This window comes from Nelusetta ayraudi, unplaced genomic scaffold, assembly GCF_046127955.1.
Source record: "Nelusetta ayraudi isolate G7.1 ecotype Tasmania unplaced genomic scaffold, CSIRO-AGI_Nayr_v1 ptg000083l, whole genome shotgun sequence".
Classification (NCBI taxonomy): domain Eukaryota; kingdom Metazoa; phylum Chordata; class Actinopteri; order Tetraodontiformes; family Monacanthidae; genus Nelusetta; species Nelusetta ayraudi.
In genome coordinates, this window is record NW_027466133.1 from 1,610,001 (window position 1) to 1,726,818 (window position 116,818).

The 116,818-nt window shown below is 48.6% G+C and overlaps 8 protein-coding genes across 11 annotated transcripts; 6 read left to right on the forward strand and 2 right to left on the reverse strand.

The window, feature by feature from the left end:
- Nucleotides 1-20,246: 20,246 nt before the first annotated feature.
- glis3 (GLIS family zinc finger 3) lies at nt 20,247-33,337 on the forward strand. Of its 3 annotated transcripts, XM_076044846.1 has the most exons (10): nt 20,247-20,709; nt 21,241-21,388; nt 21,469-22,501; nt 27,074-27,235; nt 27,329-27,439; nt 28,847-28,988; nt 29,085-29,157; nt 31,325-31,482; nt 32,045-32,221; nt 32,422-33,337. In XM_076044846.1, the coding sequence occupies exons 1-10, from the start codon at nt 20,367-20,369 to the stop codon at nt 32,541-32,543; spliced, it is 2,469 nt and encodes an 822-aa protein (XP_075900961.1). In that variant the 5' UTR covers nt 20,247-20,366; the 3' UTR covers nt 32,544-33,337. The 3 variants fall into 3 exon arrangements, with proteins under 3 accessions (XP_075900961.1, XP_075900963.1, XP_075900962.1); XM_076044848.1 differs by lacking the exon at nt 32,422-33,337 and having other exon boundaries at nt 31,350-31,482; nt 32,045-32,174; XM_076044847.1 differs by lacking the exon at nt 32,422-33,337 and having other exon boundaries at nt 31,325-31,659; nt 32,045-32,170.
- Nucleotides 33,338-36,315: 2,978 nt separating this feature from the next.
- On the forward strand, nt 36,316-51,336 carry rfx3 (regulatory factor X, 3 (influences HLA class II expression)). Of its 2 annotated transcripts, none has more exons than XM_076044805.1 (17): nt 36,316-36,469; nt 41,966-42,078; nt 42,255-42,343; nt 42,910-43,183; nt 44,551-44,625; nt 44,927-45,108; nt 45,269-45,388; nt 45,474-45,598; nt 45,707-45,822; nt 46,293-46,408; nt 46,516-46,670; nt 46,964-47,061; nt 47,172-47,321; nt 47,414-47,622; nt 47,758-47,911; nt 48,019-48,061; nt 48,791-51,336. In XM_076044805.1, exons 2-17 carry the CDS (start codon nt 41,971-41,973, stop codon nt 49,069-49,071), a joined length of 2,295 nt encoding a protein of 764 aa, XP_075900920.1. In that variant the 5' UTR covers nt 36,316-36,469; nt 41,966-41,970; the 3' UTR covers nt 49,072-51,336. The 2 variants fall into 2 exon arrangements, with proteins under 2 accessions (XP_075900920.1, XP_075900921.1); XM_076044806.1 differs by having other exon boundaries at nt 42,913-43,183.
- Nucleotides 51,337-54,350: 3,014 nt separating this feature from the next.
- On the reverse strand, nt 54,351-60,152 carry smad4a (SMAD family member 4a). Its single transcript, XM_076044809.1, has 11 exons — nt 59,761-60,152; nt 58,824-59,126; nt 58,556-58,730; nt 58,415-58,444; nt 58,111-58,314; nt 57,907-58,014; nt 57,770-57,820; nt 57,507-57,690; nt 57,242-57,410; nt 56,701-56,839; nt 54,351-56,254 (listed from the first exon to the last, which is right to left on the reverse strand). The coding sequence occupies exons 2-11, from the start codon at nt 59,061-59,063 to the stop codon at nt 56,043-56,045; spliced, it is 1,512 nt and encodes a 503-aa protein (XP_075900924.1). The 5' UTR covers nt 59,064-59,126; nt 59,761-60,152; the 3' UTR covers nt 54,351-56,042.
- A 450-nt stretch (nt 60,153-60,602) lies between these two features.
- nup155 (nucleoporin 155) lies at nt 60,603-71,037 on the forward strand. Its single transcript, XM_076044813.1, has 34 exons — nt 60,603-60,767; nt 61,020-61,186; nt 61,461-61,598; nt 61,739-61,835; nt 61,932-62,002; nt 62,106-62,198; nt 62,276-62,539; nt 62,633-62,706; nt 62,806-62,897; nt 62,981-63,078; nt 63,170-63,337; nt 63,423-63,523; nt 63,625-63,795; nt 63,886-63,996; nt 64,161-64,255; nt 64,349-64,434; nt 64,523-64,664; nt 64,772-64,838; nt 65,076-65,191; nt 65,285-65,388; nt 65,492-65,625; nt 65,803-65,994; nt 66,151-66,289; nt 66,382-66,517; nt 66,926-67,079; nt 67,156-67,260; nt 67,622-67,776; nt 67,907-68,036; nt 68,380-68,493; nt 68,603-68,723; nt 68,953-69,063; nt 69,436-69,572; nt 69,668-69,774; nt 70,202-71,037. The coding sequence occupies exons 2-34, from the start codon at nt 61,045-61,047 to the stop codon at nt 70,338-70,340; spliced, it is 4,104 nt and encodes a 1,367-aa protein (XP_075900928.1). The 5' UTR covers nt 60,603-60,767; nt 61,020-61,044; the 3' UTR covers nt 70,341-71,037.
- On the reverse strand, nt 70,886-73,759 carry ora5 (olfactory receptor class A related 5). The gene has a single exon (XM_076044810.1). The coding sequence runs from the start codon at nt 72,730-72,732 to the stop codon at nt 71,788-71,790; it is 945 nt and encodes a 314-aa protein (XP_075900925.1). The 5' UTR covers nt 72,733-73,759; the 3' UTR covers nt 70,886-71,787.
- A 1,219-nt stretch (nt 73,760-74,978) lies between these two features.
- On the forward strand, nt 74,979-87,914 carry zdhhc8a (zDHHC palmitoyltransferase 8a). The gene is made up of 10 exons (XM_076044808.1): nt 74,979-75,234; nt 82,796-82,917; nt 83,027-83,184; nt 84,103-84,275; nt 84,385-84,487; nt 84,835-84,926; nt 85,033-85,168; nt 85,256-85,370; nt 85,945-86,057; nt 86,142-87,914. The coding sequence occupies exons 1-10, from the start codon at nt 75,131-75,133 to the stop codon at nt 87,429-87,431; spliced, it is 2,406 nt and encodes an 801-aa protein (XP_075900923.1). The 5' UTR covers nt 74,979-75,130; the 3' UTR covers nt 87,432-87,914.
- A 7,444-nt stretch (nt 87,915-95,358) lies between these two features.
- LOC142900529 (splicing regulator ARVCF-like) lies at nt 95,359-112,072 on the forward strand. The gene is made up of 15 exons (XM_076044862.1): nt 95,359-95,843; nt 99,930-100,106; nt 100,757-101,346; nt 102,810-103,288; nt 103,465-103,648; nt 103,721-103,838; nt 104,013-104,181; nt 105,606-105,623; nt 107,072-107,199; nt 108,424-108,574; nt 108,691-108,883; nt 109,605-109,716; nt 109,893-109,983; nt 110,976-111,052; nt 111,160-112,072. The coding sequence occupies exons 1-15, from the start codon at nt 95,823-95,825 to the stop codon at nt 111,250-111,252; spliced, it is 2,601 nt and encodes an 866-aa protein (XP_075900977.1). The 5' UTR covers nt 95,359-95,822; the 3' UTR covers nt 111,253-112,072.
- A 949-nt stretch (nt 112,073-113,021) lies between these two features.
- LOC142900535 (bone morphogenetic protein 10-like) lies at nt 113,022-114,908 on the forward strand. The gene is made up of 2 exons (XM_076044873.1): nt 113,022-113,520; nt 113,853-114,908. Exons 1-2 carry the CDS (start codon nt 113,178-113,180, stop codon nt 114,779-114,781), a joined length of 1,272 nt encoding a protein of 423 aa, XP_075900988.1. The 5' UTR covers nt 113,022-113,177; the 3' UTR covers nt 114,782-114,908.
- Nucleotides 114,909-116,818: the final 1,910 nt, after the last annotated feature.

A 116,818-nucleotide genomic window follows, 5' to 3' on the forward strand; every position in this document is an offset into this window, starting at 1 on the left:
AAACAATAACGGAGGCGCCGAAAATAGGATCTGGAAAATATAAAGGATCTCATGCACGATAAAAAGTTGTTGTTTACAATTATTTACATTTTTTTTTCTTTTTTTTTTTGAGTGACGGCACAAAAACTGGAAAAATGCCTCTTTCCGCCAACCAAGAGGCAACAAGCAGCCACATGCAAACTCAAACATAATATTAATCTATAGTATTAAATGGAGTCTTGTTTGTGTAACCAAATATCAATTTGCCAAGTTAAAAAACGACCACGTTTCCCGTTCGTAGCCTCCACTTCCTCCACATTTAATCACCTCACGGTGCCCAGACTGCCACCTACTGGCCAAACTACCATGGATTATCTGCTCCGGCCGCCAGATGAAAAGACATTTTACCAGTGAATCGTTTTTCCCCCCCATGGTGCAGGCTATTGAAAGCTCCAGCAACCGTCCGTCCGTCCGTCCGTCCACTCCAGAGATTAGCATCGCAGCCTCTCCGCGATGCTAATCTACTTAACGTGAAGGTCACAACATCCACAGTTTGCGTGCTTTGCATCGTCGCGGCGTGTCGAGTCCTTGCGCGGCACGAGGGGTCGGAGGGGGTCTATTATTACAAGAGCATTAAAGGGCAAACAACATAAATCGCACCGCTAAGCGCGCCGCTCTGAATGTGACGGCGCAAGGACTCTGTTCGGAGACGCTGCCCTGCAGGAGCAAAGGCTGCTATTACTTAAATGAGCTCCATTAGTGTCTCGGCAGGGTCGGGGGGAGGAGGGGGGGAAGGGGATGGGGGGCGCTGATGCACGGACTCCAAAAACATTATTATTGTTGCAGGCGCCCCTCCATTGCCCCCCCCCATCCCTCCTCCTCCACCACCACGTCCCTCCAGTTCCTCACTTGATTTACATACAAATTGATCTTGAGGTAAATCAGATGTCACTTTTCTCCGGGTCACGGAGAAACACGCTGAGATAATGAAATCAGGGTCCGCTGAGTGCGACTCTCACACGAGCAGCCAGATGGGTCTCTCCGCTTAATGCAACGCCTCCGAGTGTGTGTGTGTGTGTGTGTGTGTGTGTGTGTGTGTGTGTGTGTGTGCATGTCAGTGCAAGCCCGCACATATGTGCCTGTGTGTGTGTGAGTGGGTGTCTGAAAATGACTGAACATCTTCTATTTATTTAGCCAATGAAAAGATACGTCGCAGCCGTTCACGCGTGATCATTTCTTTCCCCGCCCCTGACAGCTCGGGATGGAAAACGTGTTTCCTCTAAGACTGTCAGGGTTTGTCGCTCCGCGCTGCTCGGCGCCAGAACAAATTGCAAACTTGCACTTGTTTGAAAGAGATGGAAAAAAAAAAAAAAAATCTGAAAACTTTGCCCAAATTTGCCCAAACTTTTCCGTCCCTTTCGATCGCCCTCCTCCTCGCTTTCCCTCCGCTGTACTGTAAAGTTGCAGCAGTTGGACGCGGGGGAAAGTTTGCCGGAGCCAATTAATCACCTCTGGAATGGATTCCTCCAGGCGTCTTTAACTTCCCGCAAGAATTAACGACAGACAGCTCGAGTCAAAAGAAGGAGGGGACCAGGGAAAGTGACAATTAGAAGGACGAGGAGCCGATGGACCGTTACATCCCATTAAGTCCGTCTGGGGGGAAAAAATTAAAGAGAGCAGTCGGGGGAAAACGCCTCGTGTTTCTGTCATGGGACGGGCTGACTTTGGGGAGCAGAGTAGGTGGGACTGAAAATATATATATAAATATATGCATGTAATGGAATCCAAAGACAAAACGCGTGAAAATAATTTTGGGCAAACTCGTCAAAGGATAAGAACAATAGCGATTAGCGTTTAACAAATTACAGCAGCAGTTTTCAATTTCCCGCGGCACATTAGAGTGTTTTTGATGGATTGTTGTGCTGCTCCAGCCTCTCCAGCAGCCCTGTGGCATTAATTAATTTCTTCACAGCCAGAAAATTAACTTTATGAAACTCATTTGAGGTTTTTTTTTTTTTTTTAACCTTATGGTAGTGGACAATGCTATTTTGGAGGGGGTTTTTTGTTTTGGTTTTTTAGAGCAAAGAAAAATGAAAGTGACAGACTGCAGGAAGATTTATTGTTGCTCATCATCGGCTCATGATGGAAACAGTGATGAGAAACTTTTACAGTTACAGCTTTTCAGTATTCTCTAAACGTTTACTCATTATTGCAGTAACACATGTAAAAGGTGAAAAAGTAAAAAAAAACTTCACCTTTATTTTGGATGAAGTTTTTGTGGAGCACAAAAGCCTGGCAAACTTCATAAGGAAGGTTTTACCAAAAGATGGCCAACTTTTGATCACATGCACATGATCCACCAAGAAAAGAAAGAAACCAAAAAGCAGCGGACAGTCTGAGACACTCCGCCAACCGTCTGCAGCGTAATTCCTACACTTTTGAATCATAAATACAATGAAAAGGGGGAAGCATGTGGGGTTGGGGGGGGCAAAGAGAAAAGAAGAGACGAGGGGGCCCAGAAGTCATCAGTCAGACTGACAGCCTTGAAATGGAACAATAGCAGGAGCTCCTCCCCACCCGGGCCGCTCACTTCAGCAGCCGCTGTCCAAGTCTTGTATTCATGAGATTGAATTCAGGCGCCGCGTCGGAAAATAAATGAATAAATAAATAAACATCTGCTGGCAATCAAAGGGTGAAAACACGCTTCGTGCCAGGGCATCGGGCCTTCACAGGTGAAACAGGAGTCAGAAACGAGGGCAGTGGGATTCAGCTCGGATGTTCATTCACAACATGAGCCAAAGTATCCTAAACTGATATGAATTGATCCTTAAAAAGAGAAGCAATAAGGAGTTCGCCCCAGCGGAATGGGTCACCGTGTCCTCCCCTGGCCACCGCAGTTTGTTTGTGCCTCAGTGGGAGCGCTCCCCGTGCACTTCCTGGGCTATGAGGCAAATAAATCACAGCCACAATAAGAAAAAAAAAATAAGTGAGAGCGCAGGCCTCTCGGGGACCAGAGGGGGCGACAGAGGCGGGGCTGTGATGAGCGGCGAGCCAATGGCGGCGCGGCGGCGGCGTCATAAATTTCACGCCAAGCGCCCGCTTTAATTGGGTTCGTGATCTGCCGGGCCCGGAGTGTCGGCGCCGGCCAGTAAAAAAGCGGCTGACGAATGGAAGGGACGGGGTTCCCGCGCCATTTTTATAATGTTATAAAAATTATTAAGAAATAAAAATGACTGGGGCTGTCTGGGGAGTCAGTTGGGTCACCACTGTTTTTTCGTTGCTTTGTTGGCTGGATAGTATTTTTAGAAATACTGTGCTTTATGGCTGACCACAAGTCAATTATTTAATTGGATTAATTTTTAAACTGTGAGTTTGCTGGTAGCTAACACTGCTAGCAATGCTAATCCTCAGTCGCTGCGTTTCCATTACAGTTCTTTGCAAAATAAGTAAGTAATAAAGTACAGTTGCATTGAATGGTGTGAAGCGCATAGGCCGCAATTCTCATAAGATCTCGTGTCGCGAGACCCCACTTTGAGGAGGATCGAGGTACAAAACATTTTGCGATAAAGCTGCAATTCGATGTGATGATTTTTTTATTGCGATATTTAGGCTTTGTACACTTCTAGGAGTAATGGAAAAGCAGCTTGTGTTCCGTGGTTGCAATGGCTCCACAAGGACATCAGCATTAGCTATCAGTGTTAGCTATCAGTGTTAGCTATCAACCCTGAGATACCAGGAGCGGTTTCAGACCTCAGCCGGACTCAAAAAAGTTTCAACAAGGAGTCCTTCAACTTCCGCACCTTAAAGCGGCACCGAAGGCTCGGCTGCACGTCCGGCCATCGCTGGTGAGTCCGACACCGCAACAAGGTGGAACGCAACAGCCTCCAATTGTCTGATTTGTCGCGATTAAAACTTTTGTTCCGTTATTTATTTTATTTTATGCTGCGTTTCTGCAGAGTCGCAGGCTGTTGTCGACAAAGACGACCAGCAGTGGCCGTGTGCAGCCGGGAGCGGCTCAGTGTCAGTTTAACTCAACAATAACAACAACACACACACACACACACACACACACACACACACACACACACACACACACACACACACACACACACACACACACCTGCAACACAGACAAGCAGGGCGAGCCCAGCAGGGTGTCCCGGAGGCGGAGAGGGATGCGATAGTGGAATCCCTGTCCACTGACATCTTCCTCTGATAACTGCCTGTGAAGGTCACTTGTCCCCTGCACCGGGAGGAACTCTCCATAAATCACAGGCGAATTGGCATGATGGGTATTTATGGCGGCAGCCTCACCCTCGATCCTCCCCCCCTACTCCCCCCGGGGTCTCTCTCTACTGCTCCCTGCACCACCCAGGCAGATGTGTGCAATAAATAAAGACACATCTGGACGGTTTCATCCGTTTCCCGCCCACGACGGGACCTTCGCGCTTTCTCCTCCCGAGGTGTCGGCACATTTTATTTATTTATTTATTTAATTCCATATATTTTTTTTTATCGTGCTTTTCAGACGACTCCCTGTGTCGAAGTAAAGATCGCAGTAGGCTGGAAACACGGAGGATCTGCATTAATACGCGTCCCACGACAGTTGTATTTATTTAAAGCGGTGAAGTTTTAAAGGTCCCATATTCTAAACACATTTTTACGTCTCATCGGTGACTCCAACTATCTAGAAAGGTTTTACCCCTCTGTTTACAGCCTCCCGCAAAATCTGATGCTTCATCGAAAATGAGGGCGGGAGGTGTAGGAGGTGTCGGAGGTGCCGGTGGTGTTGGAATGGGCAGAACCGACACCTTCCCGGCTGGCAGCGTTTGTCATTAACCCTTTGTGACATCACAGATGATTGGGAAAGATGGGTACACTCCCGAGAAGCCTTTGTCTGGTCAACGACGGTGGACGATGCTAAGTAAAAAACTCACAGTCGTCAAAACAAAAACAGAAAAATCACTTTTGCATCATGATGGCGTCAAAAAGACACAACTAACGCACACAAACAAATACAGCAAAATCTTTTCCTAACATTCAGTCATTCATTCATATAAGTGTGTGTGTGTGTGTGTGTGTGTGTGTGTGTGTGTGTGTGTGTGTGTGTGGTGTTTCCGTGCAGCAGGCAGGTTCGGCCCCGCAGGCGATGACAAAGCGATCAAAGTCTACGTGTCACATATAAATTGCTTTGACCTTTTTTCCCCCCCTTTCAGTCTCACGGCTCGATGGCAACAAGGGACATTTCGCCCGACTGGAAAGAGTGCTCAAGTCTGCAAAAAAAATATATATATATAAATAAAAAAAAAGCACGGGGAAAAAATGGCAAGAGGGAAAATTAACAGCGCTGAGTGTTTGTCCTCTGTGGGGTCGGAACCACTTCTGTTCCCGTTGTATTTCACGCTGGTTCCCAACAGACTTCAAGGGGAGAGCAAAAAAAAAAAAACAGAGCTCTTGTGTCACCACTTTTCTACTCTGAGAGGAAAAGTCCAATCGACTTGTAATAACAGACGCTGCTGCTGCTGCTGCTGCTGTTGCTGCTGCAGCGGTGCGAAAAACAAAACCTTAGTCCGGCCTTGTTGCAACCGTAAGAATCCATATTTGGACGTGTAGGCGATACCGGATGTGAGCAGGGATTGGATCATGAGCACCCCAACACTTGCCCACCTGCCGGTATAAACTGACTACAGTTGGTTGCTAAACTTTAGCCACGCCCACAACTTTTTGAACAAATTTTTACTCAAAATTAGAGCCAAAACAGAACATTCCAACAACGGTTTAGATGTATAAAAAAAAAAAAAATTAAACCAGTTTTTTAAAGTATGAATTTGGAATTCCATTCTGTATTGACAGTTTTTTTTTTTTGTCTTTTTGCAACCAACTTTGGCGTACCCTGCTGGCCAAATGATAGAATGCAGGTTTTTGGTTTTTCGAGAACAAACTCAATGGTTGATTCTAGCCATTAACTCAGCCTGAGTTTTGCCACCTTGTTTCCAGGAAGCTTTGGGTTACGGCGCCCCCTAGCTGGGCCACTTCAGTAGCTTTGTAATTTCCTGATGGCCGCATAAGTGGACTCCAAGACGACCTGCTGTTGTCGTCGTGGTCCATCTGGCCAGAAGTCGCGTCTATAAATGAACCTGCAGACACTCGACTCCTGTAGCCGGCGGCCAATCATCACTCTGCCCTGATACAATATTCATGCATTAGAGCCGGCGAGCGTTACATTCTCTGTCTCCTCCTCCTTGCAGCCTGCCTGCCTGCTGTCGGTAATTGAAATTTCTGAAGTGCGGCGTGTTTAATAATGGAATTAATTTCCCATGCAAACTGCATGTGACCGGCCATGCGCAGGGTAAACTAGACATTGTTAAATTTATACGATTAATAAAAATAATAATAACAGAATTGCTCAAGATGATTTATCCTTTAGCCTCTGCCAATTAGCCTAGCATTGAAGATGAATTAAAGGTAAAATTCCCTTTTTTTACCAGACCATTAAAAGACTACAGTTTACTGGACATTATTACAATCTGCATGGTTCTTTAATACAAGCCACAGATTAGAAGATTACAAGCAAGTTAACGTAAAAACGCAAAGGGCAAAACAAAGTGAAACAAAAAAGAGATGAAGAGATGGAAAAGGAAAAGGAATGAAAAGTGTCACCGTGTTACCAGCTCCCCTGAATAAATAACTTTCTGTACCGTAACTGTTTTTGCGAGTGTTCTTTGTTGCCGTTCTTGCTAGATGCATTTGATGTAATTACCAGTGCGTTATTTTGGTGTCCTTGTGTTGTGAAAGGTACACACTTACTTCTTGCTGTTTACCCTTAAAGAAAAAATAAAACTGAAGCTGTGTCGTTAGCAAAGAAAAGTAAAAAAACATCATAATGGAGCTCTTGAGGTCGGATGGTAAACGTTGTACATTTAAAATAATAATAATAACATAAAGGAGAAAAAAACTAACTTATACGACTGCAGCCATAGGTTTTTGTCTGGGTAGAGATGGTGGCGAGACGTGACAAGATCTTTAAAGTGAACGCAAAGGGAGCGGGCGGGCAGGCGGGCGGGCGAGGCCCCGGCGGAGGCTAATGATCGGACTGCTTTGCCCTTTCAGGCAGTTAATGGCGAACAGACTGCTGGTGGCAAGACAAGGAGTCCTAATGACAGGCCGTCACATGGGGAGAACAAAGGGAGCCGTTCACATGGGAACGCCATTCATCACTGCGCACTCATGCTCGAAGTATATATATATATCTATATTAAGGCGGCTCTTATAAGAAAAAAATAAAGGAAGTGGATGTCCGGACTGTTTTCGCTCAGGCATCAGTTTTGTTTTTCTTTAAAAAACGAAAAAAAGATAAACAGCAGGAGGTGCCCTTGTTTACCTCACTTTAATAAGGACACACACAAGCGGTAAGTACAATAATTATTACATCACACGCTCCCTCTTTAAACCAGCGGCAGTAACAACAAAGAATGCACAGAATTGCAATTGCAGACGCCGGCGCAAACAGAAATCTAAATCAATGCCACCGCTAATGACCGTGCAAGAGCGCCGGCGTGAGTTCATTTGCGAAGAAGGCACGGAACAAAAACACAATTAATTTTGCTGGGTGTTTTTTCTTTCGGCTGACAGCAGAGGAGGGGTTAGGTTACAGCAGGGAGGAGGAGGAGGAGGAGGAGGAGAAAAAAACATGTGCTCAGCACAATAATGCTGCAGGTCTCAGCCAGGACGTATTAGCTTAATGAAACGTCGGCGAGCTGTAATTGTCGTTGTAACGTGTGGGCAGGTTTTCCAGGAAGGACAAGAGGTGCACAAAGATGCTAATCGAGATGCTGCAGAGAAATAAAGTCACGTTGAAAGTCTGCCAGCGCTGAACAGCGCCCCCTGTGGCAGAGTTGCTTCCATGCAAGGTGCCACTTGCAGTCCGTGCATTTTCGCAAGCAGCCAGCCAAGCGCTGCAAACACACAAATGATGCAAAACCAAAAGCGCACAAACAGAACGCTGCAACAGAGACGATCCGCAATAACAGAAACAACAATCAACAAGCAAATACTCTGCAAAACCAGGAAACCAAGCGTGAAAGAAAGGCCACTGCAAAAAGAAGCAAAAAGACACAAAATCCAAAAATAACTGCAAGAGAGTCAATGCTGCAAATACCCCAAAACTGTGGAGGTGTACCAGGACACTAGGGGGACACAACCCGAGCAGTCTCTAGCATGCTAACATTAGCTAAGTGAACCTGTCGCTTTGCTTTAATACTGTAAATACCGCTCACTTCTTCAAAGAGGGACTAGCTCCACAGGACTGAGGTCTCTGGTCGACTCCCCCTAGTGGCCTGGCACGCATCCATTTCTGTTCAGTGGACCTTTAACGTTTTTGGTGCGTTTGGCCTTGTGGGCCACCATACATTGATGAATTTTAATGCACATTTTGAGTAACACCCACAAACGTTCTGCTCCGGGATTGTCTTATCAAGGCTGCGGCAAAACGCAGCTGCTGCACCCTCCAGTGTAAGGAGTGTGAGCGGAAGCCGAAGACGCTGCCAGCATAAAGTATTTATTGCAGAGCGTGACTCATTAGGAAGAAGCGAGGGCGACAGGCGCTCTCCTTATCTTGCGCTCAAAAGGGTGCCTAAACAGTCTCCTTCCCGCTGGACAGCAGTTAAACAGAAGATTAGTTTGTCCTTTTAAGCGCTAACCTTCACTCTGATCAGCACTCAGGGGGAAAGGAGCAAGAGTGACTAAAACACACTAAAATGGCCCAGGAAGATTTGTCGACTATTTATAGCGCTAGCAGCTTCTTTACAGCACTGTGAAAGGCAGCAGATCCCCCAGTATGAACGGTGCTAAAATGTTTTTGTTTTGTCTTTTTTCCTTTTTATGCCTTGTACATAAAGGCACACAACAGCGAGAAAACAATCTCAATCCTCCTGAGCGTAAAAAACAGGTGCCGCCCTCGCCAGATCTTCCGACGCGTCCCGGCGCCCGAGGGAGCGGGTGAGGATCAAGAGCGACGCTAACAGACCATAAAATGACGAGGTTGCGGCAAGCAACTCGGGGAGTGGGCGGGAGAGACGCGGGTGAGGGTGAGAGAAAAGGCGAGGATTGGAATGGAGGGAAGAGCGAAAACCGTCTGGGGATGATGACAAGAGCGGGATGGAGGGGCGAGCCGCATAGAGACGTTTAGGGGGAGAGGCGAGGTGGATTCAGACGCCTGACGATTACGTCTCTTAAAGCGTGGAGTGCATTTCCATTTTAAGTGGCTGCTTAAACAGCCGTGAAGAGGTGTGACGGCCGTGGAGTCTCCCAAGACCCTCCAGTGGAGGAACTGTCACTTTCCTCCCCCGCGGAGTCTGCAGCCGGAGACCGAGAGCACGCCAGGATTTTCTCCATTCCGTTTAGAGTGAGCGTGGGGCTCCGTCTGCAGGGACGCAGCCTCTCAGATCTCTATTTGTATAAGTTCAAAACAGCGAGAACAGTTGAAAGCAAACGGATGTGTGCTACTTGCGCCATCATCGACACGTGACGTTAAATATTATTTAACATATTACGAAATGTCGTCAACGTGTCACTTAATGTTCCCAACGCACAACTTAATGTTGCCAACAAATCACTTAATGTTGCTAACAAATCACTTAATGTTGCTAACTTTTCATTTAATATTGCTAACATGTTATTTAATGTTGATGACATATCACTTACTGTTGCCGACATATCACATAATGTTACCAACATATCACTTTGGACGACATTATGCATGTATAAGTCGATATTCGTATTGATTTTGAGTCATCTTGAGCATGCAAGCAAATCCAAGCAATAAAACACGTTCTGAATTATTAGAATGTAAAAAAAAAACAAAATAACTTTTTTTAGCTCAAGTCAGGTTCACATTTCTTAGTCTCCACCAACCCTCTGACCCCTCACGTATCAGGTAAAAAACACTCTTAAGCAGTCATATTTTGGCCAATTGGTCGACCTATAGTTGGTGGGAACCCAACATACTGTACATATATAGAAACCTCGATAATTAGCTAGCTGCTAATCATCTGTAGAGCTAGCTTTGCAGCAACAATTTTTACAATTTTGAACACACACAAAAACTGTTCCAACTGTTACCACACACACACAGCCTTCAGGTGCGAGAAGGTAATGAGGAAACAACTGCAAACGTCCTAATCTGTCTCGCAGATTGGTTCCAAAAAAATAATAATAATGCACTTCACCACTCTTTGTTAAGTGGTAGGGACATTTTTTCAGCCGCACTAAATAATCTTAAATTGGAGGCACGCAGCACAAGATTTGCCATTAAGTGTTTATTGATTGGAACAATGACTGGGTAGCGTGGGATCAATGGCTTTTGCTGTCTCCGAGCAAAAAAAAAAAAAAAACGATAAAAATTACAACGACACAGAATTAGAACTCAATTGTACGACTCTGATGAAGTTTGGTTTAATCAGTACAAGGTCAATAACCATGAAATCGCAATACGTACGGGAGGAGAAACAAAAAAAGAAAAAAAGCTAAGCACAGCACAGCACAGCAGTCAAAACGCAAGAAACGCAGCAAGGAAACAGTGCAGGAGCGCTGCCTGCAGGTGAGCCGACAGAGGAGGTAAAAGAGCAACAAAAAGAGGCGGGAGACAACGAGGCAGAGGTGGAACACCTGAGAGAGTGATTGTTAGCTGACAGGAAGGACAGGCAGCGACAGAGACAGACTGAACAAAATAAGCGAACAGAGCAGACAGAGAAGGGCTCGACAGGTCAAATGGAAAACAGTTTTGCAAGTGGCTGACCTGAATCGAAGTTGTTTGAATTGAATTGAATTGAAAATATGTGCAAAAAATGCAAATCAAGAGCTAAAAAGTCAAGAAAGGCCTGTTTGCAATACTTTGCAGGGAAATCCCTATGATTTAAAACCCTCTGTAAATAATAATGAAAATCAAAATTTGCTCTGGCCTCATTCCTCACTGCCGCCACCACGAGCCCAGACGTGCACATCCGTGTGTTAAAATTGCAGCGGTGATGTTTTTGCCTTTCGTGACGGGCCCCCTTTTATTATGAAAGTGCCCTCACCTGCTCGCACATCACAGGCTGCCGGTAAACAACATGAAGGATGCAACACACACACACACACACACACACACACACACACACACACACACACACACACACACACACACACACACACACACACACACACACAATTTATTAAATCACACTTTTCCAGAAGGCTCCCGCCGTTGATTCATTCCCTTTAATGAGTTTGCTGATGCGGACTGGCGTGCTGTAATGAAAAGGTAAAGACAAGCGGGCGGCGCGGCCGTAAATAAGTGTCTCGGGCGGCGCGCAGAATAATGACAGGAGTTTAATGTCCAATTAGATTAAAAGGCTCCTCCGACACCCGAGGCAGGATGCTGAGTGCCGCTGCTCGCTGAGCCCGTGAGCGACATTGATTAACGCTAAACGGATCTATTACTCTCATCCTGGGCCGCTGATCAGCGGCCGTACCTGCTGCTGAAAGGTGTGTGTGTGTGTGCGCGCGCGAGTGTGTGTGCGTGCAGAGCTGTCTCTCATGTATGCAAATCCATAAAGTGGGATATAGACGAGCAAAGCTGGCACCTAGAAAATAGTCTAGCCAGGCTTCAAGGTTGGATTCCAGCCCGCGCGGACATGTCGTTTGTTCTTCTTCCAGGTCCTAATTCGTCCCAGCAGGGGAAAATTTTCCCGAGCTGTTACGGCTGATGTATGTGTTTCATAAAGCGCGGGAGGGGTTGTTTTCGTGTGTTTGTTATTTTCTGTCTTTCCCCTCCGCGAGGCCCAAACTGAGCTGCACACCGTCGGGAATAAAACACGATTTCAGGCGTATTTTTTGTTCCTTTTTGTCACAGACTCTGATCATCACCATGTGACCACCGTGTCAACCGACTCAACTGACCAATAGGGTTCGTTCTCCTTCGACAGCCTTCATTGCATCAGTGGGGGAGGGCCCAACAAACGCTCACCGGCCACTTCATTCGGCCAACAGCTTAAATAGCCCAGACAGCCAATGACAGGGCAGCGAGGACGAACTGCATCATCATCTTGCTGAAGTTCAAATCAAACATCGGGACGGCGAAGTGAAGGAGAGCCGAGCGCGCCGCGGTTGTCGACGCCACCGAATGACTTTGGTTCGTCTTGCCAACGTTATCGCTCAAGTCGGTTTCTTTTCTTCCAGGCAGACGCCCACTCAACGTTTCTATATTGGGATCCTCCTTCGCAGCCCGACGCGCCTGCGTCTCCAGGACAACTTGGCGGCCACACTTCACACCTTCAGAGAAGCATTTTTGACCCAGAACGACGGGCCGTCAGAACCACGATTTGAAATCGCAAATCGAATCTCGAGTCAAAGTCCAAAAAAAAAGCTCCCGATTTCTCCCACGCAAAAAAATAAAAGAGGACGTCGATCAAAGCCCGGGTGGAGGAGCGGCTTTGTGCGGCGCGGAGAAACTTAATTAACTGGGTGAGCCTGCGGGCCTCTTTCGAAATGCCTCCCCGAGCAACGGCAGCGGGCGGGAATGACCGCCGGCTACGGCAGACCTGCTTACCGATACAGAAAATATGATTGCTTTTCATATTCCACCGAGGTTTTCTTTTTTTCAACATTTCACTCTCTCTCTCTCTCCCCCTCTCTCTCTCTCTTTTTTTTTTACCCCAGGACATGCGCTCGCCCCGGAATTGCATTAGTCAAAAGGTGTGAGAGAGTTGTAGCGCACGTTAGCGCCGTTTATTATTAGCTAAATGAATTTTAATAAATAACTCAGCCACGCAATGAAACGTAAGACAACACGGGGGGGGGCGTGTGATGCAGGGCAGGGCGGAAATTAAATGCTTGCCGGAGTTGGGATAATGGGATACAGTTGTGAAAGAAACAGACGGAGTTTAAGGAGGCGAGCCTTCAATTTATATGTAAATGGATCCCACCTGCTAATGGAATGACCCAGACCGGCAGGTGCCGCAGGAAAAGAAAACCATCCCACCCAACAAAAAAAGAAAAAGGTCATTTCTGAATTTTCTCAAGTCTTGTGAGCCCTTTATTTTTTCCTCTTCTTTTTTTTTTCCTTCTTTTCTTGCACACGCGGTTACTGTGGCGCTGCAGTGAGCGGAGAACCGGATAATGAGTTGGTGTGTTTTGGACGATCCGTCTTCTGCAGGAAGGTGACGCCGACGGACGTCACTTTCCTTTTCTTTTTCTTTTTTTGAGATCCGTCTGCCGCTCCTTGTTAGGGAGACAGCAGAGGACGATCAGTGATCAGTGCACGACAAACGATGTGAGGCTGCACAACGGCCTGCTGCGTGACCTCCGACCCCGCGCGCCTGTAACAGCCATCGTCAAAAAAAACCCGGACCATTGTTATTTGCAATATCTGTGCAGGTTTACTTTTCTATTTTAATGATTTGTGGACAGATAATCACACGCACGCTTTGCACAATGTCAACAATAACTGGAATTTGTTGGTTTTTATTTATTGGTTTCTCCATTAAACAAGAGGCAAACAGAGCTGTGTGGAGGTGTCGCCGCCGCTGCCTGTCAGTCATTAATGGTGCAGAGCGGCGGCAGCGGGAGTCCGGGACACCTGCGTCTGCTTCCCCATAATGAATATGATGAAGATGGATAACACTTTACCCTGCCCGAGTCCCGCGCTCAGCCGGGGGAGCGATTACGGCAGTAATTGGGAACCGCAGTGGTAGCGGTGGCGGCGGCGAGGCTGTCTGGACTAGAATGTAGATAACATTGACATCAGTCGTGCTGAACCTGGGGGTCGGTGCTTAACAAACCGACCTTTGACCTGACTGCCAGCTTGTTTTGTTTTTTTCTAACTAGATTTGTCATTGTCTGTTGACAGGAAGTTGAAAGTTTGCAAGGCTGCGGTGGAAGTTAGTTGTCTAGCTCTGCTCTAACAAGGCAGGGGGTTTATTTTTGAGGAATCTCCTCCCGCATGAGGTCAAAGTTCAAACAATTACATATTTCGGCAGAAAATAAAAAAAGAAGCCTGAAGGTTATGCAATTAAAAGCATGAAGTCTGTTGTCACGCGGTGAACTGTTGCTTGACTTTCTGCTGTCACCGTTTTGTTGACAATAGTAGAATTTTAAAGGCTTTAAATGTACATTTAGATTAATTTTGTGTGTTTTGCGTGTGGTTCTTTTAAGAAGAACCTTTTTAGTCCCACGTGGGGAAGTTGCACCGCAACATGAATTATAGATTTAAAAAAATATATATATAACAAATAGATAATTGGAATAATAATATTATTATAAAAATCAACATTAAAAACATAAACATTGGCAATATGTACATTAGTTAATCCCAAATGACAGATGGACACTAAGACACTCTTTCTGCTCAGTGTGTTGCATTCAGCTCTTTTTAAAGCGTCAAACGATTACTTCATATTAATCAAGGTGGCTTCAAATTAAATTCTGCGAGACTCTGCGTCCCGCCGAGGTGAAAGACTCTTTTAAGAAGCCGCCTTCATAGACTTGACAACGTGAAGAACATCCGTCTGTTCAGCTCCGTCAGCCGGCACTTCTCAGTCACCCTCCGGAGAAGGATGCCCTCAGCCCGGACCCCTCGTCCTTTCAGGCCGCTCCAGCTTTGAGACGTGATGTTTATCAACTTCCGATCCATCCACGAGGACGGAGACGCGTCCTCTGAACAGCAGAGATGTCCGGCGGAAGAAAAGAAAAAGTCTTTTGGGGGAGCTTTTGGTCAACTGCTGCATCTGTCAGAGCTCGTCTGTGTCTCACACCGCAGGGGTTCGACACGATGATTACGCTTCTTCACGGGCCATCGACACACCTCACGCTGTCCTTCCGAAAGGTTTTGCAGAAGAGATTTATGAAGACCCCAGAGTGATCATTAAGCGGGGGTGGCCTTGCCAGCCGCCACTTTTTCATCTTTTGGAGAGACTTCCAGAGGTTCCTGAGGGACGGCGGTTGTCCTCCAGGTAGGTGGCGCAGAGGGCTGGGAGCGGACTGAGGAGGGGGAGGAGCTCCTAATGACCATCTGCTTTGGAGACCAACTTTGTGTTTAATGGAGACGGATGTTGGGAGGGTCAGACCAGGAGCCGCCAGGCAGGAGGTCAAATGACGTCCGTTTCTAGATTGCCACGGTTGTTTTTGGCTCAACTCAAAGAATACAAAAAAATCTAATAGATCAGCAAAAAAACTGATGATGAATTAACGTCTGAAATATTGGAATAGTAGTGTGGCCCGTCTACCCATAGATAGATAGATAGATAGATAGATAGATAGATAGATAGATAACTCTAAAATAAAAAGTATTTCTTACTTAAAACTGAGGAAAAATATAAATGATAACCTGTGTGCTTTCTGTTTTTGTTTTTACGTTAACACAGTTTACAAGGTTTTGGGGTTGTTGTTTTTTTGGGGGGGGGTTTAAAAAAAAACGCAATCAACTCAAATGTCAACAGTCAACCCAGCGTATGTAGTAGAAGTAGAAGTACAATGGAGTAGAATAATGAAAACTGGTCCGTACCTTTTGATGTGCTCCAGAGATGCTAGCAGCTCGTGGCTGTCTGTCCAGAAGGCGGTGCGGTGGTAGCAGAAGCACACTCACGGTGGAGTTTGGGTAAACTCTGAGGTTCTATCCGAGTCCTTCAATCCGAGTCCTTCAATTCGTCGGTCGAAATACGTCCAGGGAAAGCTTGTTGGGTTAGCTGCGTTAGCAAAGAGCCGCTCGCCTCCCGTCGACCGGTTTTTCCACGCGCGCTTGACTAACGAGTGGCTTTTTGAGTTATAGTTCAGAAAACATTGGGCAGAAGCTTTGAAGGAAATGTCCTCGTAGATTCATTTGCCGTAAATCCCCGGTATGGTGGTTTCAGGTGGTTTCAGCGGCTAAATCCTAGGTTCACTTCTTCTTCGTCTTCTTCGTCTCCTTCTTCTTCTTCTTCGTCTTACATAAAAAAAAAAAAAATGTTGCTGATTCAAACCAGAAATGTACCATTCTAATATAAATATACTTTTACTATCTGAAATTAAGTAAGACTTGAGCAATTAAAAAAAAAAAAAAAAAAATTAATTATTTTTAACCCATTGTTAAATATGAGTTTACCACACAATGAAAAACATTCTGTTTTTACCCATTTTGTCTCTGTATTTATTTGTCCCAGAGAAAACATTTTTGGCAAGGGAAGGGCAGCACGTACAAGTACAAGTTTGGCAGTGACTTGATGAAACCGCTGCCTGTCACATTCAAAACTACCAATCAATTTTGCTGCTGCCAGCCAATTAGCCCTTCCATTTGACACTTTCCATCACGGTGTTCAAAAAAAATACACTTTACAGAGCCTCAGATTCTGAAGTAGAGAAAACCCTGCACAAGAAAGTGTAGTTCTGTGATGATCAAACTGACCGATTGTTGTGTCTGCGTTTGTTGTGGTAGCTTTTGTATGGAGGAAGCTGATATTTTCTGGTTTCACACTAGCTTTTCAAGACAGATCTGCCAGAGTTGAGAGCATAAATCCCAGCTAACCGGCCGATCTGTGAACCAAACATGGCACATTCAAAAGCAGAATGCTTCACAACACATTGTTGACTCCCGTGTTGTTGCTACTTCTCAAATATAATGTGCTTGGGAGCCTGAAAAAGATCAGAAAAATCAGCCAAAACGCCTCATTTCCATGTCCACAATTCATGATCAATAACAAGGTCACTTCTTCTGTGGTCATGTGAAAAGGCTCCAAATGTCCGGTGCTGGAGATTAAAAGGCCCATTCAGAACTCTCTCTCTCTGTCTCACTCGCTCATTGTAATTGCCTCGCTGCCTGCTTTGTCATTTAGCTCCATCATGCCATCGTTGAAAAGCTCCCTCCCAACCTCCCCCCGGTTTTTAATTGGATTTCGCTCACTTAAATTAAATTCGCCGCTTCACTCTCGATCCGTATCTTTTGTTGTCCGAGCTTAATTTCGCCCTCTCTGCTGCGTCGCGTCAAAGTGGCAGCGGCAGGGAAGGAAGCGCCTGTGTGTGCGCGTGTTTATGTATTTTTGTGTGTCTGCGCGCGCACGGGTGTGTGAGACTCAGCTGAATCCCCTTGATTAATCTGCAGCACTCAGGCCTTCATAATCCGACATGTGACTCCAATAAAAGGGGGGGGGAGAAAAAAAAAATGCCCGGCAGCGCCCACGTCCTCAGGCTTCACCCCGAACACGTTCCCAAATTAAAAACAAGCCTGTGGGCGAGCGGCACTTGCAAACACTGGGAAGCTGTGGCGTCAGCAGTCCCTTATTAGAGTCATCAAAGGGGGAAGAAACCAGGAACCGAGCGCCTGCTGCGTCGCTACTTCCTCCTCCCCGTCCTCTTCTTCTTCATCATCTTCCCACCACCAGATACCACCGCTTCCTCCGTAAAGGTTATCAGGGAACTTGAGGGCCGAGATTGACGAATAGCCATGGATGGAAAGACGCTGAGAAGATTGTCTCTGTCACACACTTCATCTCTGACGTGGCTCATTGTCTCTTCTGTAACGCCGTCTGTTATGTAACGAGCGTGCAACACTTTGTTTGCCAACTCGTGTGCATGCGAGGCGCCTTCTGCGGAGGGAGGGTGGGTGGGGGGTTTAACAGCGGCCGTTATAATGAGGGATGATACCGATAAATTGATACCTGCGACAGGCGCCGCCGCGGCCCTCTCTCTCTCTAAAAGGATTGAATCAGCCTTCACTAACCTTGCGTGTGACTCGGTCTGTCATTTAACGGATCAAAAGCAGATTAATTAATGGCGGAGGAGCCGCCGCCGCCGCAGTGGCGTGCATTACCTTAAGTGACTATTGTAATATAACTTGAAGAGGAATCACCTACGGGGGTTTTTTTCTCTCTCTCTCCCCACCCTGGCCATGACACCCGGATGAATGCTTTGCTACTTCCAGGAGTGCTGATGTCGTCGCTAAGAGGCTGGAAATGGATCCTGTAAGTGGTGGCGAGTCCATCAGGACATTAATTTTCTGCTTTAAATGGAGCGCCACGCATACGGTCAATGCTTATATCTCACTTTGCTCTTTTTCACAGTCTTTTTCCTCCTTCTTGTCCTTTTTTTTTAAATTACCCACTTTGCTCCAACTATTATTCTACCTGCTACACTCAGATCCTTTTCCAAGACCCTGCGTTTTTGTGCACATGATGAAGAGGCGACCTTGGACTTGGTCAGAAGATTAAAAGGGGCTGGATGAAATATCGTCTTGCCACTAGGTGTCGTTGTTTTGCAATGAATGTGCACCGGCAAACCTCCCCTGAGGAACTGACGTCATCATCCCTTTTGTTGGCAATGTCAAGATAGATGACGTGGCACGCAGAATGGTACCGTTTCTAGCTGTATTAACTGTATATGTGTGTGCTACGCATGCATCAGTGAGGACGCCTGTCTCGCAGCGCTTATACCTTAAAGCTCAACCTTTTCTGCAGCAATGTGTTATTTAGGAACCTGCAGGGAATCGCATCATCCTTCAGGAAAGAATCACGCAGCGGACCTCTACCAGATCCACAACAGGAGTGAATCATTTCAGCACCTTCCCTTTGTTCTCTTCTTACATCTTTACTTTCTCTTTTCTTTTTCCACTTCATTTGTTTTATGTCCTGCATCTGAAGACGTGATAGCGGCATTCAGCCAGGTTTAAACCACCTCACTGGTCGGTGTAATACTAGTAGCCCCTGCTGGCAAAAGAGAGAACTCGTCTTGTAGAAACACTTGGTTATAGGGGGGGGACAGAACTACACATGACTATAACTTTAGAAAAGCTTCAATAACGCGTGATATAAAATGGGTGTGAGAAGACTATTTTCAGGTGTATAACTAAAAAAAAAACAAAAAAACATCTGACATGTATTTTCAGAGGATTTCCTGTTTTAACATCTCACCAGCAGAGGTCACTACTGCACAACACTAACGCAACATGACGTCCTCTGGCCGAGCAGACGGAGATCAGACCAAAGTCAAGGTGTCAGCGGGAACCAGTCAGTTCACCGGTCATTTTACCGAACATGTTTTAACGTGAATGCAGCCGTAATCAAATTAGTGGAGCTTTTTTTTTTTCTTTTTTCTTTTTTTTTTCAAACGACATTAAAGCAGCTGCATCAGAGTTCCATCATTCAACGTCTATCAAACCAAGAGCCGCGGCTGCTACAAACATGCCGGTTTCTATGGCAACCAGGAGCGGAGAACTGCGGGGCCAAGACAACCAGCAGGAAGTCGAGAAAATAGAAAGGGGAAGCCAGCACGGATGAAGGAACCAAATATAGCCTACATACATTAAATAAAATAAATAAATAAAATAAAAGTGCCTTGAAGAAAATAAACATATACAAGAAATTCAACAACACATCCCAACTCATTAAAAAACTCAACTTTTTTATTTCTGAATTATTCTTGAATTGTGACACTTGAATTGGATCTATGTTTATATTAATATATATATTAATAATTGTAATGTACACATTACTGTGATTTATAAAGACTTTACGTGTACATGCAGTGTATTGATGTTAATTTTGAAATTGTTTTGTTTCGTTTCCTTTGTTGCCACGTAAAGAAATAAAACCAAATAAAACAAAAAAAATAAAAAAAATGCATTGCAGTAGTATAATCCCATCAGTGAGTCACTGAAGCCGGGAAAAATATGAAAGGAAATAACGACTGTCGCCTCTGACGCCTTAGGTCGTTTTTTTTTTTTGTTTGTTTTTTTTTGTGACGTTGGCACGCACCGAGCGAACGTCAAGGACGAAAGGAAGTGGCGCGTGAAAGTTCCTGGTAACGGAGGAGCGAGCGAGGCGGGACCGCGGCAGCTCCTGGCTGACTTCAGACCACCAGCGACACTTTCTCTCAGAGCAACAACAACAACAACGACGACAGACTCCCGACGGAGTGTAAAGCGTTCACGGCCACTGGGGAAAAACAAACATAAAGTTTGTCCGACAACAGGTGAGTCACATTTGGTTTTAAACTGAGTAATATATTTTAATATTTTCCCACCGAGTTTATTAGAGTAAGTTACTAAATTTGTTTTCAAATGTTTTCATGTTTTCATCAGAATTATTCTAATAATGTTTTTGGTAGCTTCATTTAATTAATAGTCCTTATTTGTTGGTTGATTTTTTTTTTTTGCATAACAAATTGGGTATTTTATGCATTCAAGTTTTAGTTATATATAATATATAGTATGGATAAAATTAGTTTTATCCATACTAAAACTGTAATTTTAAAATGAATTTAGTTTTTGCTGTTGCCTAATTAAACCTGTAGATATGAGCGGCGCGCAACTCTCATGTTTGGTGCCAACCGAGTCGTAGGCCAACTCACCCGATGAACTCAGAGCTTCTGGTAACTCAGCTGCAGCCATGAGCGGGAAAGGTTGCCAGCTCCTGGTCTCTCCCTGCGCCATGACCCCGTCGCTGGGTCACATGATCAAAGGACAGCAGGCCCAGACCGCTGAGGCCAGTGATGAGCTCAGTCCACGCGGCAGCGTGGTGAGAGTGAAGAAACGCGCCAACCAAACCTTTGCCGGCTGCGAGAGGCATAGCAGGAGCCACGTGGTGCTGCCGGCCCTCACCCTCCGCAGGCAGGTGCTGACCAATGGCAAGCACATCAACGTGGAGAGTCAGTGTCCGGCGCCCCAGCAGCGCAGTCCGGTCTCAACAGTGTCTGCCCAGATGGGACAATGCTTGTCTGACACGCTCCAAGGTAAAAAAAAAAAAATAAGAGAAGAGAAGAGATTGAACAAATCCACGTTGTTCATTTCAAGGCCTGATGCTCAATATTTTGGATAGGGAAAAATACTGAAACTGAAAACTCGCATGAAACAACACTTGGTTGCGTTGCAACATTGTTTGCAAGTTGCTTTCCGACCATCTGGTGGCGCTAAATCTCACACGGAGGGGCCTTTAAGAGCTTTATCGTTGTATGACTGACAAAAAGTTAAAAGCAGTCCCCGCCATTGATAATTAACAGAGTGAAAAAGCTGTCCTCTCTGTTTCTACTGTGAAAAATGGATATAAGTGTAAAGCTTATTAGAGATTAACAGAGCAGAGAGTCTCAAAACAAGGTCAAGGAGTCAAAATATCACTCATTTAAGTTTAGACTCTTCTACACATGTATAAACGCTGTTTGTTTTTTTTGTTTGTTTTTTTTTTTGGGGGGGGGGGTTTAACCACAGTTGCCTTCAATTTAGCAATTTGCATCATGCTGATTGTACTTCCTGATTCCTCGCGGCAGGTTGCTCCACTTCCGGCTCCACTATGACCGTGTTTGGCCAGCCGGTCACCGCCCACCTGACGGTGACCAGCAGCCCAGTCACTGTTTTCGCCAGCAGGCAGTTCCACGCCGGGCCTCAGTCACATCCGATTCCCTACACCGACGTCAGGTGCGTGATATGGCTGCAAAAACGCGACAGCATTGCTTCACCATATTAAAAAAAATCAAAACATCCTGCGACTGTTCCAGGTCGCTGCCCTCCAGAGAGTCCCTGGCCTCCACCACCCTCAGCCTGTTCGAGACCCAGTCGGTGTTCAGCGGCAGACACGACTGGGCGTATGGCTACCGCGTGCTGCCGCCGCTGGGCTTCTCGCAGTGCACCACCCAGACAGGCGAGGGGATGGGGCAGAGCCCGGCGTCAGGCGGTACCGGCGGCAGCGCCTCGGCGTCCCTCCCCTCGTACCTGTTTGCCGGTGATGCCGGCAGCCCTCACCAGTCCTGCTCCAGGAAGAGGGCCCTGTCCACGTCCCCGCTGTCGGACGTGATGGGCATTGACTTCAACTCCATCATACGGACGTCGCCCACCTCGCTGGTGGCCTACATCAACGGCTCCCGCAGCTCGCCGCTCTCCTCCCTCCCAGCCACGCTCTCGCCCGTCCAGTCCGAAGGTTACGGCCACTTCCTGGGCGTGAAGGGCAGCTGCATCCCCCTGACTCACCCCTACTTTGGCCTGGGCACCTTCCAGGCCCGTATGCAGACCCTGGAGGAGGGCGCTGGTCTGGAGAGCCAGATGGCCAACATGGTGGTGGAGCAGCAGTGTCTCCCAGATGACCTTGAGCCATTGGAGAAGGGCGACGGCGCCCCGCCGTACCTGCCGCCGTACCTGCCACCGCAGCCGGCTCCGCTGACCACCATCCAGGAGGTGGCGACCCCGCAGGGACCCCCGCCGCCCTACCACTCCCACCGGCACGTCCACCTGGCCAGGCGCCACCCGCACCCACCTCTGGGTTTCCTGCCCGACGTCACCATGCTGGAGGAGGAAGGGGCAGAGCTGGACGACAACGGGATGCTCTGCTGCCGCTGGCTGAACTGCAGCGTCGCCTGCGAGCACAAGGAGGAGCTGGTGAGGCACATCGAGAAGGTCCACGTGGAGCAGCGGAAGGCCGAGGACTTCACCTGCTACTGGGCGGGCTGCCCGCGCTACTACAAGCCCTTCAACGCCAGATACAAGCTGCTCATCCACATGCGGGTCCACTCGGGGGAGAAGCCCAACAAGTGCACGGTACGCCGCGAGGCTCTGCCTCCTCCTGCCAAATCAACGTGCTTTGTTTGCACGCTTTGTTTCTCCCCTCTGCTTCAGTAGACAAATCTGTATTCGACCTCCTCTCACAAAACACATTTATCACAACTCCTTCACGTTTAGATGAACCTTTTCTTTTTTTTCTTATAAGTCCAGTTCTTATAAGCATTGAATCCAGCATTCAATGCCACAGTGTTTATTTGAAGGCTTTCAAACCTCCGGCTAAAAGGAACCAAAAAAAAAAAATCCTTTTTGGGGACAAATATCTTCACAGGCTTTGGTGTTTATGGCCAAGTTTTGGATTTTGTCTTTTTTATTTAATTTAAAAATGGGGTTTCTCCCGCCTCTTAATTCCAGCCAGCAGTAATTAGCAGAGCTGGGTAATAATGGACATGGGAGTTAACTCAATTATGTAGTTATTAAACCGGCACAAAAGGCAGCGAGCACTCCTGGGTTGGAGCGGCGGGAGAAAAATCGAGAGCCAGGGCGGTGCTGCCAGGCCACCTTCTGACAGACTTGGCCATCGCTCTGGGAAGGTGTTGCCCCATAGCTTGGCTCTCAGCTGGCTTGAGCCTGAGGGCCTAAGAGCTGTTGTTATTGTCGGTGCGTCATTGTCGATATCTTTGTTGGTGCAATGCTGGAGGGTCAAGGAGCGATCTCTATGTTGACTTAGGAGAAAAGAGCCTGCATGTGCTTTTGCATGGGTCTCACATGCAAAAAAAACAAAAAAAAAAAAACAGCTTAAGTCTGGAGGACGTCATCTGAAAATGGCCCATAAAGTTCTATGTTTTGGGCGACTGTAGCTCAGGTGGTAGAGCGGGTTGTTCAATGACTGAAAGGTTGGCGGTGCAAATCCCGCTCCATCCCAGTCTGTCGTTGTGTCCTTGGGCAAGACAGTTTACCCACATTTCCTCATACAAATGTGAGTGGATGTTTGGCGCAGATTGGCTGCCATGTTTCCGTCAGTCTGCCCCAGGGCAGCTGTGGCTGCACATGTTGCTTACCACCACCACTGTGAATGTGGCGTGAATGAAGAATGGGTTCAATATAAAGTGCTTTGGGTACCTTGAAAAGTGTTGTAAATCCAATCCATTATCATTATTATTTTGCCACAGTTTGGTTACATTTGGTTTATTGTTTTTTTTCTATGAAATTTTAGAATGTCTGCCTACTACGGACAACTGTTGGTGTGGTCATGTGACTAATTAAGCAACTTTTTTCAGTGTTTTTTTAGGGACGGGGGAATCATGACATTTGGTACAGATATTGGTTGGAAATTTTCTTTGCTGGACCTTCTAAATGGAAGGGGGGAAAACACCAGTTTTGACAATACCGTGAGTAGTAAAGGCATCAGAGCCCTTTGTGACATCACACAGGGACAATTTCCTCCTGGGCTATCAAAAGGACTTTAATCAGGTTAGACTTAATGTTCTTAGAAAACATTGGCAAAGTGAATTTTGGCTTTCAAAGTCCAGGTCTGGGCCAAAGCGATGGACTGACTCACATGTTTTGCGGCTAGAGTGCCCTGAGATCTCTTTCATCCCACCTCCGATTATTTTTGTCTGACCCCGGGACGTTGATAACTAATTGACGAGCGGCAGGCCCAACACGCTCCTCTCGCAGCTTCCAACCAGTCAGTTATTAACAGCGCGCCGCATACCTGCAGTCGACCTTTCGGACTAAAATACTCACTTATTAGTCAGAGCGCACTCTGTTGCCATGGCGCCGCACTTGTTTGATGAGTCTGGGTTTCGTGTGATGGCGGAATAATGAGAGAAGTCGCCACGTTCGCAACCCGTCGCTGCCACCAGAGGAGTATGTCAGGAAAAACAAGTGTCTCGTTGGTCACTTCTTAAAATAAAGACAAATATTGAGTGAGAAAGTAAAGTTATCCCCAGCTCTCACTGTTGGCGTGCTTTGCCAAGAGTTTTTTTCGATTTCTTGTAGGCCCTGGGGGGACAGTTTGGTTGGCTGGAAGGGCGACTAAGTAAACTTTTCAAAACTCTTTGCATGTGTGTTTTACACCATTTTCCAATAATTCCCTGCAAGCTCTGGATGGCGGGAGAGTGCACGGTTTCGTTCAGCAAATGAGTGGCAGGTCGATGAAACTGGCAGGCTGATAGATGAAGTGCGAGCTGACGGCGGAACAATGCGCAGGCTCTGGTTACACGGTGAGGATGGAGGGCAGGCCCGGGCTTGCAGCAGTCATCTCACAATCTGTTTAACGATGATGGAGTGGTGGTGGCGCTGCACCAGTGGGCCTTCAACTTGATTTGACTATTTACTCTGATTTAAAGTTGTTGCGATGAAGAGCAGGTTGTAACCCCCCCCCAAAAAAAAATGACTAATGGATAAATTAGTTCAGAACATTTTGTTGTTTATGCTGATTAAAAGCTGTTGTGGGTTTTAGGGGGGTTTTTTTTGTTTGTTTTTTATTTAGTTTTTGGGATAGCTGACCGCGTTTTCAGTGATAGGATATGCAGACAATGAAAAGAAAAGCGTCGACTGTCACTAATCCTGAGAAAAACTAGTGTGAATGGTGTGTAATTTAATTCTTCCCGGTGCTCTGGGGCTAAACAGCCTAGTTTGACAACTTTTTTTTGGAGCCATTCTAACAGCCATTTGGAGGGAAGAACCGTGGTGTTGGCGGCAGGAAGTGAGTCAGTCCTACAATATTTGAGCCAATGGGAAAAGAAATTAGCTGTGAACATTTATCTAGATTTTCTTTTCAGACTTTTTATTAATAGAAGAATAATTAAATTCAAATGTGCTTCAATGGGTTTCCTAGTTTGGAATGGGATTAAATGAAAGAAATACATATGAAATTATAAATGCTTAACATAGTTATGATTAAAAGTAATTCAAATTGTTTCCAACTATTTATAACCAGTGGTAAATGGTTGGAGACAGGCATCAAACTGCTTTAAAAAAAACAAATCCAGTGAGTGGAGTTCAACATACAATATTTTATTTAATTTTTTTAAATAATCATTTTTATATGATATCCCCTGATGAAGGAGGAGGGATGTGGGATCCAGACTGCAGTGACCTCTGAGAGGGCCTCGGGCAGCAGCCGGGCTCTGCTGGCACAGACTGCGGCTGTCATTGTTCGACCAGAGTGTGAGCACCTGCCAGGAGCTGTCAGGCGCTGGCCGCGGCACCGGTCCACGTCGTGGAACCCTCCTGCGTCGAGTCTCGCCAAAACATCCCTCAGCACAGGCTCAAAAAAAGCCCTCCAACACTCTCTGAGAGCCTCGTGCGGTGGCAAGATGGATGCCCTGGCTCCTCCTCCTCTTCCTCCTCCTACTCCTCCTTCTCTTCCAACATGGGTTCTCACGTCCCCATTTGATTCTGGGAGCCTGTTTTTAATTTTCACTCCCGTGTCGGGTTAAAGGCCTGAGAGGAGCAGGTTATGCGATGACTCAGTGGCGGCCGAAGGAAATAGCTGACCAGTGAGGAGGAATGTTGATGGCGATCTCTTTCTGGTAAACATATTAACGCAGCTTTGGCAACGGCGATGACCGAGAGGTTTCGGCATGCAAGGAATTTAGACTCTGAGGGGGCAGAAGAAAAGAAAATAACAAAACTGGACACGTGTTTGTGTTGGGTCTTTTTTCCTCCCCCTTATAAAGCCTACGTGAGGATGGCGGTGGAGCAAAGTCCTGGCCTTGGAGATAATGCGAGCCGTGACTGGACGTAATCGTCCAGCAGCGAGGTCATCATGGCGGCTTGACACTTTAAGAAATAGGAGGAAGGATGGATGGAATGATAGACGATGTAAAAGATAGAAGGATGGACGGACTGAGAGACGGATGGTGGGATGCATAGTTGGATGGACGAATGGGTGGGCAGGTTGGATAGGACTGACGTGAGTGGCACTTTAGTGATGTGTGTCCCAACACTGACCCCTGCTGGTGGAGCATGCATCCACCTTGATTGCCTCCTGTGACGAGTACCAATGAATTGAAGCTCTTTTCAATTTTCTTTCCTTTATACTAGCTATACATGAGGCTTATCACAGCAAATGCGTGTTGTGAATTTTTTTTTTATTTATTTATTTATTTTTATTTACCTTTTTCTCAATAGAGTCAAAAGGCCACGCAAACGAACAAGGTGGCCAGCGTACTCACCGTAGCTCCGGTAGTCGATTGTGTAGCAGACATTTTCTTTCCGCCACACAACTTTCAAATGCACTTTATTTTCATCCCAGTGTGTTCCTCTTCTTTGGGCTTCTCTGCCACAGCTCCAGTGTGTGCAGTGGGGTCTCAACGTTTTGGTGCTCTTTCTTCAGTGTGTGTCTCCCGCCTTTCGCTCCCTCCCACACGCCTGATCGGCGGACCTTTGTCCGCATTGATTTCCAGCTTACACCCCCAATCTGTGTCTCTGCACCAATCAGAAGCTTATTGAGCACTGCTAGTGTGGCTGTAGCCAAAAGCCCAGAAAAAACACTTGAAGAACTGGGAGGGATGCTCCTAAATGCCTCTTAGTAAGGGAAAAAAAATATTGATGGTCGGATGCAAAAACAGTGGATTTTGTCTGGGTGCTGCTTTTCAGTTTAATGGCTGCAAGAAGGCCTTCTCCCGGCTGGAGAACCTGAAGATCCACCTGCGCAGCCACACAGGGGAGAAGCCCTACCTGTGCCAGCACCCAGGCTGCCACAAGGCCTTCAGCAACTCCAGCGACAGAGCCAAACACCAGCGGACGCATCTGGAGACGGTGAGTGAGCTGCACCCGCAAAGCCTTTCACAAGCTTGTCTCTTCTTCACGCTGTTTGTCCAACTGAGTCTTTGTGCGTTTGTGTTTGCTCAGAAGCCGTATACGTGCCAGGTGCCCGGCTGCGCAAAGCGGTACACCGATCCCAGCTCCTTGAGGAAACACGTGAAATCCCACACAACTAAAGACCAGCAGCAGAGGAAGAAGGTGCGGCGTTGTCGCAGGCTTTTCCCTCCTTCCTTTTTTTCTTTTCTCCGTCTTAAAGGACCTCGATGTGATGTTCAACTCATTCAAGCCGTTCTCACAGTCCCGAGAATTCAATTCAAATTTTGGAACGGCACATCTGAAACTACTACTTTCTCCTGTGTTCCTGTTAAAGGATGGAGTTTGATAGATAGAAGCTCTGCGGGTAAACACAAAACGTTCGGCTTCGTGCTCTTCAAAAATAACTTCCCCTCTTGACCGAGTCCAATTAGTGACGATCACGCGTTGCGTGTACGATCTCCGCCTCACGACGAAAAGGGAGGCAGACTTCGCGCGTCTCCCTCACCGCTCGTGCGGTGCGTTTCAATTTGCTCTTAATTGGCTGTCGTAGGTGGCAGCGCAGCAGCCGCTGAAACCCGGGTGCGGGCCTGCGGGGTGAAAACGTCGCTGCTGCGACGCGAGCGCTGGATTGACATCTTGCAACATTTCCCGCTCGGAGTTCTGGCACGTGTGGGGTATATATTTACGAACTTCGGCAAAGTGAAGGTGACACCACAGATACAGACAAAAGAAGGTAGAATGTTACTAAGAAAGAAAACTGACATTTCCAAGTCTCTCACGTTTGCCTTTTACAGCAAAAAAAAAAAAATCTTTAATATAATTGCTGTTAAATAATGAGTTGAATAATGAGTTTCTAAGTTTTATGTGAGCTTTGCGCCGAGACCTGACAGATCTTATGTGCTGCACGTAATCCACTTAAAAGGCATGTTAGAAGATGCTTAACAAGGGTTTTTTTTTCATCAAATTAAATTGAGTTGCCATTTATATCCGGCATTTGTGCCGCCGCAGGCGCCGCCGCAACGATTAATTAGATCTCAATATAGTGGTGTTTATTTTATGTAGCATGCGACTTTTGGGTTTGAGCGAAGAACGTTTTCAGAACTTTATCATGGTTTGGTGGAGCATTTGGCCGAAAGCGACAAGTTAGTTTGAATGTTTGAAAGGTGGTAGGATACGGTAGGATACGGTCTCAAGGGGCGAGGCCAACACCTGACACTAACCTAGAGGGGGCGCTGACGCTCATGGTGGTATCATAAAACTGAAGATAGTGTTTTTGCACGTTTTTTTGGAAAAGTGAAGCAGGAAAAAGAAGTCAAAGATAGATTTTTTACTCTGAGGAGGAATTTTGGACAACAACAACAACAACAAAAAGTGAATCAATACATTTTTGCATCACAGATGCTGTTAATATTGTACATATACATATTGTTGAAATAGGGAAAACACACAAAGTCTAGCATGCGCTCATTATTAACAGAGAACTGAAAAGAAGAAGCTCCTCTGTCACATGTTGTGCACCCCTGTGTATGTGCAGCATGTTTATGTGGAACCTGTGTGCTCCTCTGCCAGATGAAATCCGCAGCCGCCGCCACCCAGGACGCCCTGTCAGACTGTCTAACCGTCCACCAGCTACAAACCGCCCTCTCTCCTCTGGCCGGAACAGACGGCAGCCTGAATTCCTCCCCCGGCGCGTCCAACGAGTCCCGCCGCGGTACGTCGTCGCCACCGCCGCCGCCATTCGGTGTGATGAGCAGACACTCTGGTGTGAGGCAAGGCTAAAAGCATCTCTGTGGTCCCTGTTCCACAGCGGTTCCGCAGGGATGCGACTCCACCGCTGATCCTCACCTGGCCCTGCTGCGCTCCCTGGAGGACGGCTACAGGTACGTCTGCGTCGCGTTGATTCCTTGTTCCACCTGAAAGCATCTTCTTCAATGCTGGGTTTAAATACTTTGCCCACATTAATTCATGGGGTTAGACAAAGTCATTCACCTGAAAATCTCTTTCAATAAAGAAAATCCTTTTCTCAGAGGGACATTTTACATTTATTTATTTTTTTTACCTTATCTTTCTAACAGTATTTTTTACTTCCTTTCAATGAACTGTGAAGTCTGTCCTTCCTTTGCTTGCTTCACTTTTATATTCACTTTGAGATTACAGAAAGGGCCACTGATAACTCTCCAAAGCCACCCCCCCAACCCCAGCTAGAAATTGGCTCTGCCCTCTGAGGACACTTCCAGACATGTGGAAGGGCTGACAAAACTTCAATCTGTGAACTGAGGGATAAATTTGCTGTTTTCTAGTTGAGAATCTTAAGGGAGTTTTAGGGGGGGAAATTAGTTATGCAAAGCTGCTCCACTGGAGTCCAGAATCACCCAACTAAAGATCAGAGAAGGTTTAAGGGTGTATAAGCCTATAATAACCACCAATTAGGTATCAACACAGAAACAACTTCTATAGTTGGATTGTTTTATTATTTTGGTGAGTGTTGTGACCATTCTGGCCAGGCCGAGGCCTCCAGAGGAGATCACCTTCGCCTCCGTCACTTCAAAGCGTGTGATAGCATTTTTCGGCGGCGCTGAGAGTGGCCAGATGCTCGCGGCACCGATTGTTCCGCTGTCAGCGGTGGGTCCGCGACGCTCGCCGCAGGACTCTGACCAGACAATCGGCCTGTGAAAGCAGGCCTCGCCTCGCCTCATTGGTCTTGGCCGCCGGCGTTAATGGATGCTATAGCCACCGACAAGTGTGGCTGAGGAATTCAATAAGTGAATCATAAAATCTTGGGAGGGGAAAAAAAAATACTATAGATGTTTCAGTGGGAGAGGAGCGATGCTGTAATTACCTTTTTTCTCAAGATGTTCTATCAATTGTAAAATCCTTGTTGCTGCTTTTCTGAGATTCCTTTGTAGCACTTTTGTTGATATCCTGTAAAACTTTGCCTGTGAACTTGTTTCCTGGCCAAACCTGCCAGCGGGAGCGTCGGCTCGTATCCACTCTGCATCCCAACATCAAAATTTAGACTTTGGAAATGGGTTTGTGTGGGAAGCCGCCGTGCTCGGATAAGGCAGCAGAGGGACTATTGAGAGCAGCAATTCACTTTTTGATGACATGAATGTATGAGATGAAGAGGAGGAGAGAGCTTTCTGCATTCATTAATGCGACCATGTGATGGATTAATTTTTTTTCTTTACAATGTGAAATTATGTAAAATAAAAACGCTGTGAGGTTTGTTGCAACAAATTCTATATTTTATCTTGATTTAAAGGCCCAGTGTGCAAGACTCTCGTAGACATCTAGTGGCGAGAAGGTGTATCGCAAATGAACAACCAACCGCTAATTTGCATGTGGCCACGTTAATGCCTTGCTGTCCGCAGTTGGATAGGTCGCCCTGCTGTAAGCAGGTGCGCAAATATTTTTCTCATCAACGAATCCCGTCAGGGGTGGGCGGCGGGCGGTTGGCGGTGGGGGGGGGGGACCACCTGATCTCACATCTTTCCTCTGGCAGCTATGATGTGTGATGTCAAGGGTGCGAGGAACACCGCGGCTGCGTAACGAGTGGCTCCGCTCCTCATGTAAACATAAGTGCTCATTAATAGTGAGTGAAAATGTACCGGTTGCACATTTTTTTAGCGATTTCATCCCACTGAAGGCATACAGATGTTGGTACACAGAAATGGTTTTCTAAGAGTCTTTAGACTTGTAGCTGTTAAATAAATAAAAATGAATTAAATCTGTAAAATATGTTCAGGAAAAAAAATGATTTAAAAAAATTATCTCAATCAAGCAAAAAATACAATCCCGTTGTATTCAGGAGGACAAACTGATCTTTAAAACAATGCCTCACTCCAGGTCACCTTTAACCATATTGTTTCTTTATATAATTCTTCCCACATTAATTGCATCACCACTGCTTTCTGCAACTATCGTGTTTCTGCGAGGGCACACGCCGAAATACACAGTTACGTTTGTTTAACATTAACACAAGACAATAAATGTTATTATGTTTTTCTTTTAATCGCACGATATTCACTTAGGTCTGAAATATTTCAGGTGTGTTGATCCTTCCCCTCACCAGCTCTTCCCCGGGGACCAGTGTGGGACGGGCTCCTCCACCTGCTGCCCCGGCGCTCCCGCTGGGACGTCACTGCAGAGCAGGCGGGACATGAAGCCCCCCAGCCAGCCGCCTGATCTCCCGGATCACAATCCAGGTGCTCTGAAGTGCATCATCGGCGTACTCACTGACATTTTATCTCATCTTAAAACAGAGGTGAAGGCGCGAGTGTGGCAGCAGGGCATGTTCTCGCGAACACTGTCTGTCGTTTTGACTTCTGAGGAGAGCTGAGCAGTGACAGGCCAGAGCAGATTTTTCTCACGTTAGTCGTGCAGTATATATTTTTTTTTTCCTGAGGTGTTGCAGGTGGCTTGCGATTTAATTCTGCATACCTTTAAATAGAAGTCAACCCATTTTCCCCGCTGAGTTGACAGCCACGTGGATGTAGAGACTCCATGAAACGAGAAATGTGTTCAGATGAGGACGTGGCGCAGGAATATTCGAAATCATCATTAAATATAATTTTTCTATTTGAAAAATGATCTTAACTGTGAGGCCAGGCAGGGTGCTGCTCCACATGAATTCTTGAGTAATTTAGGAACATGAATAATTTTATCACACATTGGGTTCGTTGATTGTTTGATTGTTTTGGGGTTATTTTTTTCCCTCTTTGCCACAAAGATAAACAGTTGAGCTCCTTCTGGTTTTCCAACCCGCAGAGCTCTCGGAGCAGATGAAGATGCTGCTCTCTCCTCCGCAATATGGCGGGATCACGGCGCCAACCAGCACCTGTCACTTGAGGCAGGACGATGCCTTTGTTGACAGCCTCCCGCCAGCTGTCGCTAATCCCAGCGGGGGGGCGGCCGCCTCGCAAACAGCCCTCCCCTGCATCGCAGGTAGCGTCTCGTCACCTTTTCCTCCAGTGCTCGTCAACGAACAGCGCCGAGATCCGCTCCAGACCTTCCCCCGAAACGACACGAGAATTTTCTGTAGAGTTAAATGAACATGTGAATCTATACATAGAGAATCTACTATATTTACAAGCTGCATCTTATTTGGGTGTGTTTTGCATGTGTGTGTTTTTGTGTCCCTGCAGGATTCTATGTCCACAGTCAGACACAGGAAATGCATTCTGACCAGGTCTTGCACGGAGGGGATTTCCTCAGCGTGGCGGACCCCTGCTCCAGCCAGGTGTCCTGCATCTTCTCGGAGGGATGATGATGTCACACGGTTGCAGTCTTTGGTTCCTTTTGCACAGTTTTCCTTGTTTTTTTTTGTATGTTTGTAATTATTTTTTTGGACCATTTTAGAAATTAGTTAGTGGGACACTGCAACAAAACACGTTTGTTTGTTTTTTTTTGTTTGTTTGTTGTTGTTGTTTTAAGTGTATTAAACCTAATAACTGTTGCTCCCTTGGGTTGAGAAACATCATCGCCAACAGTCTCACTACAATCTATTTTTTTCTTTCTTGGAACAAATCCCTATAAGTGGCACCATTACATGCATCAGCGCCCTCGGCTGTGGCATCACGATCAATATTAACAACAATGACCAAATCAACGGGATTTTAAGCATGCCTTCACAGTTTTCCTTGTGTGCAATGTGCCACAACTTCAAGTGCTTCATGGTAGACCTTTTGCCCAGTATCGCGCATTCAGTCAAAGAGTAAGAAAGGAATAATTCATAAAGGATTTCTTCCCTTCTTTTTTCTTTCTTTCTTTCTTTCTTAGAGCCACGTCGTTGTAACTATAGTAACAAGGCAGCCTTACCATTTCATTACAATGAGTGTAGACATAACCTGTTGTTAATGTGCTAAGAAGTGCCGAGACCATTTGGTGGATCCCTGTGTTGCCGACCGCCTTAGCTGTTAGTTTTGCACATTTTTCTTTTCTCTTTTTGTCATTTTTTTGTTTGCTGTATTGACTGCACATGAAGCCAGAACCACTCGGAGTGCAGAGTGCGGTTTTGTGCATTCCTAAATCTGTTCCTTTGTTGGCATGTGAAATGTTTGAGACGGACAAAATACTACAACTCTGAAGTCTAAAGGGTCTGCAATGTTATGAATGCCTTTCGTAGTTCAAGCTGCTGTGGCGCTGCAACTTTAAAGGCTGATCAAAAAAGGAGGGTGCTGGGTAAATCATTTGAACCTTCAGACCTCGCGTGTTGCTCTTATCCTTTTCAAACTTGTCACCACGTGCAGCGAGAACAAGATAAAAGCCGCCGTCGACTAAACGATTAAAAAAAAAAAAGTGAAAAGATTATGGACTGAAGCAAAAATGTTTGCCTTGGGTTCCTTGTGTAAGAATTCAGCAATTATTTTGACATTTGTGCCGTGAAAGCGGCGTCACCCACCACAAACTGTCACTTTAAGTCATTATTATGATATCTTTTTGATAGAATTCATCTCTCTAAGTTGCATTAAACTGGAAAAGTCAAAAGACAAAGCTGTGCAACTACTCTGTGACAGCCCCTGTAAAAAACTAAGAGAAAGTTCTGGAGATGGATTTAATTAGCAGCTGCCGCTGTTTACCTGAACACAACCAGGAGCCACAGGTCCAGCCAGTCTTTCTTTTCCTTCTTCTTGTCTGAAATTGAAAGGACAACGTGCATTACTTGGAATTCTTTTCTTTTTTTTTTTTCCCGAGCAAAAGAGTGCCATGCCTCAGATGGGGATTTCAGTAGTTGCTTAGCAACAACAACAGCTTTTCCAAAAAGCATCTGTTTAGTACTGCTTACCAAAAAGAAGTGTCGCACAGAGGACACAGGTGGTTTCTGGTGCTCAGCGTGCAGCCAGATACCTGCTGAAACTTCATCTGATCACCTCTGCCAATTACTATCATCTGAAATCAAACATATGTCCAGTCCCGTGTGGACGTTGAGTAGTAATACGTGACATATGAACAAACTGCTTCTCTCCCAGAAATGATGACGGACCATTTGGCATTTCTGACTCAGTTTGAATTGGAAGAGGTTAGCTTTCTATCAATCAGTTGTGAGAGACAGCAATGTAACTGCAATGTGGAATTATGAGTGAGCAATAATGTAGCTGTAATAGTAATATGAGCAATGGAAAAAGCTGCAACAGGTCAGTGAAAAGCGATCCTCTCTCTTTTCGCTGAGCAGTGCGCAACTGTTTATTTTTCAAAGAGAGAACATTCTACAAAAAATGTGTGTAAGAAAAGCAGAAGAGAAAAAGGTTTGTTTGGCTGAATCACATCTGAGAAAACCAGCTGGTGTTTTTGTTAACATTCACAAAGTTTTCTCTGTGGCAAACAGATCTATCTATCTATCTATCTATCTATCCATCCATCCATTTTCCATACCGACTCCTTCCCGAGCTCAGGGTGACAGGGTTCTACTGGAGCCTATCCCAGCTGTCTCTTAAGCAGCTGATCCTACACAGTAAAGCTGTGTAGGATCAGCTGGTGGGGATTAATAAAGCAACAGTTATGCCTGATAAATCATTTTTTACACTTAAATCAAGTTCAGGTTTCAGGAGGATGTGACACGTGCGTCGTGCTAAACGCTGTAAGTGATGACGCATGGGTTTTTTTTTACGAGACGCAGCCTGCAGGGTGAGTGCATTCACCGTAATTCGTAATTCATAAATCTCACTTCTGTAGTTTAGTTCTCGCTTGAGAATTCCCTAAATTGCATCAGTATTTCATTTGGAAGTGTAGTTGCATTATATATGTGTGTGTGTGTGTGTGTGTGTGTGTGTGTGTACACACACACGTATATTATTACAAATGAATAACATGAACACCACTGAAAAAGGGGCCATAATGACAAAAATGTGAGTGGTAGAATCTCTACCACTCTGTTACTATTTTTTGACGGCCTGAAAATAAATCCAACGCACGCACTTGGTCGGAGCTGCGAAATATTCCCCAAATATCACCCGCTAAACTGTCAGAACAACCACACACGGTCCAGAGGTTGGCTCTTCAGATCTGCCGACCTCTGACCCTTGCAAAAAAAATCTGAGTGGATTCTACATCCCCGGTGACAGTGTGTTAGCGCTCGACATTGGCTCGGAACTTCTTCCTCCTACCAGACGGCCAAACCTCACCTGTTGTGTTCAGGTCTGATCACAGCCGTGATCTCGTTGCAACGAGGCAGTGTTTTTTTTAATTTTTTTTACATCACACAGCTGCTGTGGATTTTCGGAGGAGGACGTGACGCCTACATCATCTCTAAACACACTGACAAGCAGAGTGCACTCATCTCACCTTTAAATTTGATTGTACCGATTGCACCTGGCACATCTGCTTTTACGCAACTAAGAAAAACATTAATGCGGCACACCAAAAAAAAGTTGTGATTTTTAAGAGCCACAGGGTGAACTATCTTGCTATCTTTGACCGTATCATTTTGATGAGGCCGGCTAATACATACACTAAATAAACTATTAAAAGAGCCCAACAAGCCTAATCATGACGCAGTCTTATTACAAGCAACCAATAGCTAAGCCTGACAAAAAATAATAATAATAATTTTACAATATACCGGTGCAGATTTTCGAGTGGGACGAGGCACTGACGTCATCCCAAAGTAAATACATTTGCCTTTTTTTTTTCTTTCTTTCTTTCTTTTTTTTTTTTTATCGCACACCGCTGTTCTTAATCGCACCTGTAATGTGTACTTCAGCCTCAGCCGAAAAAACATGAATGTCCGTATTTTTATTTTTATTTTTAATGGAACCACAATTAAAAATTCTGAGCGGATTTTTTTTTTTCTTTTTTTTTTCAAACCATCACGTTACTATTTATTTTTCCACGGGACTTGAAACAAAATCAAACAAACGCCCCATCGCCCACTCAGACTGACCCACGGGCATAATAAAAATAAATAATGGGGGGGGGGGGGGGTATTTGGAATCACACACTCTCTCACACTCACATACACAACGATCTTTATTTCCCATAAAAGCGTGCGGCCGAATCTCCTCCCACCTGAGCGCCGAGCCTCTGTGTGTGTGCGCGCGTTCCCGGCGCGTGAGTTTTATAGCAACTGTTGCCCGGTGAGGCAGCGCCACAGTCACCGTAGTCCTGGCGACTGTAACCCACCAACAACAACCTCTCGCTCCATCATTACCACCTCCTCCACCATCCTCATCTCATCAAGCAGCTCCACGGGCTCAGGTTTGAATTCAGCACTTTTGTTTATTTTTGAAAATACATCATTTATTTCTAAATTTATGCGCACGTTTATTCGCCTTTCCTCGCCGGGGGTCGGAGCACATCTCCCGCTCCGTCGTTAAGGTTTGTGGTTGGAGGTTTTTTTTGTCTGGAGCCGCCGCGGTAGTTTTTTTCCTCTGCTCTCCCTTCTGCTAGCGAGGGTGTTTCTTTGTGACGTGGTAGCCCGTTTGCTAACGTCGCCTTCGGGCAGCCGTTGCTACTAAGAGGGGGTCCTTCTCGCTAGCTTCGAGCTAGCTCATGGTGTTTTAGTGGCTCAAAAACATTGAACCCTTGTTTCGTTGCTGTGGCTTAAAAAAAATTAAATAACCGCCTTTCGCCGCCCGTTGGAAGTTGAACGGCGTTAGCAGCATCGGTCTAGCGGGGCTAGTCCCTGGTGCTAGCTGGTCAGCTGGAGCAGGAGCAGGTGTCTGCTGTTGCTAGGCTGCCTGCTAGCCTCACAACGCCTCTTGGTGTCTACTCTCTCTCCCTTTTTTTGTACGAGGCTGTTGGTACTCGCACATTTTGAAGCTCGACCTGTCTGTGAGGTTTGATCACGGTTGCTCAGACAAGTGAAGGAAGTGCCGTGAGCTCGACCCCCACACCCCCCCAACTGCTATTGACAATGGCTAAGCCATTACTTTCCCTTTTGTCTTAGGGAGCGAGATAGCTTCGCTAGCTCTCCGTTTGCCCCCTTTGTGACATCAGATGACTCTGATAAGCTATCTGATAACACCAGGTTGAGTTTTTGACACAGGCTGTTTGTTTTCCAGCAAATTAAAGCACTTTCGTGTTTGCTATGAGAGTGCATTATATATATATTTTTTTTAAATAAAATATTTAAAGCTTTCGCCGTGTTGCCTGTTTTTATCGTGGAAGCCGACACCAAGATGTTGATACCAGCCTGCTGCTTTAACCATTTATACGGTTGCATTTAGTATTTTTCTTGCAGCCTGCTAATGCACACAGTTGCCTCAGTGTGCAAAAAAATGGAGCCTGATAGTAATCGGCCTTTGGTCCAGCGTGCAACTGTCCTCAATTCACAGCAATTGAGTATCACACGTTTATTTTGAAGCCCTGGTGGTAGGTTAGGTTTGCCGCAGAGCGGTGAACTTTAATATTGAGGCTAAATGATGTCTCACGAGGCAAATTCGTGCTTTCCTGATGTTGCATCACAAGTATTCCTGCCTCCGCTGGGTCTCGTGCGGTACCTGCAACCTCCCATTCTCTGGTCTCTGGTTCTCCTTGGGGGGTTGAGAACAGGTGTGTGTGTGTGTGTGTGTGTGTGTGTGTGTGTGTGTGTGTGTGTGTGTGTGTGTGTGTGTGTGTGTGTGTGTGTGTGCGCAGGGCAGGTGGGATCATCTTTGCAGCCTGTATCCTTTACGACTGTGACCGAAAAGGTCACCCTTAAAAAATTTGATTTGTTTTCAAATTCTATGTGCACAACCAGATTCAGTTTGATCCGAGAGGTACGACGTGGTTCCTATTCCACACACGATGGAGCTCGAAGCTCATAATGTAGTTACAGTGGTCAATCGCTCAATATATATTTACGTGCATGTATAAATCAAAAATGGGTCGACGAGGAGCCCCCTCCTCCCCCGACCCACAGACAAAACAGGATGTTTGGAGCTGCTAGTTATAAGATCGTGTTACGGCTCACCTGTAGTCCTGCAGCACAGAAATAGTTCTGTGCCACCTGCTGCCTGGATCGGGTTACATTTCCAATCACTTAAAGAGGGACTGATTAATTCAATTATTCAGCCATCCATTTTCATGGCTTAGCAGAATGCGGCACGCTGTGTTTATTTCCCCTTCGGCTGCCATGAAATAATGCATATGCTTTGATAAGCGGCGTCAGGATCCACTTCCATCCGTTTTGTTTTGTTTTGTTTTGGTTTGGTTTTTTTTTTTTGTCCTCGGGTTGGGATTCTTTAAGACGGCGGTTTACGTTACGCTGAGGCCAAGCCACTCCGGTGCGCTTTACAGCCCGAGAACCCATCTCCTAAGCAAACACGGCACTTTGCATACCCCCCCACCACCACCACCCCACCCTGCCACACACACACACACACACAAGGGCGCGTGCATGCAGTCGCACACTTCGGCTCCCAATTACACCTCCCTCCACCTGTTTCCCCTCCTGTCTAGCACCTGATCACGCTGCTGTCTTTCCTTTGTTTGCGTGCGTGTGTGTGTGTGACAGAGAGAGAGAGGTGGAGATACTCTTCAGTCTTATTCGGCAGATCTTGTCTCTTGACTCGGCGCCTTGTGCGCCACCTTTGCCACCAGCCATCGTCACTTTGGAGGTGTGCCGTCCACTCGCCGCGACTGAAACCTTTCGCTCTTTACCCCCCCCCCCCCCACACACACACACACACACACACACACACCCCACACCCTCTTTTCTTTTCCCCTTTCTCGCCCCCTTCATGATGCGAGCATGAGGAATTTCAGGAGAGCAAACGCAGGGCAAAATGTTGCCCTCCTTGGTGGCTTTTGTTCCTCCGTGTCTTTGTAGGCTTTGCACTTGCTCAGTGGAGCCCAGTGTTTAAGTGGGCCACAAGGGAGTGCCTGAATGGTGAGGCAGGAGGTGTGTGCGAGTGCGTGCGTGCGTGTGTGTGTTTGTAGAGGGGGTTGGGATAAGGCAACAAGAGTGTGTTGTGATGCAGGGGGGCTTCTTTTTTCCATGTTGAGGTGGCCTCCGTTCACGGCTGCGTGTCTTTGGCTTTTTATTTTCTATTTTATTGTTTTGTTTTTAGCGCTCATTTTCCCATCTGTGCAGCCTTTGAGTGTCGAGTCAAAGGCTGAGATTCTGGTGCCCCCGCTGTTGATATTTTAGCACTTTTGGTAGCATGCATCAGCAGCAGTATTCACATGTCATGTTGTTCCTCCTACCAAGACTGCATCCTGTTTAGCAAGTACCTGCCATGAATGGCGCCGCATGTGCACACGCACTTCTCTCCGCGGTGTTAAAAGAAGGAAACGCATACGTTTTTTTTTTGTTTGTTTTTAAATCCGGCTTCTTCCCTTGTACTTCATGGGAGAATGACTCAGCCTTCAATACAACTTTTGAGGCCGGTCAGCCCGCACAAAATGATCCTGAGCCTTCATCCAAAAAAGAAAGGAAAGAGAAATGCCTGTATGAAATTGAAGATTAAGCGAAGGGACAGGCCGTCCCTGGAGAGATTTCGAAGCTGTTAGGGGACTCGGCTTAATTAACCAAGAGAGGCCTGTTCATGGAAACTGTGATGGGGAGGAGTTTACCCTCCACTAGAACGAATGGGTGGTTGCGTCGGCTGCTATTATTAACTCACAAACACGGGTCCGACAGAGGTCTTTATCTCCACGCCACTGTTCCTTTATTCACAGGTTTCCGGTTTCATATTCTGCCTTAATTTAGATGGTTGTTTTTTTGTTTTGTTTTCGTTTTTGTCATCCCAGACTCCAGTGCAGTAGCCCCACATTATTTAATTTAATAGTGGAAAAAGAAAAACCTCTCTAAAAGAAAAAATACAGCATATCAAGACCTCTGTTTACAGCCCCCCCTCCTGAGGCTTTGGACCTTCCACACGGAATGGAATGAGCCTTTATTTGTCACGCGTACCGAAATACACGCAAAATAGTGCAATCCTCGTCCAAACATGTGCAACACAGATACAATAGGACATGTTTGGAAGGGGGCAAAAGCAAGTTGAACCCTGGCTGGGAGCCACTGAGTCTGGGACTCCTTGTGATGCCACAAGGGGCCGAATATTCAGAACTACATGGGTTCTCTTGCTCTCTGAGCTGCGGCACCACCAGAAGTAAAGGATGGAGGTTGCTAATGTCGAGGAAGTTCTCTGATAGGCTGGAGGCACATTTTTTTTGTAAGACAACGTGGCTTAAGTGAAGCTAACGGAACACTTTAAAACGTGTTTGTTTTTATTGTTAAATCAGAGTTGCAGCATTGTAGTCCCGACTAAGCAGTATAAGTTGCACCCGCTTGGAAAAGGAAAAGGTCATTTGCCCAGTTGCCTCCATGAATGATGCTACAGCTGAGAAAGTGGCCCCCGGCCGGCCGGCCCGCCGGCTGGGAAGTAGGCATCTATTTGGAGTTTGTTAAATATTAACTTGTTTTATGGCTGTGAACACGGGGAGCCGGGCCGTGTGACGCTGATGCATAAGGCCCTCGGTACATTGAGTACCGCCAGGCGCAGACAGGTGTTTGGGAGGAGGTGGTGCCCCCGAGCAGCTTTATGAGCATTGATTTGGGTTAAAGAGGCCGGTGTGTTCGGTCAAACCCTTGTGTCTCCACCCCGCGCAATAACGCAAGTCAATTTTGCACATTTTCCTTTTTTGGAGATTTCGCACTGGCGCTCGCAGCGGCCGAGACGTAGTAAGAATCGGCGTGAGGTCTCTCCCTGCCGCTGTGAAGTTTGCGCTTTAATAACAACACGAGCATCGATCTGCGCGAGCACGCAGGCCATGTGATTTATTAGGACTGTTATCGGGCTCTTTGAAGCCCCCTCCAGCCGCACGTTCTGGAAAAACACAGCAGGGATCTGCCGCCTCCGAAGCATCTCCCTAATCCTGGACGTCCGCCCCCCCGCCCCCCGCCTCCCCTCCACCCCACACCACACCACCCGCTCTCCCTTTTTGCCACTAAACCGTCATATGCTCCCTTTTTTTTGTCTCCATTTTGGACACATTGAGTGTTTGAGTGAGATGGAGAGATGCTGCCCCTGACCACCCACACGTTGAGGCGGAAGTACTTCGTGTCTTGTGGAAATCTTGGAAGAAAACGATTCCTGCGGCAGCTTTCAGCGCATCCAAGTGTTTGAGAAAGCGCCTCAGACCTTCACGCTAGGCCTCCTCTGACAAAAAAAAAAAAAAAAAAGAATTTTGTGTGTGTGTGTCCTCTCTCAAAGCTCATTTTGAATTTTGAATATTTATGAATTTAAAAAGGCTTCATTATACAAAATTCACTGCCGGTGTTTATGAGCAGTGGCCTGTTTGTCCCGCCGGTCGGTCGGAAAACGCCTAAGAAATGAGAAACAGTTTTAACCCCCCTTTTTTGTTTGCGCACTTTTTAAGTAAACACACAGTTCTGGGGAAATCCTGCAGCCTTTACGATGTCAAGAAAGGCAGTCGCTGTAAACAGAGGGCTAAACACGCAGATTTCTTTTTCTTTTTTTTTATGCCTGTTGTGTTTTGTCGAGGTTAATGACGAATGCAAAGGTGCTCCGTTGGAGTTTGGGGTTAAAAAAAGATCTGAAGTTTGGACGCTGTAATGCAATATTTGTCCTTATCTTTAGTACTTTCTACATTGTAGATAGATAACTGAAGACATGAAAATATGAGCGAGATTTATGTAATTATGCAGCAAAGAAACCCACGTTAAATAACTGCAGATATGCTCTTCATGACAGGAGGCTCGCACTCTCTTTAAGATCTGCATTTGTGTATTGCTTGTCTCCTCAGGCGCCATGCAGACCCCTGAAGCAGGCGCTGACTCCACCTCCACTGTCCCACTCCAGACCACCGTGCCTGTCCAACCTACTGGCTCTGCCCAGCAGGTGCCTGTGCAGCAACAGGTACGGCGTCCGCGCCCGTCCGGACCTGCCGCTCGCCACTTGCGTGTCTGCCTCTTTATTTTTAATTTATTTATTTTTCCTTCCCCCCCCCCCCCCCCCCCCCCCCCCCCCACCGTGCGTCTCAAGTCTGTGAAATAATTAATGCGTTCCGTTTTCCACTTGCTCCCCCTCGCCAGGCCCAGACTGTTCAACAGGTTCAGCATGTTTACCCAGCACAGGTGCAGTATGTGGAGGAAAACAGCGGCATCTACACCAATGGAAACATGTGAGTCAATCTGTTCGCCCGCTCTGGTCTCGGCGGCACTCGACGAGCGCGCCGGTGCCAGCAAGTCGCCGCAGCCTGTTCGCTCTTCACTCGCTCGTTCACGTCACCGGCACATGATGCTTCTCGAGCGCGCGTCGCTTCTCGAGCGGTGCGCCATGGATTTCTTTTGATGGTGCGCAGTCACCTGAAGATGACCACAAGTACGGCTGTGGCTGGGGTTTTTTTTCCCCTCCTTTTGTTTTTTTTTTGTTTTGTTTTGTTTTTTCAAGTAGTACTGTAGTTTTCAGTCATAAGGTAAATAATGAGGCCACGAGCTCTTGAGCTGTCACGGCACTTGTTGTCACAGCCGGTCAGTAGAGACAAAAATCATTCAAGCACTGAAACACAGAACACCTGACGACTGAAGCGCCGCTGCTGCACTCAAGAATAAAATAAAAGTGAGGGATAAAAGTGCGAGTGCAGTTACTAATTTAATATAACAATTTCTGCCCACCTCCCCCGACTCCCCACCCCCCGATCCTACCTTCCCCGTCCTACCCCCCCCCCCCCCCCCCCCATCCGAACAGAAGAACCTACTCGTACTCGGAGCCGCAGCTGTACAGCCAGAACAGCGGCGGGAGCTACTTCGACACGCAGGGCGGCTCGTCGCAGGTGTCCACCGTGGTCACCTCTCACGGCATGACCAACAACGGGGGCGGGGCCGGCGGTGGCGGCGGCGGCGGCATGGGCATGAACATGGCCGGCGGTCAGGTAATCAGCAGCAGCCCCGGCGGCGCCTACATCATGGACAACGCTGGAAGCCACCCGGCCACGCAGAGCACGCGGGCTTCCCCGGCAACCGTAAGTCCCTCCTCCCTCGGCCACCGCCCACTTGACTCCACCCACTCTGCGTCGGCCAGCATGCGTTGGTTTCGTGTTTTGTAGCAAAGCTGCGAAACTGAGCGGGTCGGCGACGGCGTGGAAATGCTGCTGCGGCGACGCCACTGCCTGCCAGTTCCAGTCCGGCAGCGTCTGCAGTTGCGTTCTTTCTTTTTCTCTCCGTCGCATGATAAGTAAATCTGAACGTCAGCGGTTTGACAGCCTCGTCGCTTAGTCAGCGACACCCGCCGCTTTCTCCACACCTACCAGGCCGGTGTGTAATCCTGGCTGACGGTAACCGCACTTTCCTTCTGCTCTGCGTTACCGCAGCAGGAAAAAAAAAAAAAAAAACCTTCACGTTATTGTTTGAAACCGTCACCGACCTTCGGCACCGTGAAAGCGGTGACAGACGCCCCCCCCGCTAACTTCTGTGTTTCGTGACGTTGTTGTAACTTCCCTCTCCTCCCGGCGCCGTCCGTACATCTCGTCAAGCTGACGGTTAGAGAGATGCGCTCGGCTGGAATAAAGGATAGTTTTGATAGTGTGTTTTTTTTTAGTGGCCACGGCCTTGGACGCCGGTCGTTGCTAAAGACAGAATGTAGACACTTGAACCCGCAGCGTGTCCTAGATTTTCGGCACTTCGTCAGTGAGTCGGTGCTGTCGCTCAAGGTTACTTTAACAGGGTTTTATGAAAATTGCGTCTCAAGTAACGACAGTAAAACCAAATTGAATCATACTTTAGCAAACAATGGTGCACCAGACAAAGGCTTTTTTTTTTCTATCCACCTGTGTTTATTAAAAAAGAAAAAAAAGCATTAAACCCCACTCAATTAGACCACTTGGCATGGGGTCTGAAGGACTTGTTCAGCAGAACTCGGCTGATGTGCAGGTGTTCCCTAAATCCTCTTGGCAAACTGCCCCGCTCTTTTGTCTTTGTGATGGAGTCTGGCTCCCCCCCTCCCCGCCCCTCCCCCCTTCATGCATAATAGTTGTAATAACTGGATCTGAGGGCACCAAGAGTCTGCCAGCTTTCCACAATTCATGCTCGCTCGCTCGGCCGGTTCCCGCCGAGACCGTGTCCCTGTTTCTCAGCTCAACAGGGATTTTCCTCAGACGACAGTGCTGCTCTGCTTGGGGTGTAGTGGTGCTTCGCTCTGAGGTCCTTTCCTACATGTAGATGCTCTTTACCTTTGTTCGCGTCTCACGAATGTGCGTGACACCGTTTCCCTTTTTTTTGTGTGTGTGTGTGTTTTTTGATTATTATTTTGATTTCTAATTATTTTTTGTTCCGTTTGTTATCCCTCCTCCTCCTCTTACATTTTGTTGTCCTGTGCTTCACGGTTTATCAGATTGAAATGGCGATTGAGACGCTCCAAAAATCTGAGGGTTTATCCAGTCAGAGAAGCTCGCTGCTCAACAGCCATGTAAGTTGCTTTTCACGAGTGCTCGCTTTCCGCCTCACTTTTGACTGTGCCCGACTCGCTCTGCTGCCTCTCTCTCTCCCTCTCTCACTCTTTCTCTCGCTCAACTCTGCCGCCCGCTTGTTTTTGTTGCAACTTTTAATTGTTACTATTGCTTTCTCGCTGGCTGCTGTAGAATTGCTTTTTGCAGAGGCGTGACACTGCAGGCCTTGCCAGATGGTTTGTTTGGATCGGTCTGAGAAGGGAAAAAAAAAAATCAAGTCCTTTCTTTTTTTCTCTCCCCCCCCCCCCCTCCACTTTGCAGCTCCAATGGCTGCTAGACAATTACGAGACAGCAGAGGGCGTAAGTCTGCCACGATCCACCCTCTACAATCATTATCTGCGGCACTGCCAGGAGCAGAAACTGGACCCGGTCAATGCAGCCTCTTTTGGCAAACTCATCCGCTCCATCTTCATGGGACTCCGCACGAGGCGCCTCGGGACAAGGTTCTTTGACCTCCATGCTCCCATAAATAGTGTTTGGGTTTTTACGAGATCAGAGATGGTTTCCTCTCATGACTTGAGTTTCGTTCACTGGTTCGTTCTCCCTCGTCGTGCCTGAACGTTTCCTCGTTTTTTTTTTTTTTTCCGGGTTCCGTCCTTGCAGAGGAAACTCCAAATACCACTACTACGGCATTCGTGTGAAGCCTGATTCGCCACTCAACAGACTCCAGGAAGACATGCAGTACATGGCCCTCAGACAGCAGCCGGTCCAGCAGAAACAGAGGTAGGAATACTTTTTCCAGGGTTTTCAAGGTGGGGGGGAGGGGGGTAGCGAGAGGAGGTGCTGATTATCTAAATTCTCTTATCAGATTCAAGCCTGTGCAGAAGTTTGACACTTGCTCCGGGGAGAACTACTCGAGCGGAGGCCAGTCGCACCCCGGAGCGGCGGAGCAGACAGTCATCGCGCAGAGCCAGCACCACCAGCAGTTTCTTGGTCAGTCAGTGTGCAATGCCTGGGCCTACGCGTACTTGCGAGTGATCTGCGCTCCAAGGCCAGATTCAATTAAAAAAATCTCCCCCCCCCCCTCTCCCGCCAAAACAGATGCAACACGGGCCCTTCCTGATTTCGTAGACCTGGACTTGGGGCAGAGCAATACAGAGAACATCAGCCCGGACGATGTCAAAGCTCTGCAGACCCTTTACAGAGAGCACTGTGAGGTAAGAGGAAGTCCCGCCCCCTCCCCTGTACACTCTGCAGATCTGTAGCGGCTGTGTGGAGTTTTGCAGTAGTTGTAACCGTTGTATCAGCAGTTTTTATTGTCCAGCTAAAAACAACTTTCTGATATCTAGTTTGGAAACTTGGGAGGGAAAGGTCACGTGTGTTTGTGGTGACAGAGATTTCTAAATGCCAGCGGCTGGCATTTTGGGAGAATTCTCTGTTTATCGTGTGAAGTTTTCAATTATGGCTCTGCGGCTGTCTGGGGGGGTGGGTGGAGGGGGGTGGGGGGAGGAAGCCATGCAGTCATCCACGGGTGCTGACGGCCAAGGCTTTCCAATCTGACAAACCGCTGCCCACCTTCGCCTTGATAATTAGATTCTTTTCAGCGGCAAAGTTCAGCCGCACTGATTCCCTCCTGTCCATGCCCCTCTGCCGCTCAGACGCTCACTGTCATCCCGTCTTGTCTCAGGCTATCCTGGACGTGGTCATCAACCTCCAGTTCAGTCTAATTGAGAAGCTGTGGCAGACGTTCTGGCGTTACTCTCCCCCGGACTCTGTAGAGGGCGCCACCGTAACAGAAAACAGGTGAGGCGGACGCCCGCCATGGCTTTGGGCTTTCACTTCCAATGAAAGAAGAAGAAGCTGCTGTCATTCATGTTTTTGCATCTTCTTCTTTCACTGTCATTTCTCAGTGGCATCAGTGAGATCGAAGCTCGGCTGCCGCACTCGCAGCTCCTGGCGCTCTGCAGAAACGAGGCTGTGCTGAAATGGATGAGCACCTGTGACCATCTCATGTACCAGGCCCTTGTTGAGATCCTCATCCCTGATGTCCTGAGACCCATTCCCAGTAAGCCTCCCTCCCTCTCTGTGTGTGTCTCTCTCTCTCTGAGTCTCTCCCTGTCTCGCGCTCTCTCTCTCTCCCCCTCTCTCTCTGTGTCTCTCCCCCTCTCTCTCTCTGTCTCTGTCTCTGTCTCTCTCTCTCTCTCTCTCTCTCTCTCTCTCTGTGTGCCTCTCTCTCTCCCTGTCTCTGTCTCTCTCCCTCTCCCACTCTCCCCCACTCCCTCTCTCTCTCTCGCACACACAGCAGTGTGTTGCTGGTGGGATCTGTTGTCGTCTCACCATCACCTTGCACTCTTCCAGGTGCCTTGACTCAAGCCATTCGCAACTTTGCCAAAAGCCTGGAAGGTTGGCTCAATAATGCCATGAATGCCATTCCGCAAAGAATGATTCAGACTAAGGTAGACCCAACTCCCACTTTCCGGTTCAAAGTTTCCTTCTTCGGTGACGTCGAAAGCGTGTTTTGTTGACGGCGCCTGTGCTTCCCGTTTGCCCCTTCCCCTCCCCCAAGATTGCTGCTGTTAGTGCCTTTGCGCAAACACTGCGTAGATACACATCTCTGAACCATCTGGCTCAAGCGGCGCGCGCCGTGCTGCAGAACACGTCACAGATCAACCAGATGCTGAGTGATCTCAACCGCGTCGACTTTGCAAACGTGCAGGTTGGAAAAGCGAAAGCTTTTTTGTTCATTTTTTATTTTTTTTATTTTTTACTCACAGTTGCTTTTTTTTTTCTCCGCCATTTGCCGTGCAGGAGCAGGCATCGTGGGTGTGCCAGTGCGAGGAAGGGGTGGTCCAGCACTTGGAGCAGGACTTCAAGGCCACGCTGCAGCAGCAGAGCTCGCTGGAGCAGTGGGCGGCCTGGCTGGAGAACGTGGTCACCCAGGTGCTGAAGCCTTACGAGCAGCGGCCCAGCTTCCCCCGGGCGGCTCGCCAGTTCCTGCTCAAGTGGTCCTTCTACAGGTCAGCAGGAGGGGAGGGGTGGGGTGGGAGGTGGGGGTGGGGTGAGGAGACAGTAAAAAAAAAAAAAAAAAGAACAATACGCACCCCCGAGCGTGCGCTGAAGTGGCACCGTGACTTATTTCCATGTGGCTGCAGCTCGATGGTGATCCGGGACCTGACCCTGCGCAGCGCTGCCAGCTTCGGTTCCTTCCACCTGATTCGCCTGCTGTACGACGAGTACATGTTCTACCTGGTGGAGCACCGCGTGGCCCAAGCTACTGGGGAGACACCTATTGGCGTCATGGGGGAGGTACAACTGTCAACACACCTCTACTGCCACGTTTTGATTTTTCCATTGAGACGTCAGGCCTTCGTGACGCCTCTTGACCCAACCTTGACGTTTGCCTCTGATTTCAGTTTGACAGCCTCAACCACCTGTCGCTCTCCAACATTGATAAAGGTATGTGAGAATTTTTATCCATCAATTTGTTGTGAGCGTTGCTTCTAGTAAACACCTGGGCTCATTTAAAGCAGTGAGAACAGCAGCTACACGTGTATCTATGTAACGAGCCTTTAACCTGCGGTCGACTCATTTCAAACGATTCAATCACAGCTCGGCCTGCAGCGGCTCAGCTCAGCGCAATGCGTTGCTCGGATAACTCAAGGCATTTTTAGCCCTCCGCTTACAACCTCCCACAAAAATGCTGTTTTCTGTAAATCATCATGCAGTGTCTCTAGCATCACAGTTTTTCGCGAAATGAAAGCAATATTTCTAAAAATTTTGACAAAGTGCAATTGCGATTTGCAGGTGTTTTCATTGAATGGTGGGAAATGCATAAGCCGAAATTATCGTAAAATCTCGTCCTGCGAGATTTACGACGATTACGTTTGTTCGCTGTCAAGAATGGTGGTCACTTGAAGTGAATTGGTCATGTGACCCCATATGTCACGCCCGCTGACGTGTAAATGCGGAAAAAGTGCTTCCATGACACTTTTGCGATTACGCCTCTACATCAATACGTCTGAAAAACCACCTCGTGAGAGCGCGAGACCTTTCACCCATATTTGAGAGGTGTTTTGAATTTTAGGCTTTTTTTTTTTTTTATTGCGATATTTAGATTTTGCGCAATGCTAGCGGTAGCCGAAGCGCAGCTGGCCTGACGTGTCTCTCGACCTCCCCAATTTCCAGACGAGACGAGCGGCATGGACAGCGACCTGGAGGACGACGGCGACGAGTCGGGCGAGCCGCTGGCCAAGCGCGAGAAGTCGGAGCACGAGGTGATCCAGGTGATCCAGGTGGGCACGCTGGAGGACGGCTCCCACCCGGTGGTGGGCGTGGTCCAGCCCACCGTGCTGCACTCGCTGCCGCAGCCGCCGCAGGACCACAGCGAGCACATCCTCATCCCCTCCACGGCCACGCCCACCATCCGCCACTGCAGCGCCACCGGCAACACCTACGCCTCCGTCTGAGGGCGACGCCCCCGCCTACTTCTTCTTTTTCTTTTTCCCCCTCCCTTACAAGCTCACCTGTGTCTCCACGCATCTTTCCTCTCCGCGAGTCTCAAACGTGTCCGTCTTTGTCCTTTGCCTGCGCCGGTTGTGGACGCCGCCCCTCCACCCGCACCGTCGCCTAACCCTCCACCCTCAGCCCGGGTCACCCCAGGGTGCAGGGTGGGCGGGGAAACAGCGACGCTCTGGCTGCTTAGACCCTGGACCACCGTGTTGCATCGCGAGGTGGCGGCAGAAGGAGAAGGACTAAATTGACTCATTCAGGCGTTCCTCCCCCTCCCCACCTCTGACTTAGTGCCTCTGTGCACACACACACACACACACACACACACACACACACACACACACACACACTCGCAGGTTAATCCTCCTGAGGGACGGTTCAGTCCCTCCAAACTACTGATGTCTCGCATCTCAAATCTCACTCGTCGCAAAGGAGCAAAAGTCATCGATGGAGATCAAGACCTTTACCTACTGTAAATACTTACTGTAAGTACTTGCTGTACTTTCAAATTAGTGACATCCAAAAACCCATGGTGCTATTGATTTTTTTTTTTTTTTTTTTTCCCAATTCCAAAATATCCCTCCCGATTTTTCTTTTTTTTTTTTTTTTTCACACATTCCAACGTTTTCGGCCGAAAAAACTAAATTAGCATCGAGGATGTAGCTTAAAAAAGGGGGGGGTGAGTTCCTGTGTGTGCGCTCTGTTTCCTGTTTGACTGATGGATCGTGGGGAGGTGAGTCGGACAAGTGAGTCGGTCGGCCGCCTACTGATCAGAGATTTCGTTGTCAGCGACAGCAAATGAACCCCCCCCCCCTCCCCTCCCCCTTCCGTACTGTCTGCGCTGCTACTTGTGTACAATAGAAAACAGACGTGAGGAGGAGAAGAAGAAGAAGGAGAGAAGATGAGCCGCCTCCTCAGCGCTCGCCTTGTCCATTCATCCTCAAACGCTCCGTGTGCGGCGCCGTTCACATGGCCAAGCAAACAGCCCTCACTCGTCACGTTGCCCCGGATTCATTTCATTTTTCTTTTGATTCTTGTTGGGTTTTTCTTCTCACAGTCTCCGTCTTAACGAGTTCAGAAACAAACCAACAAAAAAAAAAGGACCAAAACCAAATCAACAGAGGGAAGCCGAGAGCGTTTCCTGTCCCACAGTGCCATGTTGCAGAGCAGAAGGAATGTCAGGGATTTAATGTACCTCGGCTTTATCATAGTGCCTTAATCCTGTAATGCAGCTGTCCTGACAGTCCCGACTGTGCGCCGCGCCGCACGCAGCCCGCAGCCCGCAGCCCGCAGCCCGCAGCCTCTCCTGCATCGTCCCGGCCCGGCCGCACCTTTGGCTTTTTTTTTGTACCAGTACGATTTCCTTTTCTTTTCTTTCTTTTTTTTATCGTCCTCTCCCCCACTTTGCTTTTTCTGGCGAGTCCTGGCTGGATTTTCATTCAGCGTTGAGACCCGAGGGATGCAGGCGCAGGCGCATCTGACGTTTTAAATGTTGCTTTATCTTTTTCTAGTCTCTCGTCTCTCCCCTCTGGATCAGCCTCTGCCAGTCAATCAGCTTTTTTCATTTTTAATCGCTTGTGTGTGTGTGTGTGTGTGTGTGTGTGTGTGTGTGTGTGTGTGTGTGTGTGTGTGTGTGTGTGTGTGTGTGTGTGTGTGTGTGTGTGTGTGTGTGTGTGTGTGTGTGTGTGTGTGTGTACATCCGTCAGTCACCCTACCTCAAACCAGTGGTGCCAGCCCTCTCTTTGTTGCGACGCGTGCAGCACAGTCACCGTTATTACACACACACACACACGCACGCCACTGCACAAATCTCGACCACGGGAGGGGGGGGGGGAGCTGCTCTGCCCCCTCCCACCTCTGACACATTCTCACTTCTTTTCTTTTTTTTTTTCTTTTTCTTTTGTTGCTTTTGTTTCTCTCCAAACCCTCCTAACGCTCCTCGGCCGCGCGCTCCCTGTTTGAAGACCATCTTTGTACAGTGGACCAAAAGTAGATATTTTGTGATATTCAAAGAGATATATAGAATTCTATATGAGATAAATATATATGTATAGTATAAATATATATATATACATATATATATACACATACATACATATATCTACAAGATGACCACACTACATATATTTGTTGCTTTTTACGTATCTGATCTGATTGTTTTCTACGTGATTGTTTCCCTTTTTTCGGTAGCTCGGAACGTAATTAGTCGATAGACTGTGAATACGGGGGTGGGGGTGGGCGGGCCGGGGGGGGCCTCACTGCCGATTGGTTAGACGACATCCATACTTGAACTGTTAGAGCCTTCTGTGTTGCGACACACGTTGAGATTAATCTCCTGGAATAGTAACGTTTTTCTTTCGGACGAATTCTTTTCACGCCTTGTTGGAAACGAGGACAAAAGCATCCTGACAATAATGTGTATTTATTTATTTATTGTGCTTTATTTCTGTGCCCCGTTACTGCATATCGAGATGAGGTTCCGTCGCTTGTTGACGAGACGTCCTGCTGTACAGGAAAGCCAGGAAGTTGATGTTTAACCTCTAAGAAGCTGAATTATCACTGTTGTCACCCGAGGTTCCGCTGCTCGGACCGGTTAGCGTGTGCGAGATCTCGATTGTGTTTTGGGCCTCGGCCGTAAAAGATGTCAAACACTGGATCATGTCCAACACTGCGACTCGTTAAAGGTCCCACATTATGCCTGTTCTTAAATCAAATCCAGAAAGGACAAAAAAAAAGAGGATAGAATTCCTCAAAACTGCATTTTTAGCCTTATGTTTGCAGCCTTCTGATAAAACCGAGGCTCCACTGGAGCGCGCACCTGACTCGGGGTGTGGTCTCTAGCCTGAAAGAGCCGGCGTTAGCCCTTTGTGACATCACAAAGGACCTTTTTGCAATGTCGGAAAACATTGTTGCGGTGAATTCTGTGTAATGTGGGACCTTTTTAAATAGTTCCCGTTCTTGCGTCTCTCTTTGCTGTGAAGCGGTGCGTCCTGTGAACACCAGGGGGCAAAGTTTCCCCGTCGATTAAAAACGCTTTCTGATTCGACAACTGCGGGGACGCACGCGCCTGACTGTCCGTGTTTTGCCGAGGAGTTTTGAATGACGACGAGGAAAAGGTTGCCAATTTGTTACGAAGATATCTTGTTTACAGTTTGTCAAAAAAAAAAAAGAACTTTATTGAAATGTTACTTTTTTTTCCCCCCAGCTCATGGTACTACTGGTCTTTTACATTCAAAGTGGGTTCGCCTCTGTGGAAAAAGTTCCTATTTAAAAAAAAAAAAAAAAAAAAAACTAATATATTTTTAACGTTCTCTCTGTCATGATCTCTATCTGCCTGACGTCAACACTAATGAATGAAGTTCTAAGAGTTTAGTTTCATTTGTTGTTTTGATGTACAACATGAAATCCTGTCAGCACCAGTCAGATTTTTTTTTTTCAAGATATGTTTTTTTTTAATGCATCGTTTTGTCCTTTCTTTGACACGTGTATATCAGCTCTCCTCATCAATTGTAGATGTAGATGTTATTTTTGTGCCTGAAGTGAAAATGGATGATGAAATATTTTTCCTTTTTTAAGAAAAAAAAAAGAAAAAAAAGACGAAAGGACAAAAAAACAAAAACAAATAGGAAATTCAACCGTGTGCTTTAGGATTGTAAGTGCTTTCTGGTCTCGCCTACCCATCATGTGCTGCTACAAACTGTCCTGTTGTTGTTGTTGTTATTACTATTAGTTAGCTCTGGTTTTGTTGACTTGTTTACTCCTCAACCTTAGGAAACGTACGTGCCGGCTCACCTGGCCAACACTGGACTGATGCTACTGCTGCCAACGCAAATTGTGCTCCGATATTCCTCAGTGTCTTTTTCTTTCTTTATCGTTACTATTTTCAATGGAGATTTCTTTACTTTTTCTTTTTTTGTTATCGTTGCTGGGGTTTTTTTGTTGTTTTTTTTTTTAATAGCAGCTCATCATTTTTGCAGACGAGCCCGTTCCTAACATGGGAAAAAACAAAACAAAAATGAAGATGTAAGCTACTGTCTGGACTGAAAAAACAAATAAAACGGCAGCTTCACCAACCCACAGCAGACTGCAGTGCCTTTTAACCCCCGACCCGACCCCTCCCCCACCTGACCCCCGAGACGACATCAGACCCACAGCCGCCCTCCTTCATCATCATCATCATCATCCTCCTCCTCCTCCTCCTCCTCTGAGCTGGACTGGTGTTCATTCACGTGCGCGCTTGACGAGCGATGCACGGGCGGCGTTTCATTGTACAGACGAACAAGGAGATTCACTGCAAGCGAAATCTTCTCCTTTTTTCTCCTTTGTTGTTTTTCCCTCATGGTTGTGATTCTTCTGGGGGGAGGGGGGTGATGGGGGTTTCTTTCTTTCCTTCACCCCCTTTTTTTTTCTCCATCGGATGAAAACTCTCTAAATGCTGTGACCCCCCCCCGCCCCCCCTTTGATTTTTTTTTTTCAATTCTTTTTTTTGTTTGTCTGTATTTGGATGTTTTCAAGTGCCATTTGACAGCGGTAGTGAGTCGTGGCCATCTGTAGCACGCTCTAATGCAAGCACAAGCATTTGGCAGTGGCATTTGGGGAAAGTTTTTTTTTCTCTCTCTCTCTCTCTCTCTCTTTCATTTCACTCATTCTTAGATTTAAAAAAATATGTATATGTATAAATATATATATTAAACAAATGAAGTATATTTATTTGTGTATTTGATTTTTTTTGTGGACATCTTATCTGATTTCTCTTGGCTCAGAGTGCTTCTGTGGTTTCATTCTTTCCCCCTCTTCTTTCGGATGATGTATAATAACTGATATAATATATACACAGATTTTTTTTTTTCCCGTGGCTTTCTTTTTGTGTGCCATTTAAAAAAAACATTTAATTTGTTTTTTTTTTCTTTCTTAATTTGGCAAGCAAACCAATGCGTGTAGGGTGATTTGTATTGTGTATTTTGCATAAAAACGAGGGCAGTTTTTGGGGGGGAACTTTTATATTTATAAAGACATTATCATTTTGTGTGTCGTATTAATGACTATAGAAACTATTAAAGACACATGTAGTTTGGTTTTCTGAATATTTCAGACCTCTGCTCAGGCTAGCTTCTTAGTGTTGTTTTCTTAAAGATTTGTGACTCGTCTTTGCAGTAATAAACGTTTTCTTGTTGACACCTGCGTCTCGTGCTTGTCTCTTCTCCTCACAGGTTTGCAACCAAGACAACTGCACAACTCTGTGTTAGCCCGTTAAATTTTATTTAACCATAATCCATACATATAAACACCAATAATCATTCAACCGCCATATGTATTTAGAATGTATGACACAAGTGTAAAGATGAACATAAACTTGCATTTCCTCAAACTTTGACATACTCTTATATTTCTTTTCCTCAATCACTTGCATTTATGAGTAATTAATCACTGTAAAGGTAGCAAAAAGGAGTACAAAATACTGCAACAGCTGTAGGTAAACAGAGCTCCAAATACCAAAATATTGTTTGATCAGTAATGCCGAACAGGAAAACTTAAAGCCGACCCACATAACACTGAACTGACGGCAGTCTTGGAACCTTTTCCATGATATTTTTAGGGTGTTGTTTTTTTTTTACTATTAATATGGCTTCAGCTTCCTCTCACACTTCCCTCCTCTGCCGTCATCCAGAAGAGGTGTCAAGGAAATGCTCAAAGTGAAAAAAAAAAAAAAAAGCAACCAGCAGAGGGCAGTCGACGCCGAGACGCTCCCATCTTTTGAGCGTCGTTGATTCACCGTTCGGAAGGTTCAGGGGGAACTCATGGAGCGCAACAATTTCGTTGTTTTTTTGTTTTTTTTGTCCCAAATTCGCTGAAATTGAGTGAAAAGCAATATTGCTGACCTGTCTTTGCATGATCATAAAAGCATTCGATTTTTTTTTTCTGTGGGGGGCAGATTGTTTTTTTTGTTTTTTTAAAGTCATCTTACAAGCTGGTCAATTCAAAGAAAGAAAACAAAAGAAAACCACTATACTAATACATGGATACAAGTAACCGCACATACTATGAAACAAGAACCAACAAAAACTTCAACAAATTAATAAAGTGCTAATGGACACTATGTGGGCACCTAATCAAAAAAAGAATGAGTTACAAATAAGATTACAAGTATGATTTATAATAACCTCTTTCTGATCATTTCTTTTTTTTTGCATTCAATGAAATTTGGGGGATTCAACACAGAGAGAGAACAAAAGACACCAATCTGCCTCAACTGGTGAAACCATTCCGCGTTTAAAAAAAAAAGAAAAAAAAAAGACACGCTCCTAAAATGGGCTTTTTCCAATATGTTATTTAAAAAGTAGTGTTGAAAAAAGGGGGAAAGGAACTGTAAAAAATAAAAAATAAAAATCTTACAAAAAACACCAGGGCGAAAAAAAACCATGAACAATGAATAATACGCTGTTAACATTAAATGTTGCGATGTGTGTGTGCGCGCGCATGTGTGTGTGTGTGTGCGTGTGTGTGGTGGCAGAGTCTCCACGTCAGTGAGGCCTGCTGAGCAGCCGAGAGCTGACAGGAAGGAGGACACGACTGGCAGCGAACTTCAACTCACACGATGCCATTTAGTGTTACTGTAGACGTAAAGTCCCAAACTGCGTGTCAGTTTGGAACAACAAAAGGAAAAAAAGAAGAAGGAACTTTGACACTCAGCAACATTGCAATCTGTTGGTGCACGTCCAACAGCTGGCAGCACCGTGTTTGGGAGTTTGGAGTATTGCGGCAGCGTGTTCGTCTCCGTCCGCCCGCCTTGCTCTGCCTTCCTTCCACGACTCTCCGTCAGCACTGCGGGCCTACTGCTGATTTTATTTTTTTTGTCTGTTTGTTTGTTTGTTTGTTTTAAAGTCCAGTCTGCAGTTTCTCTTTTGTACAGTTTGTGTTTCTCTGCGACTCAGTCGAGCGGCTGAGGGTCGGCTATGGGCATGGTGTGCAGGACTTCGTCCAGGAGCTGCAGGGCTCGGTGTAGATGGATCTCGATCCAGCACGGCGTCTCCTTGATGCTCTGGCGCGGGTAGTCGGGCCCCCAGCCCTTGACGAAGCTCATCCGCAGGATGCACAGCCGGCGCAGGTCGTCCACCCCGATGCCGGCGGCGGCGGACAAACCTGCAGGGTGAGAAATCGTGACTTTAATATCGACTTGAATACCACTTCAGGGGTGAGAACTTTGCAGGGTTTGTAGCAGAAGTGTCTCTTTTTTTTTTCTCTCTTAATCTAGGGAGGCCGTGCGGAAGCGCATTGCTGCCATCCTAGGAAAAAAAAAAAAAAACGCTATAACGTGAAACTATAACGAAATATCGTGATAATTATCACATAAAAACTGATAGTTTCATGTTATAACGTGATCCTTTTCACGTGATACTGAGCCCTGTTGTTTTGTTTTCTAGGGTGGCAGCACTGTGCTTCCGTAGACGTCGCCAGTGAGCCCACGGAAAATCCCGCTGGCACCCATCGATCGACCTGCAGCGTAGGCTGCCACCACTAGGGGTGTTGTTGTTCTTGTGTGACTTTCCACAACAATACCAGAAGACAAAGTTGAGCGCAGCACTCACTGATGGCAGGGGCGATGCCTCCCACGGATCCCGGCCCGGGAATGTTCCCGGCCACGGCCGCCGCCTGGGCGGCAGCTGCTGCCTGAGCGGTGGCCGCCTGCTGCTGCATCTGCCGGTGACACTGACGCAGGTCAAACACCTGGCAGGGGGAGGAGACAACAAGCAAGGGGTATTGAAACAATACTGAAACGACATCCACGTAACAAACATTGAATTTGACATGTTTACAACCCCCCAAAAAAACAGCACGGTTACCCCTCTGTTTACAGCCTCCTGTTAAAAACGCTTCCGATTGTCGCTTCCTTCGGAAACTGATGCTTTGCTGGATATTTGGGGAAAAAAATCAAGGAGGTCTGAAGACACCCTGGTTGAGTGTGTTGTCACTAACCTAGCAGCGGTATTGGCCCTCTGTGACATCACAAAAGGTCTGATTACTAAGTTTTTGCTTAAGCACACAGCTCTTGAAAGATGGAGCAAGCAAACAGTAAAAACAAGAACTGGATGACTGCTGGAGAAAAGTGAATCTCCGTGACGTAATGACCTTGATGTAAGCGCTGGGGTAGATCTTGTGAACGGCGTCTCCGGGAGCTCGCCCCGCCTCCCGGTCCAGGTAGTAGCTCTGCACAAAGACGGCGTGGTCGCTCAGGCAGCGCACCCACACGTCCCCCTCGCCCTTGCACTCCAGCTGCACCCCTTTGCCGATGTGAAGCCTGAGGACAGAGAGGTTCGCCCCGTTAACATTCCCTGTCAATAGAAATACAAAAAAAAAAAAAACGCTCATCCCGCATGCGGCGGCGGCGGCTCACCTGGCTCTCTCGATGTTCTCCGTTCTGTGGACGTTGCTCAGCTGGCCCAGGCAGAAGCGGTCGCCGCCGGACGGGTCCACGTAGCCGTCCACGGTCACGATGGGGCACGTTGACGGCACCTTGAAAGTCTCGCCGACCTGCACGTCCATCTCGAAGTAGGCGATGGAGCACCAGTACTCCGGGGCTGGGGAGCAAAGTCGTCGGTCAAACTTCCTGCGAGCGCCTCTGTGAGAGTGTTTCCTACCTGACGGCATGATACTCACCGGGGTGGTTGGATATGGGCGGCTGGAAGGCTATTTCATTAGAAACAGGCCCTGTGGGAAGACGTATTAATTTTATAATTTTTTTTTTTAGCTGCAAAACGCATTGGACCCTCAAATACGTGGTGTTACACACTTACAGTAGTGCCCCGTGTGAGGCATGGGTGGGTGATGCTGCAGGTGGCCATTCTGATGTGGAGGCACTGCTGGGGTGAAGGTGTTGTTTCTGCTCCAGTTGGGGTTCGAGTCTGTTAGTGTAGTGGAAATAATAACAATAATAATTATAAATAAAGGAAAGTTGGCAAAAGTAAAAGAGCATTAATACGGTTTTGACTTTGTCTTACTCGAAGGTCCAGCGCTGATGGTGGAGAAAGCCGAGGTGGACGCGGCACTGCTACCCTCAACAGGGGGCAGCAGCGAGGGGTTGCTGAAGGTCTCTTGTGGGCCGGCCCTGGATGGGGGGTGCTGAATGGTCTGCAGGTGGCTGTCGGAGCTCGAGTGCGATTGTTGGTTGTCATAGTCATATTCATCCTTTACCAACAGGGGGCCTACAGACAGAGAGAGGATTAAGACAGACTGATGATGCCCTTGAATTTAGAAATTTGCGGGAAAGAAAAAAAAAAAAAACGAGAGCATGTTCTTTCCTACCTGAACTTGAAAGGGTCAGTCCCGATAAGTCTGCAAAAAGTATCAGAAGGACAAATATTACAACCGAGATCATGAAGTGTGAAGAAAAGTGCAAGCGTGAAAAGGCAGATTTAAAGGCTTTGAAGTGTGCGCGTCACTCACCAATGCCCGGAGAGACGACCCTCTCGTAGTGGTACGGGTTGACGCAAACGTTGTCGGCCTTCAGGTCGAAAGCATACTGGCAGTATTTCACATGTTTCAGTTCGTTCTTGTGCAGATCCGGCCATCGCCACAGCCTAGCGTAGACCACGTGGGGGAAACCTTTACGTCCGGCCACCTGAAGCACACAGTCGTGGAAATTTTTAAAAGCGTCATTTCACAAGTCGGCTGTCACACGACAGCGACTCGGCTGAAAAATCCACTGCTTCACCTGCAGGCGACCGTCCAGGGTTCGCTGTATGGTCACACACTTGCTGGGATGAGCTCCGTTGGTGGTGATGGCCGTGATGAGGGAATCCAGCTCGTCCTTCTTCTCCTTCAGCTTCTTCACCAGGCTCTCGATGGCTCGCTTGGCGAAGCTCTCGCTCTCGCCTCCCTGTCTGTGGCACATGAGGCTGTGCACAATGCTCAGGCAGGCATCGTTACTCGTGGGAGTGTTTGTGATGGACATCTTGCATCTAAGGTTTCAGCCTCGGGGAGGATCTTTTTCTCTCCAGTATCCTCTATCACGTGCCTTCAAAAGAGTCAAGGTGAAAAGGGTGTGATCATGTGATGCTCGCCAACCTCAGTAACCCGACACAGAGGGGGGAAAACATTTTCATAGCAAAAATTGACACAAAGGAAAAAAATTCATAGCAAAAATGTATACATGCATTACTGTCACAGGTACATTATGCATACGAATCAATCATATTCAAACGTCTCAAACAAAGCTAATAGCTTGCACTGCGCCTAGTATTAAAAAGTTATAATAATACAACAATGTCAGAGCATGGAGCAGGTTAAATGCAGTGGTGGTGAAGCCCGAAATGCTAACGTTGCGTTTACTGCCGTGCAGTCATTTTCGCACCGTTAGCTCTCTTTAGCACCGTTAACTGCCAAAGCTGCTCGGCATTATACACAAAACAAAAGATCGAAAGTGGCCGGTGGTATCATCACTCACAAACAACTAAGGTTATCCTCACATTTCTCGTCATGCACCGCTAATAATAGCCTGCCTTTAGTTGACATCGCATGATATTCTCCAGCTAGCGTTAGCCGCCGCCGCAATTACAAAACGTAAATATAGTTAGCCATAGCCGGCTAATGGACAACTACCAGTCCTAGGTAAATTCGTAGTTCGAAAACGAGGATATCTGTGGACTTACAGCTGGGTTCCCAAGCCAAGCCGTTAGTCCAAACAGTCCAGGGTGATAGACGAGTGGCTCCAGCCACCAACAAATCAAAACGCCGCCTCACTGTTTCGTGAACGCGTTAGCTCAGGTAAAAGGAATTCGGCTATATCGCCTAGCGCTCAGGCTAAAGGCTAATGCTAAGAAGAGGAGCGACTTCACGCCAGCTCACTCGTCAATACCAAGATTGTCCAATCCCGCGATCTTGCCAAGCAACACATTAACGCATTAGTCGAGTGCGTGCTTATTTATCCGCTCTCAATAACGAGCTACCGAGTGAAAATCATACCACTTGGCGGCACGACTACTGATTAGCTCTCCACGAAAATAAACACAAAATCCCTCTCCACCCACCACGCTACGACTGCGTGAGTGCGTAAATCACGGCAGGCGTGGCGCTGCTGTTTGTCGACCGTATTTGTTTTTATTAAAAAATGTTTATGGAAATAATGTAATGCAATATTACTAATAATAATTGTAATGCACATTTCTATTTATTTTTATTCGACCCGTTGGTCAGATCAAATATAGCACATGTGGTGGTTTCATTCTTAATACATTTTCTTTATTGTTTAGAGAGAATTTATTTTCGATTTTTCATCTATTCAGAGGAAATTCAGTATGAGGTATGCGTATGTGCGTGTGTTTTCAGAATGTTCCTTGTGTATTACAAAAAATAAAAAAAAAATAAAAAAAAAATACACAACGCAGCATGCAGACCACTCCTCAACAGTGTGGCCCAGAATCGAGGATTTTTCGTCTTGCTCAAGGCTGACCGCTAGGTGGCACTACTACTTTTTACCGAATCCACAAACAAGACGGAAACGAACCTTTCAACTCCGCTGCTGCCGCTGTGTGCATGAGGTTGGCGGGCTGCACTTCGTATGTCTCGTTGGGTCTTTTCGACTGAAGTCGGTTTCCAACCCGGTGAATAAAGCCCTCCGGTCACAAAACCTGCCGCAGCTGGATATATTTTCTGCAAGGTAAACATGACGAATTTACTTCAAAACCACCGCCATTCATACTTTAGCTAGCACGTAGCTCTCATGCTAAATACAAGGGATTCATCATCGTAGTCAGGTTTGAAGTTCTGAAGTCTGAGAATAAAGGCCACGATCTACTTTCCGCATCGACAATATTACCTTTGTGTATTTTGGATGTCTTCCTTTTACACTCGGCTCGCAGCTTTTGTTTGACCCAGTTATTAAATTGTCCCCTGTGTCTCGCCGTCCCAGGGAAAGTGTCAGCGGTTGCTCAGCCATGCCGTCCAGCGCCGGACCCGGCAGCCCCGCTGCTGCACTCGTCGAAGCGCTGGAGAACTCTGGGCGGCTGATCGACAAACACCTGCTGGACGATCGCTGCTTCCCGGACCTGTCAGAGCTGCTCAGCGTGCCCTTCCACAGTGAGTTCTGCCCGGATGGAGCGCCAGATAAATACAGAAATGCTCATGTTTACATTTCGGGTACTAACAAAAGCGTGGTGGTCAGCTAAAATTAGGAGGGTGAGTTGAAAGGGTCACCGTTAATATGACTCACAGAGCAACGCACTACTTATTAAATGCTCAGCAGCACAATGATGACATGCTGTGCATGTATTTATGTATGTTAGAAAAGACTGTAAAATCGTGGCATTACCTGGGACTGATGTGTTGATTATGTTTGGGATTCTTTTGACAGCCATGCCAACCATCTCTGGAGTGTCGGAAATGGACTACCCCCTCCAGGGCCCCGGGTTGCTAAGCGCACCAAATCTCCCAGAACTCAGTGCAGTTCGCAGAATCCCTTTGCCGCCTGAGCTGGTGGAGCAGTTCAGCCGTATCCTTTATTCTTATTCTCTAATTCTTTTTGTTCATATCCTCCAGGAGAGGCTTTAAGAATACTTGGGGCAAAGAGTTTATTATCTTTGGGAAAAAAGTTGGTTTTCATTGATGTTTTTCAGCTTAACCGACTAACAGATATGCAATGCAACTGCATGATGGGAGTTTTTCCAGAGATCTGTCGAGCCTGGCTTACTATAGACAATGACATCTTCATGTGGAATTATGAAGATGGGTAAATTACACTGTTTACTTCACTTTTATGCTAGAAAAATCATGTATTTATTTTAAACTATGAATATTATGTTAATCTTTTCATTTTTGTGTTCAGGGGAGATGTGGTCTACTTTGATGGTCTTATTGAAACCATCCTGGCTGTTGGCCTCGTTAAACCAAAAGAAGGTAAGTCATGTTTATCTTCACAGCATTTTTATTTGTCATAGTGTTTCTTAAATAACCCCAAAAACATTTATTGTTTGTTTTTGTTGTCACCCTCCTCCATCAGGGATTTTACAACCACACATTCACTACCTCTTGGTACTGGCCACCTCTGTAGATGTTGTCATTCTCGGACTGAGCTTTCCCAAGAACCAAGCTAGTGAGTGCAGCTTTATTCACGTTCCCTAAAAAAAAACATTGTGAGTTGGAATTAACATTTTAATGTTCCTGTTGCAGGTTTGAGTGACAGCATGTGTGGTGGGATGCAGCTGCTCCCGGACCCGCTCTTCTCCATCCCCACGGACAACACCTACATTCTGTCCATCAGCTCCACGGACCTGGGCCGGATCTTCATGGCGGGGAAGGACGGCTGCCTGTACGAGATCGCCTACCAGGCCGAGGCCGGGTGGCTGAGCCAGCGCTGCAGGAAGATCAACCACTCGAAGAGCTCGCTGTCCTTCCTCATCCCCTCCGTGCTCCAGTTCTCCTTCTCTGAAGACGGTACAGCAGAGTGAAGCCTCAGCCAGCGGGTGGGGAAATGATCTAAGATCTCAGCTGAGCCCTCTAACTTGTCCTTTGTCGCGTCTCCCACAGATCCCGTTGTGCAGATCGCCGTCGACAACTCCCGCAACACGCTCTTCACACGCTCTGAGAAAGGCGTCCTGCAGGTAAGCTGTCAAGTCGTCACACACACACACACATGTATTGGCACATCAGTCAGAATCAGGATGACGCTGAGCTCACTTGCCACCTGACTGTTTTCGCAGGTGTACGACCTCGGTGCTGACGGCTGGGGAATGAGTCGGGTAGCAACCATGTCGCAGAGCTCCATCGTCTCAGCTGCTGGACACATTGCCAGGTGCATGAACCTTGACTGTCTAGTTTTATTATGAGTACCGTGCTTTCACGGCACGTCTTTCTAAAACTCTCCTCTTTTGGTAGGACGTTCGATTGTTCCGTCTTCATCCCCATCGTTCACATCGCTGTGATCGACCAGTCCGAGTCCACCGACTGCCACCTGCTGGCCGTGACTCACGCAGGTACAGATCAGCATGTCAGCAAAGAACGTTACCACGATTTTGCCCCGGCGCGGAGCAGAGTAACTTCAGCCGCCGCTTCCTCTGTTTGCAGGTGTGCGTCTGTACTTCACCACCACGCCGTTCGCCCCTCAGCAGCAGAGGCACGTGGCCGCTCGGCCCAGTCTGCTCTCTCTGATCCACGTCCGACTGCCGCCGGGATTCTGTGCATCCTCCACCCTGCAGAAGCCTGCGAAGGTCCATAAAGCGCTGCACAGCAAAGGTTGGGCTTCTTTAAAGGGTTCTTCTCCTTCATTCGGTGTGATTTTCATTGTGATTGAATTGACTTTGTCCAAATCGTCTTCAAGGTGTCCTGCTGATGACTGCTTCTGAGACGGAGGACAGCGACATCTTGTGGTGCATCAACCACGACTCTTTCCCCTTTAAGAAACCCCTGATGGAGACTCAGGTGAGTTAAACATGAGTATGAACCCCTGGGGGGCTGCTGGCTGCATGCCTGCCTCGGTTTGCAGGGTTTGTGTGACTTCTCTGTGTGTCTCCCTGGTCCAGATGGTTTCTAATGTAGACGGCCACACCTGGGCTCTCTGTGCCGTCGACGAGGAGAGGGCGAGCAAGGTTGTCACTCTGCAGAACAAGGAGCACATCCCCATCACCGACTCCCCAGTGGTGGTCCAGCAGCACAACATCCCGCCGCAGAAGTTTGTCCTTCTCTCAGCAAAGGTGGAAGCTCGCCTCAGAAACCGCAGACTAAACATTGGCTTAAAGTTTTGCAAATACTAAATGCATTATCATTTTTTTTTGTCACCTAAGGGGAGCCATATATTCCATAAACTACGGCCCGTAGACCAAATGCGACACCTGCTGGTGAGCTGCGTGGGAGGAGAGAGCGAAGAGGTCGAGCGGTTCTTCAAGCTGCACAAGGTACAAAAAGCCTGAAATTCATCATCTGGGATCACATCCTTAAGTCTAAAGACAAAACTGGGGACTGACACTGTGACTCCCAAACACTTTGAAGTCTCCTTAGAGAACAGAATTCAAATTCCACACTCTTTTATTTTTGATGGGATTTATTTATTGCCTTGCAGGAGGAGCAGGCCTGCGCCACAGCGCTGATCCTGGCTTCTTCCAGCTCTGCCTGTGACCGAGAGGTTTCGCAGTGGGCCACCAGAGCCTTCTTCAGGTACCTGTTCGGTCCGATTAGAGGGACGGGGAGGGGGATGTGACTCCTCCTGTCGTTCACACACTCAAAACGTGAACTCCGCTGTTCGAACAGGTACGGAGGAGAGGCCCAGATGAGATTCCCCGCTGCCATGACTTCCCCCAGCACTGTTGGACCCATGATGAGCTCCCCGGCACCGGGTCAGTAAAGTTCTCCTCCGGTCAGCCAAGCTCCTCGTTTTCCAACAGCATCCTTACACGTTTCTATTTCCTGCTGCTGTCCACCCAGGCATCTTGCCCCCAGCTCTGGCCACGCCATTTGCACCCATGCATTCTGGGGCAGCTCCCATCACTCCGATGGCGGCCGGCCCGGAGGTGATTTTCTCCGGCAAACACGACGGCATCTGCATCTACTTTGCTCGGATTCTCGGGTGAGTGAACCGTTGATCCGTTTTTTTGTTTTTTTTTCTCCCTATTTTGTTGGAAGAGTCTTTATGTGACGTCTCTTTTCTCCACCGATGACTCTCCCGCCCAACAGAAATATCTGGGACGGCTGCCTCGCTGTGGAGAGACCCATAAGAAGAGGAAACGAGACGGTCATGGTTGTAAGTATCACGAACGCACAGAGCCTCTGTCTGTTCTAGAGCATTCGGCTCCTTTACTGTTGCTGTTGGCGCAGTGACACAACAAAGTTGTAATGGCCGCCCTCCCTAGGAGTGAATTAAAACAAAACGAACAAATGTTTGATTCTCAAGTCGTCTTCATGTCAGTTTGTTAGCAAGCGTGCCGCATCAACGTTTTAATTTGTGTGTGTTTTTTTTTCCTCGTGCCTGTACGTGCAGCTGGAGAGCAGCGTCAGCCTGCTGGACCTGGAGTCGGTGATCCTGGAGCTCCGCGGCCTGCGAGACTTCCTCGACAAAAACTCCCAGTTCAGTCCGTCGTCACTCGGCGCCGCAAGGTAACGCTGACGTGCACGCAATAAAATAAAGTACTGAGCCATCAAGCCACAAAGTCTGTGGGAATTAACATCTGTCCTGCTGCTCCGTTTCAGTTTCACTTCTCCTGCCAACCTGCAGCAAAGGCTGCTGGGATTCATGCGCCCGGACGGCGCCAGCTCCCAGCAGGTCCAGCAGGAGCTGCAGCGGAAATATCACAGTGAGTGACGAGTGCAGGCGCTCGGCCGTTACTCTAAAAAGCAGCCATGTGACTCGTCTTCACCGCCTGCATGCCTGTTTTGTCTCCTCCCCTGACTGTGCAGCCAAGGCTCAGGCCTATGAGAAAGCCTCCCTGCAGGGCATCCAGCAGCTGGTGCATCGCTCCTACCAGACTCTGGCTCTCTGGAAGCTCGTCTCTGATCATCAGTTCAGCAAAATCATCGCCGAGCTGCCACAGGTGCGCGTTTTCTCTTTCCCTCCCTCTCTCATCAGGTGATGGTGCTGCAGGCGGACTCACTCACTCACTCACACTCCTCTTCACTAAACATGTAGTCTCTTTTTGCTGCTAAAAACGAACAAAACTCAAAAAACAGATCTCTGCTTCCTCCTCTTCATCCTTTTTCATGTTTCCCAGGATTTTCAGGCTCGGATGAAAGAGTCGAGCTTCAAGGATGTGGTGATCCACGGCAAGGAGCTGCCCGGCGCGCTCATCACGGCGCTCATCAACGTCTACATCAAAGACAACGCCTCGGTGGACGCCATCAGCAACCACCTGCGGGACATCTGCCCCCTCCTGTACAGCAGTGACGACAGCGTCTGCTCCAAGGTGCACACACACACACACACACACACACACCTGCAGGTTGGATTTCTTTCGAGTGAAAACATTCAGACTGTCATGGCCTTCGTTTCTGTTTTTTTTTCCTACGGCCACATTCGCTCTCTTAATATTGCGTCCGTCTTCGTCCCGTCTCACCAAAAGGCCAACGAGCTGCTGCAGAGCTCCAAGCAGATCCAGAACAAGCTGGACAAGGAGAGAACGCTGAGAGAGTCGCTGCGGCTGTACCAGCAGATCAGCCAGCACAACGACCTGCCACTGGTTTGCTCCCAGTACAGACAAGGCAGGCACAGAAAATCACTTGATTTTATTTTTACCACTTTTGTGCGATTTGCATTGCTGACGTTCCCGCTCGTTCCGCTCCATCGCCTTCAGTCCGTTTCTACGAGGGAGTCCTGGAGCTGTGCCTCACAGCGGCGGATAAGAAGGATCCGCAGAGACTCGGGCCGCACTTCTACAAGAACGGCGAGCCGGAGGAGGACCGAGTGGGACAGCAGGCCTTCCAGGAGAGGTGAGGCAGTGGGACGCACGCAGAGGAAGCAGGGCGCACCATGCACTCCACATTACCAACACATGCCTCTCTGTCTGTCTGTCTGTCTGTCTGTCTGTCTGTCTCTCTCTCTCTCTCCCTCTCTCTCTCTGTGTCTGTCTTTCTGTCACTCTCTGTCTGTGTCTCTTTCCCTCTCGCCCTCTCTGTTTCTCTCTCTCTCTCTCCCTCATTCTTTTTCTCTCCCCTCACCCTCTCTCTGTCTCTCTCACCCTCTTTCACTATCTCTCTCTCTCTCCCTCCCTCTCTTTCACATTACACACTCTGACTCTCCCCCCCTCCTCCATCTCTCTCTCTCTCTCCCCCTCTCTCTCTCTCTCTCACACACACACACACACACACTCTCTCTGACTCGCTCTGTGTCTGTCTCAGGCTTTCCTGCTACAAGTGCATCTCGGACACCATGCAGGAGTTGGTGAACCAGAGCAAAGCCGCCCCTCAGTCCCCCAGCGTCCCCAAGCAGCCCGGACCCCCCGTCATGACCTCAGACCCCAACATGCTCAGCAACGAGGAGGCCACGGCTCACGTGAGTAGCGGGGTGGTGGGGAATGGTGGGCGGAGCTTGTCGCTGCGCTAACTGACGGCCGATTGTCTGCCTCCAGTTTGAGCAGATCCTCGGTCTGGCCCAGAGGTCCCAGGACGAGCTCTTCCACATCGCGCTGTACAACTGGCTGATTCAGGCCGACCTGACCGACAAGCTGCTGGAGGTAGTGGCACCGCTGTGTGCTTTCCACCTGAAATATGTTGTTTTACAATGAATACACTTCTTTTTCGTCTATTTAAAGGTCCAGTGTGTAACATTTGGCTTTTTTATGTTGCTATGAGTTTAATATCCTGCCCATAAATGCATTGATAAAAGTGTGTAATGGCATAACTTGGGTGGCACCCTGGACAGGTCGCAAGTTCATCACAGGGCCACATAGAGATGTCACTGTTCCTTCTTTAAAATCTCCATATATTACAAACTTCACATTTTAATGGAAAAAACCCACAGTTCATTGGTGTTAATTGCATGAACTGATTTTTTTTTTTTTTTTTCTTATTTTCCTTTTTTAACCCAAACTCCAGGTGAACTCGCCGTACCTGGAGGATCACCTCATGCACATGATCAAGCAGGACCAGAGCAAAGTGCACAACATGGACCTGCTGTGGCGCTACTACGAGAAGAACCGCAACTTCGGCAAGGCGGCCCACGTGCTGGCCCGACTGGCCGACATGCACAGGTTCGCTTTGCCTCGACTCATAATGAATGCAAAGTAGACAACAACAATAACAACAACAACAACAAAACTGCCCTTTTCTTTGTGATGTTGTTTATTCAGTGTTTAAAAACAGTTTTCTTGCCCCGTGCAGCACGGAGATCTCCCTGAAGCAGCGCTTGGAGTACATGGCCCGAGCCATCCTGTCCGCCAAGAGCTCCTCCTCCATCTCGGCTCAGGCTTCCGACGGCGAGTTCCTCCACGAGCTGGAGGAGAAGATGGAGGTGCGTTTGGAAAAAAAAAAGAAAAGCCTAAAACTGACAGTAGCTGCGTTTCCATTCTTGAACTGAACTGGTCACGTGACCCCGTACGTCACGTCCACTGACACGTAAATGCGAAAAAAGTGTTTCCATGACACTTTTGCAGTACACCTCTATATTGATATGTCTGAAAAACCACCTTATGAGAGCTTCAAAAAAAGTTTTCTTTTTCCAAATGTAGGCGTTTCCCTGACCAGTTTTTTTTTATTGACATATTTAGGTTTTGCGTAATTCTAGGGGTAATGGAGCCGTCGCTGGTGTTGACTCTTGAGCTGCAACGCCTCTCCTTTGTTCCTCCCCTCTGCAGCTGGTTCGCATCCAGGTGCAGATCCAAGAGACGCTGATCAGGCAGTTCTCCCACCATCCCTCGGTCAAGAGCGCCATGTCTCAGCTGGACTCGGAGCTCATGGACATCACCAAGGTGACCGTGGGGATTGATGGCTTCCAAACACCTGCTGATGTTTTTCACAGGGGATTTCAGAGGGTTGGTAACATGGGGAAAATGTGTTATTTTTTTTGTTGCCGGGCAGCTGTACGGGGAGTTTGCCGACCACTTCAAGCTGTCCGAGTGCAAGCTGGCCATCATTCACTGCGCCGGGCACGCCGATCCCATCCTGGTGCACTCGCTGTGGCAGGAAATCATGGAGAAAGGCAAGTCGGCCCAAGCAGATGGTTGCTTTGAAAAGTTTCTAAAAAAAAATAACATTAAATTATTAATGATGATGATGATAATAATAATAACCATAATAATTTCAATAGGTGTGATTTTATGAATAGTTTGTGTGATCTCTGTATCCTGAATTGTATAATAATAATGATAATAACAATAATAATGACTAAAACTTAAGAGATGTTTCTTTGTTTTGACCGCCTACCTCAGAGCTGGGAGACACGGTGGCCATGAGTCCAGTGGACCGTATGAAGTCCCTCAGTCTGAAGCTGGTGTCGCTGGGGAGGATCTACGCTGCGACGCCTCGATATTTCCCCCTGGGTAGGAAGTCTCCTCATCGTGTTTTCCTCTCGTCAAGGCTTTTTTATTTTTATTTTTATTTTTTTTAACTCTTCCCTCAACGAGCCGTTTCCTCTTATGTTAAACGCTAATGTAATTAGCCTTCCCTGCGGCGTTGCTCATGTCAGCCAAGCGACGCGTGTTTTCTCCTCATCGTCTTAATTACAGCCGGCCTGCTTAGGCCTGTCCCGTCTGTGGGGACGACGTCTTGGGCCCTAAACGGCCGACTGTACATTTGCGCACCTGCTCGAAACTCATTCAACATGTTTCCTGCCACTGGGGGGGGGCGGGAGAAATTGAATTTTTTCTTTTGTTTGACAAATTCTCAACTCGATGTCGTGCGGTTGGTTGCAGAGTTCCTGGTCAAGTTCCTGGAACAGGAAGTGTGTCGTTTGCACTGGGACGTGGGCTTCGTCACGGTCACCATGCAGGAGATCGGCGTGCAGCTGCCGCGCCTCCTCGAGGTCTACGACCAGCTTTTCAAGACGAGGGTGCGTACACACACACGCACAGACACCTCTCGTCTTGCTCTCTTCACCAATTTTCCCAGTTTGGTCCTGACTCTGGTTCGTCTTCTCACCTGAAGGACCCCTGCTGGCAGCGGCTGAGGAAGCCGCTCCACCTGGTGGAGTGCATCCACGTGCTGCTGCAGGGATACGTCGACGACCCCAGCAGAGTGCCGACCTACGACAGGTGAAACTCCGTCCTGCGGGCTTAGTTTTGTGGACCTGTCCCGAGTGTGTTTTTCGAATTCCTGACGTCCAACCACTTCCGCATTAACGGGCCCGTAGAGCAATGCGCAGTAGTGTCACTTCCCCATCATGCCTCTGTAAGTCTGGAGAACGTCACTCGCAGACGCGTCAGAACACAGCCAATCAGAGCGAGCTGAGACACAGCATTTTTCTGCAGTCTTTACACAGTTTTTATTATGAAATTTAGGTTCTCAGGGAAAATCGCAGCTTGTCAATTAATCGTTAATCGATCGATAAGGTCATTCAACTAACGATCAATGAGTTGGTCGATAATTCACATCCCTAGTTGTTAATGCACAAGCAGATTCTCGGAGGAGGAAGAAAAAGTCTGAAAATGTAATCATCGTCATCGCCTCGTCCCGCTGCAGGCGCCGATTCACAAACGTGTGCCTGGACAACATCTGCGGCTACCTGGTGGAGCTGCAGTCGCTCAGCCCCAACTCGGCCCTCCAACAAACCATCGGCAACTTCAAGTCGCTGCAGGCGAAGCTGGAGAAGCTCCACTGACGTGGCGGCGGGACAGGAGACCGGAGGGGTGGGCGGGGCCGGTGGGGGGGCGGCGTGACCTGGATCTTCACTACATGCCTTAAAAGGAAGAGACAAACTGAAAACGGGCGGTTTCCTTCCCCCCCCACCCCTCGTCACACATTTGGCCGACTGTTAAGTGAAAAAGACGACAAAGAGGCGACTTTTATGACTTATTTAATACGTTTTTGCAGCAAGTTTAGAAAACATGACGATGTGTGTGTGTGTGCGCGTCGTATTAGAGCAACTGTCAGATCACTTCAGTTACCTATGAGTTTTTTCATATTAAAATTGTACTTGTCCATAACGGATTTTTCAAAAGGAAGCCTTGTCATTGATTTTTTTTTAGGTTTGCCTCCAAACCAACAGTTAAGTGTTGGATGTTGTAATTATGTACATAACTAGGCCCTCCTGCCAAAGTTCATTCACACACACACACACACACACACATGTAAAACCTTTTTTCTTTTTGTTCAACATTTATTGAGAATTTTGTCTACTTGGCTTAAAGAGTTGTGTGAGTTGAGAACTTGTGATTGTTTGGAATGTGGAGCATTTTTTTTATTATCATAGTGTAGTTGATGAAGCTGCACTGAAGTTGAAATGTTGCTTGATTAAAAAAAAAAATTAAAAAAAAAAATCATGAAGCCTTTTTATGAAGAAATAAAACTTGTCACTGGTGTTTTTTTGAAGCTACAATGTTCTGTTTTTTTAATTGCTTTTTTGTCCTATTTTTGCTCAACAGCCTTTTCCTCCCTGGTGCGATTCTGTTTTGTTTTTTTATCATCTCCCTAACAAATGATGAGCAGGATGATAAGAGTGTGCAGCTGGTGTCTTGTAATGAGCATAATGTCACCACTTGTGTTTATGTAATTATCTGTAGTTGAAAGTGGCCTTCTGGGATTTTTTTTAATTATTGTTTTAACAGTCGCTGACAACAGCACGCTAATTGGTGAAGGTCTCCAGTTCACTCGAGGGTGACTTATATGCCGATACATCAATAGAAAAAGGTTTTCTGAATGCCACTGAGCTTCAGTGGGCCGATCTTTGCTTCGAAAATAATGATTTGACACAGGAGCTGTCAGCGCACATGACAAACACTTCAGCACAGCTTCTTTAATTTCTGAAGTTGTAAAGCAACACTAAGCAACCACTAATGGCATGCTCTGTTCATTAACAGCACTGAAGCTACGACTTAAGTGTGGTTACATGCTTTTTAAAAAAACTGCACTAAGCATTAATAGACAAGAAAGAGAACAAAAAAAAAAAAAAATCAGCAGGTCCAGAAAACGATTAAAAACAAACGGGAGCTTTAAATGCCAAAATAAATTGCTGGCTGAACAAAAACAAAGGTTTTGCGAGTTCAGGAAGTGGGAGTTTGCAGCATCCCAGAATAAACTGGGAAGCGGAGAGGAGGTGCCGACACGTTCTACCTGGCGCACGAGCAGGAGAGCTTCTTGACCCCGTGCAGGAATATGTAGGGGATGATGCAGGTGTAGGAGGCAGCGATGTAGCTGGCCACCTCCACCACCAGGGACGAGGTGTGGATGCTGTTGGTGATGCGCAGCAGCATGTGAGTCAGCCAGCAGACCAGGAAGACGGCGGCCACGGCCACCACGCTCTTGGCCGCCCGCAGCTGGTGGGCGGAGCTCTGGCCGGGCCTCCGGCTGGCGGAGGGGGGGGCAGGAGACCCGGAGAGGCCGGCGGCGCCGCCCGCCGACCCGCCGACCTTCTCGGAGCCGTGATTCCGGACGCGTCTGTGGTTCTGCACGAGGGTGATGATGATCTGAGCCGTGGCGAAGGCGATGCCGGCGGCGGGGACAGCGTTGGCCAGACTCAGGTAGAGGATCTCGTAGGTCTGCTGGGCGACGGCGTCCGGGAAGACGTCGATGCAGTCCTCCAGGCTGCCGTTGGACTTCTCCACCGCCACGAAGAAGAAGTGCGGGATGCTGAAGCCCAGCGCCACCGTCCAGCTGCTGGCCAGCAGGCCGCCCACCAGGCCCAGGCTGTCCAGCCGCACCGGCGCGCCCCCCCTCTTGAGGGAGCCCACGAGCTTCTGGTACCAGAAGGCGCTGATGAAGAAGGTGGTGTAGATGCTGCTGGTCTCCGAGAGGTCGGCGCTGAAGCGGAACACGCCGCAGAAGGTCTCGCCCAGGAACCAGCGGCCGGCCACGTCGGCCACCGTGTCGGGCAGGTCCACCAGGAAGTTGGTGATGAAGTTGGACAGCGCCAGGTTGATGAAGAGCACCTCGTTGGTGCGCACCGCCGTCCTGCTCGCCGGCAGCGAGCGCACCAGCAGCCAGCTGTTGCCCAGGATCCCCGCCAGGAACATGACGGCCCTGATGATGGATTCGATCAGCTCCTCGGCGTCCATCTTCAGCCGGGCATAGTCGGTAGTGACGGTGTGTGCGCGTGTGCGTGGTGTTTTATGATGGGGGAGGGAGTCACATCTGAGCCGATCGTGCACCTGAGTTCAAATCAGTGTCCCAGCAGTTCCCCCCCCCGCCCTCCACCCATCCTGAAACGTCTCTCCTCAGAGTCCCAGAAGTGTTTTATTCTCATGACGGTTCCTCTCAACAAGGTTCCACCCACCCAGCGAAAGAAACTCCTGGTTTATCATGTGTTGGGAGAAGAAAAGTGACAACTCTGGGACAGAGCTCATGATGTTTACCCAGATCTAGTTTAAAAAAAAATAATGATAAAAAGAGAAAGTTCAGTTTCTTCTTTGCTTTAGCTCAAATTATTCCAGGTAGAACAGACAGAGAGACACAGTATTTCTGTTCAAACCGTATTTTATATTTTTTCATTGCAATTCCCTGAATCACAAATGGCATCAAACTCTTATGTGTAAGAGAGAAAAGAGAAATCAGAAGCAGTTTTCCACGGGAGCCTGATGCTTCAACTTTACCCAGACTTGCATCATCATCATCATCATCATCACCATCGTGAGCAGCAGCAGCAGGTGTGATGATGAAACAACAGTTTGACTGAGCAGCTGCCAGCCTGCCATTGGTGGACCTGCTCCAGCCCCGCCCACCTTGCCCTAATTCGTGCACCTGCAGCAAACGAGTCTCCGTGACTAGCGCAGGTGCGTCTTGTTGGCTTGACGCCTGCTGCACTGCGACCTGGGCGGCTTTGTTTATCAATTGAGGTTGTTGTCGCCTCAGGAATTTTGATTGACACAGTGCAGCGCTGCGGTTACCTTGTGTGTGATAGGTTTGCGTTCACGCCAGTCAACAGGGACTGTGAGACTTTTAGATTTCCAGGTTGGGTTGCCATAGTGAGTAGAGTCTCTAGAGTCTATTTGTACCGGGTGGACCGCTCCTTACAGAACTACTAGAGTGTTCTGTTTAAATTGACCTTAGGAAGACAAAAAAAAAACAAAAACAAAACATTTGTTTTCGTTTTCTTTTCAAAAACTAAAACAAAAACCCTGAAACAAAGACAATTTTTTTTATCATGTGTGGCAAGGCGAAGAGGGCCAAGGGTGGGCTTCGAACCCTAGACTCCTGGGTAATAACCATGTGACTAGCATAGTGACAGGCCCGCCACTGTCACATCTCTCCCTCTCTTTTCACAAGCACATCCTGCCACACAAATGAGGGATCCCTGGACCCACCCGTAGTGCTACATGGATCCTGCAGACAGCATGTGGCAAGGCGCAGAGGTCCCTGGCGGGCTTCGAACCCCAGACTCCCAGGTAATAGCCATGCGCGCTTAAGCATTCGGCCAATGGGATTTCCCCTCGGCCAAGTGGCCAGGGTGCATGATCAATTGGAGGCATAGCGACAGGACCGCCACTGTCACACATGCATAGTCATATACGGTTTTGAATACAAACTCTATGCAAAGGAACGTGAGTTTGCATCCAAACTAAATTTGCTGTAAACATACAGGACAATTCTGTATTTTAAGGGACGGTTGGCAACTCCAGGTCGGAAAACAGCTTTTTATCAAAGCAATAATTCATCCCTTTGAGGACCTTTGCAGGATCCGTGCGTCCAGACTTCAGTGGAATTCTGACTTAAATCTCAAAATTCTGACCTTGAATGCTGAATTCCTCTTGACTTCTGAATTTTTGGGACTGTAATCTCTCTTTTTTTTTCTTTTTTTTTTGACACATGAAACTTGAAAGGTACAGATTACTATGTCAATCCTCAGATTGAGGATTGATTCTGAAAGAGGGAGGAGGGAGGAGGGAAACTGTGGGGCTGAAAACGCAATTGCGGGAAATCATTGTGGAGCTTTAACCCCTCGGCTCCGTTATTTCCCACGTGGAGGGGGCCACGCAAATTCTCCCCATCGGAACTTTTCACAGGGTCCGAAACAGCTTCGGGATGGGCTCACATGTCTCTCTCTATCACACACACACACACACACACACACACACACACACACACACACACACACACACACACACACCAGCGGCGGCAGCAGCAGCAGCAGCAGCAGCGAGGAGGAGATTTGTGTGGCGCCGCTGGTGAGTAAAAAGAGATAAAGCTCCACCTTTGGGATAAACCGGAGGCGGCATCTGTGCGCTGCTGCGTGTCGGGACAGACGGACGGGACGGGATGCAAGAGTGATCGCTGCTGCTGCTGCTGCTGCTGCTGCTGCTGCTGCTACCGCCGCCGCTGCCGCCGCTGCTGCTCCTTCTCCTCCTTCCAGTCCTGACATTGATGAGGATCCTCGGTCGGGTGGACACAGCAGCGCCGCTCGCCGCCTCCTCTCCTCCCCGACGGTGATGGCACTGTGACGGGCGCCGACAGGACAGGATGCCCGCCAGCGGCGCCGACTCGCTTAAGCCCGGCGCCTTCGTCCCGGTGTGCACGGCCGCCTGCCTGCTGGTCGGCTCCAGTTCCCTCTTCTTCGTCTTCACGTAAGTGCAACGCTATTGCAAAAAAAATAAAAAATAAAATGATAATGATAATTGATACTTTTTTAAAAAACAATATCTCTAACACTACTAAAAAATAATTCCTTTGCACGCTTTGCATTCAAATGTATTATAGCTTTTGCAAGCGGAATTATGAAGTTTTTCTGCTTTTAAATGTGACATTATTCTTCACGTCACACCAATAGACAAGGAAATGTCACATTATTGTCTAGAGCTCATCTTCATCTTTTGCAAGTTTAAGCTCATTTTAGCTAGCTGCTAAAATGAGCTTAAACTTGCTCGTTTTAGCTTTTAGCTACCTGCTAAAATGAGCAAACCCCCTCGTTTATTCGTCAATTTTTGTTTTACCTTTTTAAGTCTCTCGAAACCTTCATGACAACTCCTCCAAAAACACCAAACTCCCTGTGCTCGCTTCTCTTTAGTGCAAAAATGTTTGCTAAAATGCAAATAAGCAATATTGTGACATCACAAAGGGCACTGACACACAGACACACCTCACTGGCGATGTCACGAAGGGCACCGACGCCACTTACAGGTTGTGCCCTGATTCTGAGAGCGCCACACGTTGTCGGCCACCAAACCAGCGACGCACCAGATACGGCGGCAGGCTGCAAACAGAGGGCCATGTGCGCTGTTTTCTGGAGGTCTTCCCAGTTTGCTGTGTCCCACTGGTAGACGGTCTGACATGCTGCGACCCGGTTGGCTGGCGGCACCGAGCCGCGCTGGGCGACTGCCCAGGGCGCCCTGAGGAGTCGCAGTAAGTCCAGTTTTGGCACATCGGCCAGTCGCAATCAAACGTGTGTCAGCGGCATCACGGTGACCCACATGTGTCATGAACGTAGCCGGAGGCCGTGGTGTATTTCTTTATTTCTTTATTTTGTCAGAAGGTCGCGCTGAGGGCTTTTCTGCTGAAGCCAGATTGAATGTTTCCACTCGATACTGGTGAGGGCGTTGGGAGAGAGAGAGAGGTAAAAAAAAAAAGAAAAAAAAAAGGTTAATTTTAGCAAAAGTTCGACCTACTTGTGAGGAGAGAGCAGGCGCAACAGTGGGAGTGGGGCCCACAGTGCAGCTGGTGAGCAGGGAATAAAAATATCCAGTTGAAATGGTTAGTCAGACCGAGGCGTCTGCAACAAATCCTTCGCTTTGGATTGCAAACACAAACGCACAAGTTGGTCAGATCTTTGCGTTCAGCAGGCCCGAAGGCTCCCGCACCTCATCGGCTCTGTGCCAGACTGCCGACCCTTGACCTCCACAGCCATATCTGCCCTAGTTTTCTCTGCCGCGTTCCGCAGCCGCGCACCGGTTCCCCTGGAATCTGACACCAGATTGGGAGTGCGGGGATTAGGATCTTCTTGCCGATGTCATGTGATCCCCCATCTGGGTGAGGGGGGGGCGGTGGCGGCAGCGGGAGTGGGAGTGGGAGTCGGAGGGGTGGACTGCGGTGATCTTTGAATTTCCAGTATTGACACTGTGACTGTGAGACGGTCAAGCAAGATGACCTTTTTTTTGTTGTTGTTTTTTTTAACTGCGCCTCTATTGTCAAAATCCTTTAAATGCAGGTTATGATTTTTGTGAGAATAATTCCCATTGCCAGGAATTCAATGAATTCCTCAGTGTATTAAGAAGCTTTTTCTCGAGCATTTTCCCCCTACAGCCATCAGATCACTCTGATGGACTGTTTGGTTTTTGGACGTAGAAACACACTGGATGGCCAGAGACCCGACACTGATGAACACCGTTTATACTCTGCAAGGAGCCGCTGACATGATAGATTGAGAATGGTCCTGCTTAATTGGGACTGAGATGCTAACCCAGCAAAAAAAAGAAAGAAAGAAAAAGAGCTGGACGCTGTGACTGATTCCGGCAGGAAATGATGAGTCTGCCGCTTGGAGACGGAGGAGAGGAGGAGGAGGAGGAGGAGGAGGAGGAGGCGGCGGCTTTCATTCCAGATGAAAACGACTGCAAAGTGCAAACCTCATTGGCCCATTTAAAAATAAACAAAAAAGCAACCTTTTGTTTGCACACGTAATGAAGCCTACAAGAGATTCTCGCCTGTCAGCACTCAGACGGAGAGATGGAGAGGCTCTGCGGGGACACATTATTTTCCTCCAGTTGGCCAAGAACTCTGAAACTCCGTGACAGCGTGAGGCTTCTGCTGCGGCTGGATTTCCGGACTGGCAGGTGTCGGGCTCCGCCCACCTGTGTCCTGCTAACTGTAAGTCGAAGGGACGCGGCTTGTCACCCGTCATAACGTCATCGTGGTCTTCCCTCCGCTTCCCTCGGCTGCCTGTGAGTCACAGGAAGCATCCAGACAGGCCTTTTTTTTTTCAATCTTATCCTCTACAAACATGTCCCAATTTTAATTCCAAACCCTGCAGTTATGTATATAGAACCAATCCCGCCGCTTTCATCTTGAGATATTCGTGCAGCTTGTGTGCATAGAAAGTGCCTTGCATGCTTAAAATTCCTGCTGCAGGTTTGGCGCGGGGCTAAATTTTCCTTCCTTTCCCCAGGATTAAAAAAAAAAAATTGTGAAAAAAAAATTTCATCGGCAGCCTCGACTGCCTGCCATTGTGTCTTCTGACCTTGAAGTTGTGTTTGGATTAGCTCGCGCTCAGGTTTTGCCCGTTGTCAAGTACAGCCAATCAGTCAATGTGGCCATTTTAACTTTTGCCAGACATTATCTGCTGAAGAACACGTTTTTGACCTGGAAAAATGAAATATAAGAAACTTAAACCTAAAAGTAATTATGATTGAAAGAAAGGTGATGTGTCTCTTGCAGCAAAGTGTAAAAAAATGTTTTTTTTTCAGGCGATTTAAAGCACCTGTGAGATTCAAAATATCTAATATGTTCTCCAACAATACTCAGAAAATGAGAAAATTATTACTATTTTTTTGCTTTTGCTGTTCTGGAAATGGCCTGATAAAAACAAAAAAAAATGTTTTTTTTGCACACAGTGTTGCACATGGCTAAATATGGAGTTATCTGGAAATATTTGGAGTGTTTTGATTAACTGATGCCACAGTGGACTCCAGTATAAAAAATAAACATGGCAAATCAGAGTCACATGGGGCCTTTCAATAATATCAGTTTCCCTGAAGTTTTGCCTCAATGAAAATTTCGACCTTTTGAGCATCTTTCCCAAAACCAAGCAAAGCCTCAATTTCCTGTGTGACTTTGGGGAGAAATAAAAAAAAAAAAAAAAAAAAAAACTGGCCAAAAAGCTCGAGTCAATCATCTTTTTCTTTTTTTTTTCATTATTTTTTTTTAAAGGTTTTACACAACAACAATCCTAAATTGCTTTCATCTTTATTGGATGCTAAAACGGGGGGATGATGAAATACGGATGACACGAACGGCAGATCACAGCGCGGCGGCCGCCGCATGCATGGATGCGACGCAGAGATTTACAGTGGTGGTGGTGGTGGGCGGGGCCATTTGTTTGCCAAGAGTCGTGTCCCCACGCTGGCATTGTTCTCCTCCAGAAGCCGTAATGCACCTCGCCCTGCCGCAGCCTCGGCCTCCTCCTGGCTGCCGGAGCAGCTGCGTCTGGTGTCCGGCTGTGCCACTGACCCACTGCGGGGACCAGCAGGAAGAGGAGGATGTGGAGGCGGAGGAGGAGGAGGAGGAGGGCGGCGGCGTGCAGATTGCCGAGCAGCTTAGCGCTCCCTGTGATTTAATGCAGCCCTGCCGGGGTTGTTTCATTAGGCTGTGGCGGTGGCGGCGGCTTGTCTCCGTCCCGCCGCTGCCTAATGAACTGTCTCTCTCGGCGCTCCAGATGGTCCCGGACTGGCCACAGCGGCGGCGGCGGCTTTTGGCCGCGCATGCACAGTCAAGACAGATGCATTTTAGCATTTAGCTCGCTAAAGCCCCCCCACACTCGCCTCCCCCTACCCTCTCCTGCGTGTGCAGCAACATGATGGATGTGGCACCAGGTTGCGTTTGTCACATCAGGCACGTTTGACCGCCATCATGGATCCCCGATGTTCTCAAATGTACCTGCGGCATCACCTGCACACCAAAAAGAAACTTTTCAGGGGTGAAGATCATATTTATGTGATCGAGTGATCAGCTGACTCAGGTTCTACTTGTTTTTCAAAGGAACTTTGCATCCATGAGAAAAAAAAGCATATTTAGCCTTCTGTTTGCAGCCTCCTGCAAAAAAAAATATCTTGTTGCAAATGACGCTTTGTTGCAACGTGTACGTGTTTGGAAAATGGGACAAAAAAGGCCGTGTCAGCACCCAGCTGGACCTGCAAGAGGTACCGGCAACGCCTGTGACATCACAAAGGGCTGTAAAGGAAGAAAATCATTGACTTTTCCCATATGCGGGGAGTTGACTGAGAGGCCCGAGACACAGATTAATGTTGGGAAATGGTTACATGGGTTCATTCCCCTCAAGTCGGAGGGCTGGTGGTGGTGGTGGTGGTGTGGGTGTCATATTATCCTTCATAATCTTTATGTCACATATTCACAGTTCCCCCTCCCTTCCCCCACCTCCCACGAGCAACCCCCCACCCCCCGCCGATAATTTCATTACACTGAACGCGTTCAAACCCACAGTGAATTTCCTGTCCTACATCGTCGTTCCGCTCGCCGTAATCTGCAGCCGATCCTCCTGCATGTATAGGCTGCAGCAAGCCAGTCAAATTGGATTTAGCTCGTATAGTGCATGGCGAGGGCGCGCTGTGCTGTGTGATATACGGCGAGGCCGCCTGGGGGCGGAGTGGGTGGAGGGAGTGGGGGTTGGGGTGGGGGTTGGGGTTGGGGTTGGGGTGGGGGGGGGGCGCTCTTTGCATTTGGAAAGATACACAATGGGCTCTGGCGCTGGCGAGGGAGGGAGGGTCTGTAATCCAGAGTTCATAATCCAGCAGAGATTACTGGGTTTGCAGCTGGCATGGCGTGGAAGAGGAGAAGGCTGGGGGGGGTCCCAACACCCCCCACCCCACCCCACCCCTCTACATCCCCGCTGTCTAAAACCAGCCAGGGGTGGTGGTGGCGGTGGTGGTGGTGGAGGGACTGGAAGTGTCTGTTTGTGGCGAATGACTTTTGGTTCCTGCAGAGTTGCTGCTGCTACTACTGCTGCTGCTGCTGCTGCTGCTGCTGCTGCTGCTACTACTGCTGCTGCTGCTGCTTCTGCTGCTGCTGCTGCTGCTGTTGTTGTTGTTGTTGTTGTTGCTTTCATACAATCCACACACAGAGGTTACCACATCATTATTGTTTATTTGTGCATACTGTTCTCCACAATCAATTCACAAGCTAAAATGCATGATTTCTATATTGATGACGTCCTGATCCTCAAGTCTGTCGGCTCTCTTAGCAGTTGCTTTGCTGTGCAAATGCACAATTGTTGCCCTTCAAAAGCACCTTATAGTTTTGTCCTCAACCTTCGCCAGATGCCGTGTCGAGGAACTACAATGACGTCGCCGCTGCTCAGATAGTAAATTCCCATGCTGTATTATAATTCTTATCAATATGTAGGTTAAACATGCGATGCTTGGCTGTGATGGTAATCCGGTGAATGTATGCCTCTCCGTCTTCCTCTGTAACCTGATTACCGTGCCGCCCCGCCCACCTCCTCTTAATCTCACACACACTGGAGATATAATCACACACTCCCATTCAGGGTGATTTAGAGCGAACGCACACACGCACACACGCACACACACACACACACACACACGCTTGGATGGTGGAGGATGTGTGCGACTTGTGGCAAGATTTTCAAGTGCAAACATGCAAAACAGACTGTGCGTCAATAATAATAATAATAATAATAATAATGATGATGACGATGATTAATCATCGTCATCATCAATAATCACAGCCGTATCATTTAATATGAGTGTTGAGAAACGGCATAGAATCTAATGTTGCAGTTTTTGCTCTCAGGAAGACCTCAGTGATCTTGGGAGGACTGTAATCCTCCCAACACACACACACACACACACACACACACACACACACACACACACACACAGCTCTTGTCTTTAACTGTGCACCGTTTTTTCTCAATTTGTGTCATCGAATGCAGTTTTACAAAAAACGTATTAAATCACAACGTTGATGGGGCTGTGCGGTCCTCGTGAGCGCCCCCTGGGCGAAAGACATCTCGTGTTTGTGACCGGAGGCTACGATTCGAGAAGGAAAAGACCCAACACTTCTCAAATGTTCACAGAAAAACAAATGCGTTTTTGCCTGCCGACCTCAGACGACCCCTGGCGACCCTATCCAATGCCTTTGATGGCGCTGCAGTCGTCACCACTCCTATCTGTCTGAGTCGGAGGCCCCAGTGAGGCAAACTAGTGATTCTTTTTTCTTTGCATTGCTGGAAAACAGTTGTAGTGCTGTGGCACGTAATGGGTTCATTCCTCATATTTATGTTTTAGCAGTCTGAGCCTGTATGAAGCATGTTTGGTGAGTGAAATGTGTTGGTGTGTGTGTGCAAAGTATAGGAATCGAACACTTCCTATTTATTTTTCAGCAATGGCTGTCAAGTGTGAATTCTCGGCCTTGATGAGACAAACACCTGAGTTTTTGTTTGATGACTCTTGGACATTCCTAACGGCAATGGGAGTCATGTTGTTGTGATGTTCAACCACTAGATGGTAGTAGAGGGGAAAGAAATTATCCCACCAACACAGGCTGCTTGTTGTGAGCACACTTTGGGTATGTAGGTGGCGCTGCTGGGCCCATCTGGTTCATTTTTCATGATCAGTCAGTTAAGACCTGTGGTGTGTGTGTGTGTGTGTGTGTGTGTGTGTGTGCGTGTGAAATTTGATGAGATTTGGAGCATGTTTAGTGCGTCAACTGTGTACTGAAAGAGGATGCCAATGTTTTTGTCAAAGCTTTTAATGCAAATTGCGCATTTCTGGCTTGTGTTGCATAAAAAAGTAGACTTTCATCACTGTCGCCGCTTCCTAGTGGAAACTCCAGCTGTGTATGTCAGTAATGCGTGTACCTGATATTTTGGACATTTTCAAACACAAGCAAATTGCGCACTTCCAGTTTGTCAGTGGTCAAATGGCTGGGCGTGTGAATCGTAGGTCTTGATGAACGGAGGTGCGTTTTGGTCTCATATCGCTCTGATATTCCTCCTGGCCACTAGGGGGATTTGAGCTATTCAGAGTACCTCTGATGAGCTGCTTTTACCTTCCCCCTCATTTAATGCAGACACTCACTTTGCTTCAACACAGGAAACCTCATCATTTAGTCCCTTGTTTTGGGTGCTCTCTCTCTCTCTCTCTCTCTCCCTCTTTCTCTCGCTCTCTCTCTCTCCCTCCCCCTATCTCTTTCTCTCTCACATACACACTCTTTCAGCCTTCGTTGTAAACCATCACTTGGTAGAATCTGTCAGAACCGACATGATGCAGGACGATCACAACCTCAGTGCCTCTCACTGCAGCCGTGATGCATCTTCACCTCCACCTGCGAGCGACAGAACCTCCTCTGGCCTGCAGGCTCAGCCGACGCTAAACTCTCTCCTCCCCCCCTCCCCCCGCTCCCCCCCCCCAATCCTCCCTCCTTCATTTGCATATTCAGATGCCCATGGCTGGCCGCGACCATCTGCCCCGCCGTGCCGCCATGCTGCGGCCTCCTCTTCCTCTTCGTCCTGGCCAACTTCACCATGGCCACCTTCATGGACGCCGGCGTGCTGCCAGTGGGTGAGTGATGGGACGGCGGCGGTGAAGAACCTCACGGTGTGAAAAGGAGGGCGGGACGATGTTGACATGGCTCTCCTCCTCCTCCTCATCCTCCTCCTTCCCTCCGCAGCGAACGAGGACGAGGACAAGGACGACGAGTTCCGCGCGCCGCTCTACAAGAACGTGGACGTGAAGGGCGTCCAAGTGCGCATGAAGTGGTGCTCCACGTGCCACTTCTACCGGCCGCCGCGCTGCTCCCACTGCAGCGTCTGTGACCACTGCGTGGAGGTCGGTGCACCGAGAAGCAACGCTCGAGTAAAAAAACCAAGGCCCATCGATTTTTAAATATTTTGTTTCTTTGTTGGGTTACTTCAGCGGAGTCGCCGCCTCCCACGATTGGTCGCTGTACTGGGAGCCGTGTGCTTAGCCCTTTGTTTGCAGCCCTCCGAGTAAAACTGTTGCTTTGTTGGCCATTTTACACAGTTTTTGGAGGGGAATGAAAACAAGGCGGTCTCACAGGAGGCGGAGACAGGAGACACCTGTTTTTCGATGAGAGCTGTTGCCAACAACATGGTGCTGGTGCCCTTTGTGATGTCACAGAGGGACAAGTTCCACAACGAGAAGAAGAAATGCACAAACTTCTCATTTCCTGCCCATTTCACTGACAGGATTCAGTTACCGATTGTCAGAAAACATTGTTAAAATGGAATTCTCAGTAAGTGTGGGTGCTTCTGTGGGGAAAAAACACTTGAATTTAAGCCTCGTAAAGTAAATGAAGGACGTCTTGAAGTGGGATGCTAAATGTTAGCATGTCCAGTGGAAGGGCTGGCTGGAAACACAGGCTACTGGCGCTGATGACTGGCTGAAAACATTGGTGAAGTGAGTTTACAAAGAAGCAACAGAAGTAACGGCGCAATGACGTTGGAACAAAGACTGCAGCAGTCGGGGAACACTTTTAAATAAAAGGGATTTTTCTTTCTTCTATTACTGAGTGAGTGACAGACAGAATGATGGAGGCCGAGGGGTAGAGCTCATTAATGAGGTCAATCCTCTCCTCAGATCCCTCGCCGCTTCCCTTGAAATGCAATTTGGAGGCGGGGCTCAGACGGCCCACATTAAGCAGCGTCTCAAAACCATGTTGCTGTTGGAAAAACTTTCTTTTCTATCACCCTCATTTTTTGAACACACTCTCCTCCCTCCGCCCAGGACTTCGATCACCACTGCCCCTGGGTGAACAACTGCATCGGCAGGCGCAACTACCGCTACTTCTTCCTCTTCCTGCTGTCGCTGACGGCTCACATGATCTGTGTCTTCACCTTCGGCCTCATGTACGTCCTGCACCACGCGGACCAGCTGTGGATGCTGCACTGCACCATCACGTATCCTTCAGCACGCATGCAGATGTGTGTGTGCGTGTGTGTGTGTGCATGCGAGCAGCTGCTTAGCATTGCCTTTCTGAGGCGGGTTTTGCCTTGACAGCGTGCACAGGTTGGTCGTGGTCAGCGTGTCGGGCTTGTTCCTCCTCCCCGTGCTGGGCCTCACCGGCTTCCACCTGTACCTGGTCTCCAGGGGGCGCACCACGAACGAGCAGGTCGGTTCACTTGGTTCAGTTAAGAGTGCTAACGGCAGCAAACACTGGGGCTAAATGGCGAGAGATCAGTGGAATTGTGCAAAGCGGCACCAGACTGCATTATCTGCAAGTTCAGGCCCCCTAGTGGCAGAAAATCAGCCTTTTTTTTGTCACAAAGGCCAATGATTAATTGATCACCGGAAATCATTTATTTTTTTGGGGGGTGTATCATAACTTAACACCTGAAGATGGTGGGCAGCATCTTCAGGACTCAACAGTTGCACCAGTCTGTTATAAAAAAAATAGGGTGACGTTTGGCTTAAATAACGACGCAGGTGCTGGTGGTTTGTGTTTTGGTGATGCCGCAGGTCACCGGGAAGTTTCAGGGAGGCGTCAACCCCTTCACTCGAGGCTGCTGCAGCAACTTGGAGTATCTGGTCTGCAGTCCCATCTCTCCGCAGTAAGAGGCGCCGTCCTCAGCTCCCTTTTCAGATTTTAATCTACGGAAAAGAAACCAACGATGCCGGCTGGTTGTCGGTCACGCCCCCTCCCCTCTCACCCCGCAGGTACACTGAAAGACACCACAGGAAAACGGTCGTCCACATCCAGCCTCCGTTTCTGCGGCCCGAGAACAACCGGCAGAAGTTTGAGAAGGTCCGGGACAACAACGGGATAAACGGGAGTCCGGATTTCCGGAGCCGAGTACGCAACTCAGCTTCTCACTGCTGACGTCCTCAGTCGCTGATTGCTGGATTGATCCCTGATTTTTTTTTTCTCTCTCGCTGCTAGCTAACCTCAGCCGGAGCCGTCGAGCTGTCAGACATCAAACAGCAGAAAACTCCGCCCCCGCTGCCGCCAAAACCCGACCACAGGCTGCTGAAGAGCCAACAGTCGGCCGCCGACGGTACTGACGGAATTCCAATGGCTTTTGCGCTTTGATCAATCAAACAAACTTTATTTATAAAACATTTTTCATACCAAAAAAATGCAAGACAAAATGCTGGACAAAAAAAAATAAAAACATGAAGCAGAAATGCAAGAGATAATGAAAACCCACCCACTCCTCCCACCCACGTAACCCCACACCACTAGCCACCCATTCACTCACCCACACTGCAGAAACAGCCAGTATAATAATAAAAATGGCAGGGCGTGAAGGAACCATCATAGGAAACAACCACCTCTCAGATCAACCACCCAGTGTGGAACCTCCTCGTGAGGAAACAGTGGAGACAACAGAATTTAAAATATATTAAAACTAAAGGACAATGGAATAAATGTAATGTGCATATTTTATCTTTGAATAGAAGAATAGAATAGAATTTCCTTTATTGTCATACATGGTGGATGACGAAAAGTGTATAAAGCCCATATAAAACATGACATAAAGGCAGTCATGTGAGATTCTGATCATTCAGGGATTACATTTTTCTGGGTTTGTTGTTGGTGAGTGAGGCTTCCTGTCGTCCCCCCTGCAGAGATCAGCCACGTCACAAAGTCCATCATTCCCGTCTCCATCCCCACGGTGCCGCAGCTCCGCCCGGTGCTGGAGGCCATATCCAGAGGGTCGTCGCCCATCCCTCCGGAGCAGGTGTGCTGTCACCCACTGATCTTCACCCTCGTGCTCGCCGGACGCTCTGCTCACCAAGCGTCTCTTTATCTTCCTCTGGTCCAGTTGCTGAAGGCGTCCGAGCAGCGGGCGGGAAGCGGCGGAAGCCCCGGCCGGGGGGTCCAGCAGGCCAGTCCTCACCTCCACAGCAACGGCAGCTCCTCCTCCTCCTCGCTGCAGCTGGGCTCCCGCAGCCTCACCCTCAAGCACGGCCACCGCCACGGCACCAAGACCCAGCTGCCGGCCGCCCACGCCGACGTCCTGGGCCCCCCCCAGCCCGGGTTTGGATCGCCGCACCACCACCTCCTGGCCAACCACAGCGGCCTCTCTTACGACGGGCTGGTCAACCCGACCGAGCATCACTTCCTGTCCCAGCGGGGGCCACCGGCGGTCGGGTACCACTTCATGACGCTGGGCGCCGACGGGATGGTGGTGCAGCGGCCGGCGCCGACGCCGCCGCACGCCTACAGTCCGGTTTTCATGGGCGTAGCCAGGCAGTCCCCGCAGCCCCGGGACCCGTCGCCCTCCCTGCAGGTGCTGGTCTCCCGGGACCCATCGCCCTCCATCCAAGGCCTCATCCAAAGGGACCCGTCGCCGTCTTTCCAGGGCCTGATGGCCAGGGACCTGGTGTCCCACAGCGTGGCCTCCCGGGACCTCACCCCTCCCCCGGTGCTCACCATGAGGGACGTGGCCTCCAACTCCTCGTCCTCCAGCCTCCGCGACAGCCTGCGGGACCTCGGGACCCTGACGCCGCCCAAGTCGGCGGCCGCGCGCTACGACAACTTCTCCAAGACCATCATGGCGTCCATCCAGGGCCGGCGGGAGCTGGAGGAGCGGGAGAGGATGCAGCTGCGGCTGCAGGCGCGCTCCCAGGCGCTCTACGGCCCCGACGTGGGCGTCTACGACATCCCCAGCAGGAGGAGCCTCCCGCCGGACAACCTCCGGGCTCCGCCGGGCTCCCGGGGGCCCACGCCGCCGGCGTACGGCTCCCGGGAGTTCCTGATGAGCACGGGCCTGCTGGGCTACGGGATGCGGACGTCGCCGCTGTCCAGCTCGTCCACGTCGTCGCTCACCAGGGGCCCCAGGACGTCCAGCTCCCCCCTGCAGAGCAGCAGCAGCAGCAGCCTGCAGACCAGGGGCCAGTCCTCGTCCCTGGCCTACTGCCCCGCCGACAGGCAGCCCTACCCCCCCTCCACCGCCACCGCCACCGCCACCCTCCCCCGCCTGCCCTCCTCCACCTCCTCCTCGGCGCCCTCGTACGCCTCCTATGCCTCTTACGCCACGGCCAAGCGCTCCTCCATCACGCACTCCCTGGAAGGGAAGGACTCGGCCACCTTGGGAGCCCTGAATCATTAAAAAAAAAAGGGACAAGAAGAAGGAAAAAAATAAAACATACTTCGCATTTTCGACGGTGTGAAGGAATCAGCTATGCAGTGTTGGCCGCGGTCTTCGCAGCTCCCCAGTACTTTGTAAATAAGAGGCCGTTTGGGACTCGCCAGTGTGGGCGTGCGAGACAGAAAACACGCGGCCGGCTGGCCGAGAACACACACACACTCCCTGCAAAGTCACGCAAAAGTTTCGTCAAATCTCAGGATAGATGCATCGGCGCCGCAACGTGCAAAAGGGCTCAGCGAGGAGTTACAGACAACTGACCTGTTTTTATGTTTTTGATATTTGCTCTCGTTTTTGGAACAAAGTGATAATAATGATGATAATAATAATGATAACACTGCAATTTATGTGTCTCATCCTGCAAGACCAAGGCAAAAAAAAAAAAAAAAAACCCGATCGAATCCAATTTTGTAGTTGTTTCTACGAATAAACCGATTTTGTAATTTTCTCTGCGTTTGCTTTTGTGTTTGGTCTCCGTTGCACATCTGCATGAGTGAGTGTGCGTGTGTGCCGCCCCCCTCCCTCGAGCACCCGAACAGAAACCGCAATGAAAAAGATATTACAGCAGTATTTCAAATCCATGCGTCTGGGAGGAAATGGAGCCAAAAGTGAATCTATCGCGCGTGTAATTTGTCTTCGAAGCCGCAGCGGCTCGTTCATCTGTCCGGCAGCTGCGACAAGTCCTGCGCAAACACACACACACACACACACACACACACACACACACACACACACACACACACACACACACACACACACAAACAGGCACAAAACGTCTCAAATCCCCAACACAACAGTGGAATAGAGTGATTGGTTGCCTCTGCAGGCCCCCGGTTTTCTGCACTTTCCTTGTGCGGGGCGCCCCCCAGTGGACGATTTGAGAAGATACAGAGTTGGTGGCTGCCGCTGCTGCTGCTGCTGCTGCTCTTTTGCGTGCACAGAGCCAAACAGGATATTATAGTCAACTTCAAGGACCAGAATGAGGGCCAGCAGATCAGGCGCTGTGTGTGTGTGTGTGTATGTGTGTGTTGCGCACTCAAAAAGGTGCTTTAACGCAGGAGAGCTCAGTCAAAGTTAGTCAGGCCGAACACGAACCCTCTGAAGGAGCCTCCCAAACTCTCAGCCACTTCCGAGTCCTTCCGTCTCCTTCCGTCCTTCCCGCCGTCCTTCGCTCTGAGGACGGCCTCGTAAGTCTTCCGGCGCCTCTGCCAGCCAAACTATTTCTCAGCGCGGCGACTTTTATTGGCGCTAACTGTGATTGACAGCCGGGCATTGTGGTTGAGGTGATAAATGGCAAGAGTGCAGAGCTAACGGCGGCAGCGGGAGCCATTTTTATTTATTAAAAAAAAAGAAAGAAATTTCTTTGGTGAATTATCGTTGCACTCGGCCTCACCGCCCGCTGGCTGACTGACGGGACTTTCACCTCACAAATGGGTGATTGACAGGTGTCCGGACGGATCGGGCGGCTTATTTTTCAGCAGATCGGCGGCAGCTGCGCTGGAATCCGAGGGAGCTCCGCGCTCGCTGCCGCCGGTTCCTCACGTCAGATTTGTCACGAGCAGGTCGCCCCCTGCGGTCCCAGCAGCCCCTCTCAGGTGTCAGGTCGGCAGGAAGTTAGCAGGAGGAGGAGGAGGAGGAGGAGGAGGCGGAGGAGCGACACGCTTGTGGCCTTGGGAATGTTGGGATCTGCAGTTGTTTTTTGTCTCGTGTCCCCCCTGTCTGGCAGCCGGCCTGGGAGGGATCATCAACACGATCGACTGCACCTGCTGCCACGACTCACCTGCCACTGGTCCACCTGATTGCCTCCTGCTCATCTATACCATCTACACCTACAGGTACTTAAACCTGGTATGATTGCCTCTGCTGCTGCCAGTTGGTCAGTTACCCCGAGAGCACAAAACGTTCAATTGCATCTTCACCACAGCCTGCAGTGCTTAGCCGCTGTTTTTCAGCCCTTCGTTTTTGGACTGAGTTGAACCTTGCAAACTTTTCAGGTAACAAATCTACTTTTGCCAAATCTGCATTGTGAGTCCAGCTTCGTTTGTCGCTCCTCCCCCGGCTCTCGATCCTGACGCAGCAATGAAACCCATTTTGGCCTTTCAAACGACCGGGAGTAGCTCGATGTCGTGACCTTATGTGACACGCTAGGTTTTTTTTTTTTTTTTTAACCAAATTATTTTGCATCTCCGCCGGTGTCAACTTTTTTGTTTGTCAGTTTGCAAGGAGACGGCGCTAAGAGAGGATTCAGCTTCTTTATTCTTTTTTTCCTCCCCCTCTTTCGCCGTGACGCGTTTATGCAGATGACCTGTAATCTGCGCTGCACTGAGCCGCCTCCCTCCCCGCATCCAACATCAGCTGCTCGCCGGAGACATGCAGCTTCCAAAATATGAGGGCAGATTTAGCAAAACGTCTGATGCCATTTTCTCCCTCGCTGTCCTCAAAGTAATTTTTATGCTGTTTTTTTTTCCTCTAACCTCCCTTATTTCCACCCCCCCGATCCCAACTCCACCTCCTCTCAGCTCCCCATCCTGGAGGTGAGATGCAAACAGGGATCCTATCTATCTATCTATCTATCTATCTAATTATATGGTGAACTGAGCCTTTACACATGTGTTTTTTTTCTCCAAATGTACCTCTATCGCACCCGAAGTCAAATCTTTCGACCCTGCCTCTTGTTCTCCCTCCAGCTGCAGAAGAGATGAGGGATCTTGCGTGACATAACCAGCGAGGCCGTTTAAGAGTTTATTCATATTCTTTTTTTTTTCGAAACTGCCTCTGGATGGCGGATTGCTCTGCGTTGCCATGGTTCTCGCATCTCGATGTGTCGGCCGTCAGGACAAACAGAGACGTAGCAGAAATGGAGGGGGGGAAAAAAGCATTGTGATGCTTCGTCTGATGAAAAGTGACCGGCGACGTCAGTGGATTTGATTTCTGTCCGTCCCGTTTGTTTTTTGTTTTTTTTTAATTTGAAATGATTTTTGCAGAGATGCAGCCTCAGACTCACTGTTGCAGCCCTCACTTCCCCTCACTCTCTCTCTCGCTCCCCTCACAGCTCATTGATATTCCTGATCATCAGAGGCATCGCTGAACTGGCTGATTGTCATTTTCAGCTGCATTGGCACTGATGCATTTCATTTCCTCCGCGGGCCTCTCGGCTGCCGCAATTAAACACTTCACAAAGACGGCTTGGCCCGATCGCGACAACCGGGCTCACACCAAGTTATTTATCGTTTATCTGCACCAATTTGTCCACCGTTTTTTTTCTCTTTTTTTTCCCTTCCTTCCCTGTAGGATGCCTGCAGCAGGAAGTCGGAGGGAAAGTCAGCCGGCTAATTTGTCATTTATAGTCTGCGTGCAAACTCTCCAACCTGACTGGAGTTCACTGGGGAGCGTGCACGTTCAGCCTGCGCTGGTGCAGCCTGCTTGCCCTTCTAACTTTTTTTTTTTCAAAAAAAAAAAAAAAAAGATTAGACCCTCTTTGAATATTTGAATATGAAAAGTGAAGGGTGACCTTTCTCGCCGGGTGCCGAATCGCTGACCTTTTTCTGGTATTTCCAGTGTGATTATGCGCTCTGTGTGAGCACGCCGTCTGAAACGCGAAACAGGCTGCAACAGGCTCGCGTTAGCTTGCCGCGATCGTTTTTTTTTTGTTTTTCTGGTAAACTCGTCATCGACGTCCGTGTTAAATCAAATTAGCCGCGCCGGCGCACGCAAGGATGAGCAGAGCAGAGCAGAGCAGCGCAGAACAGCGCTGGGGTTTAATTAGGACCAAAAAAAAAACAAAGCGGCAGCTGGCTGTGGTCGTGTGCAGCCGCGGTACTAGCGTCCTGCAGGCCGCCGCAAGACTGTATGGTCTGTGTGTTTCTTCGTTTCCAGGTGATCTCCTGTCAGCAGATCACATGCATCAAACGTCGCCGCCGCATCCTCTGCGTTCGACCCGGTGTGTTGAGATAATGGGATGCGCTAATGACACGCTTATCTGCCGCGTACGCCGAGGGGGAAGAGGCGGCTCGCTATGCAGTTAGCGCATCGACAACAAGGCCATTCTTCATGTGTCGACTCGCAGCAGAGCGTCAATTTGCACACCGGAGCCGCTGGTGTGAAGGATTGCAGAGACGCGCGCCTGTCATCCCACCTGTGTAATGCAGTTGTCTGCACAGGCAGAAATAATTGAAACGTATCTGTGTGTTTGTGTGTGTGTCAGAAGGAGTCAGAATCAGGCATCTAAGTGGGCGTCAAACACATGTAAGAGAAAGGTCTTCCTCACCCAGTGTGCTGCTGCAGCTGCTTGACTCCTTTCCACCACTTCCTTTCGGCCAGGAAGTGGCGTGACGCCATGCTAATCTTAGCTTAGCACACGAGCAAACACTAGCACCGCTGGTGTATCCAGGATCTTAAGCCTGAACTTTGTTCCCAACACAGTAGAAATGTGACCAATCAGCAGCGTGCTCTGAGAAAGGGGCAGGACCTATGGCCAGGATTTCAGCAGCATCTAAATCACATCTTCCTATTTAAAGAACAGCGAGAATAGAGAGGCTTATTGAGGCTAACTCCCGACTGGCATTGACGAGAGTCCAGCTATAAACCCGGTGCCCCTGCGATCAGTTGGCAGCTCCTTTCTGCCTGCGTGCGCCGCATCGAGGCAAACAAAGCAATAACCTAGAGAGTGAGATTTTACACTGGAACGCTTGGAAATCGAGAGCGAGGAGCGTGAGAGAGAAACACCTCCAAGGACGCGATGGAATTAAAGCCGGCCTGCCGGCCGTCTCTCGGCTGCGATCTTTCATTAAATTTACAGGAGCGCAGAGCCACTGCAGCGGGCAGACAAAGAGAAGCCCTTTGCATGTTTCCCAAAGGCCTGGTTGGAGACGCATACCTGCATTTTTATGCACGGATGTAAAAGTCTGGCAGCAGCTGCGGGTTCGCCAGCCTCCAGATGTGGTGAAGCACCCGATTAGCCGAGCAGTCGTGCAGCGGATCCCGCAGCGGTCGATGAAAATCTTTGACAGAAATGCAAAAGGGCCAAATATCGGCGCGTGCACGCAGTGTCCGAATGCATTCAGAGTCCTTGCGTGGACAGGACGTGAAGCCTTTGGTCGGCAAAGTTGTGCGATTCAGGATTCTGCAACAGCCTCGCCGCTCGAGCTCCACTCACCTGAGGCCAAAGCAGAATCTCTTCAGAGCCTCCAATGATGAAGCCAGTTTCCCAATTTGACACGCGATGAAGCCCCTCGCAGGAGGAGAAGAAATGAAAAATAAAGAAGCTGCGGCTCAGACTCGGAGGAACTCGTCTGAGCAGCTCACCGGCGGAGTAAAGCAGCCCAAACGAGGGTAGAGGCTCATTAATTTTCATTTCCCTAGTAAATATGCAGAACTTTTATCCTCAGAGGAAATGCCAATAGATCCATTAAGGTTCATTTTAATTACGGAAAGGTCTCGTCCATCATGAGTGAAGACTCCCGTCGTCGCACAAGTCATTCTTTCTCATACTGGAGCCGCCGGAGTTCCAGCGTTGGAAAACTGCAACTTCACTTTCTTTTGCCATCAGACGTTTAAAGCTGAGGTTCTGCAATAAGGCAACAACAACAGTAGCATTAATATTCCAAATGACAATAGGATTTTGAATTAAATTGTCTTTAAGCTGCCTGCAGAGAAAATCCATTTAGCCTCAGATTCCTTATTAAAAATTAAAATGTAAATCAGGTGAAAGCGGAATAAAATGATTTATAATTTCATTTCTATTCATTGCATTCTTGCTTTTATCAGCCAGTTTGTTTTGTTTTCAATGCAATTTAATGACCCCCACAAAGCAAAAAAATTGGTAGTTTTGTAGTTTCAACGCTTTATAGTTGCCTTTTTTTTTTTTTTTTTTAGGGGGTGGCAGGTTGCTAAAATACAAAAAATGTAAATGAAAGTAGCTGGTGCGATGGAGCCACTCTGTCTCTCAGCGACCCTGAGCCATTAAGACACTTAAAAAAAATTTCGAGTGTGGTGGAAATGGAGCGAGTGGGAGAGCCGCGAGCCTCGGTCGCGGTCGCTCCTGGGAGAGAAAAAAATAAAATAAAATAAAATCCCTTTTCACACGTCGCGGGATCTTGCGAGCATGGAAGCGGACCGTGTCATGGATGCTGCTTCCTTTCCACTGCGCAGGGATCCAAGAAGTCGGGGGCAGATGTCTCAAACATTAGCTCCTCGCTTGAAGGGACTTTTTAACCGAAACGTTCTCTGTCCCCCATTATGAAGAGTTCGAGGCTCCTCTTACGTTCCGCTTGACTTTTCCCCCCCGCTGCCGCTTCTGCCGCTGCAACCGACGTGCTCGTCCAGAGATAAGTTGCAAGAGGACGCACCGTGAAATTAAAGATTAGAAAAGGCTGATTGAGCCCACAGGGTTTTCTTTTTATACATAAAAAGTTAAATCTTAAAAATACAAATGTGACACAGAAGTTGTTGAAAACAAACACCTTTAGTTTAGTGATTTCTTTCTTTTATGTATTGTTAACATTTTCCCCCAGTGCTGAGACTGGACTGGGGACTGGTGACTGGACCAGTGGCTGGACTTGTGGCTGGACTGGTGACTGGACTTCTTCTTGGACTGGTTGCTGAACTGGTCACTGGACTGGTGGCTGGACTTCTTCTTGGACTGGTTGCTGAACTGGTCACTGGACTGGTGGCTGGACTTCTTCTTGGACTGGTTGCTGAACTGGTCACTGAACTGGTGGCTAAACTGGTGGTTAGACTGGTGGTATAACTGGTGGCTGGACTGGTGACTGGACTGGTTCTTGGACTGGTGGCTGAACTGGTGGCTAGACTGGTGGCTGAACTGGTGGCTAGACTGGTGACTGGACTGGTTAGGTGGCTAGACTGGTGACTGGACTGGTGACTGGACTTCTTCTTGGACTGGTTGCTGAACTGGTGACTGGACTGGTGGCTAAACTGGTGGCTAGACTGGTGACTGGACTGGTGACTGGACTGGTGGCTGGACTGGTGACTGGACTGGTGGCTAAACTGGTGGTATAACTGGTGACTGGACTGGTGACTGGACTGGTGACTGGACTTGTTCTTGGACTGGTGACTGCACTGGTGGCTAGATTGGTGACTGGACTGGTTATGGGACTGGTGGCTTGGCCTTGCAGCCAGCTAGGGTTGTTGGACGCTCTGGCAGGTTACTGGTCCAGACACTCTCCACCGGTTGGATCCGTGAGGTCAATCCAGAGGGTTTCTGAAACAATGGCGAGTGGAGCGTCACGGCCTGGATGCCAAGCAAGAAGAAGTCCGACTACAGCTCGCTGCCAATGACATCATCTCATATTGATGCCCGACACTTTGGAAACAACCCAAACGGCTCTCCTCCTGTTAAAGTCTACCATGTTACAAAACACTCTCTGTAAACAGGCACTGCTGTACTTTCCATTATACACACGTCCCCCTAAACCTCCTGCAGCGAATGAAAAAACCCTCCCTGCCCCCTGAGCAGGTGTTGAGGGGAGACTTGGCAGGATGGGGGAGGGTGGGAGGGGCTGCAGCGACCAAGGGTTCATCATGCTGCACAACATGGGTTGACACAGGTCTGGGCGAGTGTGAGCTGCACCTCTCGGTGCTCGTGAGCCCACGGGGGGGGAAGGGGGGGGGGTGATGGTGTAGCACGCCTCTGCGTAGGTGTGTGTGTGTGCACCAAGGCTGCCAGAAAAATATGGGTAGAGCACAGGGGGGGATTGCGGCGCCCCTGCACTTACCTCAGCCGCTCTGGCATCGCACAGTTGATTCAGCACCTCGCTAACAGCGTGCACGTCAACTGCAGCAGCGGCGCGGAGCAGAGGAGGAGTGCAGTAAATGAGTAGAGGAGCCTTTATTGCTCCTGTGTGTGCTCCTGTGTGTGTGTGTGTGTGTGTGTGTGTGTGTGTGTGTGTGTGTGTGTGTGTGTGTGCCTGCCTGTTTCTCACTCTCTCCGGGGCTGTGTTGGATGTAATGTCTGAGCAAAACGTGTGCATCCACTGCGTGTGAGAGTGAGAGAGAGAGAGAGAGAGAGAGAGAGAGAGAGAGAGAGAGAGAGGCTAGTGAGAGCAGAGGAGAGGAGAGGAGAGGAGAGAAGGAAGGGAGGGAGAGAAGAAAACGGATGTGTGGCGCTGCCGAGAGCCGAGGGGTGAAGCGAAGGATGGCTGCTCACGTTTGAGGCGCCTCCGAGGGGAGAGGAAGAGTCAGGAGGTGCGCTGAGATTTGTTGTTGGGTCTCTTTCTTTTTTTTTCTTTTTTTTTTTTGAGGAAAGGAAGCTCAGGAGACGTCTGGCTGGCTGCGCAGACGGGAGCCGCATCCCATCTCGCCAATCATCCGGAGGAAGGCACGGAAGGGTTGAGGGTGATGCCTGCCGAAGTGAAAGAGGTAAGAGCAGCGGCGGCGGCGGCGGCCGAGCGGCTGCTGCCTCTGTCATGATGAATGAGGCAGGCAGCGGTGGGCTCGGCGCAGTCTCCCCCTCTGCATCTGTGCGTGTGAGTGCGTGCGCGCGTGGGGACACGATGCTAACATCTTCTCCAAGCGTGTGCAGACGATCGCATAGGCAAGCTCATCAGCAGGAGTGAAGTGTGTGTGTGTATATGTGTGCATGTGTGTGTGTGTGGTGAGTGTGATCTTTGATTGCATTATGAGGAGAGGGTGACCCCCCCCCCCCCCCCCACCCCCGACACACACACACACACACACACACACACACACACACACACACACACACACACACACAAGGGGAAAGCAAGCGCTGCTGCTGTGCTGCTGTGCTGCTGCGCACGCTCTGGTAAGTGTATTGCCGTGATGTATCAGGGGGACATTAAATCTGACCATGCAGCATTTAACTGTTTAGGGATCGGAGCAGCGCAGGAAGGAATCAGGAAGAGGAACTCAGGAGGATGATCCCCCCCCCCCAAAAAAAACAAAACAATTTATGCAGCTGCTTGGCCGCACTGTGCAAAAACAAAAACAGAAAAAACAAATAAAGATGATGTTTTGCATAATGGACATCAGGGAAACTGTTTTCTTTTTTAAAAAAAATAATCTGAATTATGCATGGGTAACCCGAGTGCCGCTGGCAGCAGCAGCAGCAGCAGCGGCTCACAGTGAGCCACGCCAGCGAGTGTCGCCGCTTCAACGCGGCTGAAGACAGACGAGTTGTGACAAAGTTGCGGCTGACGCCTCCTGACATCTCAGGCCTGACGTCGCTTTGTGTTACGGCGGCCGAGGCATTTTTGACAGAGACGAACCTCCACGACAAACCTGAGCTGTTTCCCATCAGGCCACTTCAGACCAGAGCAGGAGAGCAGAGGCCTTCCTTCCTTCCTTCCTTCCTTCCTTCCTTCCTTCTTCTTCTCTTCCTTCCTTCCTTCCTTCTTCTTCTCTTCCTTCCTTCCTTCCTTCATTCTTCTCTTCCTTCCTTCCTTCCTTCTTCCCTTCCTTCCTTCCTTCCTTCCTTCCTTGCTTCCTTCCTTCTTCTTCTCTTCCTTCCTCCCTCCCTCCCTTCTTTCCTTCCTTCCTTCCTTCCCTCCTTCTGTCTTTCATTCTTTCCTTTCTTCCTTCCTTCCTTCCTTCTTCATTTTGTTCATTCCTTGTTCTCCCCTTCCGTCCTTCCTCCCTTCCTTTCCTTTCCTCCATCCTTCCTTCCTTTGGGTCTTCATCCAATCATCTCGTCTCCCCGGCACGAGATGGGTGACAAGTTCAGGCTTGTGGCTGGTGGCAGTTGTGCCCTTGAGCCAGTGGCTGATATGTGAACTGGCTCCATCCCAGCAACCACTGCTCCTGCTGCTGCTGCTGCTGCTGCTGCTGCTGCTGCTGCTGCTGCTGCTGCTGCAGCTGCTGGCCTCGATACAGCGGCCTGATAGGAACTGGATGCTAACCATCTCTCTTTTTTTTTCATTTCTTGTGTTTTTTTTTTTTGAATGTGTGTCCCTTGCATTGCTGTGCGCAGCTCCCCTCCCTCCTCCGTCTGTTTTTTTTTTTATTTTGAAGCTCAGTCACATCCAGACCCGTCATCTCGACCTATTTGGCTCCGCCAGCGCACTTTGTTAGTGATGGTGCAGTGAGTTATTTAAATGAGCTTTGACTCACAGCGGCGTGGCCTTCCCTGGAGCGGCGAATCAGACGGGGACGGCTCACAGTGGGTGCCCCCCCCCCCTCCTCCCCCGATCCTGCCCATTATCTCCCTCCCCAACCTTAATCAAGCTGTCTGCGGAGGACGGCGCTCTGTCCCCTCACTTCACCAGCTGCCCTCCGTCATTCCCGAGGTGTTTCCAGCCAGAATTATCTGCCCCTCTGCCAACATTTTCGACCCGAACCCCCTTCATTCCCGCCACGTGACCCCTCCCACCTCTGACGTCCTTTCCCGACGTGCCGCCGCCGCGGACACGAGGCCTCTTTTTCTTTCCCCCGCGGTCCGGTGGGCTCGCTGCAGCCTGATTTAAAGCGGCCGAGTTGTTGAGGTCTCAGCACTTGTTCGCTTTCATGCCGCAGCCTCGGCAGAGAGGAGAGAGTTTGGGAGGGACGGGGAGGGGAGGGGCAGATTTATTGCAGCCTTTCTTGGGTGTTTTTTTGATTTGCTATCTCTTGCGCATCAGTCCGCTGCCTGTTCAGGCCAGGTGAGAGGCTGCGTGCACGTGCTGGGTGACTCTCGGGGTGGATGTTGATTCAAGGGGGGCAGCCGGGCGGTGCGAAGGCAGTTAAGCTGAGCTGCTAATGATGCACCGCGCTGGTTGGTCTTTTTGTTTGGAGATGCATTGAGGCGAGCGGGCTGGCGGCCGGGGGTGCAAAGCAGGGCACTGCAAAGATGATAATAAGTCCTTTGGATAATTAGAATGGAACTAAAAGCATAAGTGCGCCGAGCGGGGGGGAAGTTGTTTTATGTTTACGGCCCAACTGCTCCGCCTGCAGTTGCTCCTCACACCGAGATGCTGAATAATTAATCCGAGAGAAAATCACTGGAAAGGAAAAAACAAAAGGGAGAGTAAAACTTAGAGGAAAAAACACACACAGCAAAAAAAACAACCAAAAAGCAGCCGGCTGGTTACTGATCCCAGCGTCAGCGGGGAGCAAATCAGGAGCCGGATGAGAGAGAGGGAGAGAGAGAGACAGGAAAAATAGACTTTAAATGACAATAACTGACAGCACAGATCCGGCCCCATGTGCCGGCTTTATATAACACAGCGGGGAATGTCAACATCTGTTTAGAGACATCAGGGCTCATGAAGACATCCAGCAAATGGCCCCTTTTTCCCACACGAACGAGTTCGGCTGCCACGTCAAACAAGAGAACAAACAGGAGAGACCTTCAAAGGAAACTTTGGCAGCTATTGATCAGTTCACAGTCTGGTGAATGTTGATCACAGCGGCAGAGGCAGCAGCAGCGGCGGCAGCAGTAGCGTTGACCCACTAAACAATGAGCGCGGCGCCCCGAGATGTCCGGGTTTGTTACCAAACACCAGGTTGTTTGTGCTTCCTCTCCTCTCCGCTTCGACTTTGACACGACTGATTTGTAAAAATAGAGGAAGAGGGAAAAAAAACCTGCCGGCAATATGTTCCCTGTCAGCCTTTGTTTGCACATCAAAAGAAAGCTAAATACTCAAATAATAAATAGATAAATAAATAGCTGGTCGGTGAAACCATTAAAATAAAAAGTTTTGGAAAAAATAAAGGAAAGTTTGGCCATGCGAGGCCAGCATATTGAGGCCCGAGTGGTTTTATTGTCAAATTGGCTGGTGACCAATTTATGGGGGAAGTCAGCCTGAAACTTTGGAAATTGGCTCAAATAAATGAGATGTGGGAAGAAAAATGCTCGGGCGCACATGTAATTAGCAAAGCAGCCTCGCGTGAGTACATACTTAAAATGATTCATTTGTAATTTCTGGCCTCTTTTTGCCCTGTGGAGAGAATCAGGCGCTTTGTGTTCCCTTTGTAATCGGTAGAGTTACTGATTTTCGCCCCTTAATTCAGACAGGACAGAAATGAAGCAGTTTCCGTAGCTAATGACCAGAAATATCCCACGGTGTCATCAGTATACATGCAGACTTGTTCATATTCAAGCTGCAGCAACTGTTTGATGGCGGTGGATTTCCTCTATTTCTTTCACTCCTTTGCAAAACTGCGGCCGCGCTGTTTTGGTGATGGAGCCGGCTAAAAAAACAAAACAAATTCCTGCCAACATTCTAACATGCAATGCACATTAGGTGAGCTGCTTTTAGTGGAGAGGGCAAACCCAAAAAGTGATGGTGAATGAGTGTAAAAAAAAAAAGACATCAACCCTGGCAACCCTGTTGTATTTTAAAAATAGATGATAGAAAAAAATGATCCTGTCCTGATTCTGAGTGATACAGATTAAGAACTGAGGTCATTGTAATGAGGCTGTCACAAACCTTGATACCTGCTGGAGACGCTGGACCCTGAGCTTACGCTTGTGTGTGTGTGTGTGTGTGTGTGTCCCGGCCGCCTCAGGAGCAGAGTGCAGAGGGCCCTCTGCCGCTGACGCCGCCCGCCGAGGTCAAGGAGGTCACCCTGGACACGCCCTCCGTGCCGGATGAACTGGACACGCCCACATCCTTCGCGTCGGCGATGACCTCGACCAACGAGAGCTCCACGGAGACGGACACCCCGCAGCAGACGGACACTGAGGTTCGAGAACTTGTGTGTCCTTGATGTCTTAGGAGGAAGATCATCACCGTCATAAAACATCAAATGATCAACCTGCTACTTAAACTTTCAATTATTTGACGAAAAGTGCTTACATTTGGACAATCAAATACTGAAGAGATTAGATAAGACCTAAATCCTCTTTATCTTGTTTTTCTACTTCCAGCAACACAATATTGAATACAGTCAATGCAAAGCTGTGTCATTTTCATGTAAAAATCCTTTACCGCTGCCATGAACAGATGTTGCTCATCAACCACAATTAGCTGCAATAATGCCCAGGTTTTATGGGCTTGCCTGCCTTCAGAATGATTAGAATCCAACTCACTTTGCCGAGCCAGTCCAATTACGTTAATTCCCCAAATTCTTTCCTTCTTACCACCCAACAAACGGAAGCAGGGCCTGAAACGGCTCCACAGGAGCTCATTCTCGAGTGGACCTCATTTTTCTTTGGTGCAGTAGAGAGAGAGCACCTCGCGAACCAAGGCAGGTCGACCTTAGAAGCAATCGTGAAGGAAGGAAAGGATTGTTTAGACGAATGGGAGACAGAAATACAGACCAGTTCTAATCCCGAAAATCCCAATCCCGAAAAATGTGAGCGCTAACAGACTGCTGTGTGTCAATCCTTGCAGGAGTCCAAAGCCGTGGAGCAGGAAGCCGAGCAGACGCTCAGCGACGGAGGTAAACTCTCCCCAGAGACGCCGTCCCAGGTGGCAGAAACGCACCATGTCACTCCGTCAGCGGTGGAAAATCCCGAAGCTGCCGAGCAGCCACCTCCCGAGTCGACCGCTGAGTGCTGTCAGCCTGCTGCGGCTCCTCCTCCACAGCCCAGCGAGGTGCCGCCGCCGCCACCGCCATCATTTGGGGACCTCCAGCCGCCTGCTCCACCTCCGGCGCTGCACCCGGACAGGCAGAGCAGCAGAGTCTTCGCCCTCCCAGACGGCTACCGAGGCATCGGCGGCGACCTGTGCCCAGGCTACGGCAGCCTGTCCCGGGCCTCCCTCCACGCCCCCTACTGGCCAGCCAAGAACTTCCAGGCCGGGGCTCACCAGACCTTACCCTTCCTCCGGGACAGCTACGCCCCGCTGGGCCCGGTGGAGGGCGACAACCTCCTGGACATGAAGGGCGAGCACCCGACCGCCAGCTACCCGACGCTGGGAGGCATCCACCAGTTCAGACCCATCACCACCATGGAGCTCCTCAGAGAGCCCTCCAGAACCAGGTGAGTCGCAGAGAGGTGCTCCTGCTGCGAGCCTGGGGCCGTGCGAGGAAAATGGCTTTTTGGAGGACTGAAGTGGTTGCCGTGGCAACTGGATGCGGGAGGAAGAGGGGGGTCAAATATAGATCAGCCTCTCGCTCGGAGACTTCAGGGAGTTACGCGCAATATTCGCAGTGCTGCGTCTGACTTGTTAGTTTGTTGTTGTTGTTGTTGCTCCTGTTGAGGTGGGGATGAGAGCACTTAGCTCGAGGTGGCCACGTGTCAGGCAGGTGACTTGTTTGAGGTCAGGCTCATTTACAAGACATTTCTGTCAAGAGGTGGAAATGTTGACCGAGCGGAAACTTGACCCACCATAATTGCATTTTTTTTCCCATTGAGTTTCCTCTCAGAGGGAGAGAGAGCAGGAAGGGTTGTGGTAGACGCAGGAAAACACCTTTAAGAGCAAAGAAATCCTACAGTGCTTGCATTGCTGTCAAATCAGCTACTGATGGGGGGAGGGGTTGGGCTGCTGGAGCCCATCCCAGCGGTGTTTGTGTGAGGGCGGGGTCACACCCCGGGCAAGTGGCCGCTCTGTCGCAGGGCCACACGGAGGAATAAACAGCCGCTGGCACCCTCACCTTTAAAATTTAGAGATGAGCAAATTCTTCTTTCAAAAAAACAAAAACGTCCACGACTCTGCTGGGTTTGGCCGAACTTTGACTGGCCTTGAATTTAATGAATGGGTCTGTCGTCCTGCTCCTGCGCAGCAGGAAGATGGATGGACGCCGGTTTCCCCCCTGGCGGCAGCTGCCATCAATCAGTGGGCAGCGTCACCCTCGCCATCGGCTCTGATAAATAAGAAAGTTTGGCCTGTTAACGGCCGCCGGCAGGCTGCTACCGGCCCGTATAAATTGACAAAGCAGTTTAGAGACAACGCAAGATGCCCCACCCCCCCGGCGCATCGTAAGTGACTAACTCTCCAGAGGCCAGTTTGTTAGATCCAAATGTCATCGGACCTGTTGAATGTAAAAGAGGAAAGTTGGACATTTTGGGGGAAACAGACCTGATTTGGGCTTCAGAGAAGATTGATGCGACGTTCCTGTCCATCAAGTTAAAATACACATACAGTAAAAGTGCCTGAATCAATATCTGAGGTTAGCTCAGCTCAAATGAGAGTCTGTGAACTTGTTTTGCCCTCTAATGCTTACAGCAGACAAGTGTAACGTATCAAATTGGACTAAGAAATGCTGATTTTGATTCAGAGCATCCATCTTTTCCTCACTTTAAGTTCGGGCAACTCAAATTGCACAATGTTAACGATGCAACAGTGCTACGTTCCTGCTGAGAACGGGTTGAAATTGACATGTGTTTCGCGTACAAGTTAGCTTGACTTTTTAAAAAGACTTTGTTCACCGTCAACAAAGTGGAACAAACGCTAGACGCGGCCAGAAGTTGTAAGAGGGAACCGCCTCTCGCCGTCTCCTCAGGGGCGGCTACGACGACGCCTTCATGGCCCAGCTGGAGGGCAACCTCAACCCGTTCTTCCAGGCCATGTGTCGAGCGCAGACGCTGCACTTCCCCCACAAACGCAACAGCATGGTGAGCCTGGACAGCATCCGCCGAGACCCGCGCTGGCGAGACCCCAACCTGCACGAGGTCATCGCCATGCTCAGCCACCCCATGGACCCGGTCAAGTCCAACGCCGCCGCCTACCTGCAGCACCTGTGCTACGAGAACGACCGCATCAAGCAGGAGGTGCGGCAGCTGAGCGGCGTGCCCGTGCTGGTGAAGCTGCTGGACCACCCCAAGGCCGAGGTGCACCGCAAGGCCTGCGGCGCCCTGCGCAACATCTCCTACGGCAAGGACCACAACAACAAGATCGCCATCAAGAGCTGCGACGGCATCCAGGCTCTGGTGAGGCTGCTGAGGAAGTGCAGCAGCATGGAGGTCAAGGAGCTAGTCACAGGTACGGCTCTCTTTTTAAAACAGAATTTATTATTATTGATCCAGCCTTCTTAGTCAGTTTGTTCAGTCTGCTGGTGTCACTGGCTGAGATGCCGATAATTATTTTGTATACGTCATTCATCAATTATTTTTTATGTTTTATTCTTTCATTCATTAATTCCTCCGCCTGTGCTTTAGGGACGCTGTGGAACCTCTCCTCACACGAGCCGCTGAAGATGGTCGTCATCAACCTCGGCCTCCAGACGCTCACCGACGAGATCATCATCCCGCACTCGGGCTGGAGGAAGGACTCGGTGGAGGCCTGCAAGCTGCTGAGTGCCGAGTGGACCACCGTCTTCAAGAACACGTCCGGGTGTCTGAGGTTTGGCTCCGCCACCGTACGCCGATTCTTCCCATCGCCTGGACTAACCGGTGCACCCCCCCCATCCTATAGGAACGTCAGCTCCGATGGCGCCGATGCCCGGCAGAGGCTGCGCGAGTGCGAGGGCCTGGTGGACGCGCTGCTGCACGCCCTCCAATCAGCGGTTATCAACAAGGACACGGATAATAAGGTTGCCAAAATCACAAGTTCCCCCCCTTCTTATTAATACGGAATCAGAATGAGCCGTAGTTTCCAGCTAGCGGAATGCAGCCTTAACAAAGAAAGTCATTAGAGTAAAAGAGTCATCCATCAATGCATTATCTACTCCGCCACTAAAATTAAAAGCTGCCTGTCGTCCAATTAGTCGGTGGAGAACTGCGTCTGCATCCTGCGCAACCTTTCCTACCACGTCCACAAAGAAATACCAGCGGCCGAGCGCTTCCTGGAGCCGGGCGCCAATCACCTGCGGAGGGCCGCGGGGCCGCCCAAGAAGAGGAGCGAGCCGGAATGTCTGGGAGGGAAAAAGTCCAAAGGTGGGTTCACCGTCATTGGTCCGCTGTGTGTGTGTTTATGGATGATATCCATTCAGCCAATTGAATCATGGGCAGGGCGGAGTTCAAAAACGGAGCAGGAAATGAGTGGCTGGTTGTATTATGAGAACGATTTTCCCAAGTGGCCACTTGAGGTAGTGCTGCAAAAGAATCCCATGGACCCAAAAAGCGTTTATCACATGCAAAACAAAAATAAACGCCTTTAAAAAGGCTGACAGACTGAAACGCAATTCATAGCAAATCTTTCTATTGTAGATTTTTCACTCATGGTCTTTTAGTGGTTTCAAAAAAAATGATAAAGGCCAGACAATCACCAGAAAAGAGATTATTCCCAGCGTGACGTCACAATGTCGTACGTGCTGCTGGTGTCTCAGCTCGTTCTGATTGGCTGGAAGTGGCTGTAAGCCTCTTGCTGATTAGCTGGACGGCTATTATTTGCCGCGCGCCATTGACATTTTTTCTCAGTGGAAAAGCCGATTAAATGTTATTTTTTTGTTTGTTGTTTTTAATTACCGACTAGCTTCGCTAAGAGTTTAGCTGAACTGAGCTGAGCTGCTTCACGGTTCGCTGTTGCCCCAATAGGAAACCATGATCTTGGCTAATTTGGCAGAAACGATTGCGGTTGGCATGCTCGGACGTGATAGACACGAAAACTTTTCATGGGCTCGACTAAAAATCCTCACACGGGTCACTGCCCACTCACATGGACATCAGTGAACCTGGCAAATCGGGTTCACGCTGAGTCCTCCCGCCCTTCCGCCCTCTCCCTTTTCAACGTTACAAATTCAAAATTTTGCTCAAGTCCGCCAGCTGCCCTCTCCATCCTAAATATTTAATTCAAATCCTCGCTCGCAGCACGGGTTCGGCAGATCCCTCGGCCTCCCAATCTCATGCCAACGTGGACCTGAATATTTCATGAAGGAGGTGATGATACCGTGCACGCCGCACCGAGGAAGAAAAAGAGAGAAAAAAAAGTTGGCCCGCAACCTTCCTTCGCTGCCATTTACACGTAATTCTTTCACGCAAAGTACCGCAGAGTGAACGTCTCGTTTGTTTTGGGAGTGGCGCGACTCCTTTAAGCGACCGTCTGGATTAGATCTGGTCCGCGGTAATTAATTTTTAAAAGGTCGGCGCTGCAGGAAACAAATTAATGGAGAAACAATAGAGTCGGAGTTAATTGTGCTTTTCCCCAGCGGTTCCGTCTTACAGTAGGAAATGTGTCGCCTCTTCAGACGCAGCCGCGCCGAGACAACGTCCGCAGCTCCTGCGCGCACGTGTGTGTGTGTGTGTGCGTGCGTGCGTGCGTGCGTGGGCGTGTCGCTCTGTCCTTCTCCTGACACGGTGGAATCTTTTTTGACGCTGCCCTTCTTTCCGCCTCTCTCTCCCCCTCCGGCTGCCTTCATCAGAGGAGTGGTTCAATCAAGGTCAGTCTGCTCGTTAATCCCGAATATCTTTCACAGCAGTCATATTGTGGCTGGACTGAACGGTGCATCGGCTGACAGCTGCAGTGGTGTTATGACAATGATAATAATAATGATGATTATAGTAAAAGTAAAAGGCTGCCGTGTGTGTGTGTGTGTGTGTGTGTGTGTGTGTGTGTGTGTGTGTGTGTGTGTGTGTGCGTGTGCAGGATGTGGAGGCTCTGACGGTGGATTTAAGGGAGTGGAATCACGGGGCAACGGATTTGCAAAAATCTACATAACAAATTAAAAGTGCAAACCTTCAAAACCTCGGTTTAAAAGACCCCCTTTTCAAAAATTAATGCCAGCGCCGAAAGCAATAATGTGTATAAATATCTCATGGCGAACGCTATAACTTGCCTCCTTTCTTCTGAGCTCTTTTTTCTTTTTGTATGCACGACGCTGCACACGCGACCTGATCAGAGCAATGGTTCATTTAAATGCAGAGCCACACCGCAGCACCTGCACCAACTGAGTCAGGAGAGGCTTCTTTTTTTTGTTGTTATTAATACCGCAAAAACAAAAAAGACCCCAAACTCTGAAAGGCTGATAACAATGAATTCAATCATCGCTGAGAGTTCACCTCAGAAATCTTGCGCATCAAATCTTGCCAAGAAGCCGCAGCCTTCCTTTTTAGTTGGCCCTAAATTTTAGAGTCCTCTTAGGTGTGATGAAAGCGCGGAACGACTGCAGCGCTTGCAAACTGCTGAACAGGAAGCGGGGGAAAGAGGTGACTGCGAGCCTGCACATTGTGTGACAGTTTGAATGAAATTTTGTCAATAACAACAAAAAGAGAAGCTTTTATGTTCTATCTTACCAGCTTTTTGCAAGAGGTTCGTTAAACACGATGGTGCACTGCATTGTGGGTAGTTATGGCGTGGTGCAGGGGTGTTAAGAAGCCTTGCACACTATTTGCAAACCCAAAACCAATTACTAACTGGCTCAACAGGCAGTAAAAACAAATACAGTTTCGCGTCAAATGTGTTTATCCGAGCAACTTCCCAAGATTTTTTTTTTTTTGTCGTTTTTGATGAGCTTTTCCCAGCCGGCAGAGAACAGATCTGGGAAACATTCCATCTGGCATGCCAATTCCTGAGTGTGCAAAAAAAAAAAAAAATTCTGAGGATGGAGCGAGGCCGCCGGACGACGGTACATCTTTATTTGGTGTCTTTCATACAGTTTTATGTATCTCATAAAGCCGGGGCATTCAATCTGTGTACAGAAAGGAAGTAGCAGGAAGTCAAAATGACTTTTAAGAGCCACAAAGCTCTTGGGACCCCACGATAAAAGAAGACGCCTCCCACACTCGCCGAATAATAGGCTACATGGGGATCCGTGTTTAAAAACACTTTGCGCTCATCCTCTGCTGTTTCTCATTGTTGGCCGCCGTCCCTCTGCACTGGCGTCGGCAGGGCTGGAGCTGCTGTACCAGCCGGAGGTGGTGAGGCTCTACCTGTCTCTGCTCACCTGCAGCCACAACCACAACACCCTGGAGGCGGCCGCCGGAGCGCTGCAGAACCTGGCGGCGGGCCACTGGACAGTAAGTGGATGGCAAAAGCTGAGCTTGTTTGACGGTGACTCATGTTCAAACCAGGATAAATTGGAGCGATAGTAGACTGATGCAGCAATAACATTTTTACATTTTCTATTGTTTTCGTGGATCACCGCTGCTGCCCTCAGCAAAGCCTTTAGTCAAGCAGACAGGAAGTGACTGAGAGCCTTGCTGGTGCTAAAGAGATTAGCATCATTGCTGCAGTAGCCGCGATATTACGAGGACTGTGTGGCATTTTCATAAAAAAAACAACAACATTTTTTTGGAAGAGAACATGCTTTTTTCATTTGTGAAATACATCTGTGCATCACAAACTTCCACTGTAAATGTCTTTTTAACTGGAGCATCTTGCCTTGACTGTCTGTCAGTAACGAGTCTGACCGGTGTGGTAGATGACAGGCTCGTCCAGCGGCTCCTGTGCGCTCTTCATCACACAGACGTGTGAGAAGAATCCAGAGGATTTAGCTAACGCCCGTCATGGGTTATTCAGCGAGTAGGCAACAAAGAATTTCTCGGTCATCTAACCAGCAATTGAATGAATAATTTTGATTGGACTTTTAAGTCTGTTTGATATGCGGCAACACGTTCGCTCCGCCTGTCGGCCTCCGGGATCTCTTCCCACCCGTCTGCCTCGTTCTGTCTTTGGCTGCATTTCTGATGCAGCATCAGTTTTTTTTTTTTTTTAAAAGGGGCAGACCGAGTGAGTCAAACCGTTGATCATCTTAATCCATCCAGACCATTTGGAATGACTCTGACAGCAGCGTGAATGATCAAAAGTCACTTCCTGCCGCCAGGCCACTCAGGGATGCCAAAAAACCACACACACACACACACACACACACACACACACACACACACACATTGCTTCACAAAGACGTTAGAACACAGTCAGTGTTGCTGAGCTCACATTAAAGACTCCTCACTATCCGACATCGGGACACACACACACACACAAACACACAAAAACACAGACACACACACGGGAAAAAAACAACCGTCAGGAGGTTTGAATTTATCAAGCACTTATAATATATTGAAATTGGCAATTTATTTTAATGGTGTACTTGGGAGGAAGAATATGAATGATTTCTTTTCTAAAGGCAGAAACCTAATGGAGGCACTTAAAACGCTGCAGCAGGCGTCACTTTTAAGTTTAATCCATCTCTCTCTCTATGTCTCTCTCTCTATGTCTTGCTCGCTCTCTCTCCCCAGTGGTCCAGCTACATCCGCGCCACCGTCAGGAAGGAGAAGGGCCTGCCGGTGCTGGCCGAGCTGCTGCGCTCTGACGTGGACAAGGTGGTGCGAGCCGTGGCCATCGCCCTGCGCAACCTGGCCATGGACAAGAGGAACAAGGAGCTGATAGGTGCACACTCGCCCTGCTCTGCGAACCCCCGGAGCCCTCCAGGGCGCCACCACCAGGCCAAAGCGTGCTCTCGCTACACGTGCCCGCAACGTTTTCTCCCCTTGTGGTCTCGCCAGGGGGCTACGCGCTGCGGGACCTGGTGGGCAACCTGCCGTGCGGCCAGCAGCACCCGGCCAGGAACCTGGAGGGCGACACGGTGGTCTCCATCCTCAACACCATCCACGAGGTCATCACCGACAGCCCCGAGAACGCCCGGGCGCTCCTCCAGGGCCACGCCGTGCAGAAACTGGTGGCCATCAACAAGTCCAGGTATTCGGAGACACAACAACAGCCACAGCAAAACTGCCAAAAAGACTTTTTGCATAATGTTCCGGCAGCAAATGGGCTCGTGGGCGTTCCAACTTATTTCTAGTTGATTTGCACTTAATTTATTGAGTTTTATACATCAAAGGTCCCATCCTGGACTCAGGCAACATGTTTTTCCCCCAGTTTGCAACCTAGAAAACATTGGGACACGAGTCTAAGCACAAGATTTATACATCATAGAACGTCCTGTCTCAGTACAAGCTGTTTGTCAGAAAATTCGGACAGAGAAAGTTGGACACTTTGGAGGTCGCACTGGTGTTTAAAACTCTCAGAACTTCCCGCTGAAGACCGTCACTGTATTCTTGAACTGCAGTGTCCTTGTGGAGAATCTGTAAGGTGAATTCTTAATAGTGAGCTGCACACTCGGCGTCCTCCACGAGCCTGTTTACCTGTCAACAAGAGCAACTGTTGCTGTTGTGATGTGCTTGCTGTCCAAGGAGGACGTTTTGTTTTTTTCATTTTTTGAATTTCCCAAACCAGTCAGCACTCCCGATGGCACTTATTGATCACATTTATGGATTGTTGAGGATGGTTTTTTTTACAGTCATTACTGTGCAAAATAAGACATGACAATGCAATTTGTCTTCTTCTGCTCAAGTGGAATTTTAATCAGTTCTCATCGGGCAAAATGATGATTTCATTTTTTTTTTCTTTTCATCACCAGCCAGTCAGCGCGGGAGACCAAAGCAGCTGCCCATGTGCTCCAGACAATCTGGGCCTACAAGGACCTGAGGGCCACGCTGAACAAGGCCGGCTGGACCAAGAGCCACTTCAAGGTACCTGCTGCAGGGTCTGCGCACCTCTTAAAACTGAAGTCTTGGTTTACCTGCTTTGAGCCATTAAAAACGGTGATGTCACGATAAGAAAAAAGACAAATTATGCGCCTGTGAATATTCAGCAACGACATACTTGAGCAATTGTCAATACGTTTTTTCTTCTTCTCTCGCCCCAGCCGACAACGGCCGTGGTGACAAAAAAATCAAAGGGCGGAAAGCAGCAAGGCAGCGATGACATCACTTTACCCCTCATGGACAAAACACAAGGTCAGCAAATCATTCTGTGCGTTTCATCTACAGAATATTAATAAACCGCCTTGGAAATGGGAGACGTGTGCTCCCCTGTTGGCACGAAGAAAGAAAGAAAGAAAGAAAGAAAGAAAGAAAGAAAGAAAGAACAAGATGGACTTTTCAGTTTTTGCTGCGTCTTGTCATGTCAAGAAATGTGACATTTTTTTCGCGGAGGTAGTCCGAGGGAGGTTCTCAAATCTCAGTCTTCTGAAACATACTGCAGCCATGAAGCAGTGATGTGCTGCCAAGGTTATCAGCGCACAGACTCGGCTTATTAGCCTCGGCACTCTGTCCCAGAGGCGGAGCAGCCGGCTCTCGCTTCAGCAGTCACATTTAATTTGAACGTTATTCCAAAAAGGGCAGAGAGGCCATCCTGCAGCTTCCCCACTGCAGCGCTGCGTCTCTGTTAAGTTGTCTCCTCCCTCAAACCCCCGACCTCGCTCTGTGTTTGCTTTCAAACTTAAACACCCGTCATAGCTTTGGGCTTGAAGGGTAGGAGTTGTCGCTGATGTGGCCTTTTCGGAAATGGACAAACGGATCAATAAGGATTTATTTTTTAATCATCTATGTGCCCTTTAAACAAGTCAGTGGGAGAGTATGAGGTTAATTTTGCAGAGACACTTTCACTATATTTTAGTTTCGTTTCGTCACATACGTTTCAGTCAGACCAGACATCTCATGATTGAATTGTTTATCGTATATATTTGTTTATTGTTTACAGCAGCAAATACATGTTACATGTTTGCCAATCCGCCCACCTGACAGCACGTTTCGTAATTAGGGTGACGGCTCACGTCTTCAAATAAACCAGCTAAGAAGGTAAACAAGGATCTAGGTTTGAATGCGTTGGCCACTGTAGCTCACCGGCAGACTCAGGAGGAGAGGGACAGTGAAAGACGCTGCAATCTAAAATGTAACCACTTGATGTTGCTGTTTCTTCTTCAAAATAAATATTTCAAAAATTTCAGACGTTTATTCCACCCTGGAGCCAACCGACCGAGTCGGAGATGGCAAAGGGGCCGTCGTGGAGAGAGAAGCTCTCCAGGTAAACTGCTCCACCTCCTGGATGATGCAGCGGGACATTTAGAGCATTTTCCCCGCCTGTTTAGATGCTTTAGTTGTGGACACGGTGTTGTTTTGTGTGTGTTTCAGGCCATAAGTGAGAGGAAGCACTTCATCCGAGCCGGTAGGCCTGCAGTTGGCCTCATGGACAACAAGCCTCCGCCGCTGGACTCCTGGGTCTGAACTCCAGCGAGGACACTTTCACATCAGTCACACACAGTTTTTGTGCCATCCGATTACATTTGTACAGACAGAGGTAGGAAAATGAAAACATTTCTTTTGAGGATTACAAAAAAAAACATTTACATATACTTAAAATTGGTTTTAATTGATTTGATTTTATTGTATTTTTTTGGTGATAAGATTTGCTGTATTCTGCCATTTAGGATATGCTGTCTGTCTGAAACTCACTCTGTACAACATTTTAACCAGCTGAGATATGCAAGAATAACAACCCCAAAGAATGAAGAAAAGGTAATCAGATTGGTACAAAGGGTGAGGTCATTTATAGAGATTTTAACTGTTGGGCCCATAGTGACGCCTGGACTCGGGCCAAATATTTTAAAAATCATGTAAAAAAAAAAACTAAATACAAAGTTGAGATATATTTATTCTTGACAAATTTGCCACCTGACTTGACTGTGTGATCTAATCCTCCCCTGTTCATGTCTTCTAATGAAAGGCCAAATGGGACTGTACATGTGTAAAGGACTGTTAATATTCCAAAAGAAGGTATTTATATTGTAATATTTATTGTAATACCCATGTTATTATTAATGACAGGTTATCGATGTGTACTAGCTAACACCGGTGAGCAAGCCTACATATAATGAAACTCTGCTTTGCAGTGGTCCTTTTTGCATTGCAATGTCGAATGAAAAAAAATGACACAAATAAACAACGTGCATAATTTCTCATTTTATTTTTTTCATTTTGCTTTAGTTTTTCCACACAGACTGGAATTAAAGGGATGGAAATGAAACCTGGGTTCACAGTGATCAAAACATAAATATTTAGCTGTGCGTGGATGAGATTTTCTTTGTTGCGAGCATCAGGATGTTGACGAGAACTTTTTAAACTACTGTGCCGCTGCATGCTGCAGCCACTCTCGCACATGTTGGCAGCCCGTGAGTTGAAAACGATGCCAAATGATGCATTATTAAATCGCTTTACATCAGGCACCGTTTAGCCGTTTAAGTGGGTGTTTGTTCGCCGCATAGCTGATTGCGTGCATAATCCGTCAGACAGCCGCTATCAGCCAGCCAGAAAAACAAAAACAAAAATGCGCAGCAATTAGCCGAGGCACATGCAAATGAGCCGCTTCAGCAACAAATGAATTAAAGAAAAATTCATCATAGTTAAAAACGCACAGTGGAAACGGTGGATTTGAAGCGAGGCAGCAGATGCACAGTGCAGAGGCTGGCCCCCTCGTGGAGACTTGACAAGTGCAAAAAGAACAACTGAAGCCAATAAAGATGATAAACCAAATCCAGCAATTATGCGGCTAATTAGCGCGCAGATCATTACACGCTTAATGTGTCCCCCGATAAAGTGTATTACACCGTTATCTTAGAATTAAGCTGCATTGTTCAAACATGAAATATAGCAGAGAGAGAGAGAGAGAGAGAGAGAGAGAGAGAGAGAGAGAGAGAGAGAGAGAGAGAGAGAGAGAGAGAGAGAGTGCGATTTCATCTTCATCATTATTGATTATGAACCACCTGTCCCGTTCGTCCGAGGACAGATCTCTGCCTGCGTCAGACGAGCGCAGCTCCACGCTGGGTTTGGAGCTCCTGCCAGATGGGAGGGAGGGTGGAGGGTTGGGGCAGGGGTGCTGGGGGGGGGAGTGGTGGGAGAGGAGGTCCAAACAGGGCCTTGGTAACATCTCCAAACATGTCATAACAGTCACATTGGCCGGCGCAGCCCTGCCCTCAGACCCAGAGCCACAAGATCAATCAGGACGTTGCTGCCTCCTCAGTGTCCCCAGCAGCAGCTTCACGCCTCCAGCCCGCAGGAGCCCAGAGCCCCGGACAGTTCCACAGGTGTCCGCTCAGGATCCATCCCGTCTTCAGGACCTCCGCTTCCATCTACTCCACCTCCTGGCCGCCACCATGCCCGCTTCACCCCGCTCCGGCCTCGGCCTCCTCTGCCCTCTGAACGTCCTGCTTCTGACCTGCGGCGCTCTGAGCCTGAGCGGCTCCGTCCGGCCTCCCGGCACGGCTGATAAGGCGCTGCTCCAGGCACAGGACTTTCTCAGCCATTTTCTGGCCACGATGAACCTGACGGAGCCCCAGAGGCCCAAGAGGCCCCAGCACCGGGCCCTCAGCGACACACAGACCCCAGACTACATGCTGCAGCTGTACCGCCGCTACGCAGAGGGCAGCGCCGCCACCGCCGCCACCGCCGCCACCGCCGTGCCTTCAGCCAGCATCGTGCGCAGCTTCCAGAACGAAGGTATGCTCCTGATTTTGGAAATTTAAGTGCCACATACGCACTCATGAGAGTTCCGAGAACTAACAGACTTTCTGTACAGCAACCAAAAAAAACTATTGCAAAAGTGTTGTGCGTTGTTTGTAATGCCAAACGAGAAAAGAAATGTCTCATATCTTTTGAGGCTGCAATGATTTTATATGATTTTATATGTACCAAAATGTATACACGTACCAAAAGAATTAAGAATAACTGATAATTGAAGAGAAGCACAGGCCATCTAAATTCAACGTCTAACACCGAGCTCCGACCACAGGAAGTGCACTCAGACGGCCTCGCTGCTGTTTTGATTTCAGATTCCTCCCCGTCGAGGGCGACGGCTCGAGGTGCAACGGTTCACCCGCTGCTCTTCAACGTGTCCCTGCAGCACCGCGAGCGCTTGACGGCCGCCGAGCTCCGCCTCTTCACCCTGGTCCGGGGGGCCCGGAGGCCGCGGGCCGGCGTCAGCTGCAAGGTGACCGTCTACAGGGTGCGCGAGGCCGGCACTCGGGGCAGAGAGGGGGGGCGGCGGAGGAGGCGGAGGCGGGACAAAGGGGAGGTGTCGCAGATGGAGGAGCTGGAGGAAGTGGTGACACAGCGTATCCGTGCCAGAGATAGCGGCTGGGTGTCGTTTGACCTGACTCATGTGCTTCCACTCTGGCTCAAGTCCGGCTCGGCGACTCACAGGCTGGAGGTGCACATCGCCGGCCCGGGGTCAGCGGAGGTCGAGGTCGAGAGGCGCCCCGGGGCGGAACGCAACGCCATGATGGTTTTGTTCTCAGACGACCGGAGCGGCGAGCGCGAGCTCGGCCAGGATCACGAGTTTCCCTCCCAACCATCATTGCCGCCGCCGCCGCCACCCATCAGCAACCTCGAGGAGGCAGCGGCGGTGGCATTGGCACTACCCAGGCCGCGGCGCAGCGTTAAGACGGAGCCGTGCAAGCGGACGCCGCTCTACGTGGATTTCAGGGACATCAGCTGGGACTCGTGGATCATCCAGCCACTGGGCTACGAGGCCTACGAGTGCAACGGCGTGTGCAACCCGCCCATGACCGACGAGGTGTCGCCGACCAAGCACGCCATCGTGCAATCGCTGCTGAACGTCCGGAACCCCGAGAGGGCCTCGCGCGCCTGCTGCGTGCCCACCAAGCTGGAGCCCATCTCGCTGCTCTACCATGAGAACGGCGTGGTCACGTTCAAGCACAAGTACGAGGGGATGGTGGTGGCCGAGTGCGGCTGCAGATAGTGGCGCCGTTCCCCCGACGCAAAGACTGACAGCGACGGAGCTCAAGGCGTCACCGTCGTCTCTGTCGAATTCAAATTTCCGCATGTGCGATCTCACTCAGTGGTGTGTAAAAAAAAGAGAAAAAGTCACGAGTGTAGACTTCTGGTGTGCCATATCATATGCCGCAGGTGCAAAAGCCACAGCGTTTTGCAAAGCCATGCAAAAAGTTTCGAGTCTCCGAGGTTGTGAGGCGACGCGTTCGCATCTCCACATGCTCCTCGATGTCAACATATTTAGCGTTTAGTATGCAATGGGTATGCGATTTGGAACACACCTGTTAGCTTTTGAATCAAGCTACATGATGTACATTTGTAATTAGTGTTATTGCAGAATATAAATATAAAAACCTTTGTGCCTGCTGTGAGTTTCAATAGCCGCTTTTTGTATCTAAGAATTACCGTCCGAAAATCGCAATTTAAGCCACCTCGTGGAGTGACACTGTAACAACAACATGTGAGTTGCCAGTAAAAGGCCTAGACGTGAAGAAAAAAAAAAGCTTGCGCTTTGTCTCCGTGCCAAAACAGGCACTTTATCTCAAAATTTCCCTTTTATGATGTCACGAAGGGCACTAATAAACTGTTTACCCTCCTTGGCAACAAACCCAGCCAGATGTTTGTTCCACCTTCCACCTTTCTTTCTTCTAAACGGAAGGAAGCCCCAACAAAGCATCAGTTTTAGCAGGAAGCTAAAACGCAGCGTTTTTTTGGCAGGAGGCTGCAAACAGATGGCTAAATGGGTTTTTCAGGCCATTAAATCATGTGAATCTGCTTCACTGGATAAAATATGGGACCTCCATGTTTTGAGAGCTTGAGGGGATTTTTGACCTCTGGTACACCGGCGTTTCGGTTGCCAGGTAGCTGCGGCACTTCTCCACCTAACAAGACTTAATCCCTGTCCTTCGCGCGACACATGCCTGGTGGGCCCGCTCCCCATGCAGCCGCGATAAGCAGGTGTCAGAGCCTGGAGTCCTGCCCACCGTCACTCAGCGGTGCAGCGCTGCAACGAGTGGCAGCGTTCATCAAACGACTGGTGTCAGATTCCAGCGGCCGACGTCCTTTTAGTGACGAGCCTGCTGTCGCCATCGCCCCTGAAACACTCCCACTTCCCTTTTCTGACACGGGGCATGCCGATGCTGCCGCTCTTATCGAGGCCTCGGCGACAGAACAAACGGAAAAAAAAAAAATCCAAAACATGCCACATGGTCACCCAGCTCCTGTTGTTAACACTCTGACACAGATAAGAATGATGGAATAACACTGTGGAACTTCTCTTAATAGGATCCTCACCCAGCACAAGGACTTACACAGGTTAAGTGTGCAGGGCAGAGATATCAGCCGCCTCCAGGCAAACCAATTTGTTGGTGCGAGGCTTGTTTAAAAAGAGAATGAAGACGGAGTGCGGAGGCAGCTGTTTATTTCTGCCGAGCTGTTGCGCAAGGTCAGAGGTCAGCAACCAGTGGCTCTGCTTTTCTGCTTGGCCGACGGCACTTTGCTTATTTTGTGTTGCTTTTGATTAGTGTAACGCACACAGTCATGGCAAAACACAAAGTGGGAAATACATGTGGAGGAGGTGATCTGAATGTTTGCAAAGTCCATTTATTGTTCGTTGTTTTTTTTGCGAACCCGTTTCCATCCAACATTTTGCACATTAGGATCTGTTTCCAAAAAAGAAAAAGTCACCCCCAGCGAATGCACCAACTTACTTGTGATTTAGATGAAGGTTGTTTTTTTTTATTTTTGCTGTTTCCATAAATGTTGTAATGTATGTATATTCTACAAAGCGTGTATTAAAAGGCTTTATGGAAATTCACTGTTTCCAATATGCTTTTTGTCCACTAGGTGGGAGCCCAAGTCACATTGTTCGTTAGAGCCTGTGTGGTCCCAGCATGGCCTCCTCCTACATCCTCTTATGTATAATCTAACATATTTTAACAGGACCTTGGATTCTTTATTTAAAGCCCAGAAAGATTTATCAGTTTCAGGTGGTAAGAAAATACAC

What these genes read in the sequence shown, in the direction of transcription:
- glis3 (XM_076044846.1), top strand. Translation starts at nt 20,367, where the DNA reads ATGAGCGGGAAAGGTTGCCAGCTCCTGGTCTCTCCCTGCGCCATGACC. An exon ending in AGCGGACGCATCTGGAGACG is followed by an intron (nt 27,236 to 27,328) that starts GTGAGTGAGCTG and finishes GTGTTTGCTCAG; the next exon opens with AAGCCGTATACGTGCCAGGT. An exon ending in GTCCAACGAGTCCCGCCGCG is followed by an intron (nt 28,989 to 29,084) that starts GTACGTCGTCGC and finishes CCTGTTCCACAG; the next exon opens with CGGTTCCGCAGGGATGCGAC.
- smad4a (XM_076044809.1), bottom strand. Translation starts at nt 59,063, where the DNA reads ATGTCCATCACAAACACTCCCACGAGTAACGATGCCTGCCTGAGCATT. An exon ending in ACTGACCCTTTCAAGTTCAG is followed by an intron (nt 58,315 to 58,414) that starts GTAGGAAAGAAC and finishes CTCTGTCTGTAG; the next exon opens with GCCCCCTGTTGGTAAAGGAT. An exon ending in GCCCATATCCAACCACCCCG is followed by an intron (nt 57,691 to 57,769) that starts GTGAGTATCATG and finishes TTTGCTCCCCAG; the next exon opens with CCCCGGAGTACTGGTGCTCC.
- LOC142900535 (XM_076044873.1), top strand. Translation starts at nt 113,178, where the DNA reads ATGCCCGCTTCACCCCGCTCCGGCCTCGGCCTCCTCTGCCCTCTGAAC. An exon ending in GCGCAGCTTCCAGAACGAAG is followed by an intron (nt 113,521 to 113,852) that starts GTATGCTCCTGA and finishes TTTTGATTTCAG; the next exon opens with ATTCCTCCCCGTCGAGGGCG.
- ora5 (XM_076044810.1), bottom strand. Translation starts at nt 72,732, where the DNA reads ATGGACGCCGAGGAGCTGATCGAATCCATCATCAGGGCCGTCATGTTC.
- nup155 (XM_076044813.1), top strand. Translation starts at nt 61,045, where the DNA reads ATGCCGTCCAGCGCCGGACCCGGCAGCCCCGCTGCTGCACTCGTCGAA. An exon ending in CTGAGAAAGGCGTCCTGCAG is followed by an intron (nt 62,707 to 62,805) that starts GTAAGCTGTCAA and finishes CTGTTTTCGCAG; the next exon opens with GTGTACGACCTCGGTGCTGA. An exon ending in GCCTCGATATTTCCCCCTGG is followed by an intron (nt 69,064 to 69,435) that starts GTAGGAAGTCTC and finishes GGTTGGTTGCAG; the next exon opens with AGTTCCTGGTCAAGTTCCTG.
- rfx3 (XM_076044805.1), top strand. Translation starts at nt 41,971, where the DNA reads ATGCAGACCCCTGAAGCAGGCGCTGACTCCACCTCCACTGTCCCACTC. An exon ending in GCCACCGTAACAGAAAACAG is followed by an intron (nt 46,409 to 46,515) that starts GTGAGGCGGACG and finishes GTCATTTCTCAG; the next exon opens with TGGCATCAGTGAGATCGAAG. An exon ending in GCTCTCCAACATTGATAAAG is followed by an intron (nt 48,062 to 48,790) that starts GTATGTGAGAAT and finishes CCCAATTTCCAG; the next exon opens with ACGAGACGAGCGGCATGGAC.
- LOC142900529 (XM_076044862.1), top strand. Translation starts at nt 95,823, where the DNA reads ATGCCTGCCGAAGTGAAAGAG. An exon ending in CGCAGCAGACGGACACTGAG is followed by an intron (nt 100,107 to 100,756) that starts GTTCGAGAACTT and finishes CAATCCTTGCAG; the next exon opens with GAGTCCAAAGCCGTGGAGCA. An exon ending in GGACCAAGAGCCACTTCAAG is followed by an intron (nt 109,717 to 109,892) that starts GTACCTGCTGCA and finishes CTCTCGCCCCAG; the next exon opens with CCGACAACGGCCGTGGTGAC.
- zdhhc8a (XM_076044808.1), top strand. Translation starts at nt 75,131, where the DNA reads ATGCCCGCCAGCGGCGCCGACTCGCTTAAGCCCGGCGCCTTCGTCCCG. An exon ending in GGCGCACCACGAACGAGCAG is followed by an intron (nt 84,488 to 84,834) that starts GTCGGTTCACTT and finishes GTGATGCCGCAG; the next exon opens with GTCACCGGGAAGTTTCAGGG. An exon ending in CGCCCATCCCTCCGGAGCAG is followed by an intron (nt 86,058 to 86,141) that starts GTGTGCTGTCAC and finishes CCTCTGGTCCAG; the next exon opens with TTGCTGAAGGCGTCCGAGCA.